General features: G+C 46.7%; 1 protein-coding gene and 1 long non-coding RNA gene across 2 annotated transcripts; both read left to right on the top strand.

The window, feature by feature from the left end:
* The first annotated feature begins 6,610 nt into the window (after positions 1–6,610).
* LOC129633130 (uncharacterized) lies at positions 6,611–10,336 on the top strand. Its single transcript, XR_008704906.1, has 3 exons — positions 6,611–6,748; positions 8,217–8,389; positions 10,231–10,336. It is a non-coding gene; the product is annotated as an uncharacterized LOC129633130 (long non-coding RNA).
* A 1,742-nt stretch (positions 10,337–12,078) lies between these two features.
* LOC129633050 (A disintegrin and metalloproteinase with thrombospondin motifs 16-like) lies at positions 12,079–92,640 on the top strand. Its single transcript, XM_055554829.1, has 11 exons — positions 12,079–12,129; positions 12,488–12,668; positions 13,016–13,260; positions 15,497–15,635; positions 46,402–46,528; positions 84,033–84,234; positions 84,409–84,603; positions 87,156–87,380; positions 91,298–91,445; positions 91,608–91,724; positions 92,525–92,640. Exons 1-11 carry the CDS (start codon positions 12,079–12,081, stop codon positions 92,638–92,640), a joined length of 1,746 nt encoding a protein of 581 aa, XP_055410804.1.
* Positions 92,641–128,173: the final 35,533 nt, after the last annotated feature.

The following is a 128,173-nucleotide window of genomic DNA, read 5'->3' as shown; positions in this document are numbered from 1 at the left end:
TATCTGATACAACTGAGCGACTGAACTGAACTGATACTATGTCGAAAGATTGCTTAATTTATATTAATTCTATGAAGAGGACTGACTCCCCTTCTCACTTTTCTAGTGATGCATTGATGAGATACCTGCAATTACTAGACACTGATGTCAGGCAACAGGTGATGGCTGATTCTGTTTAATGAGGGGTAATGTTAAACTCTCGACTACCTTATAATCATACAAAGAACTAGTGTTTAGTAGTTCTGATAAAGCCTCAGAGCATCCATTGAAGACTGTGGAACAGAGCCTTTTGACTATTGCTCCTGGGAAAATAAGATGCTGTCCTGGGGAAAAGAGAAAATTCATAAGATGGCAAGTTCATTACTAGCTGGGAGACAATGACAATTCTGTCATTAAAACTGAAAATTAAATTCTCTTACTGCTCAAGAGTAATATTTTAATTATTTTTAATTTAAGCTGCGCGATTGTCTTCTTCAAACTATAAAAGGCTACTGAAAAAGACAGAAATATGTCAGAACCAAATTGTCACCGTAACCATTTTTTTTCTATGTATCTGAACTTTTTAGTGATGCTAACAAGTACAAAAGAGAAACATATGCCTGAATATTATTGATCTAGTACATTTAAAGTCTGAAGTAAACTTTGTTACACTATAAACATATTTAAATGTGAGTACAGAAAGAAAGGATTTATAGTATTAATAAACAATGTTAACATACTTTCAGGTTAAATTATTGCAACATTGACTGAGAAAATGAAGAGAAGTGAGGTAAATTTGCCTAGGAATAGCACCTAAGAACCATTCATCCTACACGTGTTAATATGCTTTATTTTCAGACTTTCCAAGGGTGAGATTGATATTTAAATCTGTCTAGTGATATAGACAGCAGTAAACTAGTCCATAACAAAAAAGTCTAATAAGAATGCTTTTAGTTTCTCAAAAGGCAGAAGGAGAAGAGAGTGACAGAGGATAAATGGCTGGATGGCATCCTGTGGACATGAACTTGAGCAAACTCAGGGAGATAGAGACAGGGAAGCCTGGAATGCTACAGTCCATGGGGTCGCAAAGAGTCAGACATGACTTGATGACTGAACAATAGTTTCTCAAAAGAGGAAATGCATTGCTGAGGTACTGCAATGTAGAAATGCCAGTTGCACAGGATACCAGGGAATTTGGGCTTCCCTGATGGCTTAGATGGTAAAGAATCTGCCCATGATGCAGGAGATCCAGGTTGTATCCCTGGGTCAGGAAGATCCCCTAGAGAAGGAAATGGCTACCCACTCCAGTGTTCTTGCCTGGAGAATTCCATGAACGGAGGAGCTTGGTGGGCTACAGTCCATGGGTTCCCAAAGAGTTGGACACAACTGAGTGACTGACACTTTAACCAAGCAATTTACCTGAGCTTAAAGCTGCAGGTGATCATGACTCCCTGCATATACTTGATTGCAAAGTTTTCAAAATTATGCTGATTTCTTGAAAGATTGGTAGCCCTTCCATTGTTGCCCTAGTGATGGTGCACACCAGTGTGGCTTGGCTCTCCAGGCAGCCTGCTTTCTTTAAAATCTACTATTTTCTGGGATGATGTAATAACTCTGGTGCTACCCATATATTATCATTACATTCTGTTTACCTTGAAAGCACAATTGTTGTTGTTCAATTTCTAAGTTGTGTCTGACTCTCTGGGTCCCCAGGGACTGCAGTACATACCAGGCTCCCCTATCTTTCACTATCTCCTGGAGTTTGCTTAAACTGATGTCCATTGAGTCAGTGATGGCATCCAACCATCTCATCCTCTGTTGCTGATTTTCATTGGTATTTTTTTTTCATTATGTTTACAAATAGAGCTTTTTCCTTCAAATTGAAAAGAATTAGCGTATATTAAGGCAGAATGGATCCTTACGAATTGCACAGCATTAAGTGTTCTGCCCAGAATCTCGTGGGTGCCCAGTGGCCAGGATGGGACAAGCATCAGAGGCCCCTGTAAAAGCTTCTTTGGTGTTAGTTGTGTGTCTTTGTGCATCACTGGTCCACAGTGTCCATGAGGTGTACTGACTGAGAAGTGAGCATTACCAAAAGTCAGTGTGCCAGTACTTTGGGGTATTCCAGAGCAGTGGGTATGTTCTAGATAACTGACAGTAGCTCTCCAGCCTCTGTATATCTCTTTCCTGAATGGGAGCCTATTCCCCTCCACCGGCTACAACAATGAGGCTCTGGGTGGACCTGCATGCTGGTACACCTGGCCCGTGGTCAGCGCATCTTTTAGTGACAAGAGCTGTCCTTAGAACGTTATATACATTCAATCCCCACAAGCATCCAGAGGGTAAACCTACGGTAGCCCCCACTGTAGACCCAAGAACTCTTCCAGGAAAAAGACACTGGGTTCCCTGTGCTCACGCCATGAGAAATCCATAGCAAGGGGATGAGGACTACAGCCTGGATGCATGCCAAAGCAGATTCTGGTTCTTCGGTGATCCCTAATGTAAAATTAAACCAGCTCTCATTTTGTGATTACGTTTGGTACAAGGACTGGGTCATTACCTTGGGTCCCTGGAACAACTCAGTCTGGTGGTTTCCATCGTGCCTGATGCTCAGAGGAGGGCAGGCTCAGGGCACCTGAGTCAGTGCCCAGGTCATGCACCTGGCTGAGCTGATATGTAGGGCTCATTTTCTCCTCCACGGCATCAGTTTTCGTGACTCATTATGCTGCTTTCCTGTCTGTACTGGGTTTCAGAGTGACAGTGGATTTCATGGTCAGCATCACAACAGGATGTGTGCTTCATGGTGACATCACACTGCCCAAGAGAAAGCCTTCTTTCAAGTCATCGATAAAATATAAAACTGCGGCCAAATGGGATGGTTCTTAGAAATATAACCAGTGCTTCTTCAGACATTTTGTGTGTCTACTTAACATAAGGATCTTATGCTGACCACCTCACTCACCAGCTACAGGGGTCTGCAACCTGTGAGAAATTATGCTCAAAATTGTGTGCATGCATGATTATGTTTGTGTGTCTACATGCAACTTTCTTGGGAGAAGATGTAGTGGCTTCTCCTCAAATTCACAAAAAAATAACTTTTTAAAAATAATTTTTAAGAATATTCACTTAAGGATAATCTTGGTCATATATCCAGAGAGAATGATAATTTGAAAAGGTACATGCACCCATATGTTCATAACAGCACTATTTACAGTAGCCAAGATATGAGAGCAACCTAAATATCCATCAACAGATGAATGGATAAAGAAGATGTGGTACATGTTTGCAATGGACTATTACTCAGCCATAAAAAGGAGTGAAATAATGGCATTTGCAGCAACATGGATGGACCTAGAGATTATCATACTAAGTGAAGTAAGCCAGGCAGAGAAAGACAAATATCATATGATATCACTTATTTGTGGAGTCTAAAAAATGACACAAATGAATTTATAAATGAAACAGAAATAGACTCACAGATATAGGAAACAACATATGGTAACCAAAGGGGAATAAAGTAGGAGCGTGGTACTAACAGATGCACATCACTATACATAAAGTAGACAGCAAGGACCTACTTTACAGCACGGGGAACTATATTAAATATTGTATAATAACCTACAAGGGAAAAGAATCTGAAAAAAAGTACATATTTATGTAAGTATAACTGAATCACTTTGCCATACACCTGAAACTAGCACAGCATTGTAAATCAACTTCACTTCAATTTTACAAAAGTACACTCTGACAAAAACAGCAAAAAAAAAAAAAAAAAATTCTGTTTTTTGCAATACAATTATTGAAGCAATGATTATCAAAGCAAAAGACTGGAAATGATGCAAGTGTTCATCAGAAGGACATGGATTGGAAATACACTCACTGGAATGTTTTGTTGCTGCAACAAAGGAGTGAGGGATGTGTCTACCTTCTTCTATGGAATGAACTACAGAATATAGAGTTAAATGAAAAAAAGAGAATGGAAAAAGATGTGGGTAACATGGAGTCATTTATGAAAGAAAAGAAATGATTAATCTACATTATTTGCTTATGTCAAAAAATAAAAGAATAAATTCCAAGTTTCAGAAAAACATTACATAAACCCTTTGTTGTTGTTCAGTCTCTCAGTCAGGTCCGACTCTTTGTGACCCCATGGGCTGCAGCACACCAGGCTTCCCTGCCCTTCACTGTCTCCCAGAGCTTGCTCAAACTCATGTTCATTGAGTCAGTGATGCCATCCAACCATCTCATCCTCTGTCATCCCTTCCCCTCCTGCCTTCAATCTTCCCCAGAATCAGGGTCTTTTCTAATGAGTTGGCTCATCTCATCATGTGGCCAAAGGATTGGAGATTCAGCTTCAGCATCAGTCTTTCCAGTGAATATTCAGGACTGATTTCCTTCAGGACTGATTTGATCTGCTTGCAGTCCAAGGAACTCTCAAGAGTCTTCTCTAACACCACAGTTCAAAAACATCAGTTCTTCAATGCTCAGCCTTCTTTATGGTCCAACACTCACATCCATACCTGACTACTGGAAAAATCATAGTTTTGATTCTATGGACCTTTGTTGGAAAACTAATGTCTCTGCTTTTTAATACGTTGTCTAGGTTTTTCATAACTTCCCTTCCAAGGACCAAGTGTCTTTTAATTTCATGGCTGCAGTCACCATCTGCAATGATTTTGGAGCCCAAGAAAATAAAGTCTGTCACTGTCTACATTGTTTCCCCATCTATTTGGCATGAAGTGATGGGACTGGATGCCATGATCTTCATTTTTTGAATGTTGAGTTTTAAGCCAGCTTTTTCACTCTCCTCTTTCACCTTCATCAAGAGGTTCTTTAGTTCTTCTTCACTTTCTGCCATAAGGGTGGTGTCATCTGCATATCTGAAGTTATTGATATTTCTCCCGACAATCTTGATTCCAGTTTGTGCTTCATCCAGCCTGGCATTTTCATGATGTACTCTGCATATAAGTTAATTAAGCAGGGTGACAATATACAGCCTTGATGTACTCCTTTCCCACTTTGGAACCAGTCTGTAGTTCCATGTCTGTTTCTAACTGTTGCTTCTTGACCTGCATACAGCTTTCTCAGGAGACAGGTAAGGTGGTCTGGTATTCCCATCTCTTGAAGAACTGTCCACAGTTTGTTGTGATCCACACAGTCAAAGGCTTTAGCATAGTCAATTAAGCAGAAGTAGATGGTTTTTCTGGAATTCTCTTGCTTTTACTATGACCCAATGGATGTTGGCAATTTGATCTCTGATTCTTTGTGTCATTTTAAAACAAGTCCTTACATCATGTAAACCCTTTATGTAATTTTAAAATAAAACTAGACCAAATTTTATTAAAGTAATTTATAAGCATCCCAAGAAAAATGAAATAATTTAACCTAAACAAGTCCCATTTAGGCTTTAAGTCAAGGTATTGGCTTAACCATGACTTGACAGAGGAATTAGCCAAGTGACTTTAAAACCCAGCACTTTCTGCATCTCAGGTTGAATGTATCCAATAGACACCAAGTACTAGAAGGAATCATAAGCTGTTTTCAGCGACCATATCAATATTGATAGGTTGTTTCTGCCTTCCTAAAACTATCATTTTCTAGTCTCCTACACAGTGTTCGCCATCAAAATGCCGACTGTGCCCAGTGCATAAGTCCACCAGCGAGAAGACCAAGGCCACTGAATGCAACTCTCTGTCTTGTGTAGCTTTTGCACGTGGTGCAAGTGCAGGAACCACGGGGACTTTAGCAGAATATCATCAATGGGCACGTCTCTGGAGGAAGGGGAGCTGATAGCATCCCCGGCCTCCCCAGGACAGGTGGAGCCCTGTGTGGGTTGTCTCATGTCCTCAGAAGCCTGTGTGACCTCTGACAGGCATCACTTAAAGCCTCCAGGCTCCCAGCCCAGGTGCTTTGGAGTAAAAGCATGAAGCGCCGGATGGAAATGACAAGGTGTTGAGACACACAAACCCTCCAGCTGGACTTTTCTGCCCGACAGTCAGTCTGTTCTGACAGCAAGAGATGAAGAGCGTGTTGTTGCCAGGGAAGATTAGAGTTCACACACCTGAAAGGTGAACAATTGAACTACGTGTTCCTACAACAAAACTTGACTACATGTGCGAGATTCCAGCAGCTCAGACAGATGCCTGAAAACTAGTCTTCTCTGTATCTTCCCTTCATGCGGATTTATAGAACAAGGCTAACTTTGGAAAAATAAAAGAAAAGTGGCATTGACGTATATACACTACCATGTGTGAAATAGACAGCTAGTGGGAAGCTGCTGTGTAACACAGGGAGCTCAGTGTGGTGCTCCATGATGACCAGAGGGGTGGGATGGGGTGAGGGGGGTCTGGGAAGGAAGCTCCAGAAGGAGGAGACAAGTATACATGTGGCTGATTCACATTGTGGTACAGCAGAAACTAACGCAACATTGTAAAGCAGTTATACTTCAATTAAAAAAAAAAAAGGAAGCATTAAATGTGTTTTCATTATGTGCTCCTGAGGGCAGGGAGACTGATGTCTACTTATACTACCAAGTTTCCAGGGCTGAGCATTGCTGTAGTGATGAAGTCACTCTCCACCCACAGTCAGATCACTGTTCTTGTTTTTGTTTTAATTTTCAGTGGTGCCGCGGAGGGCAGTGTGTGAAATACGGGGACGAAGGCCCCAAGCCCACTCACGGTCACTGGTCAGACTGGTCTCCCTGGTCCCCTTGTTCCAGGACCTGCGGAGGAGGGGTGTCGCACAGGGACAGACTCTGCACAAACCCCAGGTGAGCGCTCAGACCTCCCTCCTCCCCAGCGAGCCATCTCTCTGTGACAAACTTCCCAAAGAGTATGTGGAAGGAAGCTCAGTGAAAATAATTCTGTACTTCTTGTATTACTACAAAAGAATTGCAAGGCAGAAAGCCATTTCACTCAGGCATTTATTGTATAGTGATGTCTCTGTGATATGATTTAAGGCACTTGTAACTATTTGACCACAACAAAAGTAACTGTGCATGGATGCTCAGCTTCTCAGTCATGTATAACCCTTTGCGGCCCCATGGACCTACCAGTCTCCTCTCTCCATGGAACTTCCCAGGCAAAAATACTGGAGTGGGTTGCCATTTCCTTCTTAAAGGGATCTTCCCAACCCAGGAGTTGAACCCAACTCTCCTGCATTAGCAGGCAGATTCTTTACAGCAGAGTCACCAGGGAAGCCCCAAAAGTAACAGACCCGACAACAATATTCAGGAACTTGATTGTAATCTATTTACATGAAATACCAAGGTTCTGCCTAAAATATGGAAATAAGTCATAAGAAAAGTGTAGAAAACACAAGTGAGTGAGAATCAGTAGGGACAATTTTTTCAAGTGAGAAAAACAAAGCCTTGGTTTTTCATCAAATATATTTACCTGCGCAGTGTGTGGTTTCATTGTGTCTTCTGTAGGAGATAAGGATGTTAGAAGCAGACCTCAGTGCAGTGGAGTGAAAGGGGTGTTCAGTCCTCATTGTACACCTTTATTTGTTTAACTTACGTTGACACTAAGTAAAATTATTTATGTTAGTCCTGTCTTTAATGCATGAGACCCAGTTGGTCTGCTGCTTTGGCAGGGTGCTCCCCTTCTGGGGTGCCTGTGTGAATTCTAGGGGTGAAGGGGGTGTTTACTGTCCCTTGCAGCCAGTGGAGGATGACTGCTCCTTCCATCCCCTTCCTTGTCACAGGAAGCTGGGAGTGGAAAGAAGCTGCCATCTGGAGAATGAAGCAGTTGAATTTCAGGCTCATTTCTGCTTTTCACCACTGCCCTTAGTCATGCTCTGCTTTTTAGATCAGAGAACAGAGGTGCCCACCTGCCTCCTACAGTTCAGTTCAGTTCAGTCGCTCAGTCGTGTCCGACTCTTTGCGACCCCATGAATTGCAGCACGCCAGGCCTCCCTGTCCATCACCAACTCCTGGAGTTCACTCAAACTCAGGTCCATCGAGTTGGTGGGGAGACAAGCAAATACATGCCACCTGCTTTCAAAGTTCTAACCTGTTGTATCAATATTGTAAACAATACACCCAATAAAAAAGGAAAACACTACCCATATTGTACGTATGTAACAAGTGCAAGGGGCTTCTTAGAAAGGCACTTTCCTTGACTAGTGACAGTAAAAACCTTAACATTACCTGCTCCCTCTCCCTAACAAGCCCGATTCAAGGGAGGGGTAAGTAGCTGTTCTAAGGCAAGTTTCTAACCATGAACTACGCATTTCAGACCATCGCATGGAGGCAAATTTTGTGTGGGCTCCACGCGAACTCTGAAGCTTTGCAACAGTCACTCATGTCCCCACAACAGCGTCGACTTTCGCGCCCAGCAGTGCGCCGAGTTCAACGGCAAACGGTTCCGAGGATGGTTCTACAAGTGGAAGCCGTACACCCACGTGGAAGGTAAATCTCAAATCATGCTTTCTGGTAGCAGCCTCGGCTTCTTCACTCTTTAAAGAACTGCATAGTCTATAGAGTGGGTCCAGGTAGACCGAATATTGTGAGGCCAGTCACAGATTCTGTTCTTATTGTTAGGTCTGTTCTACCTGCCCCAAGGCATCTTATTTAAACCTGACGAGCTGTGTGCTCAGAAAAACAGCAAGCTAGATAGTGAGTCTGTGCAAACTACCGTGGAATCTTTAAAGAAGTGATGAAACACTCAAAGTAGATGATTTATTGATAATGAATGAATTCTTTTAGAATTACAAATCACAGTAGTTGATGGTGATATGGCGATGAGTGTATCGCCCACTGAATGATTAGCATTGCTGAAAATGAAAGAAAAATATCCGTATCTTTTGGAAAATCAGATACTATACTGTATTTGGAAAGGTTTGATCTATAATTTAGAAACCAAGAAGCTTATTTGTACTGTATGTAAGATTTTACTCTCCAGGTGGAGAGAAATATGCATTATTCTTATCATTATAATAACTTGAACTCAGTAGCTCAAGTAGTATAATTTGATAATAAATTCAAAGAACACCTAATCATTGTGTTCTTTGGAATTGAGAATATTATCAGGAAATACTTGGGGAATACATATGTTGGGCCTTATCTCACCTGGCACTTACTTTAACTATCTATCTATCTATCTATATATATATATATATATATATAATGTTATCATGGTGAGAGGTTTATGAAATCAATAAATTCTGGGAGGAAAATTGAAGCAGTTTTACACAAAGGATTTTTTTGTTGGGTTATTACTTCCATACGCAGTAAAAATTAAGCCAGTGAGAAACAAGTAAGCAGAAGAATAAAGGAGAAAGAACTTTGAGATCAGGGTCAAAAAATCTGTGTGCTGTCTGGTTTTTCTAGTCTTCAGTAAATATGGTCATTGATCATGAAAACAAATATTAAATTTGATTCTTAGCATTATTCAGTCGGTTCTCTTATCTTGCACAATAAAGAACATATTTGTATATGAGCACTGGGCCAATGAAAATTCCTAAGGCAGATAAATATTTATTATCAACTGTTCCCTTGTTTAATATTTATTATCAACTCTTCCCTTCTTTACTGAGAAGAGAACAAAGGAAACAAATTTCTACAAAAGTTCATATTAGCCATATAAATCATAAATCCTTGAAATGGATTACCAAGAGAGGGTGTGAACTTGATGTTCCAGTCTTAAGTACATAATGAGATCTATATTCTCCATGTGACAATATTTTTGGCAATTCATTATATTTTTTAAGAAAAACCAATATTCTTTGGAGATTTCATCCAAAAGTTATTTCCTTTATCAGTTTAAAAATATTATGTGTTTTAGTAAATATAGTAGCTAATTAAGAAATTTTGTGATTATTTCAATTATTTTATTATACTTTATTTGTAAGAATTTTGTATATTGCTGCAAAATGGTAGTGATTTTTTGCATTTCTACACAGATCAATTAATTATACTAGTAAAATAGTTGAACAGTAATGTAGTTCAAGTCAACAAATGTTTATTGAATGCCTGTTATGTGCCAACCACTGTGTATAGAATGAGAATCAATAAAGGACACAGTAGAGTAAAATAAAAATTAATAGTGAAGCTTTAAAAAATAATTTAAAAATAAAAGGGAAAACGAAGCCAAAAGAGGCAATTTTAAAAATGTCTTTGCTATGTATTATTGTGTGGGAGTTTTTATGGGCAAAAAAAGAAAAAAAAATAGTCTATAACATTTAGAGCAAAAAGTGATCAGAGCTTAAGTATCTTTCTTATTTGTGTTTGTGTGTGTATTTCTTTTTAAGATCAGGACTTCTGCAAACTCTACTGTATCGCAGAAGGATTTGATTTCTTCTTTTCTTTGTCAAATAAAGTCACAGATGGGACTCCATGCTCGGAGGATAGCCGTAATGTTTGTATAGATGGGATATGTGAGGTAATAATGATCATTCATTCATTCAACAAACATCTCCCAACAGTCCGCTTTGTGCCAGGCATCCTGTAAGGGGCTAGGGAGACCAAACACCTAAAACCACACCCTTTCCCTCCCTGTTGCAGCCCAGAGGGAGAAAAATCCATGAGCACAGAAGGAGGCAGTTTGACAGTGGAGGTGTGTGCAGAGCTCCGCGGGAGGGACAAGCTGCTTCCCTCTTAGATGTGGACCCGGGAAACTCTCAGGACTGCTGGGGAGGGGAGCTAGATCTGAAAGGATGAGATGGAAGAGGGGCAAGGGGGAAACGGGGAGGGGGACCTGGTGGTACAGGAATCATGGGCTGCAGGAACGGGTTTGGTGGTCAGAGAACGAGGAGGCAGGCAGGAGCTGGGGGATGCTGAGGGTGGTGAGTGGAGGAAGAGGTGCTCACAAAGGGCCATTTGCTGGAAGACTTGGTTTTACCCTCACATTTCGGTGGAAGACACTGCGACTGGGGACCGGCAGAATCGCAGCATCAGACGGCAGTCACCTGGCAGTGGCGTCAGAGTGAATGAAGCCAGGGACAGCTTAGAGCCAGGGGCCACTGCATCGTTCTGGCAGGGTCTTGGGGAGATCACAGCCTCACTCCTGCTGGAGAGGGACTCAGGGCATGGGCTGGGAAACAGGGGATGCTGTGTGGACCCAAAGCTCTGAGCTTATCACCATGTGCAGAAGTGAGATGTGGGGAGCATTTCGTTACATTAATCAACAAAGGGAGGGGGCTATGTGCAGTGACAAATACCAGGCTTTTCAGGGAAGTGACTCAATATCTGTATTCAGTGGAGTCCAAAGACCTTGGTCCCAGATCTGATTTCCTCTAAAAGTAAACCGTGACTGCGGTAAAGTTGGACCAGCACTATGAGGTTAGACTAAAGCAGCACACACAGGGCTTCCCTGGGGGCTCAGACGGTAAAGAATCTGCCTGCAGTGCAGGAGACCCGGATTCCATCCCTGGGTGGAGAAGATCCCTGGGAGAAGGGAATGGCAACTCAGTGCAGTGGGTTGCCTGGAGAACCCCATGGACAGAAGAGCCTGGCGGGCTACAGTCCATGGGGTTGCAAAGAGTCAGACACCAGACACAACTGAGCAACTAACACACACACACACACACACACACACAAACACACTGTTCAGATCTCTTTCAGCTTTAAAACGCTCAGCTCTCCACCCACCGTGTCTGATTATCAGTCAATTTGTTAAATATCTCATTGTTTTTATGTACTCTTAGTGATAGAGTGTCACAATTCCTTATTTTTAATTCTAAAGTCCAAAGAGCTGCAAAATGGAAAGCTTATTTGGCTGTAAAATATAAGGCAACTTGAATTATGTGTTTTCAAAGCTGCCTTGAATTGATGAGACTGTCTTCAGTTATGTTTATCCCGCTCAGTGTGTGAGTTTACAAACATCATTGATGTCCCCACATGTTATGTGTAACATGTTAGTTACCTTCCTGCAGTCCAAAAACCCTGAGTTCTGCACTGTATCTGGTCCTGGTATTTCAAACAAGGGATTGTGGACCCTGGTTACTTCATCTCTGAATGGATTTTTTTTTTTTTTTTTTTAGGTAGCCTATATTTTTTGTTAGGAAATGTAAGACTAGCAAGCGTCATAGAATTTATAAAGAGCTGCTAAAATTCTAAGACCATAGCCAAATGTGCTATAATTTGGGAATAATCGTCCCATGGCCTGCGTTCCTTCTTTATCTCTACACAAGACAATTCACAAGCACAAGGTGAATTCCAGTGGACCCCCATCAGGCCACGTCGCTTGTCATTTGTGCTTGGCTCTTCATGTCAGGCTGAAATTTACCCACATCTCCCACAAGACAATCCGATAGGTGTAATCCAGGGCTCCAGACAGGACAGTTGTGTAGCAATGCCAAAGAGGACAGGCTGTGTTTGCCATGAGAAGGTCTCCTTTGGACAGAAGCATAGCTTGACAGTCTCACAGTGCACATACTGGGTATCCAATAAATATTTGTTAACTCTCCCGTGTTGGTGAAACTTTTCAACTCTCCGGGGAAAGGTTTGTGACTTCGCTCCTGTTGTGTTGTCTTTCATGAATGACCCGTGGCCTCGTGGGTCCCACAGAGAGTGGGGTGTGACAACATCCTGGGGTCCGATGCTACGGAAGATGCCTGCGGCGTGTGCCAGGGCAACAACTCCAGCTGCACAATGCACAAGGGCCTCTACGCCAAGCAGCACCGCGCCAACCGTGAGTCCGCCGGTGGGATCCGCCCACCAGCTAAGCAGAGACGGAAAGGGACCCTCGGTGGGAAGGAGGAGGGTGTAGTGAAAATAGCCAATAGGCAGGGTCCTGAGAGCCCTATGTGACTCCTGGCCTGCTTTGCTTCTCAAACCCTCTGTTTTGATTAGAAGTGGTTGCTAGGTTATTTCAATTAAAGTAGTTCTTAGAAACCATGAATATTACAATAGCTCTGTTCCAATTAAAAAAAAGAAAAAAACTCCTTTATAGGATTCATGGACCTGGATGGCCAAACTAGACCTCTAGGTTCCAAACTCTGATCCCCAAGGGCTGGTCACGGAGAGCCGCGGGCTCTGGGGTTGGCCCTGCGCTGCTGAAACACCACCTTCTCCCCTCCCGTTTCCTCTGCCCAGAGTATTACCAGATGGTCACCATCCCCTCCGGAGCCCGGAGCATCCGCATCTATGAAACGAACGTATCTACCTCCTACATTTCCGTGCGAAATGCACTCAAAAAGTACTACCTGAACGGACACTGGACGGTGGACTGGCCCGGCCAGTACAAGTTTTCAGGAACCACCTTTGACTACAGACGTTCCTACAAGGAGCCTGAGAGCTTAGCCTCTCCTGGGCCAACCAACGAAACGCTGATCATGGAGGTGAACCCCAGCCTCCTGCTCTCAGGGCTTGAACGGGGGGTCTTGGGGCATTTCTGTAGGTTCAAGGCTATATTGGCGAAATATCACATCCCCAGAAAGTTGTTTGCAGTTAATGTCTCGGAAACAAGACCAATCAATGCAGAGACTGAGTGGGCCAGTGGACCACTCGTCTTTCGTCTCTAGACGCGTGATGAGATTTGTAAGGACACACACCATGCAGTCCTGGGTTCTCCATCTTTATTAGTGGATTGTGACCTAAGCCTGCTTCTCTCCTGTAAGCTCTGCAGCCGTGAGAAGCGGCCACTTTGGGGGCTCTGTCTGTGCCTGTGTTTCAGGCGGAATCAGGATTCTTCTGAGTCTGGTGGAAACGGGAGTGAGATGAGAACCCACCGCCTGGGCCCAGTGCCAGGCAGGGACCCGCACACTCACCTCCTACACAAGCCCCTCTGTGTTCTGCCCAAGATGGCACAGGCCCATGAGATACGCTTGAGCAACTTCTAGCAATGTCATGTGTCCCCTTGGGACCAGGCAGATGGTGGCAACACGCAGCGGACACAGTAATTTCACACGTTTTTATGTTTCTGTGCACATTTAAAGGAAAAACTTGGTTCAAAAGTTGCCCCCTCAGCCTGCACCTGTGCGTGCAGTTGTGAGACCCCCCAGGTGCCCTCCACCTGCAAAGTGGGCCTCGCAGCTCCATCCCGCCATCCTTGCGTCGTCCTGAGAGATGCCTCATCTTCACACGTCCCACCTCCATCTCCCCTCTCGACCAGGGACTGCTTCCCCTCCCCTCTGTAGACATGTTCACCCTGGATTCCTGCCTTGGTTATTTCTCTCCCACCATCTCAGGCTTTTAGCTTTAATGCGCATGTGTGCTCAGTCCTATCTGACTCATTGGGACCCCTTGGACTGTAGCCCACCAGGCTGTCTGTCCATGGGATTTCCCATGCAAGAATACTGGAGTGGGTTGCCGTTTCCTCCTCCAGGGGATCTTCCTGACCCAGGGATTGAACCTTATCTCCTGCATTGGCAGGCAGTTTTTTTACCTGGGAAGCCCCTTTAAGCTTTATTACTCTCAGAGAAACAGAGATCCGTCAGGGTTGAAAGTGATCGAGGCTTACTGAGAACCCGTTTCCCATTTCAGGATGTCATGTGCAAGAGCAGATCTACGGCCTGCAGTGCAGCCATCTGTCCAGGGCTTATCCCTGTCCTATGGCATCTTGCCCAACTAGATTTGAGCTGTGTTGTCGGGGACGGGACTGTGGTGCCAGGGAGTCGGGGAAGGTCCAGTGACTTTATCCACTGAGCCTTCCCATTAAGAAGCAGTGAAGGCTTCAGAGATGGGATTTCTAGTAACAGGCTATGGCAAAGTTCCACGCTCCCCCCAGCCCAACAACAACAACAAAAAGCCTGTCATCAAGATCAAGGGATCAGATACCTTTAGGAGGAAAAGGTAGTTGGCCCGTGTGGTCGGGTTTCCAGCTAGGAAGTTAAGAGTCCAAGTGTCATTCCATGTGCTAAGCATGGCTCACAGGTGTGCCCAGCCAAAGAGGGCATCTTTCCTCCTGTGCCCACACGGAACATGTCAGTAGGCGGAAGATCTCTGCAACCCATCCCCAGAGAAAGGACTCAGAGTTAGCTTCCATCCTGCAGAGATGAGATGGACTCAACTGTTGGTTGTTTGGAACTCACTAGGAATTGTGAAGGTGCTTTTTAAGTATCACTTTCTGATTTGCCCAGCTGGGGAGGATGGCTGGGGCTTTCCAGGAAACACCCAGGAAAAGAACCAGATCCCTTTGTTAGGTTGCAAAGACTATGAAGGGAATATGCATACAGCAAAAGAATCAAATGTCTATATATTTTTATAGATGTATTTGAGTCTAGTTTAATTTTACGATCATCTTCTTATTGGCATGACTAATGTTTCAAGAGCTTAAAACAGATTACCTTCTATATGTTGGTTCTGTGCTGTGCTTAGTGGCTCAGTCATGTCCAACTCTCTGTGACCCCATCGACTCTAGCCCACCAGGATCCTCTGTCTATGGGATTCTCCAGGCAAGAATACTGGAGTGGGTTGCCATGCCCTCCTCCAGGGGATCTTCCTAGCCCAGGCGTCGAACCCAGGTCTCCCACATTGCAGGCAGATTCTTTACCAACTGAGTCACCAGGGAATCCCAAGTTACCTACTGTATGTTCTACTTTAACTCATTTTCTCTTTCCGTTCTTTATTTTGTAGCTTCTGTTTCAGGGAAGGAACCCAGGCATTGCCTGGGAATACTCCATGCCAAGGTTGGGGGTTGAGAAGAAGCTTGGAGCCCAGCCCAGCTACACGTGGGCGACCATCCGCTCTGAGTGCTCTGTCTCCTGTGGAGGAGGTAAGTCTCATCCCACGGTTGACCTGGTGATGGGCACAGAGGTGCCAGGCCTCTTTGGGCCATGGGACGCACGGCCATGGTCTTCAACACCTAGCCCTGGTCCCCATCACACGCCCTGGTCCCCATCACGTGCCCTGGTCCCCATCATGTGCCCTGGTCCTCATCACAATATACCGACCCTCATCTTGTCCTGATGAGGACCCCAGGGCTCCTTAACTCTTCCAGAGGCAGAGTGTCTGAGCAGTGGTCCCAAGTGTCCCTTGAGAACTTGGGCTCCCTTTTCAAATTCAGCTGTGTCCACATGTGCCCTTAAAGTTTAGTGAATTGGATTCTTCTTTTTGTCTAGTATAAGATTTTTTAAAAGGTAATGTTGTTATTTGAGATCATTTTTTTAAATTTTATTTTATCTAGCTTTACAATATTGTATTGGTTTTGCCATATATCAAAATGAATCTGCCACAGGTATACATGTGTTCCCCATCCTGAACCCTCCTCCCTCCTCCCTCCCCATACCATCCCTCTGGGTCGTCCCAGTGCACCAGCCCCAAGCATCCAGTATCATGCATCGAACCTGGACTGGCGACTCGTTTCATATATGATATTATACATATTTCAATGCCATTCTCCCAAATCATCCCACCCTCTCCCTCTCCCACAGAGTCCAAAAGACTGTTCTATACATCAGTATCTCTTCTGCTGTCTCGTATACAGGGTTATTGTTACCATCTTTCTAAATTCCATATATATGCGTTAGTATACTGTATTGGTGTTTTTCTTTCTGGCTTACTTCACTCTGTATAATAGGCTCCAGTTTCATCCACCTCATTAGAACTGATTCAAATGTATTCTTTTTAATGGCTGAGTAATACTCCATTGTGTATATGTACCACAGCTTTCTTATCCATTCATCTGCTGATGGACATCCAGGTTGCTTCCATGTCCTGGCTATTATAAACAGTGCTGCGATGAACATTGGGGTATACGTGTCGCTTTCAATTCTGGTTTCCTCAGTGTGTATGCCCAGCAGTGGGATTGCTAGATCATAAGGCAGTTCTATTTCCAGTTTTTTAAGGAATCTCCACACTGTTCTCCATAGTGGCTGTACTAGTTTGCATTCCCACCAACAGTGTAAGAGGGTTCCCTTTTCTCCACACCCTCTCCAGCATTTATTGCTTGTAGACTTTTGGATTGCAGCCATTCTGACTGGCGTGAAATGGTACCTCATAGTGGTTTTGATTTGCATTTCTCTGATAATGAGTGATGTTGAGCATCTTTTCATGTGTTTGTTAGCCATCTGTATGTCTTCTTTAGAGAAATGGCTATTTAGTTCTTTGGCCCATTTTTTGATTGGGTCATTTATTTTTCTGGAATTGAGCTGTAGGAGTTGCTTGTATATTTTTGAGATTAGTTGTTTGCCTGTTGCTTCATTTGCTATTATTTTCTCCCATTCTGAAGGCTGTCTTTTCACCTTGCTTATAGTTTCCTTTGTTGTGCAGAAGCTTTTAAGTTTAACTAGGTCCCATTTGTTTATTTTTGCTTTTATTTCCAATATTCTGGAAGGTGGGTCATATAGGATCCTGCTGTGATATATGTCAGAGAGTGTTTTGCCTATGTTCTCCTCTAGGAGTTTTATAGTTTCTAGTCTTACATTTAGATCTTTAATCCATTTTGAGTTTATTTTTGTGTATGGTGTTAGAAAGTGTTCTAGTTTCATTCTTTTACAAGTGGTTGACCAGTTTTCCCAGCACCACTTGTTAAAGAGATTGTCTTTAATCCATTGTATAGTCTTGCCTCCTTTGTCAAAGATAAGGTGTCCATATGTGCGTGGATTTATCTCTGGGCTTCCTATTTTGTTCCATTGATCTATATTTCTGTCTTTGTGCCAGTACCATACTGTCTTGATGACTGTGGCTTTGTAGTAGAGCCTGAAGTCAGGAAGCTTGATTCCTCCAGTTCCATTCTTCTTTCTCAAGATAGCTTTGGCTATTCGAGGTTTTTTGTATTTCCATACAAATTGTGAAATTATTTGTTCTAGCTCTGTGAAGAATACCATTGGTAGCTTGATAGGGATTGCATTGAATCTATAAATTGCTTTGGGTAGTATACTCATTTTCACTATATTGATTCTTCCAATCCATGAACATGGTATATTTCTCCATCTAATAGTGTCTTCTTTGATTTCTTTCACCAGTGTTTTATAGTTTTCTATATATAGGCCTTTAGTTTCTTTAGGTAGATATATTCCTAAGTATTTTATTCTTTTCGTTGCAATGGTGAATGGAATTGTTTCCTTAATTTCTCTTCCTACTTTCTCATTATTAGTGTATAGGAATGCAAGGGATTTCTGTGTGTTGATTTTATATCCTGCAACTTTACTATATTCATTGATTAGTTCTAGTAATTTTCTGGTGGAGTCTTTAGGGTTTTCTATGTAGAGGATCATGTCATCTGCAAGCAGTGAGAGTTTTACTTCTTCTTTTCCAATTTGGATTCCTTTTATTTCTTTTTCTGTTCTGATTGCTATGGCCAAAACTTCCGAAACTATGTTGAATAGTAATGGTGAAAGTGGGCACTCTTGTCTTGTTCCTGACTTTAGAGGAAATGCTTTCAATTTTTCACCATTGAGGACAATGTTTGCTGTGGGTTTGTCATATATAGCTTTTATTATGTTGAGGTATGTTCCTTCTATTCCTGCTTTCTGGAGAGTTTTGATCATAAATGGATGTTGAATTTTGTCAAAGGTTTTCTCTGCATCTATTGAGATAATCATATGGTTTTTATTTTTCAATTTGTTAATGTGGTGTATTACATTGATTGATTTGTGGATATTGAAGAATCCTTGCATCCCTGGGATAAAACCCACTTGGTCATAGTGTATGATCTTCTTAATGTGTTGTTGGATTCTGATTGCTAGAATTTTGTTAAGGAATTTTGCATCTATGTTCATCAGTGATATTGGCCTGTAGTTTTCTTTTTTTGTGGGATCTTTGTCAGGTTTTGGTATTAGGGTGATGGTGGCCTCATAGAATGAGTTTGGAAGTTTACCTTCCTCTGCAATTTTCTGGAACAGTTTGAGTAGGATAGGTGTTAGCTCTTCTCTAAATTTTTGGTAGAATTCAGCTGTAAGCCGTCTGGACCTGGGCTTTTGTTTGCTGGAAGATTTCTGATTACAGTTTCAATTTCCATGCTTGTGATGGGTCTGTTAAGATTTTCTATTTCTTCCTGGTCGAGTTTTGGAAAGTTGTACTTTTCTAAGAATTTGTCCATTTCTTCCATGTTGTCCATTTTATTGCCATATAATTGCTGATAGTAGTCTCTTATGATCCTTTGTATTTCTGTGTTGTCTGTTGTGATCTCTCCATTTTCATTTCTAATTTTATTCATTTTATTTTTCTCCCTTTGTTTCTTGATGAGTCTGGCTAATGGTTTGTCAATTTTATTTATCCTTTCAAAGAATCAGCTTTTGGCTTTGTTGATTTTTGCTATGGTCTCTTTTGTTTCTTTTGCATTTATTTCGGCCCTAATTTTTAAGATTTCTTTCCTTCTACTAACCCTGGGGTTCTTCATTTCTTCCTTTTCTAGTTGCTTTAGGTGTAGAGTTAGATTATTTATTTGACTTTTTTCTTGTTTCTTGAGGTATGCCTGTATAGCTATGAACTTTCCCCTTAGGACTGCTTTTACAGTGTCCCACAGGTTTTGGGTTGTTGTGTTTTCATTTTCATTCATTTCTATGCAAATTTTTATTTCTTCTGTGATTTGTTGGTTATTCAGCAGCGTGTTGTTCAGCCTCCATCATTCAGATGAAAGCCACTCAAATTATTATATATTTCTTGTTGATGATGAGAAATAGAAACCTTTGTGGAAGTGAGTGATACAGAGTGATAATTTTTTATCAAATGGTGGTCATGTCGTCGCTAAGTCATGTCCAACTCTTGCAACCTCATGGACGGTAGCCTGTCAGGCTTCCCTGAGCATGGGATTCCCTATGCAAGAATACTGGAGTGGGTTGCCATTTCCTTCCCCAGGGGATCTTCCCAACCCAGAGATCGAGCTTGGGTCTCCTGCATTGCAGGCAGATTCTTTGCTGACTGAGCTACGAGGGAAGCCCTTTATCAAATGGTCTTGTTCAAACATTTTATTGGAAAGAAATTTGCTATAAAGTCATATGCTTAAATTCACTAAGAAATTATAAGAATTTCATGAAAGAGTCAGTAAAAATGACAAGAAACAACATGTCAAAAAGAAGAATTTCATTTGACAGAAGATGAGTTTGTCATCTTAATACCTTAAGAATTTTCAGCCCATGACTGAGTTGAGGAAGCCAGTTCACTGGAGAGATATTTTTAGCTAAAGCCACTTTGTGCTATCTGGAAAGGATGGAGAATAAATACTTACAAATTTTAGAAACAAAATATTAAGTTCTACCTGATATTGAAAAACAGACACGTTTCCATATGGCCAAAGGGCTTTCAGCTTTGTACATTCCAGGTTTTAATAATTAGGAAATTAGTCTAAACAGTACTGTAAATTTAAGTACATGCTGTGTGCTGTGCTTAGTCACTCAGTCATGTCCAGCCCTTTGCAACCCCATGGACTGTAGCCCACTAGGTTCCCCTGTCCATGGACTTTTCCAGGCAAGAATATTGGAGAGGGTTGCCATGCCCTCTTCCAGGGAATCTTCCCAACCCAGGGATCAAACCTGAGTCTCCTGCATTGCAGGTGGATTCTTTACTGCCTGAGCCACCAGGGAAGCCCAAGAATACTGGAATGGGTAGCCTATCCCTTCTCCAGCAGATCTTTCCCACCCAGGAATCGAACCAGAGTCTCCTGCATTGCAGGCAGATTCTTTATCAGCTGAGCTACAAGGGAAGTCCATATATTTAAGTATAATAGGACACAAATGAACATTTTATAAAGTAAGAATAAAATGAGTTGATAAGGAAAAAACTGAACTCATGTCTTCTTAATAATTGCTTTAAATCAATGAATGGAAGGAAACACAGAAAAATTGAACAATTAAAAAATAACAGTCTGAAAAGTTAACACCATGTTCTCGATATGTATTTATTCTTCTCATTAAAAATAAAATGTTTAAATCCTATTTAAATTCTGACTTTAGGAGCTTCCTAAGGTAAAATAGAATCCCTTTCTGCAATGCAGGCTAGCAACAAATGACCCTAAAGGCAGCCAGAGAAAATGTGGGGTATCTACTCTGGCGAGGGACCCACATCAGCTATAATTTTACCCCATTTGGGAAATAAAACAGGCTGTACTCGTGGGCATCCCATGTGTGGTCTGGCTATTACTCTCTAATCCCATTTATTCCCCTTCCCTTCCTCTTCTGGTCTCACAGCCATTCCCTACGACTCTCTGCTCCCTATTGAGTGCATTTGATTTTATCTGTCCCTATTTAGGATTATCTAACAGCGTTTGATTAAAATAATAAACCACAAAGCCTTCTATTTGTGTAAGGATAATTTTCAGATGCGTCCTTGTAGATTTTCATGTGGCTAAACGAGTGCAGCGAGTCACATGGCAGCACGTTTGAGGACGGCTGGTCCATGAGTGCTTCATTAGGCTTCTCTCCGTGTCCTCCCTGGGAGAGCCAGGCGTGCAGAGGACGCTACGTTTCCTCAGCTCCAACCACATGGCCGCCTCAGTAGCCTGCAACACTCTAGCGGATGCTGAGCACGCTTGCAAATCACCAAGGTCCACCTAAGGAATAATTCTCACATTGAGGTTACTAGAGGAAATCAACCCAAAACCCATCCCCTAATCATTTGCCTGAAGAATTGTGTTATAGAGTCACTGAGTGGTTGTTTGTTTTTAACTTCGATGGAAAATTCATGGAAAATGAAGGTTTCTCAATTCAACAGCTAGAAGGGATGTCTAACCCCATCCTTTATCATCATCTGTGTAGTAGGTGGCTCTTTTATCCAGTCTTCCAGTGGAAATGCCAAGGCCGTGCAGCTCCCAGGACTCAGTGCCTAACCAAGAGCATCTTAAGTTTTTTTAATTGAAGTATAGCTAATTTATAATTTTGCATTAGTTTCAGGGGTATAGCAAAGTGATTCCGTGATATATATATATATATATATATATATATATATATATGAATAACGTATATACATCTGAATAACATATACATATATGTATAACTGAATATACTGTGCTATATTGAATATATTGGTTGATTATCTAGCTTATGTGTAGTAGTGTGTCTCTGTTAATCCCAAACTCCTAACTTATCTCTCCTCCCCTTCCCTCTTACGTAGCCATAAGTTTGTTCTCTATGTCTGTGAGTCTCTTTCTGTTTTGTAAATAAGTTCATTTGTAACATTTTTTTTTAGATTCCACATGTAACTGATACCATATGATATTGGTCTTTCTCTTTCTGACTTACTAAATATATCACCTCTAGGTTCATCCATGTAGCTGCAAATGCCATTATTTCATTTTTTTTTATGGCTGAATAACATTCCATTGTGTCAAGATTACCGTATCTTCATCCATTCATCTTAGGTTGCCTCAGTGTCTTGACTGTTGTAAACGGTGCTGCTATGGATGATGGGGTGTGTGTGTCTTCTTGAATCAGTTTTATCTGGATATGCCCAGGAGTGGGATCTGATGTAGCTCTACTTTTAGTTTTTTAAGGAACCTCCATAGTGTTCTCCATAGTAGCTACACCAATTTATATTCCCACACCCTCTCCAGCATTACTTTTTGTAGACTCTTTGATGGCCATTTTGACCAGTGTGAGGTGATACCTCATTGTAGTTTTGATTTGCATTTCTCTCGTAATTAGCCGGAGAAGGCAATGGCAACCCACTCCAGTACTCTTGCCTGGAAGATCCCTGGGACGGGGTAGCCTGGTGGGCTGCCGTCTCTGGGGTCGCACAGAGTCAGACACAACTGAAGTGACTTAGCAGCAGCAGCAGCAGTAATTAGCAGAACTGAGCATCTTTTCATGTCCCTTTGCACCATCTGTATATCTTCTTTGGAGAAATGTCTGTTTAGGCCTCCTTCCCACCTTTTTAATGGGTTGTTTGTTTCTTTGACATTAGCTGTTTGTGTATTTTGAAAATTAATCCCTTGTTGGTCACTTCTCTTCCAAATATTTTCTCCCATTCTCTAGGCTGCCTTTTCATTTTAGTTAGGGTTTCCTTTGCTGTGCAGAAGCTTTTAAGTTTAATTATGTCCAATTTGTTCATTCTTATTTTTATTTGCATTACTCTAGGAGACAGATCCAGAAAATATTGCTGCAATTTATGTCAATGGCTGTTCTGCCTATGTTTTATTCTAGGAGTTTTATGGTATCTGATCTTACATTTAGGCCTTTTTTATTTTAAGGTTATATTTGTATACGTGCTAGAGAACATTCTAATTTCATTCTTTTACCTGGGAAAACTGTAGCTGTCCAGTTTTCCCAGAACCACTTATTGAAGAAATCATTTTTTTTTCCATGTGTACTCTTGCCTATTTTTTCATATATTAATAAACCATAAGTAGGTGGGCTTAAGGAAAGGGCACTGTTTAAATGCTATTGGCTTGAAGTGGACCCTCCTATATTTTCCTAAAAGGGCAAGACCACACCTTCCCTTCTCCCACTCTTTCTCTTGCATCCCCCAGGATTATCCTATTTTCTGTACAAACAAGATAAAAATAAGAAACACAACATTGTGGTTAACTGGGCACCTGCCGTGTCCTGTCACTCGCCTGGTCTTGTGGAAAAACCCTCAGTGCAGTTCAGTGCAGTGCAGTTGCGCAGTTGTGTCCGACTCTCTGCGACCCCATGAACTGCACCCCGCCAGGCCTCCCTGTCCATCACCAATGCCCGGAGTTTACTCAAACCTATGTCCATTGAGTCGGTGATGCCATCCAACTGTCTCATCCTCTGTCGTCCCCTTCTCCTCCCACCTTCAATCTTTCCCAGCATCAGAGTCTTTTCCAATGAGTCAGCTCTTCACAGCAGGTGGCCAAAGTATTGGAGCTTCAGCGTCAGCATCAGTCCTTCCAGTGAATATTCAGGACTGATTTCCTTCCTCAACGGGGCTTAAAAACAGAAAGGCCCCACCTGAGGCAGCCAGATCAGGTTCAGGTCTGGGTTTTGTTTCATCTGCATCATATTTCACGTTTTGAAGATTTCCACTTGCCTAGGCCTCTTCATAACCTAGACTGGAACTCTTGAAGCATGCTTTGCTTAGTTTCCTTCTTGTGACTTTAACATCTACAAGCTGAAGAAACAGCTAGGGAACGAATAAACCAGGAGGAAACCCCTGGGAAACCCCCAGCCCTGGTTTCATTCTGGAAACATCACCTGGCCTCTGTAAAGAAAGGACAGTCCCATCCCTTATCTGTTCTAATGGGCCATTTCTCTTTAGACAGCAAGGTTTCCTGACAAGGCAGGCAGTGTCTCTCGTCTTTTCTGGCAGTGTCCTCTGCTCATTTTTTTTTTTCCTTTCCACTCACTCTTGTGACATAACCATGGGATTTTATTTCAGTAATCCTGCTTAGTTGTGCCTTTGCCGGACTCTCACTGGGGCACTGATGATGGGGTGGTGGAGGAAGGATTCACACAGGGAGATGCTAAGCCAAGAGTATTTGAGGGGAGGATCCAACTTAGCCGATTAAGTGTGACTCTAAGATAGGGACTTTCAGACACGGGAATGGCTTCAGCAGACTTGTTTCCAGTGTAAGGGCATCAGCTGTTCCTCAAAGTTACGTATGCTGTGCTTTTTAAAAATCAACCTCGGTGACTCCGTTGGCTCAATGTATTTCGAACAGTAATGAATTTCAAACCACTGCTTTACTTTCACATGATAAGGCTTATTCAGATTTGGCTTATCAGTTCAGCCGCTGAGTCGTGTCCGACTCATTGTGACCCCATGGACTGCAGCACGGCTTATAGTTACATTTAATCTCTCTGATACATATCATGCAGTATCTGGGGATGATCTCTTTTTTCAAATGGGAATAATTCCTCTGATTTACAGTTAGCGTTCCTCAGACAAACCCTAAGACTGACTTGTAAATCAAGCTCTCTTACGCTTTTCCAGCAATGTTCTCATCATCAGCTGCAGATATTTCTAGGGCTTAAACTTTAATTTTAGTGATGAGGTTTAGAAAATAGAATAAAATTACATATTGGAAACCTTGCCTTTGTTTTGTTGATAGGAAACCATTCATTCATTTATTCATTTACTGTCCAGTCAGCAAACGTTTCTGAGTATCAGTCTGAACCTCAGTTCAGTTCAGTCTCTTAGTCATGTCCGACTCTTTGCGACCCCATGAACTGCAGCACGCCAGGCCTCCCTGTCCATCACCAACTCCCAGAGTCCACCCAAACCCATGTCCATTGTGTCAGTGATGCCAGCCAGCCATCTCATCCTCTGTCGTCCCCTTCTCCTCCTGCTCTCAATCTTTCCCAGCATCGGGGTCTTTTCAAATGAGTCAGCTCTCCGCATCAGGTGGCCAAAGTATTGGAGTTTCAGCTTCAACATCAGTCCCTCCAATGAGCACCCAGGACTCTCAAGAGTCTTCTCCAACACCACAGTTCAAAAGTTCTGAACCTCAAACTTTTAAATCAAGTGGGGAAAATGTAGAGACCTTTACTTAAGCCTCTCTGTCTCTGAACTGGATGATGAAACACTAGTGTAATTTTTCTTGTTCAGTTGCTAAATAGTGTCTGACTCTTTTGTGACCCCATGGACTGTATGTAGCCTACTGGGCTCCTTTGTCCATGGGGATTTCCCAGGCAAAAATCCTGGAGTGGGTTGCTATTTCTTTCTCCAGGGGATCTTCCCAGACCAGGGATCGAACTGATGTCTCCTGCATTGGCAGGCAGATTCTTTACATCTGAGTCACCAGGGAAGCCCCATAATGTAATTGTTACTTTTATTAAAAAGTATTGAGTGACTTACTAGCAATATGGCTAACTGAAACATGGGACCTCTATAAGGTACCTGATCAGCAAAGAGCTGACTTCATTGGAAAAGACCCTGATGCTGGGAAAGATTGAAGGCAGGAAGAGAAGGGGACGACAGAGGATGAAATGCTTGGATGACTCTATGGACATGAGTTTGAGCAAGCTCCAGGTGTTGGTGATGGACAGAGAAGCCTGGCGTGCTGCAAGTCCATGGGGTCACAAAGAGTCTGACACGACTGAGCGATCGAACTGAACTGAACCTCTATGGCACGGGGCATTTTTGTTCTTCCTTAAATGTGTAAGGTACCACGCCGAGTTCTGAGTCTGTGAAGAGGAATCATGTAGACTGGCCCTGTCCCCAAAAACATGCAGTCGGCATACCCACATATGCAACATGCAAGGCTACATGCTGTCGTGTGCCAGGGTCCATGAGAGCCCAGAGCCCCAGGAACCCGGCGCAGAGAGCGCTGGGGAGCTGCATTTTGAGCATCTGGAGTAGTCACAGGTGGAGACCTGGGACCGCTTTTGAACATCAACTGTTCATAGTCTTCCTCTAGTTGGCTAAAAGTCATCTTTTTCACAGGAACTACTTCAAATTAGATTTCCCCCATCCATACATTTAGAACATCCTTACATGCTTTGAGTCTTAAAGTAAATGCGCATTTTACTTTTTTAAACTTTAAAGGCTTGAGCTTGTCTTTCTAGGTCCCAGATATCAACTGAAATGATTCTGGCTTTTTCCTCCCTGTGTCGGGTCACCTTTGAGCCAAATTCATGAAACTACTTCTGTGTCTTTATCCAAGACCTTGAGAAGTTGCAAAGCACATCCTCCCTTTAGCCCTCTTACCCACCAGAAAAGCAGAGAAGAGGAACACAAAGTTCATCCCTGGACAGGGGCCACTGTCCTCAGGGGCCATGTGTGATGTCCACCCCATCCCTCTCCTGGAGCACCCTCAAAGGTGCAGGGTAAGATGCAGAAGCCCAGCTCATCCCAAGGAGCAGGAATTCTTCCCTTTCTCAGAGTCTCCCAGTCCTGCAAAGCCCCCCTCCTCTGGGGCACTGGGACCTGTCCAAGGTCTAGTCCCTCACACATGCCCATGGTGGTCATGTGGTCATGACTGGCTCCTTCCCCCCTCCTGCCATGGGTGTGTGTGTGTGTGTGTGTGTGTGTGTGTGCCTGTGTGGGTTTCAAGTCCTGCTGCCTACATCTCAGTTAACCAAACTTGGGACCTTAAAGACGGGGAACGCCCACCTAAAAAAGACGAGCGGCATGTCCTGCCGTCACCTTGGACCAGCCCGTGCTGTCGGGGAACTCAGATATCGGGCCAGTTTCTCGTCAATCAGAACTGACACAGGATGCCACGGGCCATCCATAAATGGTAGTCATTGCCACCCTCCAAGCTCGGGTGCCCATTCGGGTTCCGTAAGCCTGGCGTGATCATGCCAGCAAAGCTGCCACTCAAGCACACATAGGAACAACTTAGACTCTGAGCATCAGCTGCCAGGAATTCCCCCACCCTGCTTTCCTGGAGCTACCAACCCTCTCCTCCTTCAAGGCCCTTCAGCACACAGACACCACGTGTCTGCACAGCGCACACTTCTCGTGAAAGCACGTGCTTTGTTTGTGGAATATCTTCCGGTTTCCTGGGCAGTTTTGCTTACAGGATTGGCTTCCTTGCCTTTATAAAAGAAGGCTAAGGCTTTTGGCAACAGCTGGAAATAATTCTGCCATTAGAATGACTGAAAATGTAGAGATTCTTTGATATAATCACTGTCTTTAAGACTGAATACTCTTCTTCCAGATACTTTGGCAAAGTATGAAGATTCTAAAATGATTTCCAAAGAGCTGGCCAGAGCTGGTTTCTGTAAAAAGATTAAGATAGAGCTTCATCGCTTTGCTCATTAAACTCACCACCTTCCATGGCCAGGGTTCAGCTTTGGATTTTTCCCATTTAAAGGATTATTCTGTCTTTTTTTATTTATTCTTTGAATTTTAACTCTGCTTCTCTCTTATCTATTAATATGGATCATTTTAGAAGGTTGGCCAGCTTGATTTTAACATTCCTGTGGACTCACAGATTTTTCTTTCTGACAAATAGTTGAGAGATTGTAAGTACAGTTGAGAAATTGCTTTACAGCTGTGCCCTTGGTCAGAAAAATGATACCTGAGTCTCTGCAAACATTCAGCCAGGTGGCTGATGAGACCTCATCCCACGTGAAACTCATCTGAAAAGGTAATTATCTAAAACCTAGTATAGAAATAGAACCCAGAAACCCTAAATACCATTGGCCATATGGCTGTCTATATTTTTATTTTCCCAGGATATTTAGATATTTGAAAACAAGAGAAACATTTAAATTCACCTTTACATCTATTTTGTTTATATGGAAAATTAATTTTACATTAAAACCTCAAGCATCCCTACCACACACAAGCAGATTTGACCTCCAGAATTCATCATCCCTCGGTGCATTGCTGGACTTTTAGATTCCTGAGCATTTCCATGTGGAATAAAGCAGAGCGTTCCCAGGCTGAATCCCTATGAAAATCTCAGATCAACTCAAATGCTCTGACTTGATCAGAGATCCCGAGTCAGGAGTGTTTTCGTATCCTCATATCCAGGGCTTCCCAGGTGGCTCAGGGGTAAAGAATCTGCCTGGCAGTGCAGGAGACACAGGAGATGAGGGTTTGATCCCTGGATCAGGAAGATCCCCTGGAGGAGGAAATGGCAACCCACTCCAGGATTCTTGCTGGAGAAATCCCATGGGCAGAGGAGCCTGGTGGGCTATGCTCCATGGGGCCATACAGAGCTGGACACAACTAAAGCAACTGAGCATGCATATCCATAGGCAACTACCTCCCGTCTGGCAGGACCTGCAGTGATGCTCTTCACTGTGGGATGTGGGTGCTGACACCTGAGTGTCCCTAAGGACATGAGTTCAATGAAGAGAATGTTGAAGGTAGCTGAGCCTTGCCGTTTCCATTTTAATGGTCTAGGATTGGGGCATCCCTGGGCCATCCCATAGGCACCTGGCAGGTAATGCTTCATCCGTTCACCAGTGTCTGTCCGCATGAACAGGAGTGCCTGCAGCCTGAGAAGCCTGGTGTGCAGGCGCCCAGGCTATGGGTGGTAAGAATGCTGACCAACAGTCTGCCTGAGTTTCCCCATCTGAGAGCTGACCAACAGCCTGTCTTATTCTCCACCTGACTTAATCTTGGTGAAAATACACAGAGACATTGGGTGTGGTTCCCTTGAAAATGCAGGAATGGAGGGGATGACTGTAGTGGGATTGAAAGGATATCTTTTTCTGTAGGCTCCCAGGCCAGCCTCTGTCTGGACGTGGAAAGTGTCCTGCCGAAGGAAGGCTTTGTATGATGCGTCCTCACATCTCGTCGTTCCAGCGTGCTCTTGTGTTGACCCATGATAGGACGTTTTCTTCCTTTCTTTGGTTTTGATTTCTTCTGTTGCACTGGTTTCAATTTTGTAAGCTTTCTTGATGCTTTGAATGTCCCTTGGGTTTGAGGAAGGGCTTTTGTAGCTTCTCTGCACCTCTGGTGGGCTTTGCTCTGCTCGCCAGTGATCAGCTCTAGGAGGCACTCAGGCAGCAGGCCACGGTCCCTGCCACCCCAAAGCAGCTTCCACGCCCAGGCGCTTGTCTTCACGGCTCGATTACACCTGACGTGTGCACTTGTCTCTTCGTTGTCTCTGTGGTTGAGATTCACTGACGGTGATGGAGCAGTCTGGGGTAGTGGTCTGTTGGTGATGTTTCCTGTGTGTTATCAGTTGCTGTGTGCTCAGAGTCCACACAGCCTAGGCACCAGGCATTGCTTTGTTGAAGGATGAATGCAAGACCTCGACCGCTCTCTGATTTATAAACACACGAGGGCGCAGATGGAAATGACGACACAGGGTCAGCCGGCCGCCTCCCGTCCACGGTGGCGTCCCCAGGGCCTCCTTATGCTTCTCATCCTCCTGCTGCTGTGTGTGAGAAAAGGGAGCGTGCCTGAAAGTGGATGGCTTAGAATTCAGATTTCATTACTTCCAGCCTTAAACTCCACTCCCCGTGAAGCAGAGTGTAAGAAATTGCCCTCCAGTGTGTGACAGGTTCTGAAGTAGAAAATGTTATGAATCTCCTTCCTTCTCAAGCAAAAATCAAACAAGAGGTTACAATTGCCACATGTGCCCGTCACATTGGATAGAAGGACCAGGCCAGCCAGTGACCCATCACACCGAGGCTGGAAGGTGCAGCGGGGGGTTTGGCCAGACTGCCACAGACTGAGTCCTGGCCCTTTAAAACACGTGACCTTGTGAGCTCCTTAAGCCTTTTACACACTAGTGAGCCCATCTGTAAAGTAGAATAATCATGTAATCAACCGTATAGGGTTCCTTTAAGGATTACAGGAGAGAAAAACCTGTAAAGCTCTCACACTCCGTCTAGCCAAGTAAATGTCAGCTTCTATTCTCTTCCGTTAGTGTTATAGCTTTGCTTAAGAAATCGCACTGTTTGGGTTACTAAACTCTTAAAGCCAGAGGAAATTCCACAATGACACTAGTCACGTGGCCCCAGGCAAGGGTGATGAATGCGTTCCTCCCTGTTTTGAACTGTGTTGCCATCTTCTGCACACTCGTGTGGGCAGGCATGTGCGGGACACACACACTTGGAGAGGTGCCCGCAGTGTGTCTCTGTGCGTAGAGGGTGTGTAGGCTGGTAGCCACCACGGTGAGTGGACAAAGTGTGGCCTGGCCCTTTTCCTGCCTGGAAGGGGCAGTGGCCTGGGGGCAGGACTTGGGGGCCGCTCAGGCTGATTCCCCAGCCTCCTGGGTGGAGTGTGCCTTTCCCTGGCAGGCCCGGCTCACCACGTGGACTCAGCCCTGGCACGTGGTGTGATAAGGCAGCACGTGGTCCTGTTCACACTGACGGTCCTGAGCTTGCAGAGCACATGGCCCATGCTGAGTGCTCCAGTTATTCCCCTGGTCCTGAAACTGTCATGTGGGGCTTCTGGTTTCCCTTTCTTTACCCAGGCTTAGCATCTGACCCTGACAGTTTGCAGCCTGTCGCCCGCCCCGCTGCTTGCCTGACTTCAGGTCCAGGTAAACGCTCAACCCAACAACCTGAGTGTTCAGACTACGTGCACACTGTGATCAAAAAGCTTGGACCAAGGGCCCAAGAAAAACCCTTGGGAAAAAAGGTCTAGGTGCTGCACACGAACATGTGGGCCATTTCTTTCACTTAGTATTCAGCTCACTATTTTTCCTTCAGGCGAGGTTACTGGATGGTTTAAATACAGGTAAGCCCAATGTAATGAATGCACAACAGAAAAGCAGGAGTTTGAGAGAGAATTCATTCGGAGTGAACCAGTAACAGAGAAGTGGTCTGACAGGAACAACACGGAAATTAAGGGGCAAAATCAGAAATATGAAAAAAGAAATGCAGATAATCTTGCATTCCTGCAGATATAAACTGCAGACTCAGATTTTCAGGTTCTTAAACGAAGCACAGGCTTTCTGATCTCATGGGGTTTTCGGCGGCCCTGGATTAACTGTGAAAAATGGCTTATCAAACCTTAACCCAAAGTCGTTTTTAAGCAGCCTGGTTGTGTGACCCCTGGGATGCTCCCTAAGGGTTCAGGTGTCAGCTGTGAGTGTCAGGGCACAGTCAGAGCCCGCCTTCCACTCCACACTCTGCTGAGGAGGGACTCTGAACAGGCCCAGAACCCTGTCTGCTTCTTCAGTGCCCGTGTAGGGGTGTGCTTTAGGGACCCTGACAAGCCTTCTAGTTTGATTTTCTGTGTCAGTGAACAGTTACCAGGTGGATCAAAAGAGAAACCCGAATGTCAGCTGCCCTCACTTCCCCCCTCCCTGGTGCATCTCTTGGACTTCCAGAACTGAGTCTCCTGGGGGTTAAAGAGCAGGAAGGAGAAGGAAAGGCCAGAGCAGGTGGGTGGGCAAACGGGCTGCAGGCTCATAGGCAGTCAGGTGAGCATCACCTGGGAGGTCCAGCACCCCCCTCCATCCGGCCATCCCTCACTGCCCAATGCTCTTGAGAAAAGACTGCCCAGGATGTCAGCAGGAGAGGAGGTGCATTTTCATGGAGGCTCCAGTCTGTAGATGTTGGAATTATTTTTTAACCACAAGTGTCCTAACCATAAAAAATGCAGAAGACAAACCTCCCCCTGACCCAAGGTCATTGCAGACACTTCAGTAAACCCTGTCCCATCTCATCCTTTCCTCCCACATTCAGGTTTCCATGTGTGCGCCCTCTTTTAGAAGATCCTGACTGATAAGTGTTCCCTGTTATCACCTCACTTGTATCCTTCATTTGCAAAGAGTTCCTCTTTATGTATTAAGCCAGTGGCTCCTTTTTAACAGGGGAGTTCACATTCTTGACCAAATATGTTGAAGCATTATTGATACTTTCGTTGACCTAAAACAATAAAACAGCTAGTTATTTTACCAGCAAAATGGGTTTATCAGGGAACAGCAAAGAACTGTAATTCTAGACACAATTGCAGGCAAGCCCCATGAACAAAGAAGGGTCTTTTTTTATAGAGGAGAAGGGGGAGTTGACAGCGGCTGTTATTAAAAATCATAACAATACATCCATTGGAGGAAACTGGGAGTTTGAAATATAGTGATTTTTTCATTGGCTGAGTTGTGAGGTTTCTCATGGCTGGGCTGTTGCTAGGCAAAGAGAGATTCTTCCTCCTGCTGGTAGTAAAGTAATCACCTTCCCATTGGACACACCGCAAGGTACTGAGCCCTTTTATTTTTGGATATAAGAGACCTGAATGACTCTTATTTCTTTGGACATAAACAGCATTATTCCTATATAAATTTTTAAAAATGGCCTCTGTGTGCAGTTCTATACTAGTTTTAAGTAAGATGTCAGCATTAAACTCTTTTGGTAGCCAGTAGTTTGTGTTAACTAATTCAACCAGTGTGCATTGCTATTCTTCACTTTGTGCGTCAAGTACTTTTAAATGTTGAAGTGCTTACAATAAAGATTCATGAATTTCACATTATGTCCTTTAAAACCTTAGTATTATCAGAATATTTAGTCATATTTTCATATTAATTTTTTTGAAGAATATAGATTAATTTTTGAAAGTAAGCGTATTTGCACATAAAGAACTGAAAAGTTGTCAGCACCAAAATCAACTCCATTTTAAATGAGGCTTCTGTTTATGAATTTTCACACTTAAAATGAACTGTAAATAGTGAATCCTTCCCAAGCCCCCAAAATTGCTCCAGAAATGACACATTTTGGCTCCACTTTTAGGGAGAGTATTTGAAAGTTGTGCTTGTTGCTTAGTCGCTTCAGTTATGTCTGACTCTTTGCCACCCCATGGATGGTAGCCCACCAGTCTCCTCTGTCCATGAAATTCTCCAGGCAAGAATACTGGAGTGGGTTGCCATTTCCTCCTCCAAGGATCTTCCCAACCCAGAGATCAGACTCAGTTCTTTTATGTCGCCTGCACTGGCAGGCAGGTTCTTTACAGGGAACTGGTGACTCGGTTCCCCAGTGACTCAGTTCCCCGGTGACTCAGATGGTAAGGAAGCTGTCTGCAATGCGATGGACGCAGGTCTGAGCCCTGGGTCAGGAAGATCTCTTGGAGAAAGGAATGGCAACTCACTCCAGTATTCTTGCCTGGAGAATCCCATGGACAGAGGAGCCTGGTGGGCTACAGTCATGGGGTCACAAACAGTCAGACACGACTGCACAGCTTACACACACCGTCGGAAGCATTCACTCCCAGAAGACGACGATGGCTTCTCTTGGGATGACCTTGCCTCAAATATGTGTGGACACCCGCACGCACAGATTTGTTCACTTGTGGATGCAGAGTTTGAATGGTAGCATGGGATCTGACATAAAAAAAATTATAAAAGATTCTGATTTCCATTCACAAAACTGGGGTGCCTCCCAGTTTAAGGTCACTTTCTACAGAATCATATGCAAAAGTCACTGAGCTGCTGTGGAAATTGTAGGCCCCAGGCCAGCATCATTAGCATCACTTGAGAATCTGTTAGAAATGCAAACTGCTGGGCCCACCCGGGACCTGCTGAGTCAGAGGTCGTAGCGCTAAGGATGGGCCAGCAGACTGCACTGTACTAAGAGCTCCTGGTGATGAAGCACATTGAGAACCCCTGGTTCAGGGAGTCACTTTCAATTGTGCTTCTGCCGAGAGGACTTTTCTACAAACATACTGTAGGCGGAACCCACTGGCTAGGGCTTCTCCCCTGCTCAGTGCCCCAGCACCCCTCGGAGGCATCTGTGGAGTCCCCGGCATTCAGGAATACCAAGGGATGACCACTTCTCCAAGAGGAACTGGCTCTAAAAGAAGAGCAACGACTTCACTGAACCCTACAGTTAATTTTTAAATGTCAGTCAGAAGATTTCCCACCAGGGACTGTGATGGTCAAAGGTCCATGCTTTAATGCTCCTTGAGAGGTGAGTTAAGACCGGTTTAGTGGGATGAAAAAGCTGACTTGAAGCTCAACATTCCAAAAACTAAGATCATGGCATCGGGTCCCATCACTTCCTGGGAAATAGAGGGAGAAAAAATGGAAGCAGTGACAGATTTTATTTTCTTGGGCTCCAAAATCACTGAGGACTGTGACCGCAGCCACAAAATTAAAAGATGCTTGTTCTTTGGAAGGAAAGCTGTGACAAACTAGACAGTGTATTAAAAAGCAAAACCATCACTTTGCCAACAAAGGTCGGTCTAGTCAAAGCTATGGTTTATCCAGTAGTCACGTATGGATGTGAGACTTGGACCATAAAGAAGGCTAAGCGCCAAAGAATTAATGCTTTTGAATTGTAGTGCTGAAGAAGACTCTTGAGAATCCTTTGGACAGCAAGGAAATCAAATCAGTCAATCTTAAAGGAAATAAACCCTGAATATTCATTGGAAGGACTGATGGTGAAGCTGAAACTCCAATATTTTGGCCACCTGATGGAAGAGCCGATTCATTGGAAAAGACCCTGATGCTGGGAAAGATGGAAGGGAAAAGGAGAAGGGGACAGCAGAAGATGAACAGTTAGATAGCATCACTGACTGAAGGGACAATAATTTGAGCAAACTCTGGGAGAAGTGGAGGACAGAAGAGCCTGGCATGCTGCAGTCCATGGGGTTGCAAAGAGTCAGACGCGACTTAGCGACTGAACAACAACAATAACAACAGTAGATGGGTGGGAGAACTGAAGACAAGAAATTTCCTGGAACACACCCAGGAAGTGAGTCTGGGGACCATTAGCAGCCCCCTCTCCATATGCTTTTAATCATGATAATTTTGTAAGAGGAGGGAAGCAGTGCCAGCTAACAGACCTCAAGCCCTACTGAGCCTTATAGATTATAGATTAAAGGTAGCACTTGAACTGCCCTAGTAGATTGGAAGCCAGACCCATTGTGGAGTCCTGCTGTAATAGGTTCCATATGTCTCTACGCCAGCTTGCTTCTGCACATACACGTGGGCGATTTCCATCCCCCATGTGGGGAGGGTTAAGCCCAGTGTAAACGTCAGCTGGTTCCCACCAACCACAGCAGAATTTTCTGCGACTCATTCCTTCTGCATCTTCTGCCCCAGGGAGATGTTCCCCTTTCCCAACCTCAATACTCCGCTTTCATCCGTGACCTCATCACACAAAGTTCTCACCACCAAAACGCAACCTTCCTCCCTTTCAAGTCACTCTTCCCTCCCCCACCGTCTTCCCCCTCTCAGATTTCCTCAGCCTTCCCATCAGTCTCCCATTCTTTCCTTTTTCTCTCTCTTGCCTTGAGAATAACCTCCACTTCCTGCCCCACTGCCAACCAGGAGCCCCTGCTGCTCATCCTTACAGTTTCTTGGTTTCATATCTGAGACACTTCTAGGGGTGACCACCACCCCGTGCTGACATCAGAAGCCCTTCCTCAGCCCCCTCCTGCTGGCCTCCCTGAAGCCCTTAGCACAGTTCACCCGATTCCTTCCAGCTTTCTCTGCTCTTGATTTCCGACATCCGTCTTGCCCATTTGCCTCCTTCCTTTATCAGCACGGTCTTGTCACTGGTCCTGTCCCTTAACTTCCTTACTGCAGGTGCACCACAAGCCCAGCACCCGTGTCTCCATCTCCTCCCCCGGGGGCCTGGTTTGCCCTTGATTCCCCATCATCACTTACCCATGAGGGTCTTTTGATACAAATCTCTGTGCTCTTCGGCCTCACACTGGTGATACCAGCTCTCACATCAGAGCAACTTCTTACCGTCTCAGCGACAGGCGTTGTTTTCTCTTTGCTTCTGAGCTCAGTCTGTGTCCACGCTTTGTCTTTTCTCTGTACCCAAGAGTCTGCTCTTTCTCCCCCTCCTCCAACATCTTCACACCTACTCCTCCTTGAGTTTTCTAGATACATAGTGATACCCCCTGAAGTTTCTCCCCACTACAATGTTCATAACCCTTATTTTATCTTATCTAATTGTGTGAGCCAGTATCTCCTTATGGTCTTAACTGAAATAATGATATGATCAATGATAATGATCAAAGTCGTTCAGTCGCGTCCGACTCTTTGTGACCCCCATGGACTATACAGTCCATGGGATTCTCCAGGCCAGAATACTGGAGTGTGTAACCTTTCCCTTCTCCAGGGGATCTTCCCTGGAGATCCAACCCAGGTTTTCTGCATGATGATATATGTTTTTCTTATTCCTAACCTTAATGGTCCTAACCTATAGTCTGGACTTCCCTGGTGGCTCAGACAGTAAAGTGCCTGCCTACAATGCAGGAGACCCAGGTTCAATCCCTGGGTTGGGAAGATCTCCTGGAGAAGGAAATGGCAACCCACTCCAGTATTCTTGCCTGGAAAATCCCACGGATGGAGGGGCCTGGTAGGCTACTGTCCATGGGGTTAGAAAGAGTCGGACATGACTGAGCGACTTCACTTCACTTCTCTTCAACCTTAATGGGAATGTTTATAGTGTTTACCATAATGCTGGTTTCTAGGTTTAAATAAACGTGTAAATACCTACATCTGTCTATCTAGACACATAGATACAGATATGCACACATGTATACTCATGCAAATATACAGATATATTGATTAAGTATTCATCAGTTGTCAATTTTGTAAATATTTTTGTCAAAATTGAGGCAGAATTTATCGCATGCTGAAATGTATTACATTTGTGATAAACTTTATGTTTACTCTTTAATCCATTAAAATGGTGAAATATATTAGCCAATTTTCCTGCTGCTGCTGCTAAGTCGCTTCAGTCGTGTCCGACTCTGGGTGACCCCATAGATGGCAGCCCACCAGGCTCCCCCGTCCCTAGGATTCTCCAGGCAAGAACAGTGGAGTGGGTTGCCATTTCCTTCTCCAGTGCATGAAAGTGAAAAATGAAAGTGAAGTCACTCAGTCGTGTCCGACTCTTAGCGACCCCATGGACTGTAGCCTACCAGGCTCTTCCATCCATGGGATTTTCCAGGCAAGAGTACTGGAGTGGGGTGCCATTGCCTTCTCCAAGCCAATTTTCCTAACACTAAACTATTAGGAATGATTTTCCTAACACTAAATCATTCTTATATTCCTACTGAGAATTATTATCTGATGTCTTTTTTCCCCCAAGGTACTATTAGGTTCTGTCCTGTTTTATTTTGTATTTTTTCCATTAGTATTTCTAAGGGTTGTTGTTGTTCAGGTGCTAAATCATGTCTGAATCTTTGCAGCCCCATGGACTGCAGCATGCTAGGCTCCTCTCTGTCTTCAGTGATCTCCCAGAGTTTTCTCAAATTCATGTCTATTGTGTCGATGATGCCATCTAACCATTTCATCCTCTGCCACCCTCTTCTCCTCCTGCCCTCAGTCTTTCCCAGAATCAGGGTCTTTTCCAATGAGTTGGCTCTTCGAATCACGTGGCCAAAGTACTAGAGCTTCAGCTTCAGCATTAGTCCTTCCAATGAATATCCAAGAGTTGATTTCCTTTAGGATTGACTGGTTTGATCTCCTTGCTGTCCAAAGGACTCTCAAGAGTCAACTCCAGCACCACAATTTGAAAGCATCAATTCTTCAGTGCTCAGCCTTCTTTTATGGTCCAACTTTCACATCTGTACATGACTGCTGGAAAAACCATAACTTTGACTATATAGACCTTTATCAGCAAAATGATGTCTTTGGTTTTTAATATACTGTTAAGGTTTGTCATAACTTTACTTCCAAGGAACAAGCATCTTTTAGTTTCATGGCTGCAGTGATTTTGGAACCCAAGAAAATAAAATCTGTTACTGCTTACACTTTTTCTCCTTCTATTTGCCATGAAGTGATGGGACTGGATGCTATGATCTTAGGTTTTTGAATGTTGAGTTTTAAGCCAGCTTTTTCACTCTCCTCTTTCATGCACATCATGAGGCTCTTTAGTTCCTCTTCACTTTCTGCCATTAGAGTGGTATCACCTGCATATCTTAAGTTGATATTTTTCCCAGCAATCTTGATTCCAGCTTGTGATTCATCCAGCCCTGCATTTAGCATAATTGTATTCTGCTATAAGTTAAATGAACAAGGTGGAAATATATCAATATTGAGTTATTAATATAATTTTCCTTTGCATCCTAAAATATACGAAATTTTTTAAATGTTGGAAATCTTTCCTATTTTGTCTGCTCTGTAATGATTTAAACAGCACTAGAGAAGGCGATGGCACCCCACTCCAGTACTCTTGCCTGGAAAATCCCATGGACGGAGGAGCCTGGAAGGCTGCAGTCCACTGGAGTCGCGAAGAGTCGGACACGACTGAGCGACTTCACTTTCACTTCTCACTTTCATGCATTGGAGAAGGAAATGGCAACCCACTCCAGTATTCTTGCCTGGAGAATCCCAGGGACGGGGGAGCCTAGTGGGCTGCTGTCTATGGGGTCGCACAGAGTCAGACACAACTGAAGCAACTTAGCAGCAGCAGCAGCAGCAGCATCTACTACCAGAGAAGGCAATGGCACCTCACTCCAGTACTCATGCCTGGAAACTCCCATGGATGGAGGAGCCTGGTAGGCTGAAGTCCATGGGGTCGTAAAGAATCAGAAATGACTGAGCGACTTCACTTTCATTTTTCACTTTCATGCATTGAAGAAGGAAATGGCAACCCACTCCAGCGTTCTTGCCTGAAGACTCCCGAGAACAGAGGACCCTGCCGTCTGTGGGGTTGCACAGAGTCGGACACAACTGAAGTGGCTTAGCAGCAGCAGCAGCATCTACTACATTTGGTAGAAGTTCTTTGAAGCACTTGAATCTGATACCTTTTCAGGCATTAGATCTTTGATTTTTTTTTTTTTTTATAATATGTATGGTAGTTAGACAAATTAGATTATTTATCTCTTTTGAGAGTAGTCTTACTAATTAAAACCATTTTTTTTTCCTGTAGGATTTTAAATAATATTTTAATATATTTGAACAAAGTACTCTGATTAAATCATTTTTGTTTCTTCTTGTTGCTCAGTCACTCAGTAGTGTCCAAATCTTTGTGACCCCACGGATTTAGCACACCAGCCTTCCTTGTCCTTCACTATCTCCCAGAGCTTGCTCAAACTCATGTCCATTGAGTCAATGATGGCATCCAACCATCTCATCCTCTGTCACCCCCTTCTCCTCCTGCCCTCGATCTTTCCCAGCATCAGGGTCTTTTCCAGTTGTTTATTCTACCTGTGGCTATTTCCTTACTCTGATTTTTGTTTTGTATATTTGTGCTTATTGTTTGTTTTTTCATTAAGTTGGTATGTCAGCGACAGTTTAGCCAGGAAAACAGAATCCATCCTAGGTATCCTAGGAAGGTATTTACCATAAAGGGTCGTATGTTTACAAAATAGTTGGAAAAGTTGGGGAAGTAAAAGTCAAAGAGAGACCCATTTAGGTCTCAGAGTTGCTCTGGCTACTAAAGAGGTGGAATGTGTTGAACATTCCAGAAATTCCTGGCAAGGATTAGAGCTAAGCCAGCACTGGAGTATGTGATTCCCAGAAAAATGTCTGGAGACTTACAGCAGACTTCACATCTGCCAGAGCCCACGTTTTAAATCCCTGCTGCCAGGGACATGATGCTGCGGCTCTGACCACATCATGTGCTCAAGCATCTCAGTGATGGGATCTATCCACCAGCCCCACAGACAAGAGATGTAGAGATTGCAGGGCCCGCCTGGAGCCCCTGTAATCCAGGGAAGAGCTAGAAAGAGTGGGGTGAGCAGAGTTGCAGGTTGTTGTGCTTGAGGATAAGCTCCTCTCCCAAATATCAGCTTCTGGATTCATCATTTTCTCTTTCCTGACATACTGACTTCTGCTTCACATGTTTGTCTGCAAATATATTGATGTCTGTTCATTTTCTAATATGTTGACTTCTGTTCCAATCTATATCAATTCCTTTTTTCTGCTTCCTTGAAAGTAAAAGTGAAAGTCGCTCAGTTGTGTCAACTCTTTGCAACCCTATGGACTATACAGTCCAAGGAATTCTCCAGGCAGTATTACTGGAGTGGGTAGCTGTTCCCTTCTCCAGAGGATCTTCCCAACCCAGGGATCGAACCCAGGTCTCCTGCATTGCAGGCAGATTCTTTACCAGCTGAGCCACCAGGGAAGCCCTTGAGCTATCCTTTTTTCTAACACCATAATTAAGTATTAGATTCATTTATTTCCATCCATACCTATCTTTATCACTGTAGGTATTTAAGGCCATGAAATACCCTCTGGATCTCACTTTGAGCTACACACCATAAATTCTGTTTTATAGTATTTTTGTCATTGTCATTTTATTAAATGAATTTTGCCATGAACCTGATGACCACTGTCCTGTTTTGATCTTGTTTCTCGGAATTACTAAAGATTTCCCAGCAACACGTTACATTTTCCCTTTCTTTTTTCCTAAGCGTGTACTTTCTTCCTTATCTGCTTGCAGTCTATCAGTGCTCTCAGCCAAAGGCTGCACTGTTCCTTAGAAGGAGCATTTGGACATGTGTGCAGGCATGTTAGTTGCCATGGGTTGCTATTGGCATCTAGTGGGCAGGATCCAGGGATGCTAAACATTTTACAACATGACAACCACGCTGCACAGCAAATAATGTTTTTACCTAAAATGCCAATAGTGCCCCAGTAGGAAAAGTGAGAGGTCTCCGATGTCACCAGCTTAAAAAAGTAACTGGCCGAGTCAGAACTTAGAAATGGGTTGGGCAAATTCCCTTCAGGTTATATTTTTCCTATCACGTTGTTACTAAAATCATTCCAAGAGTGACTAGATCTAGATTTCCCCCTTATCCAATTAATAGGTAAAAGCTTGGGACTTGACTGGCACCAAAGTCATACAAACACCTCCACCGAGAAGGAGAAGTGAGTATGTTAACACAAGACACTTCTGTTTCTGTGTCAAAGCAAAGCAGTTTCCTGTTGGCTTGACTGAGAGACTGTGCCCTGCTCAGCAGGATCATTTAGCCTGACTCTTTGTTAAGACTTGAGCATAAGAATGTCACATGTCACATGAATGTCACGTCTTCAGTCTCAAAACTGGAAACCAAACCAAAGCCATTATTCACAGAGTCACACCAAAAATGCCAGAAGACTTTGGTTAGAAAATTTTGAAACAGACTTTTAAGTGGTCATGTAAGTGGAGAGAAAAGTTTAATTTTCCTTCTCTACTCATTAGAACTGACCTCCAACAGTTTTAAAAACTGGTACTATTGTTCAATATGTCCCCCTATAAATTGGATCACCAAGATTAGTTGGCTTAATTTAAGGGAGTTTACAAAATTCACTACAGAACAGCTCTAAAGTGATGTCTGTTTCTTTTTTTCAAATTTAATAGGCTCTTATTCCTTGTTAGCAAGTTCATAAAATACTGATTCAGATTTCATCTCTGCATTGATACATGGGTGAATCATCAAAATTGTGTTCAGTTCTTCCCAAGTACTGTAGAATATAGAATTCTACATTCTATATGCCTATATTTTGATGGTTTCTTGTCAAGCATTATTAAATCACTGGGCTTCCCTGGTGGCTCAGTGGTAAAGAATCTGCCTGCAATGCATAAGACCCAGGTTCGATCCCTGGGTTGGGAAGATCCTCTGGGGCAGGGCATGGCAACCTACTCCAGTATTCTTGCCTGGAGAATCCCGTGGACAAAGGAGCGTGGTGGGCTACAGTCCATGGGATCACAAAGGGTCAGACGCGACTGAGCACACAGCACGTTAAATCACTACAGTCATCCCTCTTATTGGTTCCAGGAAACCCTACAGAACCAAATATATAAATAAAATGGTGGTGTATTTGCGATGAACAGTGCACATCCCCCCAAATACTTTTAAAATCATCTGTAGATTACTTATAATACCTAATATGATGTAAATGCTACAAGTGTGCAAATGAAAGTTTTAGTCCCTCAGCTGTGTCGATTCTCTATGACCCCATGGACTGTAGCCTGCCAGGCTCCTTTGTCCATGGGATTCTCCAGGCAGGAATACTGGAGTGGATTGCCATGCCCTCCCCAAGGGGATTTTCCTGTCCCTGAGCTTCATGCATTGCAGGTGGGTTCTTTATCATCTGAGTCACCAGGGAAGCCCAAAATGATACACAAATAGTTGTAAATACAAGGGAAATATTGTATAAAAAGTTGCTGGCACATAGCAAATGCAAGTTTGTTTTTTAGAACTTTCTGGAATATTTTCCCCAGTTTTTTCCATCTGTAGTTGGTTGAATAAGCAGATTTGGAACACTTGGACAGGAAGAGGTGACTTGATCTTAGAAGTTACTGAATGTAATGAAATTGGCCAATGGCTGAAAAACCACTTAACAAGTGTGGGAACAAATTAATCTATGCAGGCTGCACTCTCTGCCCTCCGGAAATTTGATCTAAGTGATCAAATTATATACATAGGGGCTTCCGTGGTAGCTCAGCTGGTAAAGAATCCACCTGCAGTGCAGGAGACCCCAGTTCAATTACTGGGTCAGGAAGATCCCCTGGGGAGAAGGGATAGGCTCCCCACTCCACTATTCTTAGGCTTCCCTGGTGGCTCAGCTGGTAAAGAATCTGCCTGCAATGCAGGAGACCTGGGTTCGATCCCTGGGTAGGGAAGTTCCCCTGGAGGAAGATGTGGCAACCCACTCCAGTATTCTTGCCTGGAGAATCCCCATGGACAGAGGAGTTTGATGGGCTACAGTTCATTCGGTTGCAAAGAGCCGGACACAAGTGAGCAACTAAGCAAACACACAGAGCATTTATATATCTCAACCAGACTTTGTCACTAGCTTCACCATAAAAAGAAATGCAAGAAGGCAAAGTGGTTTTCTGAGGAGGCCTTAAAAATAACAGAAGCAGAAGAGATTAAGAAGAGGTGGCAAGAATACACAGAAAAACTATACAAAAAAGGTCTTAATGACCCAGATAACCATGATGGTATGGTCACTTACCTAGAACAGACATCCTGGAGTGTGAAGTCAAGTGGGCCTTAGGAAGCATCACTACAAACAAAGCTAGTGGAGGTGATGGAATTCCAGCTGAGCTATTTAAAATCTTTAAAGATGATGCAGCTGAAGTACTGCACTCAATATGTCAGGAAATTTGGAAAACTCAGCAGTAGCAACAGGACTGGAAAAGACCAATTTTCATTCCAATCCCAGAGAAGGGCAGTGCCAAAGAATGTTCAAACTGCCGTAAAATTGTGCTCATTTCACATGTTAGTAAGGTTATGCTCAAAATCCTTCAAGCTAGACTTCAGCAGTATGTGAACTGAGAACTTCCAGATGTACAAGCTGGATTTAGAAAAGGCAGAGGAACCAGAAATCAAATTGCCAACATCCGTTGGCTCATAGAAAAAGCAAGGGGATTCCAGAGAAACATCTGCTTCATCAACTATGCTAAAGCCTTTGACTTTGTGGATCATAACAAACTGTGGAAAATTCTCAAAGAGATAAAAGTATCAGACCACCTTACCTGTCTCCTGGGAAACGTGTCTGCAGATCAAGAAGCAACATGGAGCAAAGGACGTGGAACAAAGGACTGGATCAAAATTGAGAAAGGAGTATGTCAGTGTTGTATATTGTCACCCCGCTGATTTAACTTACATTCAGAGTACATCATGCGAAATGCCAGACTGGATGAATCACAAGCTAGAATCGAGGATGCCGGGAGAAAAATCAATAACCTCAGATATGCAGATGATACCACTTTAATGGTGGAAAGTGAAGAGGAACTAAAGAGCCTCTTGATAAGAGTGAAAAAAGGAGCAAAAAAACTGGCCTAAAACTTAACATTCAGAAAACGAAGATCATAGCATCCATTCCTGTAAACTCATGACAAATAGATGGAGAAAAAGTGGAAACAGTGACAGACTTTATTTTCTTCAGCTCCAAAATCACTGTGGATGGTGACTGTAGCCATGAAATTAAAAGATGCTTGCTCCTTGGAAGGAAAGCTATGTCAAACCTAGATAGCGTCTTTAAAAGCAGAGACATCACTTTGCCAACAAAGGTCCATATAGTCAAAGCTACGGTTTCTCCAGTAGTCATGTACAGATGTGAGAGTTGGACCATAAAGAAGGTTGAGCACTGAAGAATTGATGTTTTTGGACTGTGCTGCTGGGGAAGACTCTTGAGAGGCCCTTGGACTGCAAGAAGATCAAACCCGTCAATTCTAAAGGAAATCAACCCTGAATATTCATTGAAATGACTGATGCTGAAACTGAGGCTCCAGTACTTTGGTCACCTGATGTGAGGAGCTGACTCACTGAAAAGACCCTGCTGCTGGGAAAGACTGAGGGCGGGAGGAGAAGGGGGCAACAGAGGATGAGATGTTGGAGTTCACGGCAACCCACTCCAGTGTTCTTGCCTACAGAATCCCATGGACAGAGGAGCCTGGTGGGCTACAGCCCATGGGGTTGCAAAGAGTTGGACACAACTGAAGCAGTTGAGAGAGAGATCGTCCTGGAAGCTTTCTGAACCCCATTATTTACAGGTTTCTATAGAGATTTTATTACACAGGCAGGATTATTAAATCTTTGGCCATTGGTAATTGAACTAAATCTCCAGCCCGTCTCCTCTCCCCAGAGGTGCGGGGTTGGGCTGCAAACCCTCTCATCATGCCTCGGTCTTTCTGGGGACCAGCTCCATCCATAAGCTGTGTGGGGCTTCCCCCCACCAACCAGTCTGCTCAGTAGCTCACAAAGGAGACTCCAAAGGTTCTAGGAGCTGGTCCAAGAACCAGGGACAGAGACCAAGTATTCATCTTTTACTCTGTCACACCTGTGTAACAGGAAACATTGAAGTGGCAGCTTCTGATATTTCCTAGAGCAGCAGTTCTCAAAGTGTGGTCCGTGGGGCAGCAGCTCCTGGACATCTGAGCACGTGTTAGAAACTTACATTCTCAGGACCCATCCCAGGCTTGCCGGATCCAAGGCTCTGGAAGTGGCCGGGAGTGTGTTTAAGCTAACGAGAGGATTCAGATGTACACTCGAGTCTGAGAACCCCTGAGCAGGGGAAGGTGCTGGGTCAGAGGACAGGGTGTGGGCCTGCCATAGAGGGATGAGAGGACTTCCACCAGGCGTGTCGGGGACAGTGGGTGAGGACCAAGTTCCACGTACAGACACAGCTGTGGGTGGGCTCTGGGGGTCAGAGGCCCGGGGGAGATGTCGGTACAAGAGGGAGGCCGCGGGGCTGAAGGACAAGGCCAGGAGGTCTCCAGTTTAACGAGAGAAGAGCGGGCTTTTAATCTGGGAGCAGCGTGAGCGTGTGTGTGTGTGTGTGTGTGTGTGTGTGTGTAAGGCTGGAGATCAAGGCCAGGAGGTCTCCAGTTTAACGAGAGAAGAGCAGGCTTTTAATCTGGGAGCAGCATGAGCGTGTGTGTGTGTGTGTGTGTGTGTGTGTGTGTGTAAAGGAAATAAATATAGGTGGTATCAGTTAAACAGTGGACTCAGAGCAAGGCATGGGAGTGGGAATCAGGGGCTTACAAGAGTGATCCCTTGACTACACAGAGACCACAGACCCCAGAGAAGGGGCTTCAGGAAGCCTGCTCTGAATGCATGTTGATGGATTGTGTATCTCTTAGACGGCCGGCTCCATGAGCCTGGGAGGCCAGCCTGGGGATGTCGGGGCTAAGACTAGACGGGGGGCAGATAGTTTCACCAAATATAAGTTGGCACCAATAGCGAGGCACACATTTAAAGATGTTAAAATGTAGGCAGGGTGGGGTACTTCTCTTGTGGTCCAGTAGTTAAGAATCTGCCTTCCAATGCAGGGAACAGGGGTTCAATTCCTGGTCCAGGAACTAAGATCCTACATGTCTCAGGGCAACTAAGCCCGTACAAGGCAACCTCTGAGCCACACACTCTGGAGACCGCACGCCACAATGAACAGCCTGCATGCGGCCAAAAATAAAAATAAATATATATTTTTTAATGTAGGGGGAAAATACAAGGCATCTTCTCTCTGCTAAGTCACTTCAGTCGTGTCTGACTCTGTGTGACCCCATAGACGGCAGCCACCAGGCTCCCCCGTCCCTGGGATTCTCCAGGCAAGAACACTGGAATGGGTTGCTATTTCCTTCTCCAATGCATGAAAGTGAAAAGTGAAAGTGAAGTCGCTCAGTCATGTCCAACTCTAGTGACCCCATGGACTGCAGCCTACCAGGCTCCTCCGTCCATGGGATTTTCCAGGCATCTTAGAACTGATGAAATCCACTAATAAAAGTCATCAAGACAGATCAGAGAAGTGGAATATCATAGTCAGCCAAATGTCATTCATGCAAAAACAAGCTAACATGCAGGAAAAGGGTTTCCGGAGACGGCATTAGCTCTTCACCTGCTTTTACCATGGGTCGTGTCTGTGGGTCTTCACCATGCATCCCTCTCTCTCACAGGACAGATGACCACAAGAGCAGGCTGCTACAGAGACCTGCAGGTCCTGGTGAATGCCTCCTTCTGCAGCCCCGACGCCCGGCCGGTCACAGGAGTCGTGCCCTGCAAGGTGTCTGCCTGTCCCCCCAGGTAAGAACTGCCGCGTCCCTCTGAACGAGTGTCAGGGGTTTGCAGCTATAACGCCCAGTCCTCGGGGCTCCTGATCCTGGGGACTAGAAGTGCCAACCGCGGCCACGTGATCCGTGATGGCAGAAGCAAGAGGAGCAAGAGCTGCCTGAACGGATGAGCCACAGAAAGTGTGCTCGGGGTGGGGGTGGGCCTGGCCCATCTGGTCAGGGGCACAGAAGTTCTCCTCGTGGACGGTGCTTGTCCTGGCTTTTATCAGCTCAGGCTGCGGGAGGGGCAGTGGGCCATGGGCAGGGGAACTTTTTCCCACCGAGCCTCCGTGCCCTGCCCCAGTGTCTCCTTTCCTTACCAAGTGAAATGTGTTAGGAAAGCCCGTGGTGAGGCCTGTCCCAGCTGTCCGGGGAGGGTGGACCCTGTGCAAGTGTGGCAGCAAGCCTCGGCCATCTCGGTCACCTGTCCCCGGCACTGCTGCCCTGACACGCTCCTCGAGAAAGCCCCGGTCCCCTGATTCAGGCGTGGGCAGGAGCCCAGGGGGGCAGCCGAGGTCCTGCCCTGCCTCCCCCAGCCGTCACCCCCCAGGCTCGCCCACCGTCTGGCTGCATCTCCCTGGCTTCATCATCACAGAAAGGTTGTCAAAAGCATCCAAGTAACGTGTTTACAAAAGCGAAGCTCACTAGGCCCTTCTGACAGCCGAGGCACTCGCCATGTCACATGTAGCCTCACGTGGCTCGATTTTAAAGACCCACAGTAGCTGGCTTTGCTGAACTTGGCCTCAAAAGCATAAAGCAGGGTCTTTGGGGGCTTCCCAGGTGGCACAGTGGTAAAAAATCCACCTGCCAGGGCAGGAGACACAAGAGACACAGATTCAAACCCTGGGTCAGGAAGATCCCCTGCAGGAGGAAATGAATACTTTCCTTCCAGTATTCTTGCCTGGAGAATCCCATGCACAGAGGAGCCTGGCCGGGCTACAGTCCATGGGGTGGCAAAGAGTCAAACATGACTGAGCACAAGGACATATTATATTCTTCATGTTATATATATTATATATATTATATTAGTACCCTCACCTTGTACTAATCAGGGCAGTGTAGGTCAAGGAAGTGTTTAGGGAATCCATGTAAAAGCTCTCACTCAGTCCAGGACATGTGCTAAAACACTCACTAAATCTTGGCTCTTTCCTTTTTTGCCTGGAAAGAAGAAACAAGTTCGCATTATTTATTTTCTTAGTCTGTGAAGCAGAATGGTCAGTGACAAACACAGAAGAAGGAACTGTGTTACATGCATCCATCCCTGTGCACTGTCATATTACCCAGCTGAGCTGGGAAAATAGATCTTAATTTTAAAGTTGTTCTGTTGTCCTCTGAAATGTAAGATACCTTTCTTTCTTGCCCAGAATACTGCCAGTTTTTCCTTCCTGATTAAGTGAGCGGCACACCCACTGGGAGAGGCCTGGGAGAGCCTATGTCTTTCCTACTAGACTGCCTCCTGCGAGGTGTCCATCCATGGCCCTCTCAAGCGGAGGGTCCACCCGCTTCTCCGGGCTCCACAAAGCCCCCGCGGCCACAGGGCACGGCTGCACGCTCAGCCTCCCACCGTCTTTGGTTCACAGCGGGGCACAGAGGATGGAGCCGGGAGCAATGTGCTGTTTCCTGCTCCTCATGAGGGAAGCTCCCCGAAGGACCCGGGGGCGGGGGGCGATTTAAAACATCTTAATCACAGCTAGTCTTCTTTATAACGGACGTGATCCAAAAAAAAAACAGCCCTGCGGCTCCCCACTCCCCCGCCCCCCACCCTGCGCCCCCATCAGTCTCCATCCACACGTGCGCACCGCTGCGTCTGGAGCGCACTAGGGCCCCGGATCCGAAACCAGGTCGTAAATCTCCGCGGGCAGGTAGCCGGGAGTCCGGGAGCCTTCCAGCCTGGAGGAAAGTGATCTCAAATGTCTGCGAGGCGGGGGCCAGCGGGGGCACCCAGGCCCGGTCGTGGGGCATCGGCACTTCGCGCCGCGCCGCGGTGACCAAGCGAGGCCCCCGCGCTGCCGCCTCCGCGCGTCTGGAAGGAGGCTCTGCCAGCCCCGCGCGGACAGCAGCGCGCGGCGCTCCCCCGGCTCATTTGAGCGAGGATCAGGCATTTTTATGGCTTGCTTTTGATACCTGAGCCGTAAATCACACGGATATTTATTTCGTTTCGATTTCTCAGTTTATCTAAATGGAGCGGCTCTTCCTGTCGTTCCTCTTATCGCTCTCGTTTTCCAAGCACAAGCGCTCACTGCACGCCTTCCTGGTCAACCGGCTGAAGATAGAACTAGAGGAAATACTTTCCAGATGGTTAATGGATGCTTCGCCTCTCTCTGCAGGATTCTTCTAGGGATGCAGAGGAAGGGTGTAGATAAAGCGTCTTGTCATTCGTACCTCCTCCGGGTACAAACGGAGCCCTTCTCTGCTTTCCTCCCGCTTGGTCTTTGGATGGTCCTATTGTTTCTGTCTACATTTTGCTGACTCCTACAAACCCATCAGCAGAACTGTTTCTCTTAAAACCGAGATCCAGACGAGGGTGACTGCGTCCATTTGGTAGAAATGAGGGAGGAGATGAGCAGGGGAACATCATGTTCTAGTGATCATGAAGAACTACTGATCTTACCGCAATACTGCCAGGGACAGGAGAGGGGGCAGTAACACTTGTCCTGCAATAAAGAAGGCTGAGCACCGGAAGAATTGATGCTTTCCAACTGTGGTGCTGGAGGAGACTCTTGAGAGTCCCTTGAACCGAAAGGAGATCCAACCAGTACATCCTAAAGGAAATCAATCCTGAATATTCATTGGAAGGACTGATTCTGAAGCTGAAGCTCCAATATTTTGGCCACCTGATGTGAAGAGCCAACACATTGGAAAAGTCCCTGATGCTGAGAAAGACTGACGGCAGGAGAAGGGGGCGACAGAGGACAAAATGGTTAGATGGTATCACTGACTCAAGGGGCATGAGTTTGAACACACTCTGGGAGATAGTGAAGGCACCTGGCATGCTGCAGTCCATGGAATCGCAAAGAATCGAACATGACTGCAAAACTGAGCAACAGCAGCGTAGGTTTAAGCCTTGAAAATATTCACACCCAGGAGTGTGCAGGCTACCCAGGGATGAAGAGGACCCTGGTCACGGAGGCAGTCCATATATGTGCAAGGGTTTAACTCCCAGGATGTTAAGGAAGTATGTCAGTTCATTTAATTATTCGAGTGACTGGGAATAAACTGCAGGACCGGCCTCCTGGGCGTGTTCCCTGCCCATGGCTCAGGGCCCCATGCTGGAAACGCTCCCCACTTGGTTTAATTCTCCGATGCCGCCAGCTTGAAATCCCTCGTGGTCTCGCACCTGGCACCGGATTCCACAAAGGACAGAGCCGGTCCTCCCACCTAGCAGACCAACTTCTGTTTCAACACCATTTTCTGAAATCTTTCGGAATCGTACTAGAGCGTTTCTTCTTTTAGTAAATCAATTACACGTCACCCTTGAGTTTGGAGCACAACTCCATTTATTTTCTTTTTAATGTTACTTATTGTTTGTTTGTTATATACATTTATTTATCTTTAATTGTTTTACAATATTGTGTTGGTTCCTGCCACACAGCAACACGAATCAGTCACAGGCAGAGGCATGTCCCCTCCCTCTTGAACCGCCTTCCTGTCTCCCACGCCATCCCTCCCCTCTAGGTGGTCATGGAGCGCCGGCTTCGAGCTCCCTGCATCACACAGCAAATTCCCATGACTACCCACTTTACGTTTGGTGACGTCTGTTTCCATGGTGCTCTCAAGTCGTCCCACCCTGTCCTTCCCTCGCTGTGTCCACAAGCCTGTCCTTTCTAGCTGTCTCTTTTCAGATCATGGATTTCTCTGGTGACATGACAGTGGCGATGAAGAATATAGGAGACTTGGTACAGTTATCCTCTCCTGTTTTCTTTCCACTTACGGGATGAGCATCAGCTTTGCCGAACTTCAGAACCCTTGCGGACGCGTGAAGCCACAGGGAGGGGAGCTTTGCAGAGCCCGCGCCCCCCAGGTGCTGCACTTTCTGCTGCTGTTCTTCTGGGGCTGAGCTGACTCTGTCAGGGAACCTGGCGCTACATAGGGTTCACGCCCACAGACGCCGCCTCCTGAGGGGCCCTTCCTCTTCTTGAGAAACCTTGTCCTCCCACCGCTGCACCCCCACTGAAAAGGCATCTAGCTGTCTCCTTTTAACCAGAGAAACCAAAAACGTTAGGCCATCTCTGTACTTGACAGTCTTTGGAGAACCATTCGGTGTGAAGTGTGAAGTTGCCAGTGCAGGGCTGAGCATCGTGACTTGACTAGGTGACTGCGTCATCACCTAGATGTGACAGTGTCTCAATGTAAACGGGGGTGTCTTACTGTATCTCCCCCAAGAAAGATGTGGCTGAACCAAAACAAGGAAGTTAGAGTACATTCAGGCTCATAAAGGTGTTTGTCACAATGCATCCGTAATGAAAACCATCATAGTGACGTTTGTTACAATGTATCCATAATGAAAACCAAGTTACAAATACGGACAGACTGGTCCTAATCAAGGCTGACTTGACTTGTTTCCTCATCACTGAAATATTAAAATGGAAAAATCATTGCAGAAGTGGAGCTACAGAAGTGAGCTAACGATTTAGATCTGGAGTCACCGTTTCACACCAGAAATCTTCCTTATGTACTTCTGTAAAAATATTTTGGGTGTTTTTTTGGGGGGCCTCCTTATTTGTCTTGCTTACTTGTTTTGTTTTGGTGCATGTTTGTGTGTCAGTATATGTGTGTGAGTATTTTGTTGTTTTGTATATCTATCCATGTGAACAAAGGCAGAAAGGCACTTTGGAAATACTTTTATATTTCAGAGAACTTACTTACAAAGGTTAAATAGTACCTGTAATGATCATAATAGTTTTATTATTCTGGTCCTGAGACCTCAATATGATGAACTAAAATTCACCAAGTGTCCTAATAATACACATGATAGCATATGCTTCAAATATGTTGGAATAAAAATGAAAATGAAGCCTACGAATAGATAAATGGAATACCCGGATGATAGATGGAAAGGTAGATAGATAGGCGGCAATTAGAAAGACAGGCAGGCTGTTGTTCAGATGGTGAGTCACATCCGACTCTTTGTGACCCCATGGACTGAAGCATGCCAGGCTTCCCTGTCCTTCACTCTCTCAGAGCTTGCTCAAACTCATGTCTATCGATTCAGTGATGCCATCCAACCATCTCATTCTGTGTCACTCCCTTTTCCTCCTGCCCTCAATCTTTCTCAACATAGGTAGGTAGATCTATAGATAAATAGAATCAGTTTAGTCGCTCAGTCATGTCCAACTCTTTGTGACCCATGGACTGCAGCACACCAGGCCTCCCTGTCCATCACCAACTCCCGGAGTCCACCCAAACTCATGTCCATCAAGTCAGTGATGCCATCCAGCCATCTCATCTTCTGTTGTCCCCTTCTCCTCCTGCCCCCAATCCCTCCCAGCATCTGGGTCTTTTCCAGTGAGTCAACTCTTCGCATGAGGTGGCCAAAGTATTGGAGTTTCAGCTTCAGCATCAGTCCTTCCAATGAACACCCAGGACTGATCTCCTTTAGGATGGACTGGTTGGATCTCATTGCAGCCCAAGGGACTCTTAAGAGTCTTCTCCAACACCACAGTTCAAAAGCATCAATTATTCGGTGCTCAGCTTTCTTCACAATCCAACTCTCACATCCATACATGACTACTGGAAAAACCACAGCCTTAACTAGACGGACCTTTGTTGGCAAAGTAATGTCTCTGCTTTTTAATATGCTATCTAGGTTGGTCATAACTTTCCTTCCAAGGAGTAAGCGTCTTTTAATTTCATGGCTGCAGTCACCATCTGCAGTGATTTTGGAGCCCCCCAAAAAATAAAGTCTGACACTGTGTCCAATGTTTCCCCGTCTATTTGCCATGAAGTGATGGGACTAGATGCCATGATCTTAGTTTTCTGAATGTTGAGCTTTAAGCCAACTTTTTCAGTCTCCTCTTTCACCTTCATCAAGAGGCTTTTTAGTTCATCTTCACTTTCTGCCACAAGGGTGGTGTCATCTGCATATTGATGTCATCTGGTTATTGATATTAATAGAATAGACTTTACTAAAACTCTATAGGTACATATGTATATTCACTGCAAGTGTCCTAGTCAGGTCTTCTGGAAATATTTGTTGAAAACTGAAGCTTCACTCAGAGTCACATCTTTCTGAGAGGAGAACTCAGTATGTTGTTTTTTAAGTAAGGTTAGACACCATTGTTTCACTGTCTGATCCGTGAATTACTTATAATGATTGTGGTTTTGCATTTCTAAATTTATTGAGGCTTCAGGGTGAATTTTTTGTTATTTCAGATGTTACTACATTGAGATCAAAGAAAGAGTTAAAAAGTATGTCATTTTTAGCATTTCCAAGATTTCCGTTCTGCCTTAGGCATGGGAGTTTTTACAAATATTTTCTGTGGGAATGAAGGAATGTGTGTTTTGTGTTGTATTAGGGTTATTTATATGACAGATCAGGCTTCTTCTTTATCCAAATATGTTCCATCTAGTATGTCTGTTTCTGAGAGAAACACTTTAAAATTTCACATTAGGATTGTTTATTTTTCTGTTTCTGCTGTTAATTTTGCTTTATAGTTAACATTAAAATTCTACTTTATGTTGTTAGGTAGGGGTCTAGTTTTGGCATGAATTGTTCTTTATATTGAACAATAGCCATGCTTATTCTTCATACTGCTTTTTCCCAATATTCCTAATATCGCTTTAGTAGATGATCTTTTTTTTTTTTTTCATTGACATTATGGCACTAGGCTACGTTTACTTGTTTTTGGCCTGCCTTACATTTCTTCATTCTCTGTATTTTTAAATAGCTCTGTTATTAGGTTTCTGTTCACCTTGAATAATTTTCTGTTGGATTTTGAATTTATCAAATCAAGCGTATCTTTTACGTACAAGCTTAGCTTGTCTACATGAGATGTGGCTGCTCCTGTATTTTTAATAAATCTAGATCAGGATTTAGGATTTGAATCTTCCATCATCTATGCTTCTGATGGCTTCACGCCTGTTCTCTTCTCTAATGAATGTGTACAATTCTCTTTCTACTCTTTTATGGCCTCTACTGTAGAAAATCCTACCTTCTCTCTTTTTTTCACACCACTGCTTTTTGATATAGATAAATAACACAGACAGCCATATAAATTAGTGTAACTTTAAAAACATCTTCAGGTTGCCCACACACGATTATTACGAAGCTCTCCGAAATAAGGGATTTCTAGACAAAGCTAAGTGCGCTGTGACCGCGCTCACACTGGGGTGGAGCCCCTTGCGGTCGGTCATGCAGTGCTGCTCGAGTTCTCTGGGTGCATTATCCGAGGAGGGCGAGGAGGCAGACAAAAGACACCTGTGGGAAGCGGGGGGTCCACGCGTGCACCACCTGGGAGGCAGGGCCTCTCGCCTCCTGCACCCAGAATGTTGGTAAAGTTTAGGAAGGTTTGGATCATCAGCACCACGTGAGCATGTCCGGTGGGGGCGGGCAGTGAGCAAAGACCTGGGATTTCCAGAGAGGGGAGAGAGCAGAGCAGGTGAGGATGGGCCCGTCCCTGGTGAATCTCGCTGTAAAGGACAGAAGAAGCTGCACCTGGAAATAGCCACGAAGCCAAGGGGCGGCTGCCTCCCGCCTTTCCGTGGGAGAGCTGGTGCACTGAGCCTGCGCAGCTTTGGGAATGACCAGGGAGGGACACAGAGAAGCTGTGAGGGTGGGGCCTCAGCAGGAGCAGGGACACACCCAGGCAACTGGTGGCTGGAAGCTGAGAAAGCTCCTGCCACATTGCTTTTGTTTTTCCAGTGGGGGAAAAAAAAAAAGCTAAGCGTTTCTGTTACTGACCTCAGGTCTGGCTGCTTGCTGCTTGAAAGCCAATACTCCAGAGACAAGTATCGGTACAAAGGAAAGTTCGCTTTATTCAGGAGGCCGGCAACCTGGGAAGAAGGTGGACTCATGTCCAAAGGCCAACGCCCCACTGCCGGTCACAGGGAAGAGCTTAAAAGGGGGCATTTCGGGGATGCACAGGAGGAAGGGGGCTTCATGCCGTGCAGTACAGTCGGCTCTTAACAGTTACCTTGGAAGTTGGTCACCTGTGATCTGATCAGTGTCATCTTGGTTGTTTTAAGTACAGTTAGTCTTCAGTTCTTGGGGTGGTTTGTTCCCAGTTCTTGGGATCGTGCAAGATAGAGCAGCTGATGTCATGGCTACAGTCTGATCATCATGTAGGTAACTCCTTCCACTGGGTGGGGATTTTGGCATCTACACAGCAGCTCAAAGTATATGATCCAAAATATAATCCAGCCCTGAGGAGGAACTAAAGGTCCTCGACTTTGTTTAATGGTTAAACTATTATCAATATGATTTTGTCTTTTTTGGTCTTTCTTTGCTTCAGGATTTTTGTCACTTCTCTGATGAGATTTACTCTTGGGCTAAGCTTTTCCTGCAAGCAAGAATCAGGTAGAGGAGGTGGGGCATCTGTCCTGGGAAGGGCCCGCAGGGTCCTGCTCCGTTACACTACCTGGGAGTCAGGAAAGCAGCCTGCTGCCTTGAAGGGAAGGAGAAGGTGAGATGGGCAGTGCCCTGGACAGCCATATGAGTCAGGTGGGCACTTCCCTGAGTGCCCACTTGGGTCTGCAGGTCCTACAGTGAGCCTGATCACACAGGTCATGGCTACAGGTATGGTGGTCAGAGTTAAACAAGAATTAGGATAAAAAGAAAAAAAAATCCAAGAAGGTGAAAGCATTAGTTACTCAGTCGTGTCCAAACTCTTTGCAACCTCATGGACTACAGCCCGCCAGGCTCCTCTGCCTATGGAATTCTCCAGGCAAGAATACTGGAGTGGGCTGCCATGCCCTCCTCCAGGGGATCTTCCCCACCCAGGGATCAAATCTGCTTCTCTTGAGTCTCCTGCATTGGCAGACAGGTTCTTTACCTCTAGCACCACCTGGGAAGCCCTTAGGAAGCCTGTCTCCTTATTTTGTTTTAATGTATGAGAAGTCCAAGGCCATAGCATCAGACAGATCCCTGAACCTTCTCTTCAGAGGTAACATGCAACCTACCCTGCTATCCCAGATTCAGAAGTCAGCATGAACCTGGGAAGGGCAGGAGGGGATGTGGCCTTTATTTCTTCCCTAAAGATGAGCCCATAAGTCCGAACTGAGCAGCTCAAGGGGGAGGGCAGGGGAGGGAGTGGAAGAAGGCAAAGGTGGCATCTCCCTGTAGCCCTTCTGAGGGCTGCACCCCTCCATCCCCTTAAAAAGTCTGCACTCTAGGCTAGCAGGATCTCAGCTTCACATCTGTCTCCATAGCAACCTCTGCAGAGGGTGGGCTTCTGACTCATAGAGGCCCCATACGGTTCTTTAAGGTTTCAGACCAAACTTAAAAGATGATACCACATGGTAAAGTGGAGAAGGAAATGGCAACCCACTCCAGTATTCTTGCCTGGAGAATCCCAGGGACAGAGAGCCTGGTGGGCTGCAGTCTATGGGGTTGCACAGAGTCAGACACAACTGAATCAACTTAGCAGCAGCAGCAGCAAAGTGTGACATGGCACTTTTCTGCTCCCTGAAAAGCTACCTGAGTTATTTTGGAAGAAAAATTCTTTTTTTTCCCCTCCATTATAATCCTCCTTTTTGCCTGCCTTCCTCACCCCACCCCACCTCACCCCCACCACCTTAAAAATACTTTCAGTAAATTAAAAAGAAAAAAAAAATCACCGAACTTCTAGGACTAGGAAAATTGAGCAAATGAGTATAGTGAACTCATGTAACCTTGAAAGAGCTTTAGCTTAAGAGGGCAGCCAAACTAATTGACTAGAATTAGATACAGGAGTTTAATCGTTTATTTTGCTGTTCACATTAGACTTTTCTTAGTTTTGATGGACTTTTGATGTCTTGTCATTCCAAAGTCATCTACAAGCCACATGGTTTTGCCAAGCATATTCACCAGCTGTGGTGACTTTATAACATTAAAGTCTCAGAAAAAAAGGAGATATATTCATTAATTTTAGCATGTGGCTATAAGATATTGTGACAAGTAGGAATATCATCATTGAATCTTAGATTATTTTTCATCTTATTTTGACAGTGTTCCTGCTTCAGCAGTCCCTATTTTATTTATAGTTTCTAATAAATATTACTTATGATTCATTGCATTTTAAAGACATGCATAATTTTTAAACAGTATTCCCAGAGCCAAAGAGATCCTCATATATATTTGTTTAGGTAAACTACATTTTTCAATTAAAATACCCCTTTCCAGACAGGACCTCATTTCAACAAAGAAATGGTGTTGCAGGATGAAATAGCACCACATGGCAGAATGAAAGATTCTGCGTCCAGCCTGGTTTCCGTGTTAGAACCAACAGGTTCTGTGTTAGTTCAGGGCCAAAGACCTAGAAGAGGACAAATTCTTAATATGCTTTGATTGTGGTCACTAGGGATGTAATTGTCATAAAGACTGCAGTCTCCTAGAAAGTTTAGATTTGTCTGGATCCCACACAACACAGGAAAACACACACGTGTCCCCCCTCCTGCCTCCAGCCGCCATGTGATAGCAGCCTTCTTTTATCCCTATGTCAAACAGAATTCCAACTACTGGGATTCTTAATTGTTTTCATGCGTTTATGACATCTAACAATAAAAAAAACTGAAGAGAAGAATTCACTTAAATTCTCAAAATTTGCACTAAACCTTGGTTTTTGTTTCTTATACGCATTATTTTAATTGATTTTTTAAAGGCTCACTCTGAGAGGCCGCACTCTCTGCCCCACACGCGCAGCCCCACTGACCAGGAGGAACAAGTCCATTACCTTGGCTCTCTCTTCTGTGGTCTGTCCCAGTATTTCTCAGTACTGTGGGTAGTCATCATTTTCCTTTGTGTGGGCTTGGAGACCACCCTTTGATCCGCCACAGGGGAGCCTGCAGCTCTGCAGCATCATTTTGTGTGACTTTCACATCACTAAGCTCTCTCTTCATACCAAATTCATTTACCTCCATCCTTCCAGTAAGGTTATATCCCATTGGTATTCATTGTTGACATTGTTATTTATTATTCTCTCTTAAGCAGAACATCCTGATTCTGTATCCTTTTGTATATAAAATTGTATTTTCTAAAAGTTAATGATTGCATGAATTTTTTTTTTTTACATAAACCCTTAAAAAAATTCACGTTTGTGAACTTATGTAACCAATACATGTTGAGTGTCTGCTCTATGCCGGGCACTCAGCATTTATCAATGGGATAAAGGTCCAAGTCTTGAGAAGCTCAGTGGGGAAGAGACAGTCAATAATAAACATAGTGTATTTTTGAAACAATGGCATGTTTAGAAGGTGATAAGAACCATGGATATAAAGGGAAAAATAGAGCAAGGCAGAGGAGATTGGCGCCATGGGAGCAGAAGGGTCAGGGTGTCAGGCAGACCTCAGCGAGCAAGTGTGGACAGGGTTTATAGGAGGGGAGGCTGTCCCAGGTCTGTCCCATGCTTCTCGCTTGGTTAAACGTGCCAGCGAGTCTCTTCCCCCTGGGGACCTCATCCTGGGGCCTGGGCACTGGGGGAACCAGTGCCACCTTCTCTGTTCCAGCCCATCATCCTGAACACCCCTTCTTTCTCTGCCATGTGGATCCCACTGCTTCTTGATTGCCAGGCCATTGTCTGTCTCCGTTGGCTGACACTGTATTTAGGAAACAGCCTCTTTCTCCTGTCTGAGAAAGTGTTGGGGGGGGGGGGGCGGTTGAACTTTCTGAGGCTTCAGGGATGACAGAGTTTGAGAGGAGGATTCAGGGGTGGAGGTCATGCTCACTTGGAGTTTTATGGCCATGACATCACCTCTTCCGTCCCCGCACCTGCTGAGAAGTCTGCTACTATTTGGATTCTCAGTCTTTTACTTGGAAACGGGGTATTTTTTTTTTTTTTAATGTTTACCTCTCCTTTTGTAAAATCGCAGGGTTCTTTTGTTTATTCCCAACTTTCTCATCTGCTTTCATGTTGTCGTATCTTCATTTGTTTGTTGAGCCCACATGGGCCCTGTCGGTTTAGGGGGAAAAATGGGTTTAATCACCTCCCCCTTCATTCTGCACATTCTTGCCTTCTGAACTCTTGATGCATTAGACTTGGATTATAATGTGCTCGTTTTCTTTTTAAATGCCCGTCTCTTTCTCTTTTTGTTCTATGAGATGTTTAAGGTTTACCTTTGAAGTTTTCTGCTGTAGACTGTTTTTCTTGTTGTTAAGTACCTGACACACACTTTTTTTTCTTTTCTTTTTTTTTTTTTGATTCTTCCCTCTGTATTAAGACATGCTGCTTCTTTCTTTTCTCTTTGAAAATTCTAAAAAAAGAAAAAAATATATATTGCTGCCCTTCTGTTATTTTTATTTTTCTCTCTCTTCATGTCCCGCTTCCCTCTCCCTCCCTCTGCCCCTGCGCCACACCCCCTTACCCACAGGTCCTACGCCCTCTGTATTGCTCTCCTCTAACAGTCAGTCGTGTGGTGGGGGTTTCTCTTTCCGTTTTGTGCTGGCGTCTCCCTCCGATGCCTCGCAATCCTCTGTCCCGCCATCAAGATGCTCATTAGACAATCTCCAGGCTGAGACAGGGTTCTTCAGCAGGTCTGTCCCTTGCCAGAGTTTCCCCCGGAATCATCTATTTCTCCAGTGGGTCCCGTTATCAGATGCATGTGTATCAGGAGCGGACCAGCCCCTGTGCAGCACAGCAGAGACGGGCCCCGGGGCCGGGGGTCTCAGAGCCTCCCATTCTAACAGCCCCCGGGTTCTCCCACATCAGCCTCTGCAGGGAAATCTCCTTCCTGGCCTTCACTAGCAGCGGGGGAGGCAACAGGGGTGAACACGCGGACTTGATCCACCACGTCTCACCACAGGCATGTGTTTGCTGTCGTTAGATTGACAGCTAAACAGCCGTGAGATAACGAAATGGGCACAGTGCTGTGCTATTAGCGGTGGTAAGTTGAAGCAAGGCAACGGAAATATGGAGGAAAATTATTGGAAATTTTTACACATGCCTGTGGTTACCTGGTGGCTCAGATGGTAAAGCATCTGCCTGCAATGCGGGAGACCTGGGTTCAATCCCTGGGTCAGGAAGATCCCCTGGAGAAGGAAATGGCAACCCACTCCAGTATTCTTGCCTGGAAAATCCCATGGATGGAGGAGCCTGGTAGGCTATAGTCCATGGGGTCACAAAGGGTCAGACACGACTGAGCGACTTCACTTCACATGGTTAAATCAGTTCTCTATTGAGAAGAAAAGAAAGTAAGTTATTCCTACAGTGATCAGCACAGCCCAAATGACCTAGACGGTCCTGACTTCAAAAGTCCCTTGTCTGGGGAGCCCTCTCAGTTCCAGACCAACCAGAGCAGCTGGTCACTCTGCCCTCTCCCCCAACTGTGTGACTTGTAAGAGTTGAATCATGGTAGAAAATGCCTCTTCTAAATGCTTGTAACCAGTGGTGTTCACCGCTACATCACTTTCCAAAGAGGAGTAGAAATGCCCAAGGAACCCAGGTGCAGTGTCACTGAGGGGATGTTAGTGGTTGGGGGGTTGTGTGGGGCCCCCAGAGCTGAGGCTGGAAGGCTCCTCTCTATCCCATCTGATTTCCCAGTGTTGATGTTACTATCCTTACAAGAGTTGACCTCAATTATATAAGCTTCAGGCCCCACCAAACCTAGATCTCCCCAATGATGGTGATGATGATAATGATAAAATCATACTACCTGGCAAGAGGCTAGTGCTCACTGAAATGAGGGATTAAGTCATCAATCCCCAGAATAGCCTCAGTTATTATCTGGATACTGTTACCAACCCTGGGGTTTAGATGTGCAGAACTGAGGCAGATAGGCTTTGGAAAGTATACCCAAAAGAATGATCAAGAAAGCACTTCAGCCAACCAGACAGCTGTTGTACGTGAGTCAGTGTGAAACTGTATGCACAACTCCTTGTCTTCACTGGTTTTCTGTGTGTGTGTGTGTGTGTGTGTGTGTGTGTGACATAGAAATTAGAAGTCCCATAGGTTCCAGTTTGCCCAGAGCAGTTCCAGTTCGTCCAGTTACCCAGTTCCTGCTGTCCTACTATAAGTAACGGTGCTCTTTTACCCTCCAGAGTGTCCTAGTTTGGATGATAAACTATTTGGTTGATCAGCATGTAACCCTTGCTCTGTAGATAATCATTTGGGAATATTTGTTGTAGGACCTTGTCAGACACATTTCTTACAACGGTCACATATTTTTAAATTAATATGCAATGAAGTTTGTGTTTTCAGTAAAATCTTATTCATACAGCAGAGAAAGTTTTTTGTACTTTCAGTTCAGTCCAGTCGCTCAGTCACGTCCAACTCTTTTTGTGACCCCATGGACTGCAGCACGCCAGGCTTCCCTGTCCATCACCAACTCCCGGAGCTGGCTCAAACTCATGTCCATCGAGTCAGTGATGCCATCCAGACATCTGGTCCTCTGTCATCCCCTTCTCCTCCTGCCCTCAATCTTTCTCAGCATCAGGGTCTTTTGCAATGAGTCACTTCTTCGCATCAGGTGGCCCAAGCATTGGAGCTTCAGCATCAGTCCTTCCGAGGAATATTCAGGACTGGAATGACCCACAGATCCTACTCCCTCTGAATAGGATGAAAGTGAAAGCATCAATTCTTCGGCACTCAGCTTTCTTTATAGTCCAACTCTCACCCCATGTCTCACACCAGTGGCATGTGACGATGTGTATCCGTGGCTGTAACTGCTTGACCGGCTCTAGTGCTGGGCCCTGTTTCACTGGTTTATCCTCCTGGGCCAGAATCTCACTGTGTGATGCCTGTAGCGTTTCACAAACCAGTTGTCTTTCTTAAAACTTTCCTGTTTCTTCTTCTATCCTTTCTTCCAGGTGAATTCATGTTGTCAAGCTAAGGAATATAAAAGAATTCTTTTGACATTTCAACTGAGGTTATTTTCCATTACTAGGTTACTTTAGGCCTAATTAGTTGATAATTGAAATCTTGAAAATATAGAAGCTACCTATCAGAAAGCAAGGTTTTTTTCCTTCATCATTCCATTTAGTCATTGGGTTCTTCAAGAATAGTTCATAGATTTATTTCCATAAGTAAATATATTTTATTTTCCTGAATATTTCATAATTTTATGCCATTATATTTTACTTAGTTATTCTTTCCTACAATAAAATAGTGACTTTGTAACGTGACACTAAAATTTTATATTTTTTAATTTTTCAGTAGTAAACATATTTTAATATTATATTAATAAACTAACAGTGATAGTGCTGACTTCCTTTTCCACTGTTTATACCCATTGTTCACCACCACCCCCACTTTAATTTCAATGGCGTATGCTTTCTGAATAATACTAAAATATGTCCTTTCTTTTTTCTTGATCCCTATTGGTCTGAATCCACATTTTTACAAGTAAGCGCTGGTTCTTCACTTGATAAAAGCTGTCCATTGCATTTCTGTTTGTTTGTCTTTTGGAAACTCCACTTGTTTCTGTTCTCTCAGGAGATACTGAATTTTGGCCAGTGCCTTTTCTTCCTGACATAGCAGTTTTGTGGCAGACATGGAGGGGTTTAAGAAAAGAAGCTGACAAATCCGTTTTATGAAGTTTGTGAGATTCTGCACGCAACACATGGCAGAGCTGACTTCCTATCCCCACCCCACCTCCAAGGAAGCCCGGAGGACATGGTCACCATAGGATTTATAGCCATAGTGTCTCGGTGACTATCCCTTGGATCAAGAATATTGGCCGTGTCTACACACACAGGTCTGTGGGCTTTACAGGCAAAAGATGGAAACTCTCAGGGACCAAGGGACCACACTGTACGAGTGTCGACTGAAGTTCTGAGGGTTTATGGAAGTGTCAGCCCCCAAGTCGCTGGAGGACGCTTGAACTAGGATGCATTTTCATCATTCAAGCAAGTGAACACTTGTGATGTTAAATTTGTGAGGGAAAGAAAAACACATCTCATTCTCCAGCCTGAGATTAATGAGGCCTGGGACCCCTGCTCTCCTCTCGTGATCCCTGCACTCCCATCATTCACTCCAGCCATCGCTGTGTATGCTTTAATTGTACAGACTTCTTTGTGATATTCATACATTTCATAACATTAGTCTGTGATTTCATTTGTGTGCTGCTTCTAATAGATAAAATCTTGTAATTATTTCATCTGTTTGCTTCCTATTTTTATTTAATGTTTCTCTACTGTTGAAAGTGAAAGTCTCTCAGCCATGTCCAACTCTTTGTGAGCCCTTGGACTATACAGTCCATGGAATTCTCCAGACCAGAATACTGGAGTGGGTGGCCTTTCCCTTCTCCAGGGGATCTTCCCAACCCAGGGATCGAACCCAGGTGTCCTGCACTGTGGGCGGATTCTTTACCAGCTGAGCCACAAGGGAAGTTACTTTTCTAATTTTTGACTTATGGCCTTTTCACCCCTCTTTTTATTTAGGAAACATACAATATATTTCTCAGTCTACTTTAGATGCCTGTACTGTTTAAAATCATATACTTAGGCTGTTCTTTTTTGATTTATCAACTTCACAAAGCTATATATATATATATAATTCTATATATATATAGAATTATATAAATCTATATAATTAAACCCTATTTGGAAAAATAAGATGATTAGAACATTTCTACTTCTTTCATTCTCTGCTATTCACACTTCAGTTCAGGCTTTAATCTTTGTTATAATTGCTTGCAGCTTTCTCATTTCCATTTGGCTTTAGTGTTATTTTTTTATATCATGCACCTCTATCACTTCAATAATTAAAGAATGTTAATTCTGTGTTACAATTGTGACCACAGTTGTTTAAGTGAAACTGTTTAAATGGATCCAGTGGCAACTCATTGGAAGAAACCCTGATGCTGGGAAAGATTGAAGGCAGGAGGAGAAGGGGATGACGAAGGATGAAATGGTTGGATGGCATCACCAACTCAATGGAGATGAGTTGGAGCAAACTCAGAGATAATGGATGACAGGGAAGCCTGGCGTGCCACTGCCCATGGGGACACAAAGACCCGGACACGACTTAACAACTGAACAATGAACAAAGTGGCCTCACCAGTCTTTTCTTATACAATAGCTTTCTCATTCTTGAGTTTAACAGTTTAAATGTTTTCCTGGTCAGCAGGAGTGTGTCTTAAGAGAGTTTTCAATTAGGATAATTAAATCATGAATTTCCTTTTAAAAAAGTGCGTGCTCAGTCATGTCCGACTCTTTACAACCCCATTGACTGTAACCCACCAGGTTCCTCTGTTCATGGAATTTACCAGGCCAGAACACTGGAGTGAGTTGCATTTCCTACCCTGTGGGATCTTCCTGAGCCAGGGACTGAACCCACATCTATTGTATCTCCTGCATTGGCAGGTGTATCTTTACCAACTGTGCCACCTAGGAAGCCAAATTCCTTACCCATCTGGGAGCTTCCTCCTGTTGCTTCTCTCCTAGCTGCCTTTCATATCCTTCTGTCATCTTACCTCTTCCTTGCTTCTAAGTTCCCTGACAGTGTAACTCTATTTTGTAAAATTGTTTTTGATGAGCAAATCTTCTTTCAGAATACTTCATTTTCTTTTTTTGTTTTGTTTTCTGAATGCTGTGTATCTCTTCTACACGTGCATTTGATGGAAAGAAGGTTGTCTGCAATCTTCACCTAGGTTCCGTACAAAGTTCCTTTTTCTCAGCTCATTTCTGACCAAGGAATTAGCATCAAAGTCCTTTACATCCCCAAATGGAGCTGACCTCCTTCTGCCTGGCCTTGTTCCTGTGGTGTACTTTTCCCAAGTGCTTTATGGAGCAAATATGGATGATGTGTAACATGAGTAATCCCTCTATTTTGATTCTTTTCATATGTTCACAACTTCTCAGCCATTTATTTGCTTTGGAGAAAAGGAATCTCTTATGCTACCTCACTTGCACTGTCTTTCCCAAAATCTCCACTATGATTTTTTTAATTAACCAAAAAAGGTTTCAGGGAAATGTGCCTTTTTATCAAGTTTTCAAAGAGTGTTCATACTCATCAAATGGCTGGTTGGCCTACCTGTGGTTATCAAAGTCATTAACTCAAAATCCAGTCTATTGATTGATAATAGAACCTGCCTGCCAGGGCAAGAGACAGAAGAGGTTAGTTCCTTCCCTGGTGAAGGGCGTGGCAGCCCACTCCCATATTCTTGCCTGGAGACTCCCATGGACAGGGAGCCTGGCAGGCTATCGTCCATGGGTTTGTGAAAAGTCAGACACCACTGAGTGACTGAGCAGGCACACCGCGTAAGATGAAGTTACTGTCCTGATTGCAGCAAAGATGTTTGTGAAGGGTTTCTCCAGAATGGGTGGGCCTTCCTGGTGGCTCAGATAGTAAAGAATCTGCCTGCAATGTGGGAGACCTGGGTTCGATCCCTGGGTTGGGAAGATCCCCTGGCAAAGGGAAAGGCTACCCACTCCAGTATTCTGGCCTGGAGAATTCCATGGACTGTATAGTCCATGGGGTCTCAAAGAGTCAGACACGACTGAGCGACTTTCACTTCTTTTCTTCTCCAGAATGGGTAGCTAACCACACTGTCACCTGTGTTTGTGACATCCTTCCAGATGGCCTCAGAATCGCGGGTGTCAGTCACAACTCTGGAATCCTGGCTCCACCATGTGCCCCCACATATCCTCAACACATAAGCTAGTATTTCTGCACCTCAATTTCTCTTCTCTGAAATGGGCATGATAAGCACACCTGCAATATAAATTTGTTGTGAGAATTAAAGAGTTAACACAGCTAAAGCTCCTCATTGAATGCTAGCTATCGTAGACTTGGGTTCAACCCCTGGGCGGGGAAGATCCCCTGGAGGAGGAAATGGCAACCCACTCCAGTATTCTTGCCAGGAGAATCCCACAGTCAGAGGAGCCTGGCGGGCAGCAGTCCATGGGATCGCAAAGAGTCGGACACGACTTAGCGATTAAACCACCACCCCATTATCACTAGTACTGTCGGAACCCGGTAGACTAGAGGGATTTGGGCATTGGATTCATTAGCCCAGATCATCTGGCTATAGATTGTTCAGGACTTGGAAAATTTATTGGTTTCTCTAGGACAATGAAAACCTGCACAGCCTGTCCGATGTCACTCCACGCCTGTCCGATGTCACTCCACGCCTGTTCGATGGGGATGCACAGGGAGCCATACTGACCTCAGCACTTTTTGATGCCTTTACTTGCTGTTCCTCTGGAGGCCCTTTATTTAGTTCAAAGAAGCAAATTTTCCACTGATTTCCATCCTATGTCTGTGGACACTAAGGCAATTCTCTCATGGCTACTTGTGCAAATGTAGACCTTACATCATACGGGCAGTTAAAGAAAGACATCATCGTACTGTCTAAACTGCCCAGACATCGTTTCCATGTTCTGCATATGATATTTTGGAATAAATTATCATAAATGCTACACTGCTTGGCTGCTATCCCAATTTGAGTCATTTAAACCAGCCAAGTTAGAGAATGAAGTCTTTACATGTGGGGCTTCCCTTTGCCTCAACCTGTTGTAAGAATATTGAGCATATGAGAAAGCTTTTAAATATAAAGTAGAGCACCATTGAATTATTAGGCTCTTTTGCAGCACAGGCTGATCCAGCATGGCAACTGTCATACAGCAAACATCACTGAGTGTGATACCAGGGTAGTATGAATACATGCCTTTCACGCTGCTTCGGTCTTTGAGCATCAACATTTTTAAGAGCAGTAGATGAATACAGGGGCTTCCCTGGTGGCTCAGTGGTAAAGAATCCTCCTGCCAATGCAGAAGACATGGATTTAGTCCCTGGAGAAGGAAGTGGCAACCCACTCCAGCATTCTTGCCTGGGAAATCATGTGGACAGAGGAGCCTGGTGGGCTACAGTTCATGGGGTCATGAAAGAGTCAGACACAACTCATTGACTAAACAACAACAGATGAATATAACATTTACTACATGGATCCTCTGATAAGTTTTGTAATGTTTCATATGAAGCTTTAGATTAGGAAAGTGATTCCAAGGAATAAAGCAGCGTTTAACTAAATAATTACTAAGTAACTAAATAACCGGCACTGTTACCTAACTAAATATTCCCTAAAGTGTTACAACCTTTCAGTGTTTACAAATACATGAAACACAGCTGATGGGATGCAGTTCAACCAATGAGTACCTAAGACTTGGTAAGAAAATAAGAAATAAGTGATCTTCAGTGTCTTGAAGAAGAATGAATGCAACTTAAGAAGGTAGTTTCCTGGGGACAGGAGCCAGGAGGTTACATAAATATTGTTCTACATACTCTTACGTGTTCATTTCCTGGATCCGATTAATCTCCTTAAAGTACTGCGGTGAGAAGCCTGCTTCCTGCAGAGAATGGAATGGTTCCTGCCCTCCGGAGAAAGAAGACCCCAGCATCAAATGTTACCCACATGTTCTTCGCAGGCACTTAGCCTAATAGCTTCCCGTGGTCAGAAGACTCATCTTGGCATGGGGTGCCTTCACACCTGGACCTCAGTCTGGAAGCTGTTTGACAGCTTAACACATCAAACCTGGAGATTCTTTGAAATCACTGTAAAAAGTCAGACCCTGCCATCATTTTGTGGAAACCACAGTAAATATTCGTGTGTCTGCTATCATTTCTGTCCTTTACTGTTAAATTCTTTATCCCAAACCTCTATGTAGGTTTATGCTTCATATTCCCAAGTGTCAGTCAGTTGTCATTACTGCTTTCATAATTTTTTTTTAAGGAAGGAGTTGATATTACCAGTTTTGTGTAGCAGTGTGGTTCAGTGGTAAAGAATCTGCCTGCCAAGCAGGAGACGCAGGTTCAATCCCTCTTTCGGGAAGATCCCCTGGAGGAGGAAATGGCAACCTGCTCCAGTGTTCCTGCCTGGAGATTCCAGGACAGAGGAACCTGGCGGCCTACAACCCACAAAGAGTCAGACACAACTTAGAAACTAAACAGCAACCACCACCACCACTCAGGAAGCTCTGTGGCTCCGTCGTGGACTTGGGTTGTGTGAGCCTGTGACCGTGATGTTCTTACTGTTTCCTGCCACCTTCCAGCAAAGAGTGTGACTGAAACCCTGAGCAGGATACTGACACTGATTTCATCTACGGTGTCACTTTGACTGCAGATTTGCTCTGTGTGCAGTATGACTTCGATCTGCTTCTTTGGTTTCCCTCTTAAAACCCATTAGATTTATATCCATTCCTGGCAACTCTGGTACATAAAACCCTCTGATGACGGCCCTAAGTGACTGATCCTCCTTGGCCCAGACCCCTCCGGGCCCTCATCCCGGTCAAGGGCAGAATCCCTGGGAACTGAATGCCTGTGGTCAGGCTCAAACCATCCAGATGTGCTGGATGAGGCCACCTGGAAAGCATTCTCAGGAAACTGACTTGTATGTCTGCAGAAGATCATTGCAAAGTATTTATCTGGGAGTGAAGATCCAGCAAACCCTACAGCAAAAATACCAGAAAAGCCTGAAACTGTAGGAGTGATGCCATCATTTTAAAAATCCTCCTCATAAATGGAAGAAGCCACAGTGGGGACAGTTCAACTTCTGTATTAGAACAAGAAACTGACATGCCTTCCAAGGAAAACAGGGATCCGAAGAAAGTGAGTCTCTATGAAGTTCCTAGTGAATCTTCCATGGCTTAAATCACATTTTGCACCTTGAGAGATGAATTAAGCCTTCTCCTCTGGGAAGGTCATCCATTTTAAAAGAAAGAAAACTGAACCTAAGCCAGTTTTGAAATGTTTAAATTCCTTTTAGATGCATAGGCTTTCCCCTAGGACATCACTAAACAGGTTTTCCTGAGAGGCAGGAAGAGATATTTCAGATGTTGCAGAAAATCTGGATGTCGTGGTGACTGAGGAGAAAACTATTTGGAAACAGCATGGACCTAACTGAGTATTTGTGTTTTGTTGTTGCTCACTCACTCAGTCTTGTCTGACTCTGCAACCCCATGGACTGCAGCATGCCAGGCTTCCCTGTCCATCACCAACTCCCAAAACTTGCTCAAACTCATATCCATCGAGTCAGTGATGCCATCCAACCATCTGATCCTCTGTCACCCCCTTCTCCTCATGCCCTCAATCTTTCCCAGCATCAGGGACTTTTCCAGTAAGTCGGCTCTTCTCATCAGGTGACCAAAGGATCAGAGCTTCAGTTTCAGCATCAGTCCCTCCAAAGCATATTCAGGGTTGATTTCCACTAGGATTGACTGGTTTGATCTCCTTATTGTCCAGCAGACTCTCGAGAGTCTTCTCTGGCACCACAGTTCGAAAACATCAATTCTTTGGCACTCAGCCTTCTTTAGGGTCCAGCTCTCACATCTGTACATGACTACTGGAGAAACCATAGCACTGATTCAATACTGAATCATTATGGATTTTTGAAAAAAGTGCTCTGGATGGTGATGATCCATAAAGTAGAAATACACAGCGTTTACCTTGAACAGTGAATTCCACATTTACACATATGTGGAAGCAATACACATAAAATTTTTACCTACCCACTCAAGATTAATGCCCCTCCCCCCCGATATAGGCATTTATCCTGGGCTGGTTTAGAGCTAAGCCACACTGAACAACAGCCTCATTCTATTCCCCAGCTAAAAGGCCCACCTTGCAGAGGTCTGGATTCACTGAGCAGCAGAACTCAGGGCGGCTGAGGGCACGGCTCTCCCCCTGTTCCAACTGGCCCTGCTGCTTCCCGGCAGTGTGACCTTGACTGTCCAGAGTCTGAGGGACTCACAGCCTGAGCTGCGTCCAGGCTCCACCGTCTCCGGGCCTTGGTTTCCTCATCTGTAAAATAAGAATTCTGATGACACCTCCCTGGGGTTGTTAGATGGATGGGTGTGTGAGTGGATTAATCCACACAAGCATTTGGAAGAGCACAGGGCACAAAGTGGGCATCGTGTAAGCATAGAAAGGGAGCCAGGGAGTGCCTCGCCTGCAGGCTGGACCCTGGGCTCAAACCCTGGCCCACACCGCTTGTGGGGCCTTCCCGAGCTCACCCCTGTCCTCCAGCAGCCGGAATGAGGACCAGCCCCCAGCTGGCGGGACCGCAGGACAGTCAGGAGTTCTTAGCTGTCTGGGTTCTCAGAGCCCAGCCTGGCCGTCCCTTCAGGGAGCCCACGATCTGCCCCCTGCCCCCGTGTACTGAAGCCATATGCCTTGCGTTTGATTCCCTGTCTTATTTGCGACTCTTTTTTGTTGGAACTTCAAGATCTATTGTATGCGGCTGCCTGTTCTTGTTGTCGCTGTTGTGTTGTTGACATCTGTCCCCCACGACGAGGCAGTGTGTCCACCCACTCCTCCCAGTAATCTGCTTTGGTTGCACTCAGGCTGGGTCTAAACCCTGACACGCTGACCTTATAGAGCCATCCCGATTGTTGTACAAATACCCAGCGCTTCCTGGTGTCTGCAGCTGTGTTCGGTCCACGCCTTCCTAAGTAGAATGGATAAGTCTGGGGCTGGCACACTGTGGCCCCAGGTCCACGTGCAGCCCACCTCCTGATTCTACAAATAAAGTTTTATTGGGACACTCCCTGCCCGTTCTCTTACGTCCTGCCTCTGGCTGCTTTCTCCCTGCCACAGCAAGGTGGAGGACTTGCAATCGTGTGGCCATCGGCCTAAAATACCTACTGTCTACTCTCTGGCCCTCTAGGGAAATGCTTGCCAACTCCTGGGCTAGATGAAAGCTTTTTTTTCTTTTCAGAAAAAGAGTGTCTGAATAGAAAATGTCATCTCTATTATCTGTCAGCCTTTTTTGGGAAAAAAATAAGCCTTCATGTTATTGTAGCAGCATAATCCATGCATGTGTGCTAAGTTGCTTCAGTTGTGTCCGATTCTTTGCGACCCTGTGGACTGTAGCCCACCAGGCTCCTCTGTCCAAGGGATTCTCCAGGCAAGAATGCTGGAGTGCATTGCCGTTTCCTTCTCCACGCATAATCCAAGTAGTTGAGAGAATCTGAACTCTTACAGGTTCAAGCCTCCTGTTGTGAGCTTGTGAGTGTCTCTTAGAGTGAGTTAAAGGGTGTATTTACACACACACCGCTCAGTGATTTGGGTAAACATTCCCTCATCCTTTCCCAATTAGGGAAAATGGCATATCTTCAGGATAGGAAAGTTTCTCTAAATCAACAAGGAAATCCCATGTGGAATCCACATATCTACATAACATGTAAGCTCTTGTTCATACAACTGGATTGTCCATAAATTGTATCATTTCCTCACCTGCTATCAAAATGTGTAAGTGTTGTGGACAACATAATGCCATTTTCTCTGGGCATGGTGGGAGAAGGAGTCTTTGTCCTTTGGGAACGTTCCTTAATAAGCTGTTGCCTGAAAGCAGGTCAAGAAACTGCAAGAGTCTGCTTATTCCCATAACTCAAAAACCTTTAGCATCGTCTCTTAGGGTTCTCAAAGTATCTCATCATCTTTTCTTTTTGAAAGACAGGCTTTTTTTAACTTCTTTTTTTCTCTGTTGTTGTTGTTGTTTGGTCCCTAAGTCATGTCTGATTCTTTGTGACCCCATGGACTGCAGCACGCCAGGCCTCCTTGTCCATCACCAACTCCCAGGGCTTACTTAAACCCATGCCCATTGAGTCAGTGATGCCATCCAACCATCTCATCCTCTGTCATCCCCTTCTCCTCCCGCCTTCAGTCTTTCCCAGCATCAGGGTCTTTTGAAATGAGTCAGTTCTTCACATCAGGTGGCCAAAGTGTTGGAGCTTCAGCTTCAGCATCAGTCCTTCCAATGAACATTTAGGGCTGAGTTCCTTTCTTCTCCTTTTACCTTTATTCTTTCCTAGCATCAGGTTCTTTTCCAGGATCTGTTTTATTTTTTGGGAGGATAATTGCTTTACGATGTTGCACTGGTTTCAAGATGGATCTAAACCTTCACAGTGTAGAACCATGTTCCTTCACCAGCGACCAGCTATGTCTGCCCTGTGCTCAGGTGAGAAACACCTGGACAGATGGGAAAACCTGCCCAGGGCCTCTCCTGTGTCTCTAATTCAGCTGAGTATAGTTGAGATAGTTTCCATGTTTCCTTTCTCCAGATGTAAATAAATACGTTAGGTCACCATTGTTTTCCATATTCCCTCATTCTTCCCCCAGCACCATTTTTAGAATTAATTCTAAAGTTTCTCAATAATTCTTTTCTAAGTGGAGAATTACATACTTTCAGCAGCATGATCTCTTGAGCACATGATCTTTACCCATAATTAGAAAATCACTTAGAAGTAATGCAACAAAATTAATGGGCACGTCTTTGTGGGATTTTTTTTCACTTTTTAAAAATTCATATTTACTAGTTATGTCCTTATCAGCCCTTCATTGACTGTCAAAAAGTACATATGAAATACAGTTGATGCAGTAAGGAAACATGGCTTTCCTTCTTTGCTTGTATGTTGAGTAGATAGACGGAGAGGCTGTATTTATAGAGCCAGCTGGACTGCATGTGAATGACCTCACCCGCCAGGTGAGGGCTGAGGAGGAGGAGGAGAGGGAAGGTGGAGGATGGGGTGGAGAAGGAGTTTACCCTGCACTAGGATGGAGCTTAGTACCCTGCACCTAGTACTGGGAGCCTGGTACTCTAAACCTAGCACTCTGTACCTAGTATCCTGCACCTAGTACTGGGAGCCTGGCATTCTGCATCTAGTACCTCATACCTAATACTCTGCACCTAGTACCCTGCACCTAGTACTGGGAGCCTGGTACTCTAAACCTAGCACTCTGCACCTAGTACCATGCTCCTAGTACTGGGAGCCTGGTACTCTAAACCTAGTACCCTGTACCTAGTACCCTGCACCTAGTACTGGGAGCCTGGCATTCTGCATCTAGTACCCTATACCTAATACTCTACGCCTTGTACCCTGCACCTCATACTCTGCACCTAGTACTGGGAGCCTGGTACTCTAAACCTAGCACTCTGCACCTAGTACCCTGCACCTAGTACTAGGAGCCTAGTACTCTAAACCTAGTACCCTGTACCTAGTACCCTGCACCTAGTACTGGGAGCCTGGCGTTCTGCATCTAGTACCCTATACCTAATGCTCTATGCCTTGTACCCTGCACCTCGTACTCTGCATCTAGTACTTTGCCAAGTCATAAGTATCTGAGGAAGAAGGCAAGGAGCCCAGTGATGCAGCAGGTTCACCTGGGTGGTGAACCACGTATCCCAGGAAACCGAACTGGAAAGGACTTTAGGTAGTGAAGGGGCCCATTCGAAACTAACTTCCTGGTAGCAGATGGGAGGCTGGCTTTTATCACACCAAACCCAGGAGCAAGGAGGCCAATGCAGAGGCAATTCAAATGGGAAATGACAAAGATCTTATACTGGGCCAGGTTCTCAGAAAGACAGAATCAGTAGAGGGTGTGTGTGTGCCTGTGTGTGTGTGTGTGCCAGAGATTTTGAGAAATTGACCCATGTAATTGTGGAGGCTGGCAGGTCCAAAATCTGGAGACCCAGGGAAGGGTCAGTGCCATGGTTCAAGTTCAAAGGTTGTCTGCTGCTAGAATATTCTCTTCTTCTGGGGAACCTCAGTATTTTTCTATTAAGGACTTCAACTGATTGAGCGAGGCGCACCCACGTTATGGGGGACAATCTACGTCACTTAGAACCTCCTGAGTTAAATGCTAACCTCATCTAAAAACAAAACAAAACAAAAAAAAAACCTCCCCAGAAACACCTGGACTAATATTTGAGCAAATATCTGGGTACCATGACCCAGTCAAGTTGACACAAAATGAACCACCATTGACCTGGATTTGATCAGAGGGGCTTCCCTTGTGGTGCTAATGGTAAATAACCCACCTGCCAATGCAGGAGATGTAAGAGATGTGGGTTTGATCCCTGGGTCAGGAAGATCCCCTGGAGGAGGGCATGGCAACCCACTCCAGTATTCTTGCCTGGAGAATCCCATGGACAGAGGAGCCTGGTGGGCTACAGTCCATGGTGTCACAAAGAGTCAGACACAACTGAAGTGACTTAGCACACATGCACGCACACTCAGGAAGGGCAGCTTTGCTGGGGAATCGGGAAATAGAATCCGTGAAGGGGGGAGACATGGGAAGAGCTAAAGGACAGAAACCAAGAGGGGTTCCACCCCCTGGAATGGGCACACAGGGCAGAGGAGGCACAGTGGGGCAGTGGGGAATGCTGGCTCTGAGTTCCCTCACATGCCAGGTGGGCACGCCACGTGATGGAGATGCAGAGGTCTCTACAGGTGAGATGCTTATGGTGGGGAGTCAGCGTTCTCAACAGACAGAGGATGAGAGTGACCCTTATTTGGTCCACTGATAAAAATGGTAAATTAAGGGAAACTCCTTTAAAAATACATAGATACACATATGCCTTGAACCTGTGTTTTCACTTAAAATACAGAAATGTTCATCCATTTGCTAACTCCTTCAGTTATAACCAAAGCTTACTTGGGTAGGAATCTGCCTATTAAAGATCTAAGTTGATTATTTGCATAAAATATGCCCACACCTATGATGTTCTGTTTGTTTCTTGAAGGAAAAAACTTGAAACCTGTCCCATTCACCCGGGTGCAAAATCATCTTAAATCTTTCATGTTTTCTCCAGACTTTATTTTTCTCTGAGCCACACCTAAGCTGAGAGCAGTTCCATTTAATGACAGGTCTCTACTGAGTCATTCCAGAGATTCAACTCAGTGTTCATAGAAACAGCCTTCTCCTTCTCCAAGCTCATGTTTCATCCAGCGACACCAAGCCTCATTATATTACATAATTCCGATTCCAAGTTCAGCTGGCAGAGGCAGCCCTGAGGGAGGGCTCCGCTGGTTCCTGTGCGGCCAGGCGTCACTGGGTGTCAGGGAAGGATGCTGACAGCCTGGGGCATGGCTGGCCCTTCACCCCACCTGGCGCTCAGCATGGAGTAGGCAGCAGCCCGGCCGTTTTGCCAAGACAGAAAAGACGTCCAAGAATCTGACGGGTCAGTTCAGAACAGAGCGGGGAGCTGCTCCTGAGGCTGGAAATGCATCAGTAAGAGGGAGGCGCCCATCCAGAGGGCATCTCGTGTTCAGAGAAGAACAGAACCGACGGCGAGCATCCTCAGGAACAGACTGATGGAGGAGGTGCCCACTGTTCTGTTCTCTTGGGGGATGACGCTGAAGGAGTCTCATGTCAGAAGTTATATTGGTCTTGCCCAGTAAAAAACCAACTGTCTACTGAGGGGGCGGGGTGGTAGAATATTTGTAACCTAAATGGTGTCCCCAGCTATGAATACATCTATTGTCACAAGCTTCCATCCTGTCAGATACAGACTGGCACTTGCCACGTATCTCTCAGTTCATTTCAGTTCAGTTCAGTTGCTCAGTCATGTCTGATCCTTTGTGACCCCATGGACTGCAGCAGCCAGGCTTCCCTGTCCATCACCAACTCCCAGAGTTTACTCAAACTCATGTCCATTGAGTCGGTGATGCCATCCAACCATCTCATCCTCTGTCGTCCCCTTCTCTTCCTGCCCTCAATCTTTCCCAGCATCGATCTTTTCAGATGAGTTAATTCTTCACATCAAGTGGCCAAAGTATTGGAGTTTCAGCTCCAACATCAGTCCTGAATATTCAGGACTGATTTCCTTTAGAATGGACTGATTGGATCTTTTTTCAGTCCAACGGACTCGCAAGGGTCTTCTCCAACACCACAGTTCAAAAGCATCAATTCTTCAGCTCTCAGCTTTTTTTATAGTCCAACTCTCACATCAATACATGACTACTGGAAAAACCATAGCCTTGACTAGGTGGACCTTTGTTGGCAAAGTAATGTCTCTGCTTTTTAATATGCTGTATAAGTTGATCATAACTTTCCTTCCAAGCAGTAAACGTCTCTTAATTTCACGGCTGCAGTCACCATCTGCGGTGATTTTGGAGCCCAAGAAAATAAAGCCTTTCACTATTTCCACTGTTTCCCCATCTATTTGTCATGAAGTGATGGGACCGGATGCCATGATCTTAGTTTTCTGAATATTGAGTATCTACAAGGATTAAATCATGTACTGCTACAGCTGCTGAGCTTCAACACCCCTCGAAAGGAGTTCAGTTAGTCACTCGGTCATGTCCTATTCTTGGGGACTCCATGGGCTGTAACTGCCAGGCTTCTCTGTCCATGAAATTCTCCAGGCAAGAATACTGGAGTGGGTTGCCATTCCCTGCTCCAGGGGATCTTCCAAACCCAGGGATAGAACCCAGGTCTCTCTCATTGCAGGCAGATCCTTTACCATCTGAGCCACCAGGGAAGCTGCAAGGAGTTCAGGGTGGAGAGCAGAGATGAGGCCCTCTGTGCTCACGGCAACACTGGAGGCGGGTCTTCAGACTGTCAGATATTTTCAGGAACCGGTTTTATGAGCCCAATTTTTGTATCTCCCCATATATAGAAAAGCACTAAAATCCTTCATGGTGACAGCTGCTTCTCGTGATTAGCAAAAGCTTCGTGAGATTAGCAGAAACGTTCTGGAAAGATATGTGCTGAATTGCACGAACTTCCGCTTCACCAAAATCACATGTGTACTGACCTTCCTGTCCCACACCAACCCCCCCACTTCTCGGGAGCGATTTCTCAGAGCCACTGAGGTGCTGTCTCCCGGACTCCAGTCCTCACTTTGCACATTGTGCACTTTAAAGTGGACAATGCCTAACAGAAATGTGCATTTCCAAAGACCTTGCTCCATGGGACCTTCCTTAGATAGGAACCGTGTCTCCCCAGCTGTCAGGTTGGGTTGTTTGGGAGGATCAGAAGAGTGTCAGCACTGGATGTGTCTGCCTTTATTTCTCTGAGCACTTCACTTTGAGGTCAGAAGGGCCATATAGGAGGAGCAGCTCTGTTCTGACCCAGCTTCTCCACCACTTTGGTTCTGAGAAGTCTTTCTTCCAGAAGGAGCCCAAGCCTGCCTGACATGCAAGCCTCCGAGAGGCTCAGTCGCTGAATCTGGGGCCAGATGCCAGCTCCAGAGAAGAGTGTTTACAGCCAGGGATGATGCTTGAAGATGGGGTGGCCGGGGCATGGGAGCTGCCAGGCAATGGGGTTGCCTGAGTGGGCTTTTCTGATTTCCTGTGATGGGGAGTGAGGGTCGATGGCTTTTTGGAGAGGAACCTACTCACCAGGCTTTGCCCCTGATGTTTTACTGGCACCTCTGAGTTCTCATAATCATTAAAAATAGCATCAGTTCAGTCAGTTCAGTCGCTCAGTCGTGTCTGACTCTTCGTGACCCCATGAATCATAGCATGCCAGGCCTCCCTGTCCCTCACCAACTCCTGGAGTTCACTCAGACTCACGTCCATTGAGTCAGTGATGCCATCCAGCCATCTCACCCTCTGTCGTCCCCTTCTCCTACTGCCCCCAATCCCTCCCAGCATCAGAGTCTTTTCCAATGAGTCAACTCTTCACATGCGGTGGCCAAAGTACTGGAGTTTCAGCTTTAGCATCATTCCTTCCAAAGAAATCCCAGGGCTGATCTCCTTCAGAATGGACTGGTTGGATCTCCTTGCAGTCCAAGGGACTCTCAAGAATCTTCTCCAACACCACAGCTCAAAAGCATCAATTCTTCAGCGCTCAGCCTTCTTCACAGTCCAACTCTCACATCCATACATGACCACAGGAAAAACCATAGCCTTGACTAGACGGACCTTTGTTGGCAAAGTAATGTCTCTGCTTTTGAATATGCTATCTAGGTTGGTCATAACTTTCCTTCCAAGGAGTAAGCGTCTTTTAATTTAATGGCTGCAGTCACCATCTGTAGTGATTTTGGAGCCCAAAAAAAAAAAGTCTGACACTGTTTCCACTATTTACCCATCTATTTCCCATGAAGTGATGAGACCGGATGCCATGATCTTCATTTTCTGAATGTTGAGCTTTAAGCCAACTTTTTCACTCTCCACTTTCACTTTCATCAAGAGGCTTTTTAGTTCCTCTTCACTTTCTGCCATAAGTGTGGTGTCATCTGCATATCTGAGGTTATTGATCTTTCTCCCGGCAATCTTGATTCCAGCTTGTGTTTCTTCCAGCCACTTTAACACAACTGGGAGCGAGGGCAGTTACCACCCGCAGGAGCCAGAGCCCTGGACTGCCCTGATGAGCAGGTGTCCTGTTTCTTGGTCATCTCAAGGGCTTTTACAGAGCCCTCCATCCCAATCCAGGGAAGGAGGGCTTTGCAAAAATTCAGATTTCTGACTCTTAACCGCAGATTTGTGGTTCCTGCAGAGCAGGGGAGAGACCAGGTACATGTGGATGTTTGAAAGCCCTGCCAGGCAGCCGTGGTTTGGGAAACACTGTCTCAGCACTGGGCTGAGCCACAGGTCCTCTCAGCCCCCGGGGTCATACTGGGGCACAAGAATTGGGGTGCGAACCCTGTGAAAGTGGAGGGAGTTACCTCCAACCAAGTCATTACTCAGTTTCAGTTGCAGTTGGGTATAGTTTGCTCACTGAGCTACCTGTATGTAGTTACCACCCCAGTTTTTTTATTTTTACTCCATAGCAGAGGTGTTTGTGACACAGAGCTGGCTCGATGGTTGGGTGCTGAATGGGGTGAAGAGGAGAGGGAGGTGGCTGCCTTCCCCACGTTGACATCTCACAATGGGAAGAAGCTCACTCTTCCCAGCAGAGCAAGGATGAGGCAGAGGGCAGCGCTGGGGGAGTCCTGAGCTCCATCCTGTTTGCATTATCCACTCCCTCCATGACCCTTTGCTTCTTGAGGTGCCACTTCCCCATCCATAACATACAACTGGAAAAGCAGACCATATCTGAAGCCCTACCCAAGTCTAAGACTCAGCCTCTTTCTTCCAGTTTCCCGTGGAAACTGGCTAAAGGGAGCAGCCCTGCAAAGAAGCAGCCCTTCACTGTCACTCGGAATCTAAGCATTTCCCTCTCACCTTTTATGAGCTGGGGTTTTTCATTTGAGTTAATGGGATACACACACCCTCCATGGTCTGCAGAGAAAAACCCTCCAGATGAAGGGTTTTTGCTGAAACAGGGAATTATCAAGGCTGTCTGGAACAGACAGCGAGGTAGATTTCTTTGGCCTGTGCATCCCTCATAATTCCATTTCCCGTGCCTCCCCCATGTAAATGAAGCTCTGTAGATCTTTCTGATTCTTCTTAAGATAACATTTGATGACAGGGGAGTGAGACAGGAAAGTTCAGTAAAAATAGTACATCAGCCCCTGAATAATAAAAAATCTCCGTATCTTTGGCTTCTCTCAGTCTGTAAAATTAACACCCACCGAACCTCCTTTTTGGGGAGGTTTTGAGGTCCTGCAGTTTGGCTCCATGTGAGTCAGCAAAGAAATGCTGCCTTAACGATGAAAAAATTCAGTCCTGTGCATGACTCATTATAAATCTCTCCTTCACTTTCACATCAAACAAAGGATTTTGCCTTTTGAGACTGAACAAAATGAAGTCACTGTTAAGCTGCCAGCTTCCCAGAGCCTGGATTCTTGATCCAGGTGCCCAGTTTCCTGAAGTCTGGCCCCCATCCTTGCCAGCCAGTCATCAGTAATGGACTTTCAGTTCTGGGGTGACCATGGAGGCCTTTCCCCAGCATTGATTCTGGAAGAATGCATCCAGCAGACAGCCGGAAGGTCTAGCACATCCCTGCCAACACGTGGTGGAGGACGTGCGTGTGTGTTTGGTGTGTTGCTGTTACTTCTAATGTACTTACTGCTGCACTTCAGGAGGACTTGCTCCGGGCATCAAGGCAGGAGTGCAGAGTGCAAGCTGTGTGTCCAACAGCTCTGGCCTCTGACACCACTCACTCGCACAGTTGGTTACCGAGATCATTGGCCCTTTCAGCACTGGACTTCTGCCTCAGAACTGGCCTGGAGCGTAGCTGGCACCCTGTGATACAGTTGAAACATCCCCTGACAGAGACCAGTAATTCCCGACTCAGCAGATGGGCTAGGCCAGTGAACAGCCCATGCGTGGCCAGCTGCCAGATGGGCTCCGGAATCAGCTTCTCTCCCTCTTCATCACCCTGAGTCCTGTGATCTCAGTTACTGAGCTTTCAGCTCCCAGTCTGTCTGCTCTCTTTAAGTTAATGTGTTCGTGGACATTCTCTTCCTGCGGCTAAGGCAGATTTTTCAAACTGGCACCTGTTTATTGTGGGATGTGCATTGTTATCTTGAAAGCAGCGGCGTATTTCCCGCCATATCAGTAAACAAGGGTGTCGTAGTCCTCAGCGATGGCAGCCCTCCAATGTGAGCTGGTGAACCCTAGGGGCGCTCAGGAAGGAGGAGAATCCCTATGATCTAACAGCCGACAGTGGCTACTCCCCACAGTGAGCCCCGGGGGCGGAGCTCAGGATGTGAAAACACAGGTTACTTGCCCCAACAGCATATGAAAGGAACAGTTTAATGAGCACAGACCCTTGTGCCTTCCCATATACAGAAAAGCACTAAATTCCTTCACTTGAGATATCTGGTTTTCTTCAACAATAGTCTTTTGATGTTCAGACTACCTGCCCTTTGTCACAAAACTTCTATGTAACCTGACTCCTCCCCTCAGCTCCTTGAAGAGTTCTCTCAGGGTTCCTTGAGATTCTGCCTCCTGGGCTTAAGCCCTAAAAATTCCCACCAAATAAAACATAACTCTCAGCTTTTTAGGTTGTGAATGTTTTTTAAGTCGACAATTTCATGTAGACAGAAAGCGTGGTAAACCTCAAATCACCTGCACGTGTGCCGTGGCTGTAGTTTCCTATGAAGACAAGGTCCTTCCATCTTCAAAACCCACCCAGTGACCGCTGGGCCGCCATGGCAGCTGTCACAGTCCAGGCCACTGAGTATGGGGCGTGTGAATGTCCGTATTTGTAGTCAGAGGATTCTAAAGATCATGTCACAAAGTCAAAGCGGGCAATGTGACTGAGAGCATCCTTCCTGAAGGCGGTGTCAGACACCAGCCTGTGAAAGTCCTGACCGACGTGGGGACACTTTGTAACTGGAGCTGTGTTCGCATGCTGTCCTTCACCCCGTCCAGCCTGCACCTCCCTGGAGCTAAACCCAGCGGTGAACACGGCCTTCTCTAGGTTCACCCCATGAACTGGGTTCTGCCCGGTCATTACCCCATGTGCTTACTGAGTTATGAGAGGCCACTCCACCGACGACCAGGAGTTACTCCTGAAAATGGGATCAGCAGGGTGCTTTGTCTGAACACTTTGAAGGGAGCAGGAAGAGACACTGAAACCCAATTCTAAAATGAAGTTAGCACTTTCTGATGCTGACTCTGTGACAGCCCTGAGCTGACCATACAGGTGGGGCTAGGCCGTGAGCCACAGGTCTGGTCCCCACCAAGGGTGACCTCTGAGCCTGAAGGGCGGTCACAGCCCTGAGGCTGCCTGGGGAGTGCTTCACGACAGCGTACTGCACTAAACCAAATACCCTTGTTGAGAATTTGCATTTTCAAATACCCTTGTTGCAGTTTCAGAGGAAACATTAAATAACCAAAACCAAAATGTTGCTATTTTTTTAATGGGAAGGCAAAAGTCATTTTATGAGAAGCAGCTCCTGACTGTTGACAATTAGTGACGTTGAATATGGGGCAGACAGTGCCAGGGAACCCTGCCCAGACTGTTGAGTAACTACTGTAAACTCCACCACTTGTCCAGGCAGCTCTGAGAGCTGCAGGGTCAGTCCTGCCAGGTGACCCCTGGGCTTGGGGCAGCACCGTGGTGGCCGGGTGGCCGCGTGCTCCAGGCCCTGCCTGGAACACCTGACTGACGGGAGTCACACCAGCCGCCTGCTCTCTTCCAGCTGGCGGACTTGAAAAACTAGACCACAGCAGGACAGGTATGGCCGCTCGTCAGCCACCCAACATGCCTCGTTCTGCTCAGTGGACCCTCAGACACCAGCACAGAAGCTTGTGTGGATTTTGACTCTTTCCTGAGCTGCAGTCAAGACATTTCCCCGGAGCTCTACCTGTGAAACAAAGCAAGCACTTGGCATCTCCAGATGCCGTGTGAACGATTTTTGCACAGGACCATTTCTTAATGGTGTGCGGCTAAGAGGAGGTCAGAGCATGGACCAACCCACTGGAACAGCTTAAGATGGTGGAGACCGAGGACTTAACACAGGGATGTGAAAAGCCTCGGAGCAGCCAAGACACCTCCACAGACCCAGGGTTGACCAGTTAGAGTTTATGAGGCTGCGCAGTTGAGAGGCAAATGTAAAAAGTGGGAGGAAACATAAAAAATAGAAAAGCAATGGAGAGCCTCCAGATGAAGAATCAACGCAGCCAGGAGCCCAAAGCCTGGGTTTCCTAAGGGGTTTGCATAACTTAACATGGTTTAACATGATGGTAAAGACCAGGCTTCCCAATAGCTCAGCAGTGAAGAATCCACCTGCAGTGTAGGAGATGACGGTTCAATCTCTGGGTTGGGAAGATCCCCTGGAGAAGAGAATGGCAACCCACTCCAGATTTCTTGCCTGAAATATCCCATGGACAGAGGAGTCTGGTGGGCTCCAGTGCACAGGGTCGCAGAGTCGGATACAACGGAGCAACTAAACAACAGCAACAATCTTGTTAACACTGAGAAGTGGGAGCATTTCCGCAGTTGATACGGAACAGTTCTTACAAACCTGACATAGTTTATTATTATATGTGTAAAACTTTTAATCACAGTTTTTAAATAATTTTCTTAGAAGGATAATAGAGTCTGTTCATGAGAAATACTTTGGCATAATCTAGCTCAAAGCTTCTACAAACAAAGCTAAGTAAACATATCATGGTTCTGTCAACTACAAAAATACAGTCGCAACCTGAAAGTAGAGAGTTATTTATCGGGAATGTTAAGGATTCCAAGCTCGGGAGAGGGCATCTCAGTGACCCTGAGAAAACCGCTCCAAGGGGGCGGAGGGGAGTCAGGCTATACACCAGCTTGCAACAAGGAGGGCAGGCAGTCTGAACATCAAAGATTGTTAAGTAAGGAAAATCAGATACCAAGTTAAGGAATTTAGTGTTCTTCTATGCATGGGAAGATGCAAGAGTCTGGGATCATTGAAGTCATTCCTGCCATAAGGCATCTCAGCTATCTGGGGCCAGCACCCTGCACATTTAAGGAGAAGTTTTTCTCTCTCTTGAATTCCCTGAGGGCCTCCTGGCTTACACTGGAGGGCTGGGACTGCTGATGGTGCGACATCCTTAGGTTCCTCGTGCAGGGAGAGGGGCCCAGCTCGGAAACCCGTGTGGGAGGGCCGGAATCTCAGATAGCTGTGGCACCCTTGTCTCCTGATGCGGCAGGCGCTATCCCATCTCACAGCGCAGCCCGAGTGCGCCTGGTGCCACTGCAGCGCTGCCAAGTCCCGGGGTGGGCTCACCCCGCTTCCCAATCCAGCAAGTGCCATCGACTCCCCTCTCCTCCCTCCATCGCCTCCTTCTTCCTTAGAACTTTCACAAAAGCCCAAAGACAGGCTCGACCATGATTTGGGTCCCAGACCCCTTTGAGAACTTGAGGACGCATGCTGGTGGTTTTGTTCAGCAATTTGGGGGGCTCAGCCCACCTAGTATTGGTACAATTTCAGGGCATCTATAGACACAAAACAAAAACCCCCAAATATGACAGTCTTTAGACTAATGACTTAATTGCAAGAAGGGCAGAGGACAGAGAGCCTTCTAAGTGATACCACAGAGATGTAGCTTGCCAAGTCCTGTGATCAGCAAAAAAAAAAAAAAAAAGAAAGAAAAAGAAAGCTGTAGAGATGTAGTAAGGTGAGCCATCTTTCTGTCATTCTGTAACAAAGAGAAAACTAAATGAAATTTCGGAGAGCCTATAGACTAAAAAAAAGACACATCAACCAATTCAAAGCAGGAGCTTTATTTGGATTCTGACTCCAGCAAGCAGATTAAATTTTGACAGGGACAACATAATTGGGAATGGAACATTGACTATTTAAAGATGTTAAGGGATTATTGTTAAAATTTTCAAATGTCACAATGGCATTATAATTAGGCTGAAAAACCTGACTCCTTATCTTTTAGAGGTGTGTACTGAGATATTAGTATGTCTAGAATTTGCTTCAAAATGCCATAGGGATCGGGAACATAAACTGATAATCTTTGAGACTGGGTGGACAGGGACACAGAGGGCCTTTATTTTCGTATACGTTTGAAATTTTCCTTTTAGGAAAAGGTTGGGGTGGGGGGAACAGATGCACTGCGTTGAGGGGAGTTATTTCCAAGTCCAAGAGAAACTGACAGCCAGGGGAGGGGAGGCCTGACGTCAGGAACACTAATCAGGAAATTAGAAGGGGCAGGGGCCTGGGAGACCGCACGCAGTACTGAAAAGGACTGCACACACGAGGCAGCAGGTGGGAAGTTATGCAGGTTGGTGCCCCGCCCCGGACCCTGCCCCCTCCTCCTGGAGACGCAGCCCCGCCCCTCACCGTGGGGTCCCCTGTCCCCGCAGCTGGTCGGTGGGGAACTGGAGCGCCTGCAGCCGCACATGCGGAGGGGGCACGCAGAGCCGGGCGGTTCAGTGCACGCGACGCGCGCACTACAAATCGGAGCGGGTCTCGGCCAGCCTGTGTCCACAGCCTGTCCCCTCCAGCCGACAGGCCTGCCAGCCTCAGAGCTGCCCCCCGGCGTGGAGCACCGGGCCCTGGGCGGAGGTAAGTGAGGTGGGGGGGGGCTGGCATGGGTGGGGTGGTGAATGGGGTCCCTCCTGTGCAGTGCAGGCTGTGGGGGCAACTGGAGTCTCCCCTGCCGCGGGGCTCAGGGCTGGAGCCCCAGCTTGGTCCCATCCCCCTCTCGAGGGAGCCGACATTCGCTCTTCCTGCGCGCAGTGCTCACGAACCTGCGGGAAGGGCTGGCGGAAGAGGTCCGTGGCCTGTAAGAGCACCAACCCCTCGGCCAGGGCGCAGCTGCTGCCGGACGCCGTCTGCACCGCGGAGCCCAAGCCCAGGACTCACGAGGCCTGTCTGCTCAGGCGCTGCCACAAGCACAAGAAGCTGCAGTGGCTTGTGTCCGCCTGGTCCCAGGTGGGTGCACCTTCCCAGGTGGGTGTGCCAGATCCCAGGTAGATGCACTGGTCCCAGGTAGACACATTGGTCCCATGTAGGCGTGCCGGGTCCAGGTGGAACTGGGTCAACCACCTTCCACCTCAGGGCCACCCATCCTTGCTGGGTTCCTCTGCTTCCGCTCCTTTCCTCTAAGTCTCCGGTCCCACTGCCCCTGGTATTCAGCCACACACCTGGCCTCCACTCCTTGGCGTGTTCTCTGGCTTTCGTATCACATCCGTGCAACACCCCACCCAGGTCACCCACACAATCATCCCTCCCTCGATGTGGAATGGATAGGTGGGTGAACAGATGCCAGCAGTGGGGAGTGTTCATCATGCCCGCTGTGGGCTGGAGGACCCACCTCACCCCGAGCAGCTGCAGCCGTTTCCCAGGACGTGCCTAGGTGGTGGGGCAGGGGGGTGACCGCAGGAGGAGATAGCGTGTCCTGAGATGCATGCGTGTATGCAGCCCACACAGCTGGTTTCCATAGCAACCAGGGAAAGAAGGCCCCCTGATCCCTGGCCCTCAGGGACAGACTCGGGGTCTCATCCCCACCCAGGCCACCAATGGCGTCTAGTCCAGGAGGGAGGAAGGCCTCTATAAAGTGATGGCGTGCCAGGCAGGACATTTATCCAGAGTGAGACAGCACTTGTTTGCCCCTGAAAAATAAAAACAGCATCACTACTGCGTGAACCCTGCTGCTGGTAAGGAAGAACTCCCGATCCTCTCGCACCTGAGAACAGGGGCATCAGTGTCTAGATGACTGAATCATGTAGTCATTAGGAGACATTTGATTCTATGCATATCTCCAGAGGCTGAGTCCTTAGGAAGGAAACAGGTTGATCTGCCTAGTAAGGGCTTCCCAGGTGGCGCGGTGGTAAAGAACCTGCCTGCAGCGCGGGGTTTGATCGCTGTGTTGGGAAGATCCCCTGGTGAAGGGAATGGTTGCCCACTCCAGTATTCTTGCCTGGAGAATCCCATGGACAGAGGAGCCTGGTGGGCTACAGTCCATGGGCTCACAAAGAGCCAGACACGACTGAAGCCACTTAGCAGGCAGGCAGGCATGTAATGCATACTTTGCTGTTGTTTCTGTCCTCACACATTATGTCTGGAAGGTGTCCAGGTGGAAATCCCTTGTCCTGAATATCTAACACATTCGGGCGTGCACACACACACATACACTCACCACACCCCAGAGCTTCTCTCAGGCTTGGCCCCAACAAGCCCCCGAGAGGAGCCCTCCAGCTCTGTTCTGGCAGCAGGACCCGCCAAGAACACCCCAAAGCCGAGCCTGAGCATGAGGCCAGAGCCCCGGGCACCCAGCCTCCTCCGTGGATGGGACCTGCAGACATGCCAGCCCGGGGCAGCGATGCCAGCCCCCAGGACCTGCCCTGTGACCTCCGAGCCAGCCTTGTGGTGCAGTCTGTGCCTGGCCTTCTGGGTCATCCCCATGTGTCACGTGGCTGCAGCCCCGCCTGGCCACAGGTTGGCCCAGGGCCCCGCTGTCCATGCAAGAGGGTGCGGCTGCAGCGGCAGCTCGGGCTCAGAGCACGTCTGGTCGGAACGAATGAGCCTGCTGTGCTCTGTCCAGGGCAGCACTCAGCTTCCCGGGGGAGATGGAAGCCCTGGGTCTCCCCTGCCTGCCCCTGTGCTAGGGGCCAGCATCACGCTGTTGTTGGGTGTGTGAATCTGAGGAGCTCTGGGGTGTACCTGACATCCTTGTGCGGTAGATTCCAGTGCATTCTGGTATCGGTTACAGCCCAGCATCTTCATTCCCCAGTGCAGTGATAGCTCCGAATTACTCCCTTCATGGTTTCTAACTGCCCTGCCCCAACTTATGTCTCTAGTACCAGGCCACTGTGACCTCAAGAGAGTTGTTGTTTTTTTGGCAGATGCTGTTAACACCATTTTAAAATGCCGAGGTCCCATAAATTTCACTGTTTGTTGTTCAGTCGCTAAGTTGTGTCCGACTCTTTGCGACCCCATGGCCTGCAGCACGCCAGGCCTCCCTGTCCATCACCAACTCCCGGAGTTCACCCAACCCCATGTCCATTGAGTTGGTGATGCCATCCAGCCATCTCATCCTCTGTCGTCTGCTTCTCCTCTTGCCTTCAATCTTTCCTAGCATCAGGGTCTTTTCAAGTGGGTCAGTTCTTTGCATCAGGTTGCCAAAGTATTGGAGTTTCAGCTTCATTATCAGTCCTTCCAATGAGCATTCAGGGTTGATTTCCTTTAGGATGGACTGATTTGATCTCCTTGCAGTCCAAGGGACCCTCAAGAGTCTTCTCCAACACCTCAGTTCAAAAGTATCAATCAGGTGGCCAAAGTATTGGAGCTTCAGCTTCAGCATCAGTCCTTCCCATGAGTATTCAGGGTTGATGTCGTTTAGGATGGACTGACTGTTCACACATCTATAAATGTTCAGGCTGACGTAATTAGGAGGCATCTCCACTCAACAATTTTGCAAGAGAGACGGCCACCACGTGGGGAGACATGCCTTTCACGCACATCCTTGGTTGTCTTCTTTTCAGTGCTCTGTTACCTGTGAAAGAGGAACCCAGAAAAGGTTCCTGAAGTGTGCTGAGAAGTACGTGTCTGGGAAGTACCGTGAGCTGGCCTCCAAGAAGTGCCTGCACCTGCCGCAGCCCCAGCTGCAGCTGCAGCGTGCCTGCGCCCCGTTTCCCTGCCCCAGACGCCCCGCATTTGCTGCTGCAGGACCCCCGCGAGCCGGCTGGTTTGCCTCGCCCTGGTCTCAGGTAGGGATGAAGGGGTGGCGGGCAGAGCCCCTCCTCGGTGTTGCCAGCTGCCCTGGGCTGGAAGGTTTCTGCCGGAGTGTAGCCCCCAGGCCCATGGAGCCAGCTCCAGGCCCTTCCCTCCAGAGCCCGTGAGGTGTTGGGTTTCTGGGGGTCGGGGTTCCGGGGGCACTTCCAGGGAGTGATCTCCAAAGGTTACTCCGTCTTTTAGGGCACTTGTGATTGTTCTAGGGCCTCCTGGGTGGCGCTGGTGGTGAAGAACCAGCCTGCCAATGCAGGAGATGGAGGATCTGTGGGTGCAATCTCTGGATCGGGATGATCCCCGGGAGAAGGAAATGGCAACCCACTCCAGTGTTCTTGCCTGGAGAATCCCATGCACAGAGGGCCTGGTGGGCTACCGTCCATGGGGTCTCACAGAGTTGGACACGACTGAGCACACAGGCTCAGCGTGGTTGTTCTAAACCCTAACCCTGTGGAGGGTAAGAGGATGTAATGGTTTGGGTAAAAGCTGGGCTGAGCTCCCCAGAGGTGAGTATGGATGAGGAAGAAATGCGAGATCTGGAAGAAACAGGTGATTGTAAGTCTGTTTGAGGCCAACCACAAAGCTGAGCAAGTGAGATTGGGGGTTGAGCCCCCAGAATGGCTGTGACCCGCCTGGTCCCCGGGCTTGGCCAGCCCAGGCCGAGAGGGGCTGCGGGATCTGTCCTGGCGTCTCCGTGTCCCCGGTTCCCTCCTCCTCCCGTGCTCCCTGCGGCTGTAAGGGAAGACTTCTGCACACACTACTGTTGACCCAGCCTCCTTCCTGGCCCTGCTTCCGGCTTTGGGCTCCTCGCAGCCCTCTCTGCCTGTCCCGTTGCCAACTGTGAGTGAAGGCAACACAAGAGCAGCTCAGAGCCCAGTGTCTTCTTGGGCACTTGGGTCTGGGTGGTCAGTTTTTAAGAAGCAAAGGAAGGGACTTGCCTGGCGGGCTGGTGGTTGGGGCTTGGCCTTCCAGTGCAGGAGGTGCAGGTTTGATCCCTGGAGGTAAGATCTTACATGCCTCAAGGCCAAAAAGCAAAACATAAAGCAGAAGCAATATTGCAGTAAATTCAGTAGGGACTTTAAAAATGGTCCACATGAAGAAAACAGAGAAAGCAGATGAGGACGATAGCAGGGACGGCCACGAACGTCTGTGCTCCCGCCTTGGCCTGCTCTCATAACCGTATCAGGCAACACTGGCTCCAGGACCTCCGAGGTGAAGTCCTACCAAGTTTATGGGATCCACAGGACACCGGGCCACCAGGACACCCCCATCGCAGAAGATCTCTCAGGGCCAGCAAGCGGGATCTTCGTTGATTCCAGAGGCTGATCCCGGGAACCACAGGTGGATGTCTGCTCCCCATCGCTTTCCCATGTTGACATACATGTACACATACATGCATGCATATTTTATATGTACAGTCCCCAGTGTCCACCAGGGCACACTCTCCATACTGAGTATTCAGGGAGTGTTTGCGGAATGTGGAATTTCAGATGAAAAGCAAATCCATGAGTGCCTGAGGGCAGCCGCGTCTGGTCCTTATCTGGAGAACTTTCCCCTCCAGAGCAGCTTCCCCCTCGTCTGGGGCTGGTGTCCCTGTCGTCGGCACTGTGCGCTCTGCGGCCAGGCCGTGGAGAGCAGTGGCACCTTCGAAGCCTCCGGAGGCTGCTCTCGCTCGCCGCCCACTCTGCACCTGCCCTCTAGGTGTGTTTGTGCCTTTGGTTCTGCTTATCTCCAAACCTGGGGCTTCCCAGCGGTGCTAGCGGTGAAGAACCCAGCTGCCAGTGCAGGAGACAGAAGAGACACGGGTTCAGTCCCTGGGTGGGGAAGATCCTCTGGAGAGAGGGCTTGGCAGCCCACCCCAGTATTCTTGCCTGGAGAATCCCATGGACAGAGGAGCCTGGCGGGCTGAGGTCCATGGAGTGGCAAAGAGTCGAACACAACTGAAGTGACTTAGCACCCACATCTTCAAATCTGATGTCACCTTTTCATTTAGAAATACAGGAACCCCTCCCTGAATGGTATTAGAAACTGTTTCATTTAAAATACTGGACCACAGGACATTTGGACTGTATCCTTTTCAAGAATTTCCTGTTTTAACTAGGTCAAAAGTACCAGCATGTTAAAAGGTGAATTTTAATTGTAAAAACTGTTTTCTGTAAATATCGTTATATCAACCTCTGTGCCCACAACTTGGGTTCAGATATAAACTGATACGATATACGCAGAGAGTGGTGGTCTGCCCCTGCTGCTCGTGATGAAAGAAATTCAACTCCAAGGCAGAGGTTCAACACTATGGATGAGAAAGTAAGGATGAGAACTAGGAACCAGGTCCCTGAGTGAGTTCCCAGCCTGGGACAGGGGCTGAGGGAGCGCCTGGGACCCGAGTCAGAGGCTGCAGGCCAGGAGCGTGGTTCTGCCGGAACACTCAGAGACGCCACAGTCCCAGGAAGACAGCTGGCGCGGCCGGGCGGGCCTGACAACTCGGGCATGTGTCACGAGTCCGAGACGCCGCAGCCCCAGGAAGACAGCTGACACGACCCGAGCGGGCCTGACGACTTGGGGACGCGTCACCAGTCCGCCTGCGGCGCTGTCGCGCTCCTGGCTGCCGGTGTCCTACCCTGAAAAGGGGCGACCCACAGCGTTCGCAGATAATGTTGGCTCTGAAGAGCAGGGCTCATCCTCACAGGGTGGGTTCCAAACCCACACACTCATCAGCGAAAAGCCCTGGGTTTTCTCTCCAGAGGCCCAGATGTCCTGTCCCGAAAGAGGGAAAAAAGAAGAAAGAACAACTCCTTCAGCTTATGAGTTCTGGGGACTCTCTGTTTCCAGCTTCTCTCCTCCGTCGAGGGGCAGACCAAGATGTTCTACTTACTGCATCACTGTGTCCCTCTCCCAAGGGGTTTACAAGCCACCTCCCCTGGCTCTGTCTGCAGGGGGTCCTCAGCGTCTGGCCATGGGCGGTTTTGGCTGTGGAAGACCACCCCCGGGCCGCTGCTCCAGGGGGATCCCAGCATTGGTCCTGTCCACACATCTTGGCAGCAGCCTGAGTTGTGTGTGTGTCTCCAAATCAGCAGAGCTTTATCCTCATGCGTTAATGCGACTGTTTAACTTAACCCACCGCGCAGCAGGACCTCCAGATTGTTTCCTGACCCCGTCTTTCTGCAGGGGCTCCTCTACCACTTAACATTCTTAGCATTCTTGAACACGCAGCCTTGTATGAGCCATGCCGTGAGCTTGTCAGAATTCAGTCTAGAGTGTGAGCCGCTTTCTTTCTGGGAGATTCATTGCTGCAGGTTTGGGTCTCTCCCGGTTTCTTGCCAGCAGTGGGTCTCCAGTGGACCCACCGCCGTGGTCTATGGGCTATGTGCCCGGCCCGCTGGTAAGGACTGGTCTGACGGAGCCGCGTCTCCCTGCCCTGGCTCCACTGTGCTCTGAGCCTCAGAGTGCGGGGCCCCAGTGTAGGGACATGGTGTTCCTGGGGGGGGGGGCGGCCATGCCCAGGCATCAAGAGTCCCTGCAAAACTTCGGGTCGAGAGGGGTGTCTTTGCACCTCTGTGGGGTGGGGGGCTGGCTTGTCAAGCTTTTCCGAGTCAGGGGCACCAGAAAGGCTGGCTTGTGAGAGTGTCTCGTGACGGACCTGCAGCCTGTATCCCCAGACATGTGCTGCTTTTTTTGTGTGTGTCCATCGAACCCTTGATGATTCAAGAATGTTCAGACTTCTGGGCCCGTCTTCCCAGTGTCCATACCTGGGAAATATGCGGCTTGTGTTCAGCTCCCCACCCCGGTCGAGAGACAGAGGAAGAGACTGCCTTGAGGAGCCTGGATGGAGGGCACCTGTAGAAAGGGGTGGCTGGACGGCCGGGTGGCCCAGCGTGATGGCGGCTCGTGTCCCCCACAGTGCACGACCAGCTGCGGGGGCGGCGTGCAGACGCGGTCCGTGCGGTGCCTGGCAGGGGGCCGGCCGGCCGCGGGCTGCTCCGTGCTGCAGAAGCCCACCGTCTCCCAGGCCTGCAACACCCGGTTCTGCCCCATCGCAGAGAAGAAAGGTGAGTGTCGGGGCCCCCCTCCCCCCCCGGGTTTGACCTTCGCGATCCGGCTGGGGCTGTCGGGTTTCTGGAGTGGTTGCCAAGAGAGCTGAGCAACCAGGGGTCCCCGCGGGTTAGAGGGTCTTGTGTCCGCTACACCTGTTCTCTCTCCACCTCCACCAGTTTTTGCCCATGAAAGGGCCCACGGAGCAGACCGCTCGCTGCTCACGCCTTCCTCCCCGGAAACGGCACAGGAGGCTGTGAGAGCCATTTGGCTTTCAGCAAGCACAACTGCCTCTTGTGTTTCTGTGCTGCTGTCTGTATTCAGGGAAGGCCATTCTGAGTAAAGCAGCCTTTTGCACCCCAAGTTAAAAGAGACCCCAACGTATTCATTTGTTGTTGATGTTAGGGTCGCCAAGTCATGTCCCATTCTTTTGCAACCCCATGGACTGCAGCGTTCTATGCTCCTCTGTCCATGGGATTTCCTTCAGTTCAGTTCAGTCGCTCAGTCGTGTCCGACTCTGCGACCCCATGGACTGCAGCACTCCAGGCCTCCCTGTCCATCACCAACTCCCAGAGTTCACTCAAATTCATGTCCATTGAGTCGGTGATGCCATCCAACCATCTCATCCTCTGTCGTCCCCTTCTCCTCCTGCTGCTCCTTGGCTGCTCGGTAAACGCGATCCCTGCACACATACCCAAAGTGCCTTGGGTTTTTGCAGCACCGTGCCCTGTCTGTCTGTCGAGGTTCCTGGAGGAGAAAATGGGGCTGGAGGAGAGTGAGTGGTCTGCTTCAATCAGGGACCCGAGAACCAGAGTCCAGTCCACAGAAGACCCGTTGTCTCGGGTGGCTGAGTGGTTCCGTGGGGGGTGTTTAGCAGGAAAAGCAGAAAACGCCAGCTTTGCAGGAACCTGCCAAGAAAGATCTTGTGAAAACAGCACGACCCACATGGTCCATGTGACCTGCAGAGCTGCCCTCCCTGCAGAGCAGCTACAGGGTGACGGCAGGCTTGCCTTGACTTGCCGGGGTTTCCGCGGGTGGCGGCCGACCCGGGGTGGGGTGCGGCACGGGTGACTGACGCGGGGCTGCTGGCTTTCAGGCGCCTCCTGCGGGGACCGCTTCCTCTGGTGCGCCCTGGTGCCCCGGCACGGGGTGTGTGGCCACCGCTTCTACGGCCAGCAGTGCTGCGAGGCCTGCTCCACGTCCAACCTGTGAGCCGGCAGGCGCAGGGGCCGTCTCCAGCACCAGCTGGCCGTGTGGTCTCTCCACCAGCAGGCGTCCCAGGAAGAAGAAAAATCCGTGCGGAGCTCTTGGACCAGACTACATGTGTGCCTGTGTGTGCATGCACATGTGTGTGTGTGCATGCACGTGGGTGTGTGTGTGTGTTCATCCCCGGGCACACAGGCACACACTTGGCGGGGAGGAGGCGTGGAGTCAGGACAGAGCTCCCCAACCTGCTCGCCCTGAACCGCGGAGCTCTGGCAAAGCAGGCCGGCCCGGAATAAGGAAGACTTGCAGAAGGTCTGCTTCTGAGGACTGGCCCAGCTGCCACCTGGAAACCACTGCTTCTGGAGGTGGGGTCAGCCCCTCCCGGCTGCGTCCCCTGTGTCCTGCCCCAGCGGCGGTTTCTCTGCACAGGGACCCCAGGTGGCCCCGGGCAGGTGAGCTGGTCTCCATCCTGGTGGGGAGCCTGGCCTCTGGAAATGGGAAATGAAATTCCCACCATGGTGCTTCTGTCCCTTTCAGACCCATTGGAAGCAAGAAAGAATTCTCATACGTTGCCTTTTTTCTCTTTCTCAGTTATTTACAAGTGAGTGTTCCTATTTAAACGCATTTCTTAATGCTTTTCTCTTTCAAGTGGCAGAATGACAGGCTGGACCCGAATTAGAGACTCCGTGGGGTTTACACCAAGCACTGTGGGCCGTGATTGGCCCACTTGGGTTTGCTTTTATGTGCTGCAGGGTTTTTGATTTTTTTCCCCCGTAAATTTTGGTTGTTTTCCTAACATCCATTCAGAAGGGAGGCCAAGGACTTCCAGGTGAAAAGCTACGCAGCAGGGGGCCTCCAACCTCCCCTCCCCACCCAACCCCAGATTTCAGTCTTTTTCTGCGGTGTGGTCTCCATTCCAAATGGCTCCTGGATATTTATATTTGCTGAAGTTTTATAATAAATTTTATATTGTGCAGCGTGCTTCTGAACAGCTGTGATTCTTTGTGAGGTTTACTCAGAAATGCGGAAGACAGGCACAGAACCGGGATCCTGGCCTCAGAGAGGCAGAAATGGGGCTCAGAATCTGGTAGAAAGTGCTAGAACCAGTCTGAGTAGACAGTGCCCCCGAGTGAGAAGGCTGCAGGGAAGACAGCTGGTGACCTGGGGATGGTGGTGGCCAGTGCCAGGGGCAGGGCCTCAGCTCCCTGCCCAGGGACCAGGTTTTCTCCAGCTGCACCTGCAACGGGTAGGTGCGGCCTCGCTAGAGACGCCACGATCAATGAACAGGCGCTCCCTGCTTCACTGGGCTTCCCTGATGGCTCAGACAATAAAGAATCTGCCCACTGTGCGGGAGAACCAGGTTCGATCCCTGGGTCGGGAAGACCCCCTCCCACACCCCAGAGAAGGGAATGGCAACCCACTCCAGTATTCTTGCCTGAAGAATTCCAGGGACAGACTGGCGGGCTACAGTCCACAGGATTGCAACAAGTTAGACACAACTGAGCGACTTTCACTTCAGCCTGCTTTATTAGTCAGCGTTCTCTAGAGACATAGACGTAGGTTATGATGGGGGGTTGCTTTAAGGGACTGACTCACACAGCTGTGGAGGTTTCACACATCTGTAGGGCAGGGAGCACTCCAGGAGTTCAGGTAAGAGCTGAGGCTGCAGCCTCAAGCCTCAGTTCTGCAGGGCAGCAGGCTGGAAACTCAGGCAGAGTCTCTACAGTGTAGTCTTGAAGCCAAATTCCTGCTTCTCAGGGAAACGTTGGTTTTTGCTCTGGGACCCTTCAACTGATTGGGTGAGGCCCACCCCCTTATGGAGGGTGATTGGCTTTACTCAAAGTCCACCGATTTAAATGTTAATCACATCTATACATGCACCCCAATGTTGATAGCAGCATTATTTATAATAGTCAAGGCATGGAAGTAACCTAGATGTCCATTGACATATGAATGGATAAAGAGGATGCAGTCTCATTTGGAGAAGACCCTGATGCTGGGAAAGATTGAGGGCAGGAGGAGAAGGGGGCAACAGAGTGTGAGATGGTTAGATGGTATCACTGACTCAATGGACCTGAGTTTGAGCAAACTCCTGGAGATGGTGTACGACAGGGAAGCCTGGTGTCCTGTAGTCCATGGGGTTGCAAAGAGTTGGACATGATTTACCTACTGAACAACAGCCATACACACACACATACACTGGACTGTTATTCAGCCACAAAAAAGGAAATAATGCCATTTGCAGCACCATGGATAAACCTAAAGATTGTCATACTAAATGAAGGGAGTCAGACAGAGAAAAATATGATATCACTTATATGTGGGATCTAAAAAAATGATAGAAATGAGCTTATTTACAAAACAGAAACAAGTCACGGCCATAGAAAACCAACTTGTGGTTACCAGAGGGAAAATGTGGGGGGAGGGGGATAAATTATGAGTGTGAGATTACCAGATACAAACTACTATATACAAAATAGACCACACAGTCCTACCATACAGCATGGAAAACTAGGTTCAATATTTTGTAATAAACTGTAGTGTAAAATAATCTGGGAAAGAAGTTATACATGTAGATACACATACATCTCCATACATACGGGCTTCCCAGGTGGCAGTAGTGGAACCCGCCCGCCAGTGCCGGAGACAAGAGACTGGCTTCCATCCCCGGGTCGGGAAGATCCCCTGCAGGAGGAAATGCAACCCACTCCAGTATTCTTGTCTAGAGAATCCCACGGACAGAGGCGCCTGGTGGGCTACAGTCCATGGGGTCACAAAGAGTCAGACACAACGGAAGCAACCAAGCAGACACGCACACGTGGAAATCCTCACACCTACACTCCGCACTCGCTGACTCCAGAGCTGGGCCCAGCAGAACCCACCTCTACAGATCAGGGTGTCCAGGGCCGCCTGCCCACCTGGCAAAGAAGGACTCCAAAAACCATGCCGAGGCTGCTTCTGCCAGGGTCTCCAGCAGGAATGTCCCCAGGCCCACCTGCCTGCCGGACACACCCTGACAGCCGCCTGGCTGGCTGACTCTGGTCACAGGCCTGGGCACAGCTGCCCAAGGCTCCCATCTGGGCCACACCCAGCCAGGAGGCTCAATGGCTGAGGATTCTTCTTCTGACTTCGAGTTGGACAGCGAGCCCGGCAGCTGACGTCCCAGCTGGGGGTCTGCTTCGGGCATACAGATCCAAAGAGCTTGAATTCGTAGTCTGGCAAGAGATTCAGCGGCACCCGTGTGCCCTGTGGCTGAGAGGGGCATGCGCCTGCTGGGAGGAGCATGAAAGGTTGGGGGAGCGTGCTTTGCTGCTTTGCACACACGCCTGTCCGTCACCATCTTCTCAGGAGCTGAGGAAGGGTGCCAAGCTTCCCGGGGGAAGCCAGGGTCCACCAGGAGATGAGTGTGCCTCCCTCCCGTGTCCATGACTCCCCCAGCACCTCCTCCTCTGGGTCATGTCACAGTGTCAGTCAGTACCACCGCGTGCCACTCGCTCGCGGGTCACCTCCAAGCGGCAAAGCATGCCTTCCGACAGGAGCGGGAGGTCTCAGAGCCGTCCACCCCAGGGGACGCCTCCTGCACCCGCAGACGGGCTCCACAGCCGGGAGCACCTCCGCGCCCCACCGTGACATGGGGACCCAGTGCCTCAGGGGAAACGGGCCAAATCTGTGCAGCTTTAAGTCTCTCCCCTCATTTCTGAACAAGCGCAATAGTCCTGGGGAGTGCTGCACTTGGTCACACTTCATACCCTTCAGGGCTGCTCCTAGACCCTAGGACACCCTGAAACCCCCTCCTCCAGCTCCCTGCTGGCCAGGGACTGAATTGTGCCCCTCCCCAAATTCATATGCTGACCCCCAGTATGGCTGTATTTGGAGATGGAGGGACGGGCGGGGGCAGGTGATAATTAAGGTTAGATGAGGTCACAGGAAGGTCCATGGTCCCACAGGGCTGGGGTCCTCATCAGAAAACAAAGAGGAACCAGAGATTCATTCATTCTCTCTCCGTCTTTCTCTCTTTCTCTCTCATACACACACTTAACCTGTGCATGTCTGGGTGGGAACATGGGAGAATACTGTAAGATTTGCAAAAAAACCAACCCGGTTATTTTTGATTCTCTTCCCCTAATCTCAAAAAGCAGGTACAAAATAACTTAAAATGAGTGCTGTTTATTCACCTAGCCTCAAATCAACTCTTGGCAAATTTAAACAAGAAAAAGACAACAGGAAGGAAAAAAAGGGTGATATCGTTAGAGACTCATGGTCAGGTAGGCATTCAGGTTCTGGTACAACTGTTCATTGCTGGAAGTTCCATCAGGATGGAGCAGCCTGCAGGAACAATTTGAAAGCAAATACATTCTTCCATTATTATCCTATCTGAGGGTGCAGCATGTAACAAATGAGGTTTTCTTCAACTTTGAGAGATAAAACTACAGTCAGTGAACACAAAGGATCATCTCAGCATCACTCCTTCTGTGGCCCTTCTCTCCACAACAGGAAGGCGTTTCTGTGGCAGTGGTCATTGTTTCTATGTTCGTCCCAGTCTTCTGTTGGGAGAAGGAAATGGCAACCCACTGCAGTATTCTTGCCTGGGAAATCCCATGGACAGAGAAGCCTCTCAGGTTCCAGTCACAAAGAGTCAGACACGACTGAACGTGAATGCAAGATACGCACTGATCCAGACATGCACCGTCTTACCGAGAAAGGCGCTTTTCATGAGGAAGGCATTTTTCATGAAGACAGAGCCCTTCCTCAGAACAGACCCTTTTTTGCCAAAAATGAAAGGACCAGAAACACCATCAATGGACAAAATCGTCCAGAGTGGAAGAACAAAGACTATCTTCCAAATAGTTTCCAGTTTTCTTGCAAATTTGTTTGGTGGGGGCAGGGGTTGGGGACTCACCCAGGAGAGAGGAGATATGTGTGCTGTGTCAGTGGGGCAGCAGGCTTTAGGGAGAGGAGAAGCAAGACCGCGATGAGAGCTCATCATACTCACGAGGATGGCGCTGAGAGAAAGGAAAGAAGGAGAATGACTCACCAAGTCACCAGTATTGGTGAGGATGTGGAGAAATCATTCAGGTGCTCAGTCGTGTCTGACTCTGTGACCCCATGGGCTGCAGCACACCAGGCTTCCCTGTCCTCCACTATTTCCCAGCGTTTGCTCACACTCGTGTCCATGGAGCCAGTGATGCCATCCAACCATAAATTAGAACCCTCAGGTCTTGCTGATGAGATAAACTCCTTTGGCGGCTCCTGGAAAATGTTGAACACAGAACCACCGTGCGAGCCGCCAGCTCCGCTTGTAAAGTGTATACCTAAGAGAACGGAAACGTGCTCACACAGAAACGCGTACACCCCTGTTCACAATGGCTCAGCCCAGACAGGAGGGTCACCAAGACACTAGACTTCGTGAGGGGAAGTTTTAGTTCTCTCCTCCTGGAGAAATCTATTTAAGAGCCCAATAAGCATCAGCCTTGTATAAGAAGTCAAGAAAGAACCAGTTTCATTAGGCAGAGAAAGCCAGCGACTGTGGGAACCGGGGCCAGCCTGGAACCATCTTCTGCAGCCTGTCTCCATCAGGATTCCCAGGCAGCATCAGTCAGCGAGTGGTGCCCAGGTAGCTGCTCACCCGCCACCTCCGGGTTCCTGAGCGCCTTGGCTCCCCCTGGCTGAGCGCTCAGTAACCAGAGATGCTGTCTCCCCACCCACAGGTAGCTGGGCACCCATGTTCCCTCCTTGATTTGGCAAGCCCCAGGACCTGAAAGGAAGCGGTCCAAATACCCCCTTCACTTTTCCTGGGAGATTTCTTTAAGCCGCTTCCCAGAGTTGAGTTGAGAACTCAAGGGCAAACCTCCTACCACGTCAGTTTATTTCCTTCTCAAAGATACGAAACCGTTTCTAGGGCAGGGCTCTTTTTGTGACACTGGAGGCACCAGTCCAAGTTTGTGAAACAGCTTTCACGGCGCCCCTTCCTTTGCATTCAGACAATTAGTGGTCAAGCGGAGTAACTTTGGCAGCTCCATCCTGGGACTTTCCTCTCTCCTAGAAGGACTTGAGGCCAGAACAAAAACGCACGCGTCTCCAGAGAACCAAATTCTTGGCGTGGGAGGTGAGAGATGTGGGCAGGACCTCAAGGGCAAATAATCAGTCCACTTAGGAAAATTTATTGTGATGCAGCATAGCAAGGCGGTGGTAATTAGTGTTGAGGGAATCCCAGGAAAGCTGATGCTAAACATAACGCGCACTTTTCCCAGACCTCCCAGCCCCTTCTGTCCCAGGGGCAGGCCTGGCCTCCCCACTGCTCACGGAACCCGCCATACATTTGTTTCCTCTTAGCATTACTCATCTCACCATGACTCAACATCCACGCAGCCTAGGGCTCCCCCCACAGCCCCACACAGCCAGCCGATCACCCTTGCCTTTCTTTTTCTCCTAATGGACTCCAACTGATTAATCTTCAAGCATCTGCAAAATCCACTGCAGATGGAACTCCATCTTCACCACAGCCTGGGTGGGGGCTCGTCAGGCCCAGATGCCGGCAAGGGGGTCCCACGCCGTGCTTCGAAACAAAGTCGTCCATCTCTATCGGCACAGTCAGTCCTTCGTGATGACTGGAGCATTTATTTCAAGGAATGCTAGCCATTCTGCAGAACTGGAAACTGGAGTTCACATCCCAGACCAACGTTACGAATTTGTGGGACACAGAGTCATCCTGAGACTCTGAAAGGAGTATGGACACCCACCCACAACACGCATGTACACAGAGGAGCCAGGACTTCCCTGGTGGTCCAGTGGTTAAGAAACCGCCTGCCAATGCAGGGGACATGGGTTCGATCCCTGCCTGATCCCAAAAGATTCCACATGCCATGGGTACCACAGCTGCTGAGCCTGTGCTCTAGAGCCATGGGATTGCAGCAAGGAAAGCCACCATGATGCCACAGAGAGAAGTCCCCACTCACCAAAACTAGAGAAAGCCGTGGAGAGCAAGGAAGACCCAGCACAGCCAAAAACAGTAAGCAAATTAAAGTCAAGGCTATGGTTTTTTCAGTAGTCATGTATGGATGTGAAAGTTGGACTATAAAGAAAGCTGAGCACTGAAAAATGGATGCTTTTGAACTGTGGTGTTGGAGAAGACTCTTGAGAGTCCCTTGGACTGCAAGGAGATCCAACCAGTCCATCCTAAAGGATATCAGTCCTGGGTGTTCATTGGAAGGACTGATGTTGAAGCTGAAACTCTGATCCTTTGGCCACCTGATGTGAAGAGCTGACTCATTGGAAAAGACTAATGCTGGGAGGGATTGAAGGCAGGAGGAGAAGGGTATGACAGAGGATGAGATGGCTGGATGGCATCACCGACTCAATGGACATGAGTTTGAGTAAACTCCGGGAGCTGGTGCTGGACAGGGAGGCCTGGCGTGCTGTGGTCCACGGGGTCGCAAAGAGTTGGACATGACTGAGTGGCTGAACTGAACTGAAATTGAAGAAAACACAAGAGGAGCACCCTGCAGCCACAGAGACCTGCTAATGGGTGGGATCTGTACTGGGGAAGGGTCAGGAGGAGAAGAGGGTGGGGAGAGTCTCGCCTGTCTGCTGCTTGACCCATCAAAGGCTGGGACTGAGCAGTAGGTCCAGGACCCCCAGTTGGGGCTGGATCTGGGCTCACAGCTGGGTGATGCTCTCTTGGTCTTGGGCTTGGACCCCCGAAGAGTTGGGCCCGGCCCATCCCCCACTCCATGCCCTGCCTCACAGGATGGATCGTCCATCCACCTACCGGTGTGACTGAGCTGTGTGCACCAACCCATCACCCATAACACCCCAAAAAGTTTACTTTGGGGGCTGAAATGTTTGATAATCCAAAGCTTTGGCTTTTAAATATGACTTCCACTGTCTTGTTTACAAACAGCTGGTGCATGTGGTGTGCTTTCTTCCTCTTTGCTCTTTAAAAAAAAAACAAAGACGTATGATAAGATATATCCTTTTGAAGTGTACAGTTCAGCGGTTTTTCATAGAGTCACACAGCCTTGTAACCACCACTGCTGGTTAATTCCAGAGCACTCTTGTCATCCTCAGAGGAATTCCATGCTGGTCCTCAGCCCCGGGAAGCCACTCATGTATTTCCCACCTTTATGACTTTGACTCCACCTCCTATCAAAGGAATCCTGCCTCTGTGGTCCTGGTGTCTGACTGCATTCCCTCAGCATCACGTTTTCGCGGTTCGTCTTCATTGTAGCGTGCATCACTGCGTTATTCCTTTTGTCGCAGGTAATAGAAATGCTCGAGGTTCGTCCTCAGCGTAGCGTGCACCACTGCGTTATCCTTTTTGTCGCAGGTAATAGAAATGCCACCTCGTGGTTATTCATTCATCAATTGATGGAGGTTTGGGTGGTTTTTATTTTTATTCTTGTGAATAATGCTGCTAAGAACAATTGTGCACGAGATTTTGTGTGGACGTGTGTTTCCATTTCTCTCAGGTTTGGAGCTAGGAATAGAAGAGCTAGGTCCTAGGGTGACCCTCTGTCTAATATGTTGAGGAACTGCCAATCGGTTGTCCAAAGAACTTGCACCGTTTTAACAAGCCCACCAGCAATGTTTAGGGCTCCGTTGCCACATCCTCACCAGCAGAGCTGACCTTCTTTCTTTCTGTGTTAGCCATACTAATGGATGCGCAGTCACGTCTCCATATGGTTCTGACTTGCATTTTCTGATGGCTGATGATATTCACATCTTTGAATACTCCAGTGGAACATGTGTGTACTTGATTGGATAAATGGATATAAGTCCTTTGCCCATTTTCAACTTGGCTCTTTGTTTATTTTTTATTCTTTAATTATAAGAATTCTTTATCAGATACATAATTTACACATATTTTCTCCTATTGTAAGAGTTATATTTTTACCTTCTTAATGGTCTACTTTGAAGAACAAAAGTTAATCTTTGATGTTAATTTCCCATTTAAATACTTTTTTCCCTTCAATCACCCTCAGTGATTTTTTTAGCCTTCTAACTTTACTGAGGCTTTCAGTGGCTAAGTCAAAGATATCTCTTGGTAAATGTCATATTGCCCTTGAAAATATATGGGTTATCTTAAAATATTGTTTGATATTGATTTCTAACATGATTCTACAATGATGAGAGCAGACTCTTATGATTTAAATACCTTTAGACTATGAATGTTTGCACTTTGTTTTATGTCCCTGGATATGTTCTAATGTCTCCTAGGTAGTAGTCTATGGGAACTTGAATTTGTATCTACTGTTGTGTGAAATTGTATAAATCTTAATTATGTTGAATTGGTTCCTGGTGCTTTTGGGGTCTACTGTATCTTTCTGCTGCTGCTGCTGCTGCTGCTAAGTCACTTCAGTCGTGTCCGACTCTGTGCAGCCCCATAGACGGCAGCCCACCAGGCTCCCCCGTCCCTGGGATTCCCCAGGCAAGAACACTGGAGTGGGTTGCCATTTCCTTCTCCAATGCACGAAAGTGAAAAGTGAAAGTGAAGTCGCTCAGTCGTGTATGAGTCTTCGCGACCCCATGGACTGCAGCCCACCAGGCTTCTCCATCCATGGGATTTTCCAGGCAAGAGTACTGGAGTGGGATGCCATTGCCTTCTCCAACTGTATCTTTCTACTTTCCTGTATATTCATTCTACTAATTTTTGAGAATTTGATATTTAAACTCCAACTAAAAATCTTAATTATCCACATAAAAATAATTGTAATATCTAGTAGAACTATATGTAACTTTATTCTATTTTTCCCAAGTCTCTCATAAATGTGTTATCATACTTTCATAATTTAAAAAATAAAAAGAAAGAGAAAAAAGTTAATTTTGATGAAATTCAATTTATCTGTGTTTTTTTTTTATTTTGTTGTTTGTGTTTTTGGTGTCATATCTAAGGAACTAATGCCTAATCCAAGGTCACGAAAAATGTATGCTTATGTTTTCTTCCAAGAGTTTAGCTTCTGATGACTTCAGTGATGATCCCTACTTCTCAAGGAGGGAAAGAAAAGGAGGGAAAACATTACAGAAAACAAGAGTCAGTTCATTTCATTACTTCCTAAGTAATCCCAAGAGATTAATGCCTGACATGGAGAAGCCCAGTACTTAAGGCAGAATGGAAACTGTTTTGCTGTGTATTTTAGGGGACTCCTGAGCCTTCCTGCAGTCTCTTCCTTACGTAGCACCTCCCTTCTCAGGGTCCGCTTGTCTGTGTGTGTGTGTGTGTGTGTGTGACGTAGTCGAATGTGGCTGTAAGTCAAGGGCAGTGGCGGCTCCAAGCCTTTCGATGCCCACCTCCTGCCAGTCACTCTTCTGCAGAGAACTTCCGCCTTCTCCCCTTTTCCAGCACCCCCACCTGTTGCCGCCTCACTGCAAGATGACCTCGATGACCGTCCCTTGTCCAGAGTGTGGTGGGGCTGTGACATGCAGCGTGAGATTCAGGGTCAGTGCACACTAACGCAGGCTATACGTGCCACTCCAGAGTCGAAACCTCCTAAAGGGACTAACCCTCCTTCTTGGAGTCTGTCTTTTTTTCTCGACTGCACTATAGTTGATTGACGCCACTGTGTTAACTTCTGCAGTACAGCAAAGTGACTCAGTTAGACCTATCTCTACATCCTTTTTCATGTTCTTTTCCATCATGGTTTATCAGAGGATATTGAATGTAGTTCCCTGTGCTATTCAGTGGGATCTTGTTGCTTATCCATCCTTTGTGCACTAATTTACGTCTGCCAATCCCAACCTCTCACTCCGTTCCTCCTCTGCCCTTCCCCCTTGGCCCTCACAAGTCTTCTGTCTATGCCTGTGAGTCTACTTCTGTTTTATAGACACGTTCATTCGTGTCATACTTTATATTCCACATAGAAACGATACGTTTCTCTTTCTCTGTCTGACTGACTTCACTCAGTGTGCTATTTTCTAGGTCTGTCCATGTTGCTGCAAATGGCATTATTTCATCCTTTGTATAGCTGAATAATATCCCATCATGTTTATGCGCCACATCTTCTGTGTCCAGTCATCTGCTGAAGGACACTTTGGTTGTTTCAATATTCTCACTATTGTAAACAGTGCTGCAGTGCACACCGAGGTACATGCACCTTTTGAATTAGAGTTTTGTCTGAATACTCGTCCACAAGGGAGATTGCTGGATCACACGGCAATGGAGAATCTCTTAAATCATCCCACATCCACGCCTGAGCCCCTCAAGGTCCTCCCTTCCCAAGACTAATACAAACTGCAGAACAAAGGCCTCCCAGTGGAGGGCCAGCCCTGCCTGAAAACAGAAAGCATTTTCCAGCCACCTGGACATAACATGTCAAGTGGCCTCTGCCCCGAGCATGGAACTGACCCTTCCATGCCTCGCTCCTAGACACAGATCCAGCTCAGTTTGACAAAACGACCTTCCTCAACGTGCCCCCCCCCCCTTTCTGTAATTCTCTGAGTGCATCAGGACCCAACTGCGGCTCTGCTCCTCCCATCCCCGACCCTCAGGGCTCACAACTGTTGCCTGAATAGTCAGGAAATTAAGAAAAAATCAAATAAAAAGCCATTCAACCCTCACATCCTGCCTTGGAAAACCCCAAGCCTTGTTCTTTCCTACGCAAGAGCCTTAAAGCCCTGCATTGTCACAGACTGGATCACGTTGGCCCCCGGAGGCTGCAGTTTCTCCTTAATATGCAGTGATTCCTGGAGTGGGTTTAATTTGCTTTTCTGAGGCCAAGCTGGGGGCCTTGGCAGTTGAAACCAAATGTTGGCATTTCATCACACTTTACGCTTCACCCACCCATTCCTCCCATCCCTTTTACTAACTGACTTTTGACAGGAAGGAAAAGAAACTAGTTTTAAACAAATACATACACCACAGTGGTAGCAATATCTCAGGTGGATGGTAGCGATATCAGCCAATGGATTGGAAATTATCATCGTAATGCACATTAATTTGTAATCGATGTATATTTCAAGTTACTCATTTAATATCAAAGAATTAGACATTCCTTAGCCAATGCCCTCCATCTGCCCCTGTTGTTTCTTTCTCACCAACGTTCTCTGGCTTTGCTCAGCAGACTGGAGACCACACAAACGATCAGCCGCTTCCTGTGTTCGTCCACCTTCTCCACATTCTGAAATATGATAACAATAAATCAGATAGAGTGCAGGTGAAATGCACCAGGTGAGCATCCTACAGAGTGGATAGTAATCATGAGGTCTACTCAGAGTACGTGAACAGAAAATGGCAAAAGTCTCCAAAATATTTGAAGAAAGAGTAAACTTATTAAAACAGAACAGTCGCGCTTCAGGAGCAACATGCGTGCTTGTTCAGCCATGGACTGTAGCCCTCCAGGCTCCTCTGTCAGAATTTCCCAGGCAAGAGTACTGGAGTGGGTTGCCATTTCGTCCTCCAAGGGCTCTTCCAGACCCAGCAATTGAACCCATCTCTTCTGTCTCTTGCATTGGCAGGCAAATTCTTTTCCTCTGAGCCACCTGGGAAGCCCTATTTTTTTTTTAATTTTATGGGCACTATAACTGGTAAACATTCATGGTTTGTTCTGCTAATTTTTCTACCAAATAAAATTGGGAACCTATGTCTAGCAGACACTCATTTCAGAGCCCTGGTTTCACTGCTTTCTGTGCTCCTTGTTCTTTTCCCCAGATGCCCTTAGCTGTTCATTTTGTTATCCTGTGTTTACCATTTGAAGAATCTTCAAAGTCTTTACAGATCTACATAGACTTATATAAACAGTTCTTTATTTTAGAAAATAGATTATTCATTTTTTAGGGCTTCTGAAACAAGGGAAGGGACCCTAGAAGATTCCAAGTAGTGGGTAGAGGAACATTTTACATTCATTGCTTTCGTATCTTCTGTTGTTGTTCGGTCACTAAGTCGTCGCTGTCTCTTTGTGACCCCATGGACTGCAGCACGCCAGGTTTCCCTGTCCCTCACCATCTCCCAGAGCTTGCTCAAACTCATGTCCACTGAGTCAGTGATGCTATCTAACCATCTCATCCTCTGCTACTTTCTTCTCCTTTGCCTTCAGTGTTTCCCAGCATCAGAGTCTTTTCCAATGAGCCAGCTCTTCCCATCAGGTGGCCAAAGTATTGGAGCTTCAGCATCAGTCCTCCAGTGGATATTCAGGGTTGATTTCCTTTTGGATTGACTGGTTTGATCTCCTTGCTGCCCAAGGGACTCTGAAGAGTCTTCTCTAGCAACACAACGTGAAAGCATCAATTCTTTGGCACTCAGCCTTCTTTATGGTCCAACTCTCACATCCAGACATGACTACAAAAAAATCCATAGCTTTGACTATATTGACCTTTGTTGGCAAAGTGATGTCTCTGCTTTTTAATACACTGTCTAGTTTTGTCATAGCTTTCCTCCCAAGGAGTGAGTGTCTCTTAATTTCATGGCTGCAGTCACCGTCCGAGGTGATTTTGAAGTGCAACAAAATAAGTCTGTCACTACTTCCACTTTTTCCCTTTCTATTTCGCATGAACTGATGGAACAAGACGCCACGATCTTCGTTTTTTGAATGTTGAGTTTCAAGCCAGCTTTTTCACTCTTCTCTTTCACCCTTATTATGAGGCTCTTTAGTTCCCCTTCACTTTCTGCCATTAGAATGGTATCATCTGCATATCTGAGGCTGTTGGTATTTCTCCCGGCCCCTAAGAAACAGGGAACCAAATGAGCCGGCACTTCCTGAGAATCTCTGGCAGCCTGGCCTGTCTAGTCGCAGCGTGAAGACACAGGAGCCCAACACTGCAGGCTGAGGGCTGCTGCCCTGTTTTAGAGCCTCCTTCTGTGTGAGTCTTGGCAGACAGGGAACATATAAGCAAAAGGTGGACACGCGTTTGTGGAAGCGGGAGAAACCCTAAACGTTTCCTGGTAGAAAGCTTAGTGCCAGAGAGGCCTTCAGTTCTTTAATGTGTTCTTTCCCAGGGGCTGCTTTCCAAGAAGCAGGCCCTTCCCTGCGCCCCCTCACCGTGAGGAAGAGAGGCGTTTTCCAGGTGCTTCCCCGGTGGTCTCCTGCAGGGAGCCCCGTCAGTTCCTGCATTTCTGGGCTCCGCGGGTGATGAAGTCGGGGTGCTGGGCTGCTCCTTCCCACGCCCCGAGGAGCTCTGAGTTGCTTGCCTTGAATGCCCATTCCCAGAGAGACTGGGATGCTTAGCGGGGGTTTGGGGAGCCCAGCGTGGAGTCTTGCTGGAGTGGAGAGCAGAGCGTTAACACACACCTTGCAGAGGAGCCAGCTGGGACTGAGTGGGGGTCTGTATCTATCACGCTGTAGGCATTTCCCTCAAAGGCAGCATCCTAGCACTGAAAAGCATCATCTCAATTTTAGGAAGAAGTAAGAAGTGAAGTCGCTCAGTTGTGTCTGACTCTTTGCGACCCCTTGGACTGTAACCCACCAGGCTCCTCCATCCATGGGATTCTCCAGGTAAGAATACTGGAGTGGGGTGCCATTTCCTTCTCCAGGGGATCTTCCCAACCCAGGGATGGAACCTGGGTCTCCCCCACTGCAGGCAGATTCTTTACCATCTGAGCTACCAGGGAAACCAAAGAAAAGAATGTCTTCTCCTTGATTAGCTCATACGACATGAAAGGGTGCCATTCCCACATATGCCTTTCAAATGGTACAGTGGCTGATGATGGAAGCTCAAGTCTATTCGCTGGTTGCTGTCCACGCGTATCACGCGGGTGGTTTGCTTCTGCCTCTCAAACATCACAGAGTGCTGGCTCCAGGGCCGAGTCTCTGTTGGGCCCACACTCATCTTCTTGTCAGGACACATGTGTGAGTGCCTTTCTCTAAGCCATGCGCTCTGACCGGCCAGGCCCTCCAGCTCCTGACTGTTCCACTCTGGGGATGATGCTCTTCCTGCACCCTACACACTTGGAGTGTGACACCCTTGTTTCACCAATGTCTGTTCACACCAGAATGATTCCATTTTTGCTAAAGCAGGCTGGGAGCAAGAATAAAAGCAAGCACAGTTTATGAACTGCCTCTCAGGATCCTCTGTGTTGGAACAAACCACTCTGCCACCAGGGAAGCCCCAAAGCCACCACAACAAAAATATAACCCTAAAAAAACATAAATGGATTCTCTCTTTGTTGGCCCTGAAATGAAGTGAAAGTCGCTCAGTCATGTCTGACTCTTTGTGACCCCATGGACTATACAGTCCGTGGAATTCTCCAGACCAGAATACTGGAGTGGGTAGCCTTTCCTTTCTCCAGGGGATCTTCCCAACCTAGGGATCGAACTGGGATCTCCCGCATTGTAGGCAGATTCCTTACCAACTGAGCCACCAGGGAAGCCTGGAAGAAGAATCTGGACACAACCAAATGCCTGACTCTGAGTTGTTTGGTCGTTCTTTTTCCCTTTTCTTGGTTTGGGGCTTTTTTCAGTAATCTTTCCCTTTGGATGCATTGTAAGAGGCAGCACTTCCGCTTTCAGAGTTTCCAGTCCCACGGGTTCCTGCTGAGAAGGTCTTTCCTAGCTCTCTGTGCTGGTGCTGCCGCAAGCTGGATGCCGCTGCGGTACACGCAAACGATGCAAGGAAAACCTCAGAAGGCGGAGCAGTGAGCTAACGCCTCACTGGGAAATGGGGTCTTTCCTGGACTCCAGGGCACCTCCAGTGCCGTGAACTCTAGAGTTTGGGGGTGAGGGGGAGAGACGAGTGGGAAGGAATGCGCGCAGGCTCCAGGGCACCCGTGAGGGAAGGATTCTTCGATGTTTCCTGGCATCTTAGAGGAGCGATTCATTTTCCCCCAAGCTTTGCTTAGTGGTGGCTTTTTGAGTTTCCAGGAGGACATACAGCCCCAGGGGACAGTGTCAGGGTCGCCCACAGTTGTTTCAAAGCAGGGTTATTTTTTTTCCTACTGGTGTCCACAGTTCCCAACCTTGTATACTTTCTCAGGCGCTTTGTTCTGAGATCCTACCGACAAGCTAGCTGCTGCTGCTGCTGCTAAGTCGCTTCAGTTGTGTCCAACTCTGTGCGACCCCATAGATGGCAGCCCACCAGGCTCCCCCGTCTCTGGGATTCTCCAGGCAAGAACACTGGAGTGTGTTGCCATTTCCTTCTCCAATGCATGAAAGTGAAAAGTGAAATGAAGACGCTCAGTTGTGTCCGACTCTTAGCAACACCATGGACTGCAGCCTACCAGGCTCCTCCGTCCATGGGATTTTCCAGGCAAGAGTACTGGAGTAGGGTAGTGACAAGCTAGGGCACTCGTCAAATGAGTGACAAGAGGATTTTCCAGGCTGAAAGAAATGTGTGGATCAGCACCGAATGCTTCTGTCTGGTCTGTAAGCACCTTAGGACTCGTTCACGCCGCCGGGTAAGGGAAACGGCCCTGGTGTGCTTGTCCGACCCTCCTCCCTGTTGCTGATTCCGGGCTGGAGCTGAATCTGGGGGGTGAGCCAGGGCCCCCAGGGCCACTGGATGCTTTCTTTGCCCTTCCCTGCTGCCCTCAGGGACGTGCAGTGACTCAGCCCACACGGAGGACTCCACCACCTAACTGGGGAGCTGCTCTGCCCTGGGGATTCCGCCCCTGGTGGACAGACCTCCGGGCCTCTCTCTGCAGATTCACCAGGCGGGCACCCTTTGGTTCTAACCAGCACTGTGGGCACCACGATGCGCTAGCTCACTTTGCTCCTATGAGTCTCTCCTACGGAAATCTCCTTACAGAGTGAAGTGGAAAGGAAATCATCTCAATGATCATTGATGACTTTTTGTGAAAATTTGAAACATTGTGTACCAGGCCTTGCAAATAGAGGAGAATTTGCAAGTGTTTTGAAAGTGTCCCCTTTCTGTCTGCGGCTTCCTGCTTCCCTGGGCAGCTGCTCTCTGTCCTGAGCTGACCTCTCCCAGTATTCTGGCTGCTGCCGTCCCCACCCAGGGGTCTTCGTCTCCCTGGCATGTGGCCAGTTCTCAAACCGGCTCAGTCGGTTAAGGAGCTCAGTCCCATTTCCTCTGCTCCTGCTTTTGCTTCTTTCTCCTCAGCTCATTTTTCAAAAGTTTACCTGATGCAAAGAGCTGGCTCATTGGAAAAAACCCTGATGCTGGGAAAGATTGAAGGCAGGAGGAGAAGGGGACAACAGAGGATGAGATGGTTGGATGGCATCACTGATTCAAGGGACATGAGTTTGAGCAAACTCCAGGAGATGGTGAAGGACAGAGAAGCCTGGCGTGCTGCAGTCCATGGGGTCGCAAAAAGTCAGACACGACTTGACAACTGAACAACTGTGAAACAGTTCACACATCTGGAAAGTGACATAAAGGTCCCCACGGACTCACACCCAGTGTATCGGAGAGTATACACCTGCAGGATGCCGCCCACCTGGGCCAAGAAGACCCAGCCAGCACACTTCTAGGTGCCTCCCACTCTGTTCCCGAGAGCTCAGGGGGAAGACCGTCTCCCCACAGCTGTGCCCCCCACGCTTCCATCGAGGCCACTGCACACCGGAGCTGCACCCTCCGGGCGGGCAGGGATGCTGTAGTGTAGGACCTGGGGAGAGCCGCGCCCTGGGCCACCATCGCCCACAGCTCCTGTGACCACAGAAAAGTCCAACAAACCACAGGAACAAGCCCTTTTCACTTGAAGTCCAGTCTGGTTCCCTCAGGACTTGGGGCACTGCAAGCTCAGCCTTGCAGACCTCCCCCCAGCGCAGCGGTGCTCCCCGCCCCAGCCACACAGGGGCATCGTGACAGCCCCCAGAGCCCCTCGGGGGTCAAACTGCAATTCCGTGTCTGGCTCACTTCACCATTCTGGCCACACATTTGCAAAGCATTCCTTTCGAAAAAGTGAAAAAGAGTTAGTCACTCAGTCACGTCCGTCTCTTTGCAGCCGCCTTGGACTGTATAGCCCACCAGCCTCCTCTGTCCGTGAGATTCTCCAGGCAAGAACACTGGAGTGGGTTGCACGCGTGCATGCTAAGTCGATGGCATTTCTTCCCATTCTCCAATGGCCCCTTTCAAGGGCAGACATTGAGTTAAGCACCCAGGAGTTTCATCCAGGCACAACCCCGGGACCTGATGATAGGGAGGTCTTTGTCCATGAAGATCTGCCCAAGCACCATGGCATACCAAGGAAACATGTGAGTTCTCCAAAGGAAGCCAGGGTTCATTCGACAGAAGGAGCAGGAAGGGAATGCTAAAGGCGGGGAGACACCAGAAACATGGGTTCTACACAGAACTTTAGTCCCACCTTCAAAAATCTCTACTTTGGAAGAAGTCATGATGTGAAATGTGAGCAACCTTTAAATCTCCTTTGGCCACCTGCCGGCAGCCCATCATATCTGCAATATTACCTTAACACTTGGGGTGGATGAATGCCACCTGCCATGTCAGTAAACAAAGGATATGGGACCATCAAGCTGGCAGCCACTGCAGCCGCCCCCAGCTGTGCACCCGGAGGGGATTCAAGATGGAGAAAAGCCGGACGCTGGCCCTAGAGAGCTAAGGTGCCCATCAGAGGAATGAGTCTGCTGCTACCCATACATAGGAAAGCTCTGAATTCGTTAACTTGAGATATCTGGTTATTCCCTTTTACCAGTAATCTCTTGATTAACTACCTGTTTTTTGATTGTTTGTTTGTTTTTGCAAAAGCTCCTCTATATCTTGGAATTCCCTGGTGGCTCAGACGGTAAAGAGTCTGCCTGCAATGTGGGAGACCCAGGTTCGATCCCTGGGTTGGGGAGATCCCCTGAAGAAGGAAACAGCAATCTACACCAGTATTCTTGCCTGGAGAATCCCATGGACAGAGGAGCCTGGCAGGCTACAGTCCATGGGGGTGGGGAGGGGTCACAAAAAGTTGCACATGACTGAGCGACTTCACTTCATCCTGGCCACTCCCTTACCTCTTCAGAGCAGTCACTTAGAGCGACCTGAAAGGCTGTCTCCTAGTCTTAAGTTCTCAGTTGTTGCTGTTCAGTCGCTCAGTCGTGTCCGACTCTTTTCGACCGTGTGGACTGTAGCACACCAGGCTCCTCTGTCCATGGGATTTTTCAGGGACGAATACTGGAGTGAATTGCCATTTCCTCCTCCAGGGGATCTTCTGCACCAAGTGATCAAACCCATGTCTCCTGCTTGGCAGGTGGATTCTTTACCTCTGAGCCACCAGGGAAGCCCCAAGTCTTCAGTACATCCACCACATGAAACATAATTCTCAACTTTTAAGTTGTGCATTTTTTTCCCTCAGTCAACACACCTTGCTGCTGCTGCAGCTAAGTCACTTCACTCATGTCCGACTCTGTGCAACCCCATAGATGGCAGCCCACCAGGCTCCCCTGTCCCTGGGATTCTCCAGGCAAGAACAGTGGAGTGGGTTGCCATTTCCTTCTCCAATGCATGAAAGTGAAAAGTGGAAGTGAAGTCGCGCAGTCGTGTACGACTATTAGCGACCCCATGGACTGCAGCCTACTAGGCTCCTCCGTCCATGGGATTTTCCAGGCAAGAGTACTGGAGTGGGGTGCCATTGCCTTCTCCCAACACACCTTAGTGACTCTCATAAACTCTCATGAACCTTTCTTTGAAACTTATTTTCATTTATCTCATGTCCTTGCTCATGGAGGGACTCTCACACCCTTAGGCTCTCCTCTGCACTCACCGTAGATTTGAACCTCAATCTGATACTATGTGTTATACTCAGTTGCTTCATTTGTGTCCCGCCCTTTGTGAGCCCATGGACTGTAGCCCTCCAGGCTCCTCTGTCCATGGGATTCTCCAGGCAAGAGTCCTGGAGTGGGTTGCCATGACCTCCTCCAGGAGATCTTCTCAACTCAAGGACCAAATGCACATCTCCTGTAGCTCCTGCATTGCAGGCAGATTCTTTACCGCTGAGCCACTGGGAAAGCCCAATGTGATATTAACCCCAATGGTAATCACTGCACCTAATGTCTTTTACTGGTGGGACTAAGAAATTAACATCATTTCAAAACTTCCTCAAATTCTTCAAATTCTTCTCTTTTTTTTGGTTTGAGACTAAAGTTTTAAATACTTGGATAATCTTATTTTAACTAAAACTGTGATATTTTGATTTACAAGAAGAAATATGTATTTGGTCTTCATCCTGACTCTGGCACAGAGCTCCTAAAACCCTTGGAATTTCCTAAGTGATGAGAGCGATAAATGTGCTTTTTCAGTGAGATGACTTTTGGAAAGCCCCTAAGTAGCCTGAGGTTGGGGGCTGGTTGTCAGGGGACCCAACAATGTGATTGGAAGGTTGGAACTTTCAACCCCACTTCCTGATCCCTGAGGAAGGGGAGAGGCTGGAGGTTGAATGAGTCACCAACAGCCAATGATTAAGTCAGTCTGGCCCACACAACGAAGGCTTCATATAAACCTAAAATGCCAGGGCTCAGACAGCGTACAGGTGGGGGTCACACGGAGGCTGGGGGGAGTGGTCCCTGGAGAGGGCGTGGGAGCTCCAAGCCCCTCCCCGTACCTTGCCCTCTGTATCTCTTCTGTCCAGCCCTTCCTGAGTCCTATCCTTCCATAGTAATCTGGCAAACCAGTCATCCAACTGTTCCTCTGAGTTCTGTGAGCCACTCGAACAAATAAATTGAACCCAAAGAGGGGGTTATTGGAACCTCCAATCTACAGCCATCAGTCAGAATCACAGTTGAAAACCTGGACTTGTGTTTGGCATCTGAAGCATGTGTGTTGGGGGGGAGCAGGCAGTCTCCTAAAACAGCGCCCTTAATCTGCAGCATTGGATGCTGTCTCCAGGTAGGCAGTGAGACATGGGCTACTCCCACCCACATCAGTAAAGAAAGGATGTCACAGTCTTCGGTGATTGCAGCTCTCCAGCGTGAGCCAGTGAGCCCTCGAACAGAAGCCTGGGGTAGCAGGACTAATATCAGACAAAGCAGATTTTGAAGCAAATTTACAATAAAGGATCAAGAAGGGTTTTATATAATGCTGGGAAATCAATATCAGAAGAGGATATTACACTCATTAAGATCTATTCACCCAGTACAGGAGCACCCAAATATATAAAGGAAATACTAACAGGCATAAGGGCTTCCCTGGTGGCTCAGACAGTGAAGAATCTGCCTGCAATGTGGGAGACATGGGTTCAATCCCTGGGCTGGGAAGATCCTCTGGAGGAAGGCAGGACAACCCACTCCAGTGTTCTTGCCTGGCGAATCCTCATAGACCGAGGTGCCTGGTGGGCTACAGTCCATGGGGTCACAAAGACTCGGACACTACTGAGTGATTAAGCAGAGCACCACGGGACAGGCATAAAGGGAAAAATTGACAGAAGCACAGTAATGGTCGTGGACTTCAACATCCCACTTATGTCAGTGGACAGACGATCCAGACAGTGGCCTTAAATGGCACCTTAGACCAGACCACTGGACACAATAGAGAAGGGCTGACTTTACGTATTTAAGTGGAGGGCAACGCTTCTGAATACACTCTGTTGTCACCAGTCCATTGAAGCCAGCGCTGACTCCCTCCTCTCCCTCTGGAAACTTCTCTCAAGATCGCAGAGTACCACTGGCAACACCGTGACTGCAGAGCATGGGGTGGGACGGGAGTCCTCCGAGGGCCCCTCACACCCCTTCCTCCTGGAGGAACACCCATGTCCCTGACGCGTCATCAGGAGGAAGAGCCTTCCAAGAATGTAGCTGCCCCAGAGGGCTGAGAAGTGCCTGTCCACCTTGGGGCTGTTTTGATGCACCTTTAGAATCATTCTGCTCTCAATGCTGTCTTAAAATCCTCGCTCCAGCCCTGGGAGAGCCCTACGGAGACCTGGTCCTGGAACTGCTGCTGTTCCGTATGGTGTGGGACCCTCTATCTTCCTCAGGACTGCCAACCAGTGCCTGAGTTCAGAGGCCCCAAGGTCCTCCTTCCATCACAGTCCAAGCAGACCTTCAATTTCTACCAGAGCATCTTAAGTGTGTTAGTGAGATGTGAAGTGGTTACACGTGGATGCAGAATTCACAGTTCACTCAATAGAAAAGCAAGAGCTAAGGTCTTCTTTCCTTGAAGGCAGTTTCATTGGCTACCAGTTAGGACAATGACTCCTTGGAGACTCTTCAATGCAAAATTCTCATTTCTTTGGAGCAACGCTGAATCACTGGTAACTCCACATCCCACTGAGAGTCCACATCCCACTGAGAGTCCACGCTCCCCATTAGCGCCAGCCTGGGGTGCCTGCGGCTCTCCCTCTGGTCACCAACACCGAGACAGTGTGCCCAAAATGCAGCTCGCTCCACTTCCTCCCTGATTAGGAAGTTATCACACACACTGTGTCCATTAGAAGGTAATTGAGGGGAAAAAAGGAAGGAGGGAATAGCCTCATTGATCCCACCAGCTGGAAATAATCACAGTTAAAATGTCTTATATATTTCCTTCCAATCTTGTTAGAAGAATTCTGTGATTGCAACTCTGTGCAGCTGAGACTCCTACTTCACTCAAATGTAAACTTGCACAGTTGGTGTTCAGTGTACAGAATCTCCCAATGAAAGAGTGAAGGGGTAAAAAACATTATGTGTATAATGTATAAGTGAATCACTTTGCTGTACAGCAGAAATTCACACAACATTGTAACGGATAAATTAACGATACTTCACATTAAAAAAAAAAAATAGTGATGGAGGCCACTAGCTCCAGAAAGGTATTTCCTTCCACAGGACCTGTCTGGGGAAGGTCTTACTGCTCCTGTTCAGTCCATCAGTCGTGTCCGACTCTTTGCGACCCATGGACTGCAGCACTCCAGGCTTCCCTGTCCTTCACCATCTCCCAGAGCTTGCTCAAACTCATGTCCATCAAGTCAGTGATGTCATCCAACCATCTCATCCTCTGTCGCCCCCTTCTCCTCCTGCCTTTAATCTTTCCCAGCATCATGGTTTTTTCTAATGAGTCAGCTCTTCTCATTAGGTGCCAAAGTATTGTAGCTTCAGCTTCAGCATCAGTCCTTCCACTGAATAGTCAAGGTTGATTTCCTTTAGAATGGACTGGTTTGATCTCCTTGCTGTCCAAGGGACTCTCAAGAGTCTTCTCCAACACCACAGTTCAAAAGCATCAATTCTTCGGTGCTCAGCCTTCTTTATGGTTCAGCTCTCATATCCAATAAGTGACTACCGAAAAAACCAAAGCTTTGACTAGATGAACCTTTGTCAGCAAAGTAATATCTCTGATTTTACTATGCTCTCTAGGTTGGTCATAGCTTTTCTTCCAAGGAGCAAGTGTCTTTTAATTTCATGGCTGCAGTCACCATCTGCAGTGATTTTGGAGCCCAAGAAAATAAAGTCTGTCACTGTTTCCCGGAGAAGGCAATGGCACCCCACTCCAGTACTCTTGCCTGGAAAATCCCATGGATGGAGGAGCCTGGTGGGCTGCAGTCCATGGGGTCGCTAAGAGTTGGACACGACTGAGCGACTTCACTTTCTCTTTTCACTTTCATGCATTGGAGAAGGAAATGGCAACCCACTCCAGTGTTCTTGCCTGGAGAATCCCAGGGATGGGGGAGCGTGGTGGGCTGCCGTCTATGGGGTCGCACAGAGTCAGACACGACTGAAGTGACAGCATAGCATAGCATAGCATCACTGTTTCCATTTTTTTCACATCTATTTGCCATCAAGTGGTGGGACCAGATGCCATGATCTTCGTTTTTTGACTGTTGGGTTTTAAGCCAGCTTTTTCCCTCTCCTCTTTCACCTTTATCAAGAGGCTCTTTAGTTCCTCTTCTCTTTCTGCCACAAGGGTGGTGTCATCTGCATATCTGAGGTTATTGATGTTTCTCCTGGCAATAGCTGAGCTGAAATCCTCCAAGTGCTTGTCACATGCTGATGTAGAGAAAACTTGTGTGGCTAGTGAACCGTTGACTCCTCTCGCTGCTGCCATTCTGAGGAATGTGTTTGTCATGTTACAGCTCAGAGCCTCTGCCAGAAACACTCTCTTCTACAAGGGTATGCCAGGGTCTCTTCTTTCAAAAATGGTCACCCAGCATTGAGGCCTCCTCTCCACCTGGGAGGTCCCTGCTGCTTCCCACTTGCCCTGCTCTCTGCAATCAGGGATGTCCACACCCGAAGAGTCCCCTGCCCTGAGGGCGCCTGGCCAGAGCCAGCTGTGTAGGAATGTATTGTCGCTCATCGAGGTTTTACTTGGTGCCTCCCTGGTGTCTGATTATGCTGAGCTCTTTTCTGTGTACTTAATTGCCACCTGCTTATCTTCTTTTCATATCTTTCCCACATTTTTGCTGTATTGTTTGTTTTTGAGTTTTGATTATTTGGCATAGGAGTCCTTTATCAGATGTGGGTTTGCAAATATTTTCTCCCTATCTGTGGCCTGTCTTTTCATTCTCTTAGCATCTTTGCCATTTTGATGAAGTCCAAATGTTCAATTTCTCTTGTTGTGGATTGTGCTTTTGGTGGTGTATCCGAGAGGTCTTTACCAAATCCAAGGTCACAGGTATTTTCACTTTTATTTCTTCTAGACGTCTTATCGAGCTAGATTTTCTTTTGGGGTCTATGATCCACTATGAGATGTTTTTTGTGTACGATGTGATGTTCAATTTTTGGCATAAGGATATCCGATGGCTCCAGCACCATTTACTGAAAACCTTTATTTTTCTCATTACATGTTATAGCTACACAGCCCTGGACAGAGTGTTTACCTGAACCTCTTTATTTAATCTTCAGAACCATCCTGTGAGCAAGGAGGGTGGAGCCATCCATCACCTCCATCTGTGACCAACAGGGAAACCAAGGCAGAGAGTGTATGTTTGCTCAGGATAGTTCAAACAGTAAAAGGCAGAGTTGGACCTGGAAGGGGTCTTGCTGACCCCCAGTCCAGGCTTCCTCTCGGGGAGGGAGAGAGCGGGCCAGTCTAAGGCAGCTTCTTGGGCTTTGAGAGGGGGACCTGCCCCATGCGGTCCAAGGCTCCCACAGGGCTGGGGACACATCTTGAGGTCAACTGGCTGTGGGGCTGACAGTGACTCAAAGTCTCAACATAGACCAGGGGTCCCCAACCTGCTAGCCATCAGATCATGCAGCAGGAGGTGAGTGGCCGGCAAGTGGCAAAGCTCCAACTGTATTTACAGCCGCTCCTCTTTCCTCACATTACCACATGAGATTGCAAACGACGGTGGCCTTAAAAGTATGTTTGAGACAACTTCAAATCCCATACGTCCTGGATTAAAGTCCAGGTGGGATATCCTGAGAGTGCCACAAAAGCCCTGAAAAGCGCTACTTCTGTTTCTAACATCCTGTCTTTGTGATGCTGGGTTTTCTGCAGTGACAGCAACCGAAACAAAATGATGGCGTCGACTGGACATAAGCAACAGCCTTCGGGCGTCACTGCCTCCCACCACCCCCAGATGGGACCGGTCACTGCAAGTAAACAAGCTCCGGCCTCCCGCTGATTCCGCTTGGGGTGAGGCGCACCGTTCCTGCGTTACATCACGATGCAGTGAGATGGAAACGAAGGGCGCACTAAATGCAACGCACTTGAATCGGCCTAAAGCCTCCCCATCCTGCCCACCCCGCTCCGTGGAAGAACCGCCTTCCATGGAACTAGTCCGTGGCGCCAAGAAGGCTGGGCCCGCTGACACATATTTAACGCATCCACCCCTAGCCCCAAGACTGACACGGGGCTCCCTTCCTCCATCCACACAGCACACGTCTGGACAAGCGGGGGCTGTGGTGGGCAGGAGCCACAGGCCGCCTCCCCCAGGCCCTCCAACAGAAAGGCACCGATTGCCTCAGACCGGAGGGGCCAACCTTCTCCAGTGCCAAGGCTTTGACTTCAAAAGACAGGAAACGGGATCCCACCCGGTGTAAACATCTTAATGAAAAAGCCAAGGGGCCTGTGCTTTGTTGCATTGTTGGGCTTCCTTTATCCTCTTCTAAACATTGGTTTTGGATGGCCTGCTAAAGCCTCATTCCCATGTGATCTTAGCCTTTGTAAAATCATGACCATCCCAGTGGTCTTTACTTCTTTTAAGTTTCCAGCAAATAAACCCAGTCTGGCAAGGTTCCCCCCACTGGAATGACACATCAGTGTCCCAAACATGTCTCATCAGTCATAGGATGGCAAAAGAAACTCTACTGACTTTAAAAAGGTCGTGGAATTGTGCAGGTTTGTGATATTTCTTTATTCATTATTAGGAAAAGTGTAGACACAGCTCTTTAAAAATTATGTTTCATCTTAGATTACTCAAAAGAAAAGCTTGCCCAGTGAAGCCCAGAAATATGTGTGCCCTTTAATTTTAGATTTTTGATTTATTGAAAGGAATTATATAACCTGTCATAAACCACTAATACTACACTTTGTTGGATTAAGGTGTGCTCTTAACATTGGACTTAGCCCATTGAATGAGTTATTCTTTTTTTCTTGAAATAAATAAATTGCTTCATCTGATTGCTGCCGTTTGGTTACAGTGTTGGTGGCACTGATTTGGCCAGTCGGTCCATCTGTTACTCAGCAGATCTCTGTTCTGACTGTGACCATCAGCCGGGGTGTCTGGGTCTGTGTAACTGTCTCAAAGGCCGCCATCATCACTAAGAACTGGCTCCTCTGTGGCTACTCTGGCCACAGCAGAGGCACCGGCCGCTCCGGCTGACCCACTGCAGGCCTCGTGACTGTGAGGTGGTCCTCTACACCCCACATGGAATAAGAAACCAGCAGTGATTTGGGCCAGACACACACCTTCTTTCCAGATCATGCAAGAGTCAAACTGCCAAGAAGCACTGTTCAGGCACACAGAGGCGATGGGGAGCCGTCCGCCATAAACAGGGAAGAAACTGTCTCATTCGCAGAGACATGGATGGACCTAGAGATTGTCACACAGAGTGAAGGAAGTCGGAAAGAGAAAGGCAAATACCATAGATTAACACATGTGGGATCTAGAAAAGGAGTACAGATGAAACCTTTCGCAGAGAAGAAATAGAGATATAGATGTAGGGACCCAAGGTATGGACACCAAGTGGGGAAAAGGGGATGGGATGAACTGGGAGATTAGGATCGACATATATACACTATATATATATATATACACACTAATATATATACATATATACACTATATATATATACACTAATATATATACATATATACACTACATATATATACACTAATATATATACATATATACACTACATATATATACACTAATATATATACATATATACACTACATATATATACACTAATACATATACATATATACACTATATATATATATATACACACTAATATATATACATATATACACTATATATATACACACACTAATATATATACATATATACACTATGTATAAAATAGACAACTAATGAGAACCTACTGTATAGCACCAAATATAACTCTCTTCAGTGCTCTGTGGTGACCTAAATGGGAAGGAAATCCAAGGAGGAGGTGATATATACATACATATGTATATATATGGATATATAGATATATATATACATGTGGCTGATTCATTGCCTTGTGCAGCAGAAACTAACACACAATGTAAAGCAACTCTCCAATAAAAATTAATTTTAAAAAAAGAACACTGTTCTGATAATCTACTTGGGTACCCCTACCTCAGTCCTTGGGGCTGCTGTAAGAAATCACTGGAGATTAGTGGCTTAACCAGCAAACAGGAATTTCTCAGAGTTCTAGAAGCTGAAAGTGCGGGATTAGGGTCCCAGCATGGTGGGTTCTGGCGAGAGCACACTTCCTGGTTTACAGAGCACGGTCCTCTTCCTGTATCCTCACGCCCCACAGGGGGAGCCCGTAGCTTCTTTCCTCTTCTTTGTGTGTGTGTGTGTGTGTGTGTGTGTGTTAGTTGTTCAGTCATGTCTGAATCTTTACGACCCCACAGACTGTGGCCCATCAGGCTTCTCTGTCTATGGGATTTTCCAGGCAAGAATACTGGAGTGGATTGCCACTCCTTTCTCCAGAGGAACTTCCCAACCCAGGGATCGAATCCTGGTCTCCTGCATCACAGGCAGGTTAAAGGGCACCAACCCCTTCATGAGGGCCCCACCCTCGTGATCTCATCTGACGCTAGTCACTTCCCAAAGGCCCCACCTCCAAATGCTGTCACAGTGCAAGCAGGGCTTCAACATGTAAATCATGGGGTACAAGCCATGCAGTCCATTGCACCCCCATTTCTGACCACAAACATAATCTCAACTTCAGATACTCTGCAAGCTTCCCACCATTCTTCTAATTCCATATTCTTTCTGTGGCTTCCCTGGTGGCTCAGACAGTAAAGAATCTGCCTGCAACGCGGGAGACCTAGGTTTGATCCCTGGGTGGGGAAGATTCCCTGGAGGAGGGAATGGCAACCCACTCCAGTATTCTTGCTTGGATAATCCCATGGATAGAGGAGCCTGGCAAGCTACAGTCCATGGAGTCACAAAGAGTCGGACACGACTGAGCGACTGACACAAACATATTCTCTCTTAACTGTCAGAAACAAATCAGTGCTGGCCTGACAGAAGGAATGAAGCTGTGAGAAAGAGGATGCATCTAATGATACACATTGCTCTGCATTATTTCCCACAGCAGAAGGAGAACCAGCTCACAACATTTTGAAAATAAATACATACATGAGTGATGGATAGACGACCGAACGGTGGATGGGTGATTATAGCCTCAAAACTTGATATTGCTGGCAAATCAACTTTATTTTGTTGAGTATGGCCAAAATATCTGGGAGTGAAGGTCACAGGGGCTAAAATTACTCAATTATCAGAAACTTGAGGCCCCAAATTATATTTTACTTTTCTATGAAAATTATTTCACCAAATTCCACAATCATTCCTGCAGTGATGAATTGAAGTCCAGTGTTACTGAATCCCAGAGAATACACCATTCCTGACTCAGGCTTTGTCAATTATTTGTAATGTCTCTGAATTAGATGTGCATTTTTAAAATAAAAACCCAATTCTTCAACAATGTAGTCTGAAACCATAGTTATGAATATACTTGTATATATTTGTGTGTGTCTTCTTAGAAACAACTTATGATCATAATATCTAATATTTAGTTCTTTATAGAATACAAAACATAAGCATCCATCTTGTATATCAAAACCACAAATCTGAGACATTTACCTTCGGAAAGATGCAAATTTCTCTCACTTTGTCATCTCCTGGGAATGCCAACCAAAGGAAACATCATTTTTTCTGAAGATGAGGCCATAAATATTACAAAAAGGAGGGCATTTCTGAAAACCTGGATTGAATTCCACTCCATGAAATTCTTTCAAATGTAAACCACCTCCGGTAACGACACAAAAGCGCACTTTTGGACAGAGAATAGTCCCACACCTAAAAGGAAAATAAACCAACCCAAAACACACAAACGTGAAGCACAGTATAACCAAGGAGGCATTAAGCGACTTCTTATCTCGCTGCAGGTCATGAAAGAATTAGTCAAGTGAACAAAGCCCACAGACCCTGCAGTCAGGGCGATCTGTGTGGCTGAAGGGCCCTGGGAGGCAGCCGGGCAATGTGAAGACCGAGGGTTTGGGGAAATGAATCAAGAAGTCTAGTCAATACAAAACATTTTGATTATCCTGACTAATGCAATAATGCCTTTCAAGTCACATCAAGAAGATACATCCATCCACATTTTCTGATGTTCCAAGGAGAAAATAAAGGACAGAAATGCTATGAAATGAGTATTTCAGATTTTTGATGTTTTGGGCTGCCTCTTAAAAACTTGGGTTTAACTCTGCAGTTCAGTTACAGTAGCGAAATCACTTTGTAGGATCAGATGCAACCTGGGCTGATGTCCTTATAATTATGGCTAGCAGGTTCCTGTCATGCTAGAGAGAGGCATTAAAATAACAGATGGGAGAAAACTTGGTCACATGACTGTCAGATACACTCTCCTCTCTTTCTTGATATGAATGTGCTGCTTCTGTCAGTAGCTATATTTCCAGAAGACAAACGAGACAAGTGTGTTTTCTATGTGTCTTGTTCCATTGAGGCTGCTCTCACAGACCACCATAGGTTATAAACAAAAGACACGCATTCTTTGCAGTTCTGGAAGCTGGAATCCTCCACGGCTCATAGACGGCTGTCTTCTCATCGTGTCTTCACAGGGCAGAAGGGTTGAGGGAGCTCTATGGAGTCACTTATTTTTCAAGTGTTTTTCTTTTTTTAAGTATAGTTGATTTACAGCATTTCAGGTGTAAAGAAAAGTGATTCAGTTATGCATATATATATATACACACACACATATATACATGTATATATATATATATATATATATATACTCTGTTTCAGATTCTTTTCCATTATGGGTTATTTTATTGACTATAATTCCCTGTGCAATACAGTTGGTTCTTATTGCTTATCTAGTCTATATATAGTAGTGTGTATCTTTTAATCCCAAACTTCTAATTCATTCCTCCCCACCTTTCATGTTTGATAACCGTAGGCTTGTTCTCTGGGTCTGTGAGTCTGTTATCAAAAGTGTGTGGTGGGATCCGGCTGCTCACCACTTAAAAGCCAGTAAACAGGCCAGGTTGGTGGAAAGGAAAGTTTGCTTTACTTTAGATGCTGGCAAATGAGAGGGGAGAGTGACGGCCATCTTCCCAAAGGTTGCAAGTAGTGGGCAAGAGCTTTTATAGGCAGAAGCGGAGGGGCGAAACATGCAGAAACATCACAGTCATCTCTAACAGTCATATTCAAGTTGTCATAGATGGCCTGACCAGCGTCATCTTGGCTGTTTTAGGTACAGCTAATCTTCAGTTCCAGGGTCCATTTTTCTCCATTTCTTTGCAGTCAGTTCTCAGAATTGCAGCAGCTCAAGTCCTGGGCACAGTCTGGTCATCATGTAGTTAACTTCTCTACCTGGTATTTCAGTATCTATAAGACAGCTCACAGGATATGGCTCAGAATATTATCTATAGCCCTCAAGAAAGAACTAAAAGTCCTTGACTGTGCTTAATGACACATTATTATTATTTAGTCTCCTTTGACTGTTTTCCCTTGTTTCCACATTTCTCATTTTTCTGGTTAAATTTATTATTTGACTAAAGTTTTCCACAGACAAAAGGCAGTCAAAGGACATGGCGGGGCATGGCCCATAGGTTCCTGCCCTGTTTCAAGTCTATTTCTGCTTTGTAAATAAGTTCATTAGTACCATGTTTTTTTAGCTTTCACATATAAGTGGTATCATATGATACTTGTCTTTCTCTGTCTTCACTTAGTATGATAATCTCTAGATCCATTCATGTTGCTGAAAACAACATCATTTCATTCTTCTTTATGACTGGGTAACATTATATTCTGGGCTTCCCAGGTGGCTCTAGGGGTAGAGAACCTGCCTGTCAGTGCAGGAAATTTAAGAGACTCGAGTTGGATCCCTGGGTCAAGAAGAACCCCTGGAGGAGAGCATGGCAACCCACTCCAGTATTCTTGCCTGGGAAATCCCATGGACAGAGGAGCCTGGTGGGCCACAGCCCATGGGGTCACAAAGAGTCGGACATGACTGAGCACGCAGGCTCACAGCTTCTTTCAGAGAACAGAAGAGGGGGCGCTGAGGAAGTAAAGTAAAACAGTCAGAAGTCTTGCGGATATCTCCTGAAATGATCAGCCCTGGGAAGGGGGTGTCTTAATTTCCTTTTTCTTGCAAGCATACACAGGTGGACAGGGTCAGGATATCTCTCTAAACAAAGGCACTTCGGTTTAACATTCAGGCAGAGGGGCAGGGCCCCCAGAGGCAGGCCATTATGTATAGATAGTATCCTTTGAGTGAACAAAAGCCACGGGGAAGCAAAGGTTAAAGTAAAAGAAACAGATCTAACATCTAGTCAGATTTTGTTCTTCACATAAAAATGATGAATAGCCACATCCCAACTGAATGGGGAGCTGCCTTCTTTTTGATATTCTGGGGTTGACTCTGTTTGAAGCCATTGTTTTATGCAACAGTCTCAGATGATAGTCTTTTGCATTAGTAAAAAAAAAAAAATCAAAACCTCCTATAAATTAAAAAAAGGTTAAAATGACCATTTTATTGTAGTTTGCTTTATATAAGTGTAATATTGAGACTAGGTTTTACCTGATGTATAATTTACATTCACTCTACAAACAAAGACAAATGACTTTTTTAGAGATGTTTATAAATAGAACTGTGTGGATCACAAAAAAACTGTGGAAAATTCTTAGAGAGATGGGAATACCAGACCACCTTACCTGTCTCCTGAGAAATCTGTAGGCAGGTCAAGAAGCAACAGTTAGAACTGGACATAGAACAACAGACTGGTTCCAAATAGGAAAAGGAGTATGTCAAGGTTGTATATTGTCACCCTGCTTATTTAATTCATATGCAGAGTACATCATAAGAAACGCTGGGCTGGATGAAGCACAAGCTAAAATCAAGATTGCTGGGAGAAATATCAATAACCTCAGATATGCAGATGACACCACACTTACAGCAGAAAGAGAAGAAGAATTAAAGAGCCTCTTGATAAAAGAGAAATAGGAGAGTGAAAAAGCTGGCTTAAAGTTCAACATTCAGAAAAGTAAGATCATGGCATCTGGTCCCATCACTTCATGGAAAATAGATGGGGAAACAGTGGAAACAGTGGGTGACTTTATTTTTGGGGGCTCCAAAATCACTGCAGATGGTGACTGCAGCCATGAAATTAAAAGACGCTTACTCCTTGGAAGGAAAGTTATGATCAACCTAGACAGCATATTAAAAAGCAGAGACATTACTTTGTCAACAAAGGTCTGTCTAGTCAAGGCTATGGTTTTTCCAGTGGTCATGTATGGATGTGAGAGTTGCACTATAAGGAAAGCTGAGCACTGAAGAATTAATGCTTTTGAACTGTGGTGTTGAAGAAGACTCTTGAGAGTCCCTTGGACTGCAACCAGATCCAACCAGTCCATCATAAAAGAAATCAGTCCTGAATATTCATTGGAAGGACTGATGCTGAAGCTGAAACTCCTATCCTTTGGCCACCTGATGTGAAGAAGTGACTCATTTGAAAAGACCCTGATGCTGGCAAAGATTGAAGGCAGGAGGAGAAGGGGATGACAGAGGATGAGATGGTTGGATGGCATCACCGACTCAATGGACATCAGTTCAGTTCAGGCACCCAGTCATGTCCGACTCTTTGCGACCCCATGAATCGCAGCACACCAGGCCTCCCTGTCCATCACCAACTCCCGGAGTTCACTCAGACTCACGTCCATCGAGTCAGTGATGCCATCCAGCCATCTCATCCTCTGTCGTCCCCTTCTCCTCCTGCCCCCAATCCCTCCCAACATCAGTCTTTTCCAATGAGTCAACTCTTCGCATGAGGTGGCCAAAGTACTGGAGTTTCAGCTTTAGCATCATTCCTTCCAAAGAAATCCCAGGGCTGATCTCCTTCAGAATGGACTGGTTGGATCTCCTTGCAGTCCAAGGGACTCTCAAGAGTCTTCTCCAACACCACAGCTCAAAAACGTCAATTCTTCAGCGCTCAGCCTTCTTCACAGTCCAACTCTCACATCCCTACATGACCACTGGAAAAACCATAGCCTTAACTAGATGGACCTTTGTTGGCAAAGTAATGTCTCTGCTCTTGAATATGCTATCTAGGTTGGTCATAACTTTTCTTCCAAGGAGTAAGCATCTTTTAATTTCATGGCTGCAGTCACCAGCTGCAGTGATTTTGGAGCCCAAAAAAATAAAGTCTGACACTGTTTCCACTGTTTCCCCATCTATCTCCCATGAAGTGATGGGACCAGATGCCATGATCTTCGTTTTCTGAATGTTGAGCTTTAAGCCTACGTTTTCAGTCTCCATGAGTTTGAGTAAACTCCCGGCATTGGTGATGGATAGGGAGCCCTGGCGTGCTGCAGTCCATGGGATTGCAAAGAGTCAGAAACGACTGAAAGACTGAACTGAACTGAACTGTACTGATCAGAATCTAGACACAGACTCAGGACTTGTTGTTTCTGCCTTTATTTTTCCCAATTTTTAAATCTTTTCAGTGAAGTATAATAATAAATTTATGATAATTCATAACAATTATTTATGTTTATGTATAATTATAATAATAATTTATAATAAATTAATGTTCTCTAGCTCATTGAAGACTTCCCTGGTGACTCAGTGGTAAAGTATCAACTTTCTTATGCAGAAGACTTGGGTTCAGTTCCTGGGTCGAGAAGATACCCTGGAGAAGGGAATGGCAAGCCACTCCAGTGTTCTTGCCTGGAGAATCCCATGGACAGAGGAGCCTGGTGGCTATAGTCCATGATGTCAGAAGAGTCAGACATGACTGAACAACTAAAGAACAGTAATAACAAGCTCATTGACGTTTCATTTGCAAAACGGGTTCATAGATTCAATAACTGCATTGTTCTTGGAGAAAACAAAGGCTTTGCAACTCTTTTCCCTCGTGAAACTATTCACCATTTTTGGCAGAAGTGAATTTGAGTCAGGCTTTTGCCCGCTGCAAACAAAACTGTTTCACCTGACACATTATGTTTGAGGAAAACATTCCTGAATAGTGTCTTAAATAGTCACATTTTCTTTCAGGTCTTCCGTATATTCTCTTGAAATCTTGCCTGAGGACTCTTCTCTTTCCCAAGGTGATGTGGCTGGGCAACAGCAGGGCTCTGTTTCAGAGCTAAGGTTGGGACTCTGATCTCATTCTCCTTAACTTCTTGCTCCGCAGGGAAAATGAAGGGATTTGCTGCCTCTCTGGGATCTTTCAGCTCAAACTGACCTAAGTGTGCCCCGCTAATCTTTTCAGTTTCTCGTCTAGACTGTACGGTCTCCCACAGGGTCAGGTCCTCAGTGGGGTTATCCCCAACCTCGGGCTTCAGCCCCAGAGACAGAGCTGAGCCTGGGGGTCCATGACCCCCTGAAGGCAGCTTGCACCCTGAGCACACTCTCCCTGCCAGGCTGCCTGGGCTCAATGCCAGGCCTGCCCGCCCCAGAGGGTGACTCAGGACCTCCGGCCTACAGAGTAACTGCGTGACTACATCCAGTGACTACGTCCCACCCTCATGGCCACGGCCCTTGAGGTTCCTCAGGTGACGGGCAGCTCTGGGTCACAGGGCCCACGTGCAGGGCACCCCTGTCCCCCCAGGGGCCGACTGCTGGGCAGTGACAGGCTTCAGGAAGCCACGGTGTGGCCATTTTCTGAGCTCCTTCATAGTCCGCTGAGGCCGCTTCAGCTCAACATCTAATTAAAACCTAGTGCGGACTGATTGAAGAGGGGCTTTATTAAGGGGATTCCTGCAGGAGGAAGAGGGGTCATTGTCATGTGGGGAGCAGTGACAGGTGTGCCAGCTTCTCGTGAGTTGGGGGGTTCTCTCCGGCAGAGATAAGTAACCGGTACGGGGAAGTAGGAAGGAACGGTGGCCCGGACGACGGTGTCCCATCCCAGAGGACGGGAAAGAGGAGGCTTCTGGGCAGGAGTGACCTGTGCCTCCGGCCTGGAGCAGGAGACGCCCCCCAAATGGGCCGCCGACACAGAGCCACATACAGAGGGTGGGAGTCAAGAGGCCTCCCCTTTATCTTGAGCAGCCCAGCACCCACATGCTGTGTACATGCCAGGGTTTGGTGGCTCATCTCCAGAGACACAATTTTGCTGCAAA

This window comes from Bubalus kerabau, chromosome 18, assembly GCF_029407905.1.
Source record: "Bubalus kerabau isolate K-KA32 ecotype Philippines breed swamp buffalo chromosome 18, PCC_UOA_SB_1v2, whole genome shotgun sequence".
In the NCBI taxonomy this organism is placed as follows: Eukaryota; Metazoa; Chordata; class Mammalia; order Artiodactyla; family Bovidae; genus Bubalus; species Bubalus kerabau.
This window is presented reverse-complemented; position numbering and strand designations above follow the sequence as displayed.

What these genes read in the sequence shown, in the direction of transcription:
- LOC129633050 (XM_055554829.1), top strand. Translation starts at nt 12,079, where the DNA reads ATGGCCTGCGTTCCTTCTTTATCTCTACACAAGACAATTCACAAGCAC. An exon ending in CTCTGTCTCCTGTGGAGGAG is followed by an intron (nt 15,636 to 46,401) that starts GTAAGTCTCATC and finishes TCTCTCTCACAG; the next exon opens with GACAGATGACCACAAGAGCA. An exon ending in CCCCATCGCAGAGAAGAAAG is followed by an intron (nt 91,446 to 91,607) that starts GTGAGTGTCGGG and finishes CACCTCCACCAG; the next exon opens with TTTTTGCCCATGAAAGGGCC.